Source organism: Acanthochromis polyacanthus, chromosome 2 (assembly GCF_021347895.1).
Source record: "Acanthochromis polyacanthus isolate Apoly-LR-REF ecotype Palm Island chromosome 2, KAUST_Apoly_ChrSc, whole genome shotgun sequence".
NCBI classification, from domain to species: Eukaryota; Metazoa; Chordata; class Actinopteri; family Pomacentridae; genus Acanthochromis; species Acanthochromis polyacanthus.
This window is the reverse complement of record NC_067114.1, coordinates 14474974-14608720: the sequence shown is the minus strand read 5'-3', so window position 1 is coordinate 14608720 and position 133747 is coordinate 14474974. Positions and strand designations below refer to the sequence as shown.

At 41.7% G+C, this 133747-nt stretch overlaps 1 protein-coding gene across 1 annotated transcript; it reads left to right on the top strand.

Moving 5' to 3' along the window:
• The first annotated feature begins 19200 nt into the window (after positions 1–19200).
• mafa (v-maf avian musculoaponeurotic fibrosarcoma oncogene homolog a (paralog a)) lies at positions 19201–99918 on the top strand. Its single transcript, XM_022190326.2, has 3 exons — positions 19201–20555; positions 30163–30228; positions 90768–99918. Exons 1-2 carry the CDS (start codon positions 19588–19590, stop codon positions 30188–30190), a joined length of 996 nt encoding a protein of 331 aa, XP_022046018.2. The 5' UTR covers positions 19201–19587; the 3' UTR covers positions 30191–30228; positions 90768–99918.
• The last annotated feature ends 33829 nt before the right edge of the window (positions 99919–133747 follow it).

Genomic DNA, 133747 nt, shown 5'->3' with positions numbered 1-133747 from the left:
TCAATGGGACTGTCAATCAAGTATAGCCACGCCCCCTGGCTCCACCAACTTTAACGATTTATTTAAAATTCAGCATTGATTTATTTTAAGATTGGCCACCTGATCTCTCATTTTGACCATGAAAACTAACGGGAAAAAAATCCTGAGCTGTAGAAAATCAGTCTATCAAATTTTATTTTTTCCAAAAATGAATTGGGGTCTATGGAGCAAAAGCTTTTTGGAGCCAACCCTAGCGGACGGCGTGATATTACAAGTGTTTGACACTTCCGGGTGGGCTTCAATTTTGGAGCCAGATGCTATGTCCATCTTTATATACAGTCTATGGTGGATACTGGACATACAAAGTGCAAAATTGCAGCACTGTGACAGGAGAGACATCCCATGTGGTTAGGTTTAAAATAAATGCACTTTGGTGCAAGTTAAGCAAACAGTGTGGTTATGTATAAGTAATAAATAAGAGTAACAGTTATTTTCTGAACTGCCAGTGCCTAGACAACCATAATAAGTTGAAGAATGTTACTACACCCGGATATTGTACTGCAAGAGCAGATATTTTGGCAGAGGTCAAATTCAACTTTGGTGACTGTTTCACTGACAAGCTCAGTATCTTGCCATACAGGTTAATCAACAAAATTTCCCGTCAATATGTATACAAAAATATAACATGGTGTACATTTTAATTCCTTCCAAACATACTCATTGTTTCTAATTAGATGGATATAAGCAGCATTTCTAGAAGACAGTGGTGTCCAATCATACAAAAGGCCTAAATAAGCTTAATAGTGTGTGAGACAAATGTTGAATTTTTTCCTTTAATTTTTAAGCTGGAAGGATTGTGGACAAATCAGTGTTGGCAGTTTGTGATGGAACTGGAATGCTGTAAAACAACAGAATAACTGTCAGACTTAGCAGAGAGATATCTGACAGACAGAAAGACTACCACTGTGTTTGAATATGAAAACAAACAGAGCATTTAAAGTCATGGAGGATGAGTTTTCTGATGGTCCCTGAGAAGGTCTGGATAAGCATTTGGTGACTTAACATGACTGAAGCAGAACTTTGCTCAGGTAGTTGTTAGCAGGGTAAGAAATACAAGTTTCTGTCAAAAGGTGGAAGGAGCTTTATAAGAAATGTCTTATTGAGACCTAAGACCGTCAAACACTCTTGAACGCAGGCAGAGTCAGAAGAAGTGAATTTCCATAGTTAAGAGTGTAAGAAAGCCCTCAGTGGAAAAGCATAAGGACTGAATAATAATCTGCCCTGGAAGGTCTCTTCAGTATTAAAGGTATTTATTTTGACTCTCATAAAAGTGTAATATTTACAAGCAGGATATCAAAGCACACACTGTTAAGTATGTGGCCTAAAATCATCTCAGTTGAGTTGGCGTTACTGGAAACCAAGCTGCTTTGCCTACCATGTTGGCACAGAAAACATGACCTAATTTTATCCACTTTTTTTCAAAGCAATTGCAGTGAGGGCACTGCATCAAAAAACTTTAATGTTAACACCTGTTACAGTCTTTAGTTGGAGTTTAGTCAACAGTGTGCTACTCCATGTGTATGAATATGAGCCAACACTGTCTATTTTAACAAATCACTGGCATAAAACATAGTCTGTGTTTTCTTCCATTTCACAAGTGTTGCAGTACATTTGTCACACTGCTTTGAACAAATGATTTCCAAAACTGCAATCACAGCCACGATATATATATATATATATATATATATATATATATATATATATTTTTTTTTTTTTTTTACATGTAACATGCATAAAGGCCTCAATACTGCTCTGAATCCAAGACTTGGCCAGGGTCATGCCACCAGCTGCTGAGGGCAAAGAAACAACAGCTCAGTCGATGCAGTAGATGTGATAAAATTAACCCTTTCCATCCCAAATGGAAATACGTTTCTCCTGATCCATCCTTGTTGAGGAATTATTGGATAAATTTCTCCCCTAGTCCCTCCCGAACACAATGGGTTAACAGAGACTTCCTGCGTTGGCAGCAGTCCCAGACCAGGACATGCCTCTGCATGTAGAGGTGCAGACTGTGAAACATCTGTGTAGCAGCACTGAGACACATGCACACAATAGCACACACATACACATTTCACTATACTGTACGTACAAAAACTCCCCACACTAAGCACTCTTTCTTGCTTGTGTTTTCTCGTATTTCAGGATGCCAAGATAACAGCGTTTGAGTGACTCATCAGTTTATACCGATTCTGATGCAAGAACTCTCAATCTTTCACACTTCAAACTGTCAAGCCATGTGAAACTAGAGACTGAAGAAGCTACTCTAATGTCATCTAATAAGAAAATAAGATGCTGTGGCACCGTTGTACTTGATGAGTAATTAAAGTGGCCAAGTTAAATACCCGTTTGAATTTCGGTTTTCTTTAAACAGTTATCTGACATTTGCAAGTACCAAAGCCACACATGTTTTACAAAGCAATTATTCCCACTTAGATTTGTCTTTCAGAAAGTCTTGTTTTGTTTTAAGCAACCATACTGCAGGATGTATGATTTTTGCTTTGCTTTGTTTTTCTATCAGGATCATGAGTTAGTACTGTTGGTCCACATATGGGGGAAATGTAAATGTAGTTACTTAGTGATGATAAAAAATTGCATTGCCTTCAAAACAACAAAAAAGGGAAAGAGTTACAAAATCTTGGGACACACAAAAAGAGACCATATTCCTATTCTTTTGGTACAGGCTAACCATCTCCCTTCACATCTAGCCCCTATGCTAAGTTAACACATCCTTGAGAAGTTTCACAAAATGCTCGGACAACTGGTAAGTCCAACTGCTCAGACTCTCAAACTTAGTGGAGCGTTACTGAAATTAGTGACTGTAATGTAATTACTGAATTATAAACAATCTGTTACACTCATTGTCACTGAAAAAGATTCACAATCACATTACTGTAACACTGTGCACTCTTGCATCCAGGGGTAGTGGGACACTATTAAAACAAACAGATTCCTGTGTAATTCTGCAGTGTCATGCCAGCGGGTTATCCAATGCAGATCAAAATACGAAGAGTTGACTGGTCTTAAGCTTTGCTAAATGCCTTGTTCTAACTTGTAGGAGACACTGGTAGCGTTAACAATAAAAAAATATGACTCCACTTGCAACTCAATGTTTAGTTCCAGTAATCCAGTAATTTAGGTGACAGATTAATTTTCTCCACCTCCTCCCTCTGTCTTCCCCTTTCCAACTGTGAACGATGTGTTGCACGGCGTAAAACAGGGACCTTTTGTTTATTTGAGGCTCGTTATGCCAGACATGCGGTATGCCACACTAGAGGTGCAGTGCCCTGAAGCAGTCAAGTAAATGAAAATCACAACACTTGAAAGAACCAAAGAGAAACAGCTGTAGTGCATACGCCTTGCTGGAGTGAAACTGAGAAAACTGAGAGGAGGTAGCTTTCTGGTCTCTACTGCAGTATCAATATGAGGGACTCAATGAGTTGCATTATTGCAATCTGACCTCATGAATGCTATATTTATACTGTACCTAGAGCAGGGTGTTTGGAGTTAGTTTGTGCCCACAGGGGGGTAGAGTACAGGTGGAATTACTACCCTGACCGTACCACTCAACTCGCTCATCTCCTGCTACAGGTGTGTTGTCTGATCTGGATGTCTGAGGGAGTCAGTTCTCTCTTTGTTCTCTTCCCCCATTATTTTGCCTCTTCCAGGAAAGGTACGCCTTGCAATGCCAGTAAAGTATCTTGTGCAGATGTCACACCCCCATTCATCGACCCAGCTCATGTCACTCACTAAACTGAGGTTATGGGTTCACTGAGTTGCAAAACTTCCCTTAAAGTCTTTATGCCAGATCAGCACAACCGAGGAAGATACAGTTTGCATGCCAAACCAAACAAAAACCATTAGTTTGTGAGAACCACAAGGGAAACACTATATCATGGTGATATGAGGGGGTTTAGGTTTATCTGGAAATGAGTCTTGTTATTTTCCCTGGGATTGCAGCGTAAGCTCCACAATGTCTGAGGCCCAATGTCTTGCTCAAGAGCACTTCAGAAGAATAAAAGTTGTACCTTTTCTTCCTGGAACCGTTGCCCACAAATTATTGTTTAACACAGCTACGACAGCACAGGAAATACTCTTGAGCCCTGACAAGCTTTAGATATATGTGAAAGACAAGAGTGGGGTTCCCCAACATCACAGGATGTTAAATGAACATGCGGCATCATATCCTGTCTTCCTCTCACTGCTTTACCACATCACATTAAAGAAAACATACACACAGATACATATTCAGCAGCATGTACACTTGAGAATATTCCCACACCAAGTCTGAATTGAGTAGTTTCCTGTGGTGTTTCAGTTTTGTTTTCTCTGCTACTGTACTTCACCTACTTTCTAGGCTTTTTCTTTGCCATCTGTTTGCAGCCTAACCACTTTAACCTCCTTCTGATTTTCTACTATTCTGCAATGTGAATAATGTGGGCCATGATCTCTTTTCAGTATGCATCAGGAAAGTTTGAAAGATTGCTTAGCATAGCTGTTCTTGATTGCCCTACATTGCAAAGATGACAGAGCTTGTGAACAGCACTAAAATGTCTTTTAAAAGAGGTATTGCAGAATTTAGTGATCAGAGGAAGAAAAAGAGATCACTTTTGCACTGTGTGTGTCTGACTCAATGCCCAGTGTGCAATAATGACAGAAGCAAAGCACACACCAGTGATCAGTGGGATAAGCTCTTAGACCTTCCATACACTCCTCTTCACTCTAATTGACGAGTATAATTTGATGGCACTCGTAACAGAGTTAGAAAGCAATTAGCGTCATGGCCCATCGGCACAAACAGAGCAGAGAGGCCACCTGTGGGTCACTTTTTAATTTGGTGAAGTGCTTAGTGCGTAGCACAGGACTCTGCCTTTGATATACTCAGTAGATGGTAAATCCTGTTAGCGCTAACTCCACAAACTATCCCACCGACCAATATCCATCTAATCCACTGGTTAGGAGCTCACCAAGCCACACAACAAATTATTAGGGTGTCATCTGGCCCAGGATTAAAATCCAGGCTCCTTGACATAAAACAAGAAAAGGAAAAAGTAGACATGAAAGGAAGGGGAGGGAGTGGGAGGGCAGAGGGACGAGGCAATGATGGGGGAGGGTGTTTAATTAAAGCGACTGATCCGTGCTGTTTGCTGAAGGACTAATTGTCTTTCCCCCTGAGGAGGCTGTTTCCTCAAGGAGCCTCTCCAAATTACACTCCAGACGGTAAATCCTTGTTGGTGGTGAAGACCACTGCACTAACTGGAAAGGAAAGAATAATTTAAGAAAATAAGTTTATTTCAAAACAATAACAGGACACAAGGAAATTCCCTTTGTTTCTATTGTTCTTCAGAAAAATGGATGGTCCCTGGCGTCTGTGTTTGTTCTAATTAGTCTAACATTGTTGATCTTGTCAGACACTTTTTCCCTGGGGAGTGTGTTTAACATGTAGTCTCCAAGCAGGGTACTTGACCCAGAATGACCTTTAACCTCTCATTAAACCAGCCTGGGTTTCCTTGCAAGCCATGCTCCTCTGGCCCCAATTTCTGACTTTGCTGCCTTGGACTGTAACCTGCCCTTGAGCAAAACTCCACATGGATCCACAAGAAACAGTATAAACAGTACATGTTAGTCAGTACTCAGTGTGTTTATATACTCATGGTTTTTTTGGAGTTCAAAGCACTTTAATGTGGACAACATTGTTTTATACCAATGTTCTAAACCAGAATCAGCTGGATACATCTTACAGCTGGATTGAAAAAAATGCAAAATCTGAATCCATCACCATATGAATAGGATATTTTTGTTTTGTTTTGGTTTGGGATTTTTTGGCCAGTAACTGTTGCCAGAGGTTGTGTGGGTGCAGAGGTAGTTTCCAAGATCTGACCCAGGCCTGAAGTGTATAAACCGGATCAGGTGCATCCTGCAACCCTACAGGGGATAAACCAGTGTATAGAAAATGGATGGATGGATGGATGGATGGATGGATGGATGGATGGATGGATGGATGGATGGATGGATGGATGGATGGATGGATGGATGGATGGATGGATGGATGGATGGATGGATGGATGGGTGGATGGATGGATGGATGGATGGATCCAAACAAGCTCACACTTTGCTCAGACCAAGTGCTACAGCATTATCATCACATGTAATTTTGTAGTGTGCACTGTGAAGCGACAGAGGAATGACCTTTACTCCTACACATTTTGACCACAGACACTTATTAATGACTGGAGCATCATGTTGCTGCCAGTGTCAGCGCTCTGTTATTTGGTGGGAATACACTTTCAGAGCTAATTATCCTCACACACAACAATCCTCAGGTACTACTTAGTCCGGGTTTGTTTTGTTGACAACAAAATCAAGCACATCTGGTCTGGGGAAATGTTTCAGCCTAGTCCACATGTAGATGGCTATTTTTTCTCCAAAAAAAAAAGCCCCATCCACACAACTCTCCACATGAAAACACAAAAAGACACTGTCAAGAGAATATAACTCAAACTCTACTGATATGTTGGCCAATCAGAAAGCTGAAAAAACCCCTTATTGTTTACAACAGCTGCCAATGATGAATATAGCAAGGGGAGATTCTATGTGTGACCTTAGTCTGACTAGAAAAGTAATTATACATTTATGAGTAAACGAGAAGTCATTTTTTTCATGGTAAACATCAGTGCTATTTTGGTCGCGTCCACTATTGCACAAAATCACCTCATATATACAAATAGAGATAATGCTACACACTGTAACGTCAAAAATCAAAAAGTTTCCCAGTCTTTAGTCTCTACACGTCAACACTGCAGATAAAATGTACGGATAACTTCACATGGAAAGGCATGTTCCAAAAGGTACATCTTCAGTGACCAAAAACAACAAAAGCAACAATGTAAGAAGTGCCTGTTAATGTGTGAAAATCAAGACGGGTATAAACTTTTGAACCTTTTAAGATTTCTAGTCTCGAGAATGAAACGGGCAGCACAGCTTTCCATCTGGTAGCATAACTCTTTTATGAAATTCTGACTGACACAAGATGATTTGGCTTCAGTCATTAATAGTTCAGCTCATCATTCTGGAGCTAGTCATTAAGAGGAATTCTGTAAAATTAAGAGAAACTGTGTCAAATGAGAAAGGAAAGATTCTTTTGACAGAGGACAGTGAAAATAATTGGTCACTGGGCTCTGCCTCGTTGGCAGACATGCTCACACATTCATACAAACTCATGTTTACAACTGCAAATAAAAAAGACTGCCGCTTGTTTTTATTTGTTTCCGACAGAATCAAGCTGTGGAACTAAACTCGCATAATCAAGAAATCAATACAGTGAAGCGTGGCTGAACTTTGTTAGTTTGCTTTGTTAATTCAATTATCAGCATGTGTGGCTGTTATTGTATTCAGGTCTTGTAATAAAAACATAAAAAACAAAAACTCCCATCTGTGTACAATCCAGTGGACGAAACTTCAAAAACCTGCATATTCCATCCTTCGTTTTGCAAGATCTTGGTGCTGACAAACGATTTCATGACTGAGGATTACACCAAGGTTTTCTACCATATGGATCCCACGGGTCCATCATAAGTTATTCGTCCCGTTTCAGCAATGCATCCAATTGGTGTACAGCAAACTGTCACTAGGCAGTTTAAACCAGTCAGATTTCTCAGAACTCCACCTACATAGACAAAGCCAAACCTCTGGCCCCCGCTTAACCAAACAAAAGAGAACGGAGAAAAAAAAGAGCTGAGAGATCCCACAGTGTTGGACAATGACAACAGTGTAGACTGGACATGTGTGAATGTGAGTGTGCTGAAATAGAAATGAGGCATGCCTCTATTAGCTCTTTGTGTTGATGTTGCTGCAAAGTCACACAAGTCTGAGTCACAGTCAGGTTCCCTGGCCTGCATTCTTATTATTCACATGGGTAAAATGCATAAATTCTTTTCTAACAACATGACTTGAGTGAAACATCTCTGCAGCATAATATCCAGTGAGTAATAACCTATTGTGTTCTTTTGTTCATCGTGTTGCAAACCCCTGCAGGTGAAATCAATAATGTACTCTGCTGGGCATTTAATCACAGTCACATACATATTAAATAAAATGTAGTGGTCTCTAATGGATCCATTCTCCTGCCGCTCTGTAGCTGAGGTTTTTCTATGAGTCTCTGTGTGGACATGTGAGTCTAACTGGCACCCTTGCAATATTTCCAGTCTGGACTAATGTCTTTAACAGCCAACCATAGCCTGAATGGGGCGCAACAGGAAACACATAGCTGTCATCAAAACACAGTCTTCTGGCCAGGGGTCTTGGTGATAAAAAAAAGGGGGCTTAATTTATGCAGTGAGTATGTATTCATGATCCCAGAGAAGGATGGCAATTTACTGTTATAAACTGAGCTGATTCATAGTTTTTATTTCATATTTTTTGTGGGACAGAAAGGTTAAAAAAAAATCCCGGGGCAACATATTGTGCATGATAAGAAAGTGCGCAATACTGCGTCTTCACTTCAACTCCGCATGGAGTGGGAGCAACAGTCACAGATGGTGAACAAATGTTCTTTTGAGGGAGCGTTGCACAAGACTAGGTTCATGCGCAACCCAGCAGTGAGCTTGCTTTGCTGCAGATGGTTTGAAAAGCAGCCACCAACAAACACGCTCATGGCGAACACGACTTCTTCCATTGATTTGGGATACAGTGCAACTTGAAGAGTAGAGTGCATGTTTGCTCTATTGCATTTCCCATTTTGTTTGTGACCGCAGTACGTGCCAGATCATTTTACACATTGATCAGTATTGATATCAGAGAAGCTCAGACATGGTCTAGTTAATAGTAAACTAATCAGTCCCTATACTTCAACATCATCAGCCAAAACTCAATTGTAGGAGCTGGTTTTGTAGGCAGGGTTTGCATGTTATGTATTTTAATTTTGGATTAAATCCTCACCCTGTGAATTTAGTGTCTATAAGAAATGTCTGCCAGCACCACTGTGTCTGCTCCGTTTTTGGAGAAATGGCTTAAAAACATATCTAGAGACTTCAGTAGGACTAATGCTATTTCCATTACATCTGGGATATTTCATCTCACAGTGAATTACAAACCAGATTGTGCTCACAAAATTGCGGAGCAGGCCATTAACACATAATTACGTGGTGTGAATAATGGCTGTGTGTATGAAATACAAGCATTTGGACAGCAATAACTTTTTTTAACTTTTATGTGCCTTAAAGAAACTGAGAAAATTAACAGAATATGTCAGGAAAGGCAGACAGAGTCCAAATACATATGAGCTGGCAAACAGAACAGCTACAATTCCATGCCTTCACATACATCCCCTTTCACACTGATGTTTACTACATTGTTACAGATGTAGTGCTTAGGATAAGTTAGGCTTCTGACAAATGCTGCTATGACTAGAAAGATGTGTCTCCTGTATTGTGTATTTGTAAGACACAAACAAAATAAAAACAATCATGCAAATGTGGAGCTAGAGGCAAATCACCACAGATGAATTTGAAAATCTCATCAGTTGCAATTGAATCTAGCTTGACAGCAAACTGACTGACCTGCTGTCTCGACCATTACATTAATGTGAGAACATGCAATGACTGAGGATTCTTCTAATGAACGAGTTAAGATTAATAACAAGATTGGACCAGGAGCAGAGTGGAAGAGGGGACAGAGGCATGAGGGTTGCCCTTGTGCGTGAACAGTGATGCTATTGTGTTTGTGAGTAGGTGTTTTGGTCTGGATTGGTGGGCTGGTGCTGTAATTGCTGTTTGGAATGTCAGCCTGGTTAGAGGATGCGCTTCCACTACTGGGTGTCATTGTCTGTGTGCACTCCAACGCCAGAGCTCCGGAGTCACAAACTGCAATTTAGTTTATGGGTTTTTATTAGCCAATTTAGCTCCTATGTCTTCATGGGAAGTGCATCCAGCACAGGGAGACATTTGACTGACTGGTCTGACTGGTCTGAATGTACGACAACCATGTGATGTCTGCCTCGAGAATTAAGCTAATTCTTGCAGCATACATGCGTAGTATATGCATGTGTGTGCAGTAAGGGTAGGGATGCATGCGTGGACTAACACGACGCTGAAAATTTGCCATGCTGAAGCAAAAACACCTGATGCACCACATGCCATAGAGCCTCTGAGATGTCTTTCTCACAGCTACCACAGAGCCACTGGCCTTCAATTCATATAGTGTAGAATCATTATCAACTGAACATTAATCCGTGCTTTGCCTCACAGTTAAACGTTCTTGATTTTCTCATTCATTTATAGAGTTGTTTCTTCCTGTTCAGAAACACAAAAGTGAAAATGTTAATATTGCCACGACGGTGTGCGACATATTCTAAATTTACCTGCTTTCATCCTACACTCTGCTTGGAGTAAGGCAGGGCACAGTAGATCAATATTTGGCCAGACTCCAAGCTGCTGGGCTAATAGTACTCACTTTCCCCATTTTTCAGACTAAGAAATACAAAATTTAAAAAATCCTTGGCAATTCTCCACTTTTACGCACAACACAATCACAATGGTTTAAAAAATGTATTTTTGTCTGAAAATTGGCCACAAAAGCAAAAATGTGACATATTTGCCTTCTTGAAATATACACATTTAGTGTGACATGCAATGTTCTGTCACCGACTGCAGAACAACACTATGGAGAGACTTATTTTATCACTTTACGGCTTCACTCTGAGCTAGTAAAAACTTACCTGCACTGTGGGAATGTACATACACCTGGAAGAGACAAGTATGGAGATGCTTTAAAATACTAATCACCACCACTTTGACTGAATCATCATCATGTCTTGTGATTGCGATAAAAAAACGGAACTTTATCAAGCAGTATAGATGAGTGTACACATTGTGTAATGATGATACGTCTTTCTCTCTCGGTTCTTCTCCCACTCCCTCTCTCCCTCTGTCTCCCTCTCTGTCTCTGTCTGACAAGCTGAGAGACGTATTGTTCCACAGGAAATGCTCTCACCATACAGACTGCCAGCTTGTATACTCTAGATTTAACCTTATAATAGCGTCATCGACATTTAACCAACCGGTTTCTGTTTGCTTTACATTAAAGCCGCATTCCAAACACAAAAAATACACTTTCACAAGCGACACCTACCTCGGGTTTGTCGGGAAAACTCGACAGAGACAGAAGATGAAACAGAAAGCAGGGGGGGGAAAACGGGAATGTTTTTCTTCTTTAAATATTCTATCTGTATTTTTGTTTGGCAGCTTGCTTCCAGCCTACACAAAACTAAAAGATAGATTTGTTTGGCATCTTCTGCCTTGGGGCCTTTGGGTTTCAAGAGTCTGAGAGGGCCACCGGGGAAGAGCAGCTGCTGCTTCTGCCACTCGTAAAGACTGACACATATTTACTTGCATACACGGCTGTTTTTTCCACAAATACATGCTTTTAGAGCAGAGGAAGGATGAGATTCCCTGTAATGGATGGTGCAAGTGCGAGGATGTTGCAATATGGGAATTTCCAAGGGCTATGAAATATGCAAGGAGGGCCAATAGTAGCCTGAGCTTAACAACTTGTGTCCAGAGGAAAGGACTTTTACTGGCTGAACAGCACACCTGCCCTGTAAATATTGTCTCATCCCTGACTCCCCTATCCCTGTTCTAGGCGACTCCACACTCAACATCTCAGTTTAAAATTTACCAACGATACTTTGAGTGGGCTAAAATACAATGTCAAACTGAAGTAGAATCATCCTTTGGAGAGCCAGCAGATCTGTGACTCAGCTTTGTTTAGTATAATTTTGAGGATCATTTAGCAGTGACAGATTTATTTATCCAGTCAATGCTTCTCTGATCTTTTTATCAGTCCTATAGGCTGAGAACGGGCCCGACTATCAGCCTCTGCGCTCAGCCCCGCCAGTATCTCCCTGGTCTTTCTCATTTCATTAGGAATCACTCAGCACTTCAGAGAAACATTCAATTACGCTCCAATGGTAATTAAATGTTCCTCAAATGAGTTCATTTAAATCATCTGCATTTGGGCTTTGGTTGGGTTTTTAATGCCGCGTGTTCAACGCAGAGCTCAAATGAACATTAAGCGCCTCACCCACTGGGAGTCTTTGAAGGGCCACGCTCACAATCACAGTCAGATGACATTTTAACCAGCTTAGCAGCATAACAATTGAGGAGATATCATTATTAGGAAGAGATCCACACTGAAGGATTCAAGCATACAAAGCCCTATTAATACTGGCAGCACAATGAAGCAGGCGATGCACATTTGCAGGTCCGAGATGGTCAGATGATAAAGATAATTCAAGAATCTTGCAATTTTAATGTGGCGATTAGTCTTTTTGCCATAAGAGCAACTGTGACATTACCTGTGATTACATAACTCACTGTGTTAGATTATATCTGATTTGACATGGATAATGGGATTGATCTGAGAGGGGATAAAACTCATCCACTCACGTTTCATTGTCACAAAGGTTTTCCTTATAAAGGTTTAGATTGTAGAACAATAAAAGGTTTAAATGTCATTGTAAATCCTATGATTAGAAATGGCTGAAATTCAAGACTAGAGTTTTAAGGTTACAAGATATTAAAGAAAAGTTAAATATGATTTAGCAGAGCCTATACTAAAACTTTGAGCTCTCTCCTTTTCTTCCAACAGGTTTTCTTTCACTTTTCAGACCTATCATAAAGGCTACAGGGCTACTTTCATAATGGCCAATGCACCACTCCAAAAGCTGTAAACAGTTTTCTTGTGATGTTAACTTTGGAGTGGAACACAAGTACAGAAAATAAACTTTTAATCGTCTCCATTGTGTGTTAAAAGGACCACCTCCCACCACAATGGCTCAACCCTGTACAGTCCAACATAATAAATGTAATAATTATGTGTTCGTGAAATAACTGTAAATCATTTAATGACCCTACAAGGCGAGAGTTATTTTTAAAAGGGGATTCATCAATATTCTCCAGGGGTACATAAAGAAAGGTCAGAAAATCTCTCATTAGGCTATGAGTATGCGCATGCGTGTCTCTCTACGTGTATTTGTGTAAGCATGCATGTATTTGGAAATGGGTTTGTGTTACCGTGTCTGCGTGTGTTTCTGTTTACCTGTTTATGCAGGAGGTGACAGAGGAAAGTGAGGCAGGAGGAGCATGGCATCCTGATCATGCACACACCATCACGGAGTGGTCATCTGAAGTGAAAAAAAAGAAGAAAATCATTGCTTTTCAGAAAGTAAGGATATCATCTAAGGCAACATTCTTAGACAGTGTTTGGAAATCCTTCTACAAATTCTGTGGCTTCTATCAAGCTTGTGTTTGGTGTACACAGACAGCCGTTGCTCCTGTGTATCTCCACAAAGTCAATGGTTCGTATTGGCATATTTGACAAACATTGTGTTCAACACAATGAAAAGATAGTCTCATTAAGTTTACTATAATGGCCATGTAAGAGATGATGAATGAATGTGAAAACGCCACTCAGCGTGAGGTGATGTATGTGTGCTAGACAACGACAAAAGCATTCACATGGGGTCATGTGGATAGATATACCATTACATGGTGTTAGGTGTCTGATGCAGAAAGTTGCGTAGGAGGTAAAAGGTCTTGCAAGCATTGCTGCAATTCCTCTTGGCTCTGTGTAGATAAAGATAGAAGGTGGACCCAATACCATAAATGATAATGCAAAGATTTACAATATGCTTGAAGATGTCTCTACCTTTAAAAATGTTTGTAGCCTGTGTCATAGATTAGTGCTGCTAACTTCAGATAACAGCTTCTGTGCCATATTTAGTTGAATCTGTCATATTTCACTATATACTTTGGTCCTCACTGTAGACAAAAACAGCCTCTAAGTTGGTTGCAAAATGCAAACAATAAAGTAAATATACATTTATATGGTCTCTCTTACAAATGGTATCTTTCAGAATTGCCTTTCTTTCTTTCTTTCTTTTAAGAATTGTCTAAATTTGTTATTCTGTAAAGTACACATGCCATGTCTGTTCATTTTGCCGTATTTGTTTTAACATTAAGCCATATCAAAACTTAAAGAGACACATATAGAAACACATGCTCTAACATGCAAACACTGGCAAATGCACACCGACACACAGGTAAGGTTCCACAGTCAAAAATCCCACACACATGTCCACTTAAAGATGAAAGCTTAAGTCATGTGAAACCATTGAGGATGTTTACAGGAAGATAACCCCGGAAAGCTATCCAGCAGTTAATATATCATTAAAGTGCGATACACATTAACCTTACACATGACAGCAAACCAATACATTATGTTCATGTGAATGTAATTATGGCTAATATGCAAACCACTCTGCCAACTCTTGTGCAATATTGACTAGTTTTCTTCGATTGTTCTGCATAGAGTGAACAGAGTAGTCTACATTTATGATCCACACAGTATTAATTAGCAGTCATGTTATTTAACTGGACAAATACTCAGCCTGAGGTGGAATAAATACGAAGGGTTAAACCTCAAAACTCTGTTGTGTGACAGTGAGATCGTCTAGAACAAAACGTGTGACTCTGCTGTTCACAGCACCGTAACACATTCATAGGTTTACTGCTGGTCAGTCGTCATCGGGACGCAGAGCTGATACTGGCTCGGGGTCATACGTTAGAGTTCTCCACTCAGATGAAGCCTACCAGATGAAGGCTACTAAATACTTTCAACCAGTGTCAGGAAAGGCCATCCAAAATCCACCTCAGACGACAGATCTGCCTTCTGCTCCTGACCTCCTTTTGTCTGTCCTGTCCTCTATCGCACCCATCTCAGCCTCACCCTCCTTCTGACTAATGGATTAAGGTAATTATGACATGGCTGTGCCCACATTCTGTTGGTGGGGTGAAAATTGATATTTCAGCTTTGTTGTTCTCACTAAACTGTTGATGAAATTGCATCGCCCCAGAGCAATACCAGCTCTTCGCATTACTAGAGATTTAAATCACGGCTAGTGTTTCTGTCTCCTTCATTTTAAAAGTTAAAAGAAGTGCTCAAACGAAGTCTATTTTGTCATATTAAAGGCTAAGTGACTGCATTCTTTCAGTTACGCTCTGCCTCCTTGTTTACAGGTGCTATCAGCTTCCAGATATTCACCAGGGCCGACAGGGATTCGGTCATAAGCTCAGGTTAGGGCGGCTTACAAAACTGTTGGAATGCAAAGAGGCTGATTAAATGGCCTTATCAAGGTCTGTCTGGAACTGAGCAACCCCCACAACCCCCACACACAAACACAGTCTGACAGACAGACAGAAAACAACTCTGTGACCTCTGATCTGTGTGCTCATTGCCTCTGTTGCTGTCCAGAACAAGAGGAGGTCAGAGTGACACCCCCTCGTGTTATTGTTGAGGTTTCTGAACTTAATGTCTTTACATTTGAGTGTATTTTCAGAAAATATTTTTACAGCTATTAGCGGTTAGCTTGCATAACTCCACAAAATTAAAGTAAATAAAGTGACACCACTGACAAGGAGTCAGTGCAACAAATGTATGTATAACAGTGTTCTAAGTTTGATATATAATCCCTGTGTTAGTTTATTTCTCTCTGGGCAGAAAGAGCATTTTGAGGCAGTTTTAAAATATTATTTGGATTTCTTAAAACTCTTTGACGGATATGTTGCACGTTGGGGATCCAAGCTCAGACGCAGGCTGTGAAGCCCCCACTTCAACAAAGGCATTTGTGAGGACTATTATGTTCACAATCGAAACATTTCTGTTAACCTAAAGCAACGACAAACAACATGTCTGTTTAGAATAAAAAGAATATATCATCTTGCCATCTCCTCCCATGTATTGTTTGTTTTCCTTTAATCATGCTGCATAATTGTACTGTCATTTAGCACTATGCATTGTGGGCGTTTCCCTCAGCAATGACAGACATATGTTAAGTTTACATAAGGGACTCAAAAAACAACAACAAAAGAGCCCTTAAACTATTTACAGTTCCACATTATGACCTCGCAGACTTGTCAGAAATATACATCAGTGTCTGTGTGTAAGCAGGGACATCGGAACTTAGCCCTGCTCACTTCTACAGAAAGACGTACCTACTTATCGCATTTCTGCTATTAACACTATTATAATATGATACTGTACTAACAATAGTATCAATGAAAGAGGTTTGAATCTGGGGTTCACATGTTAGATTGATAATACATCATTCCCAAACAAAACCAGCAGTTATCTTTTGTCAAAACCACATCACACAGCAAAGAAATGCACATCATTTAGGGCATTCAGGACTTAATGATATTTGAATTATACTTTAATAATCATAAAATGTCAAGAGGAAACTCCTGAGGAGAAATGTAGTCGATGCCAACTGAAGTGATAATTTATCAGGAGTCAGTAACAACACAGTCATTTTGAATAAAGCGTATCTGAGCCCCATGCACAGTGAAAGCGTGGATCTGTCACCGTGTCACGTGCTTGTGAATTATCAATCCTGAACTTGAGGCCACCAGACTGAGGGAGCATTTGTGATGATATTTTCTGCAGTGCTTTAACAAATATACTCCTCAGTTTCGTGTGGTTGCTGTGGTTTTTCAAAAAAATCTCCCAGTTTTACAAGTCACTAAAAAGCCTGAAAAATGGTATTGATACTTTTAATCATATCGCGACGTTTCACATCTTTGAAAGACAACCTGCATTTCCCCTTCACTTCCTTGCATGAACGTCTTCCTTCCTGGTTTGATAAGTTCTCTTCACAGTTGCCCAGTCTCTCTCGATGTAGATCTCTCTCGGCTCTGCATCATCAATAACTTCAAAAGGCACAAAAGCAGCTAAATTAGGTTCGCCACTTTCTTCTGTCATGACTAATGAGCTCTCCCTTCGTTTGTATATTAGTCTCGCTCTGCTGTGGCCGTACCCCGGGGAACGGGCCACTGCTGTGCCGTCCCCAAGAACAGGTAAGCCCAAACAGATGACAAGGCAACAGAATGGAAATAGAAACAATAGGGTTTTGTTTGAATTTCATTTAAGCCACATGCACGGTGTCATACTAAGATACAACCAGATACATCCAGTGAGTTGTAATGACGATCATGTGTTTTGATTAATTTCTTTTATAAACATTCTGCTGCTCTTTCTTCTTCACCCATAATGATATTATGACAAAAACAACATACTTATTCTGTTTTCATGATTGTGTCTTCAATTTTTCATTGTTGACATGATAAATAGTGTCTGAAAGTGTGTTTGTGCACTAACCATTGACGGAACATGGACAGAAAAGAGAGTGTTGAGAGTAAACTTAAAACACTTCAGGCCGAAAGACACAAGCAGAGCGGTATTTTACGGACAGCTAATAAAAACTATTGGACTCCTTATGGTTGTGAAAATATCTGGTTGATTGGCAGTATCGTCTTGCCCAGCTTCTGGCTGCATGTGAAACCCAAAAACCTAAAAATACACATCGTTGCAAGGATGAGATCATACAGTTGGACAGAGGGAGAGAGAGAGACTGACTATGATTATAGGCTTTTGTCACAGGAAAGAAATGGTTATTTGTCAGCACCATGTCAAAAATGGCCACAAAAGAAATCAGCACCCTGACCGGCCAGTGAGACCGGGCCTCAGCACAACTTACGTCACTCTTCTTCCCAGGGAATTGCATTATTATTGAACAAGTAAACATTTATGGGTCATGGTTTGATCGTGTTTCGCCTATAGTGCCGATAGAATGAGATACAACTTATGGATTTACATCCTGTTGAGGGATTCAAAGGAGAAGTCAGATCGAATAAACAAGCATTCAGTGCTTCTATATCAGGCCAGAAACTGTATGTGTCAGTATCACGTCACACTGAAACGATTGCTGGCAAGAGTCTCTGTATCTTGCAGCTAAAATAAGTTGAACACATATAGTTGTTGACCAAAAAAAAAAATAAATTGCGGGGTCCATATGGGTGAATGTCTTATGGCCACTTAAGCAGACAGCACACAGAGTGATATGGAAAGCAGGAGTAGCCATACTGCCTCATGTTACTGTTGTACACAAGTCCATTAAAAGTAGGAGACCTCTGAACTGAGATAAAGTGCAATGTACAAGAGTGCTTTATATGACTCCTAACGAAACGCCTGCGCCAGGGCTGAGATAAAGCGATTTTTATGGCTGTTGGGCATAATATCTGTTTGCACCGAACACCAGGTTCACTGGCATTCACTTCCTCTGACATGATTCCTTCCACACGGTGAAAATGTGACTTTCTTACACAAGTCAGTCGAGATTCACAAGGAATACTGGTGTCTGCTCTTTAAGAAAACAAGGACACACCTAATGTGTACGTGCATGTGCTGCAAACTGCATATTTTCATCCTTTCCTAGCAACTTTTTACTCTTTGAAATGTGTGTAGATTGACTGGGAGGGGAACCCCTTGCACTGGCATGACCAAAAGGTGGCAGTGTTGAGTTTTATAATGGTGAGCGGCACGACAATCCACTTCAATCCACCGTTCATATTTTTGGTCAAAGTTACCACATGCCATTTACAATTTTATAAGTAGAGTGTAGTTTATATAAAGTTACTTGGACTATAAGATGAAGGGAATACTTGATACTGCAAATAATAAACTGCAGTGATTTTTGTAGGAAAACCAAGCAAAAATAAGGTGTGAAATTATTTTTTTCTAAAATGTTACAAAGATATAATACTATGTAGGACACGTAGGAAAATTGTCAAATACTGTCTACTTATGACAGCAGAAAGAGCTAAAATATGGGTGGCAGATTGTAGATCAATAGATTTGCATCACTTTATAAGTCTGCCAATCCATTTGTCTTAATATTTAATGTTCACTTTCTTGCTTTTCTCTAAATGCCCTGCATTGTAACTCCCGTGTTCGCGAATCTACAGCACACACGTTTCCCCTCAGTCCACTTCCGTCAAATGAGCTAAACTGGAATGAATCGCTGTTTCACATAAAAGCAAAATCGGAGATTAAAATCGGTGGCAAAATGAGCGTGTGCCAGCTGACAGTCAGCTGGTGGCCTTTGACAGTTGAGAAAAAAAGTTTTGTTTCTGGAGGCTACTAATATGTTAATTAGCTCTCGGAGTGAGCGACCCCATTGGCTCTTCGTCCGAGTCAATTTCCCATTTCAGCCTGACGTCAGGGCAGCTACAATGCTCTTAAACTCATCTGCTGTGTGATCCCACTAAAAAATCGCCCCACCAGTCAGCGGCTTCTAACGTAGCGAGGCAGCACTCACTACTCTCTGCTCTCGGCTGGTCTCCCTCTCCGCCTGCGTAATGTGCGCATGAAGAAACCCGTAAAGTGTTAAATGTTTGAAATACAAAACCGCCGAATTTCACATGCTGAGAAAGGACTTCGCTACTCGTGCGCGCGGCACTGCTGTGTCTGTGCACTAGACTCTGCAAAGAAAAACTCCGCACACGCCTGCAAGTCCGCGGCTGCAAAAGGGACGCAGAAAAGCTCATTTTTCAGTTTCAAGACAAACGCTTAAAAATCAAACTGGCTCACGTTCTACCCAACCAGCCCAGTTTGACAGCTGCTCTTCACCCCGTTTGGAGGACTGTCAGCAGCAAGAGGATGGCATCAGAGCTGGCAATGAGCAACTCCGACCTGCCCACCAGTCCCCTGGCCATGGAATATGTTAATGACTTCGATCTGATGAAGTTTGAAGTGAAAAAGGAGCCGGTGGAGCCCGATCGCAACATCAGCCAGTGCAGTCGCCTTATCGCCGGGGGATCCTTGTCTTCCACCCCGATGAGCACGCCTTGCAGCTCGGTGCCCCCTTCCCCAAGCTTCTCGGCGCCCAGTCCGGGCTCGGGGAGCGAGCAGAAGACACACATAGAGGATTTCTACTGGATGTCCGGTTACCAACAGCAGTTGAATCCAGAGGCGCTGGGCTTCAGCCCCGAAGACGCAGTCGAGGCGCTGATCAACAGCAGTCACCAGCTCCAGTCCTTCGATGGCTATGCCAGGGGCCAGCAGTTCTCTGGCGCAGCCGGAGCAGGAGGCACCATGGCCGGGGAGGAGATGGGCTCCGCCGCGGCGGTGGTGTCGGCAGTCATCGCTGCGGCAGCCGCTCAGAACGGAGGGCAGCACCACCACCACCACCATCACCACCACAGCAGCGGCCACCACCAGGCGCCCGGCGTCCAGTCCAACGGCACTTCTGGGACGAATCACCCACACATGCGCTTGGATGATCGGTTTTCAGACGAGCAGCTGGTGACCATGTCGGTGCGGGAACTCAACCGGCAGCTACGGGGGGTCAGCAAGGAAGAAGTGATCAGATTGAAACAGAAGAGGAGGACCCTAAAGAACAGAGGCTACGCGCAGTCCTGCCGGTTCAAGCGGGTCCAGCAGCGGCACGTCCTGGAGGGAGAGAAGACGCAACTCCTGCAGCAGGTCGAGCACCTAAAGCAGGAGATCTCCAGGCTGGTCCGGGAGAGGGACGCGTACAAAGAAAAGTATGAGAAGCTCATCAGCAACGGCTTCAGAGAAAATGGATCCAGCAGTGACAACAACCCTTCATCCCCGGAGTTTTTCATGTGAGTCTCGACATTATCGCGAAAAAAAAACTGTATCAGATGAGTTACTCACCCCGCTTAGAAAAAGCTTTCATTATGAAACTTTTTTTTCATTTTTTTAAAAAAAGAAATGGCGCAAAGCCTGCTTAGACCAAGAACTAATTTGTTTTTTGATTTTATTTTTATTTTTTTGAAAACAAGAATTTCCTCAAGTCTGCGACTGTTGTAGATTTGGAGGGTTTTGTCATCCGTGTTTTTTATTTTGAAGAGGCATGTTCAGAAACTTTCATCTACGTTTTTTTTTCTATCATACTCAGTATATTAGCCTGTTTGTCAAGATTTTTTTTCCTCCACCGCTGTTTATTAGATTTGCAGTGTTTAATTTTTGAAAGTTGATCCAACTTTTACGCCGCAGTATATGAAGTGTGCATGCAGGCACTCATTATATACTCCTGTGAAGTTCATCAACTTTTTTTTTCCTTCATAATTTTACTTTTGATCCAGTGTACAGATTCCCGTCAAACCTGCATCCATCGACAATGTGTTTTTGGTCTTTTTTTTTTTGTCTGCCAAACTTGGAGGATTGCGAGCCTGCCGTTTTGACGCCACCTCATCTCATGCTTTGTTTTTGTGTTGAGCAACAAAAAAAAAAGACTATATCGCCTATTCATTACAAACGTTGATTTTAAAAAGAGATGTGTTATTGAACTGACCCTGCATGCTGGACATGTATGGTTCTCGTTGTTTTGTTTTCTTTTTCTTCTTTTCTGTGCTTGAAGATGTCCTTTTTGTCGGATGACTCCAGCATGGCATTCATACTTCATTTTAAGGCCTTCCTCACTTTTTTGGGACAGCGACAAAAAAGTGACAGGACTCCTCACCCACCCACCCACCCACTCCCCCCCCGCCTCTGTAACCTATACAAGTGCATTTCAGCTGTGTTGAAGTGCACCACCATCGGCTGTCATTAGGCTGCAGCGAATGCGCAAAATGCATTCCTGCTGGAAGTTTGATCGGCGGGGATCCTGGTGCAAGAGGGGGGGAAGAGAGGAAAGAAAAAAAAGACTCCACCAACCCCCTCCTTTTCTTTTTATTTCCTGGAAGTTTTAGTCTGTTGCTATGCCTATATTGTTATTTAAAGATATTCCATTGTGCATTTGTCAAACTTTTCTTTTGAATAATTTTTAAAGCGTAATTTAAAGTTTTATAATCTTAAGTTGCTAGAGATAACATGTGCTACAGGTTGGAGCATATATAGATGACTAGGGGAATTAATAAAGAAGAAAAATGCATCTTTTTTAAAGGCATTGATTTAGAGAAATTGGCTCGGCTCCAATTTATACTATTGTGCAGTGCATAAAGAGCGCTTTTTGCAGCATGTGCTTCAAAGCCAAAGTGTGACGGAGCTCAGGTCTCCGCCACACTTTCATTAACGTATTTCCAGAAATAAAAAAAATAAAAAAAAGATTATTGGAAGATGATTCTCACAGTAGAAGGTAAATTGCCATGCTTTTTGGAAATGTGTTCCTTCAACCAACTATTTTGAACTGAAATGCACTAAAGAATAAAAATAAAAGCTAAAAATTCTCGCCTGTTGTCATGTGGAAGTTTCAGGAAAAAGTTCGTAATCTCTCAAGAAGATAAGTTTGACATTCTCGTGATTATTTTATTATCGGGTCAGGTGAGACTGTTGTATTTGTCTTAAACAAACTCAATATTTGCAAAGCAATAACTAATTATTATAATAATCAATAATGTCTGGACATTGTTAGATCGTCAGGGACTGTCACCCTGCATGTACAAAAACGAGGGAGAACCATTCGCCAAGAAATCTTGAGAATATGTTAATTAATCTTTCATCTTATATATAGTATATATATAAAATATATATATATATATATATATATTTTGCTGTGCAAAATTATTTCACTCACTAACCATATGTGATGTTCATATGTGCTCGTTTTTCATTTCATACAATTAAATGATATGCAATAAATGTATGTAACTGTCCTCAATCAGTTTCTCACTTTTCTTTTGACTTGTCCTGAAATTATTTTTTTGCTTTTGTCACAGTAATGAAACTCTAGAACAGCTCTGTTTATATTGGCTGCTGCTGCTGCCCTCTTTCTAAAATGTATTTTCCTCCATTACTTCTTTAATAGCGGGCCACCCTGAAACAATCAGAGGCATCATCTCACCAGTAGTTACTTATTGCAACACTTAACGAACCGATGAAGCAAAAAACCGAAAGAGCAAGTCAGGCTGACACGGTTCATTCATTTTAGCGCAGTGATGCTGCGCGTCAAAACGTGGAGATCCAAGTCCGGTGTTGCAGAGAAGTTAATGAAAGCACAAAGATTAAGACAAGCAGTGGCCTGTATGTGGTTGCACTTCTATTTGGATGCGCTAGTGTCCAATACAGACTCCGTATTTTTACTTCAAAATCTCCAAAATAACTGAATGAAATTTTTTTGAGGTCAGACTGATATCTTTTTTGTGGTCATTTCTGTTTCATTATTTTAATTACTTTTCCATTATTACAATCACTTGATTACATATAATGAAATATTCTCTTTGCAATGCCTATTTAAAATCTTCCAGTGGAGGGACTGCATCCTCATCTGTGTTTATGGAAGCCCAGTGTGGTTTCACATCTGATAATTACACCCTGTTAATTTTTCCTGTAAACTGTGACCTGTTATTAGTGTGAGTCTCTCTCTTAGCGTGTGTGTGTGTGTGTGTGTGTGTGTGTGTGTGTGCTTGTGTGGGTGTGTGCAAGCATATCTGAATAGGTGTGAATGTGAGCGTGTGTGTTTCCTTGAATGACGGTGTGTAATTATGACATCTCTGTGTGAACTTCTTGCGGTTTTGCATGCCCCACATTTGCAGTCACTTTGTCCTCCTTCATGCTCTCTGCTTGCTGATCTGTGTACGTCTGCTGTGCCCCCTCTCTGTGTTTTCTCGGACACTGTGTGCTCGCTGTCATTAGCATGTCATCGTCTGGCTTTCCCCCACTTTGCCCGGCTTTATCCTGTTTGTCAGTGGCTCTGGATGGTGGCCTAGAGCAGACATGCTCTGGGAGAGAAGGGGGGGGGGGGGGGGGGGAGTGCAGCGAGGGCACAGTCATGTCAGGCATGTGAGGGGGCGCTGGAGAAGGTGCCAATTTAAGTCAGCCACGGCGGTGAGCAGAGGAGGCTCCGCGCCACTGTACCCAATCTTGCATTTCAGTTGGTGTTTAGACATCTTATGCTGCCTCCCTTCAACAGAACGTCTGGGCTGCACCGGTGCATTAACGGAACACTTTTTTGTCTCAAACACAAGAGTAAAAAGTTCCTTTGTAAGTTCTGGGTTAAGGAACAGCCTTGTGGGCATCTTGTTTCACTGTTCCAGAACAATTTGTTTGTTGAAACAGGAAGACCCATGTGCCAAAATACACTTTGAAGAAGGTTCCTGAGGACAGATTCAATCTGGATTTGTCAGCTTTTTGCAACTTAGACACACTTTGCATTCGCACGGCTCTCTAGCAAATGACACACACAAAAGGCACCTTTTCATGAAAACTAACCCAACTGTCAGGGTGTGATCAAGTGTTAATCTAGATCACAAACAGCTATCTTTGCATGTATAAATTTCATACTTGTTAAATTTACAAAAGAAGGCGTCTCTGCGCCATCTGCCATTGATGATGTGCTACACAGCTCAGCCAAAAAAAGAAAGAAAGGAAGAAAGTAAAAAAAAAATTAAAAAAAAAGGTTAGTGTTAACTCAACACTTGTATCCCATCTGAGGTGAGGTGTGTGCTGCTGCTGTGGAGGCTGATGTGCCCAGAGTGAGGGGAGAGACTGAGACAATAGTCAGAGCTTGGGCTGAATTAAATGATTTTGCTGATGATTAATAGTGGTGTGGGCCACTGGCTCCTGCGATGTAGAGATGATAAATCGTGAGTGCAGCTCCGTGCAGCTGTGCCAGTGTTGGGTCTTAGCATGCACATACCATGCAATTTACAGCCAAGCCGCTCTCCTTCTTCCTCAATTTATCTAATTACATCTATCTGATCTAAGCAGTAGTGCTGCTATATTCTGATATTTCATATTAACCACAACAATGTATGGAATGACTTCAGGGAGGATAACTGTTTGCTTTTTCCCCCCTTTCAAAATACATGTTTCTGTGCTTGCCATTTCTAAGAGAAAATAATTTCTTCTTTTCTTAGGAGTTAGGCTTTGCTTCTCTGAAGGCCATATATTTGTGTGGTGGGTTTTTTGATGTGTTTTAAATGGCATGCAAAAATGAAAAATTGGTTTGTGTTTAAGGCTGCTTTGGTAAACTCTTAAACCTATTTATTCTGATTGTTTCCTCATTGGAATAGACCTCCAGTGTGCATGAAATAGATCTGCAAACACCACACAGATACTGGAAATGAAAACACACTCACCAGTCTACATGCAACAGCACATACACAGCCGTTAAGTGGCCTGCGTGGATTCGCTGCAGCTTTTTTGTTTCACACCGTGACATTCATTGTGTTTCTCTCTATTCTGGCATTTATACGACTCAAATACTCGAGTCTCTGAGCTAAATGACATTTGTGCAAAGACAGATCTAATTTGCAAAAAGATGTTTTCTCTTATATCTGTGGCACCAGTGCACAATGGTTATGTAAGTGATAAAATGATCGATCTTCCAGTGATGCACTCATGTGGAACGTTGGCGCTATGCGGGCTGACAGCATAAGATGCAGCACAATGTTCACTCAAGTAGCAGCATTGCCAGTTGACAGAACCAAAAACAAGGGCTGGTTGGGGGGTCAGAATTCTTGCAGGCTTTAGATGGTGCCAGAGGAAGGGCTGGAAAGGATGTTTGTGCTGCTGCTTTGCATTTGATTCTGTACGTCCCTACTCATCCCGGCCCATGCGAGAGGCCGGTCGGTACCCGCGTGCATAAAATGCGTCCTTGCATATGTAAATGTGTGAGTGCCTGTCTGCGCATGCATGTGTGAGTCTCTCTTGTTGTCTTTTGGAGGAGAGGAAGAGCAGAGGTCAAAAGTTACAGTGCACAAGGCTGCTCTCAAAGTCATTACAGTAATCCCTGCCCTGGGGAACTCTGGCTCATTTCCTCTGCCCAGAACCCTCTGAATGAGATGTACATGCACATCCGACATGGTACAGTACACAATAAATTCAAAGCTGCTTGCTGTCATTTTTTTTTACGCATTCCTGTATCCCACTACTGTCTTAGAGTCACACTCTAGTAGCACTCTGTTTGCTGTTTCAGAGGGCTTAAACAAAATGCATGACTTTAAAGTGAAAGTCACAAGTATTTCTTTTGCTTTAGCTATGTCAAAACAACATCATTAGCTAACGTGTCATTATAACTTTGCTCGACTTAGATGGCAGGTATTAAATATCTAAAAAGTGTTTACATGCAGCACAATTTCCATAAAATGGGCCGACATGGCACTTGGCTGAAGCCTGGCAAGTTTTGTTTAATGCCGGCAATTTCCACGCAGCTGACGAGAAAAAAAGATATCGAGTCACTGTCAGGTGGAAATAGGGACGATAAAAAGAAAGGGCTAACTTAACTAATCGCAGTAGTGGTATAATGGGGACTGTCTGCTTGTGTTTGTGGCACTTGTGATGAACAGTTAATATTACTCTCACACACATTATTCAAGCATTTTATTGTGGGCGTTGCGAAAACACAACAAAGCAGCCAGTAGCACTTAAGCAAAATGCATTGTTCCTCCTTCATAAATACCCACTGACTCAGACTCTGAGTGTTAAGCTGTGATTTTCAGTGTCAGTCTTGATTTTGTACTTTAATTGAGGTCGGTAGAGACAGATAACATCTGAATAATACAAAGCAATTTCAGTTTTGCTGTTTAAAGGATAGAGGAGAATAAAAAGATCAAACTGTGCAGCGAGAATTGTAAAAAACTAACTTTTTTCTAAACATTTGACACAAAGTTACTATTTTTTAAAATTTATTTTCCCTGTTATTTTGATCCTTATATCCTCAAGTCAATACACTGGTCATTTTCCTAAACATGCATGGCCACTGTTATCTGAATGTAAAATAATAAAAAAAGCATATTAAAACAGTTACAAGATTGAATTTAGTTTATGCAATACATGAAGCCGAGATTATCTCTCACAAATCAGTGTAAAATGACAAAGCATTCAGTGATTTGGTTCTGAAGAACAGCACTGCAGACGGAAGACTAAAGGATGTGCAGGGAGTTAACAGCAACAGCAGTCAGGTGTCTCGATGCTACCAGGTGGCAGCCACATCTGTGAATGGTCTGTCCAGATTCATAGCAGATACAGAGACAAAAAAACAAACAAACTCTCCTCTCACTTTACAGTGTAAACGAGAGGTACAGTGCAGACACACTCACTCGTTGAGAATTAAACGGACGTCAGGGATCAATTAAGACACTTACTTCATCAGAGTGTGCTTTGCTCTTTCTATACATTTCTTATGTTTTCTCAGGCAGAAAGCGCGCTCAGATAGACATTAAGCGGATACACGTGGTGTCATTAGAGAGTTGTCCTTGAAAGGCTGGCTGCAGGTTATGTTGGTAATGAGGTGGCATAGGGACTTACTGGGGTAATTTTATATGTCTGTAAATGGACCCAAACCGAGGGACTGTGACTTAAAGAAATGTAGCACCATCTCTCAGCTGTGCAAACGGACAGAGTAAAAAAAAAAAACATGAAATGAAAAAAAAAAACACACACAGTGCTTTCAAACTGACATGGTTGTCAAATTTCTATGAATTAAAAACTCAGATACATGATCAGCATCGCTCTACACACGTGGACAAAATTGTTGGTACCCCTCAGTTAAAGAAGGAAAAACCCACAATTCTCACTGAAATCACTTGAAACTCACAAAAGTAACAATAAATAAAAATTTATTGAAAATTAAATAATCAAAATCAGCTATCACTTTTGAATTATTGATTAACATAATTATTTAAAAAAACAAACTAATGAAATAGGGCTGGACAAAAATGATGGTACCCATAACTTAATATTTTGTTGCACAACCTTTTGAGGCAATCACTGCAATTAAACGATTTCTGTATTTGTCAATGAGCGTTCTGCAGCTGTCAACAGGTATTTTGGCCCACTCCTCATGAGCAAACAGCTCCAGTTGTCTCAGGTTTGATGTGTGTCTTCTCCAAATGGCATGTTTCAGCTCCTTCCACATATGTTCAATGGGATTCAGATCTGGGCTCATAGAAGGCCACTTTAGAATAGTCCAACGCTTTTCTCTCAGCCATTCTTGGGTGTTTTTGGCTGTGTGTTTTGGATCGTTGTCCTGTTGGAAGACCCATGACCTGCGACTGAGACCAAGCTTTCTGACACTAGGCAGCACATTTCTCTCCAGAATGCCTTGATAGTCTTCAGATTTCATCGTACCTTGCACACTTTCAAGACACCCTGTGCCAGATGCAGCAAAGCAGCCCCAAAACATTACTGAGCCTCCTCCATGTTTCACCGTAGGGACAGTGTTCTTTTCTTCGTATGCTTGGTTTTTGAGTCTATGAACATAGAGATGATGTGCCTTACCAAAAAGCTCCAGTTTGGTCTCATCTGTCCAAAGGACATTCTTCCAGAAGCTTTGTGGCTTGTCAACATGCATTTTTGCAAATTCCAGTCTGGCTTTTTTATGAGTTTTTTTCAGCAGTGGTGTCCTCCTTGGTCGTCTCCCATGAAGTCCACTTTGGCTCAAACAACGACGAATGGTGCGATCTGACACTGATGTACCTTGGCCTTGGAGTTCACCTTTAATTTCTTTGGAGGTTGCTCTGGGCTCTTTGGATACAATTCCAACGATCCGTCTCTTCAATTTGTCATCAATTTTCCTCTTGCGGCCACGTCCAGGGAGGTTGGCTACTGTCCCGTGGGTCTTGAACTTCTGAATAATATGAGCCACTGTTGTCACAGGAACTTCAAGCTGTTTAGAGATGGTCTTATAGCCTTTACCTTTAAGATGTTTATCTATAGTTTTTTTTTCGGATGTCCTGGGACAATTCTCTCCTTCGCTTTCTGTTGTCCATGTTCAGTGTGGTACACACCTTTTCACCAAACAGCAGGGTGACTACTTGTCTCCCTTTAAATAGGCAGACTGACTGATTATGAGTTTGGAAACACCTGTGATGTCAATTAAATGACACACCTGAGTTAATCATGTCACTCTGGTCAAATAGTTTTCAATCTTTTATAGAGGTACCATCATTTTTGTCCAGATCTGTTTCATTAGTTTGTTTTTTTAAATAATTATGTTAATCAACAATTCAAAAGCAATGGCTGTTTTTGATTATTTAATTTTCAATAAATTTTTATTTATTGTTACTTTTGTGAGTTTCAAGTGATTTCAGTGAGAATTGTGGGTTTTTCCTTCTTTAACTGAGGGGTACCAACAATTTTGTCCACGTGTGTATAAATAGTTTCTAGGAGTGTAAGTAAATTTTCCTACTCACGTAAATTTTAAAGGATAGTATTATGAAATGTGTTACAGGAAGCAGAGCAGTGTACACAAGACACTGACACAAGGTGAATTTAGCCTTTTAGAGAAGACCAATAATTAACATTCAGTGTCTTTCCTTGGCACCAACAGTTTACTGAAATGCCATAGCAGTGAATGACAGAGCATTTAAAGCAGCATAAATAACACTGCATGTCTGTCCCCTATATTTCTTTTGTGGGCACAGTTAGCACCCTTTTAAAATTTTCTTCAGAACCTTGATATCTGTCAATAAAGTATACACTTTGTGATTTAGATGCAATGACGTGTTTTTCTGCTGCAGCACTAACATCATCATGCTGCATCACAGCTGTCGTCCTGCACGTTCGATACACTTTGCAGACGTGAGTTATGTGGCATTTATTTGAAAATCCAGTGATTTAAAATTTCCTTCACTACAGCGTACCGGCAAAGCATTTCCACAACTGTCATTTTCCGTGGCGTTTTAAAGGGACCCAGCTTGGCATCAGCACACAGGGAGCTAAGAGCTAAGCTAATGCTTTTACTTGTGTAGCAACATTTATAGGGGATATGAATAACTATTTGGACACACCACAAGCACCATGCTTACTTATGTGTGTTTTATTGGGGGTGCTTATGAAAGTTTTAGTTATGAGGTAGTAAGAAAAGCAGACCTCTTCCTTCCTTTTTGGAACAATTAATTTTGTAATCTAGTGAAATAAGCAGGAATAAGGGCCCTGACAAAAAGCTGCTTTGCTTTTTCCATGTGATGGCATATTGTACGCTTAGATATTTTAGTTTTGTCTCTCCTGGTTACAGTGTTTTGATGCATGGGTTCTGCCTGTAGAATCTATTTGCATGCAAATTTTTACATTTCCCTCCGCATCAAACGCTTACTATGATACATGTACTGTATTTCTCCAGACAGACAAGGTGAGAGTGAATCTCACTCAAAATGGGTCTGCTTGTTTCTTTGTGATTGTCTGTGTGGGTCTGCGTGTTTGTGTGTGTGTGTGTCAGGCTGGCAGAGAGTGACACATGCAGAGGAGAAGGAGAGAAGGTGCGTATTTGCTTTGTTGTTCATTTATCCAATTCTGATATGTTTTGTCCAATCTTATCTGCTCCTTTAGGTCATCAAGAAAATTCCTCCATCTGTGATTTCAAGCTCCATTCTTCCGTGCCCTTGGATCCTGGAGGTAAAACACTTGATCTCATTCAGCTTTTTAATTTTTTTTCCTATTATTTTAACTTTAGAACTATGGTTGAAATCAGATTTGTCAAGTCTACATTAAAAATATCCCAGCTATATGCCAAATACCAAACATATTTATGATATATACATGATTATTATTGGTCATGAAATTTATATTTCCCTAATATATCACTTCACCAATAAATCCATATAACTAATTATGAATATTAGACTCTTATATTAAATAGAGAGTAGATAGAGTCACCACATATAGCACTGAGTGTTTTAAAGCATAATGCCTATGTCTGTTAGGCCTCCATAATGGATACATTATGCACCATAGCTTGTCAATTTAAATTCATATGCTAAAGAGCAAACACCTTCTCGATGTTGGCAATATCTTTTTCCATCACGTCGCTCTCTATCTCCGCAGTGCAAAAACTTATCATGGTATCTGTTTTCATTCCTTATTTTAATCCACACAGGAAAAATAACCCCACACATACGCACGTGTACACACACACACACACACAACATGTATATGAAGTTTTCAGTTGTCCCGGATCAAAAGCACAACCTGGAGATTATAGCCACTCATTCAAATGTAAATTGCATGTTAAGATTTTGTCTTTTGTCTCAGACAACAGCAGAGAGGAAGAGTGAAAAATAAGCTTCTAGGCTTGAAATCAATTCACACAGACAGAGGGGAACCTGGGCAAATGTATATTGCAAACCCAATTGTTCCTGTAATGGTTTCACTGATTGTTCCAAAGCAAACCTCTGCGCTGTGCTTGGTCATGACACATAAGAGAGAGAAAAGGTCTGAAAAGGCTTGTGTTCTTGACTTCCCACCGTCGTAAAGTAGAATATATGTATGTGTGAGTGCATGCGTGTGTACACATGTATTTGTATCTGCTGTTATTTACTTGATTGTGTCTAAGTGGGGCTTGGGATCAGTAGTTGGCCTTTCTCCAGATCCACTTAACTTCAGGAGGGGAAGCAGGACAAAAGCCATCAGGGAAGACAAGGACAAATCATCTTTAGATGAAGTGTTTTAAGTGCTCTGATTCTCCTCCCACGTCATCACTGTGAATTAGGTGCCCTCTGCTCACGGCTAAGGAGTGTCGAATATAAACAATGCCAAGGGAACGGATGTTAAATGAATGAAAGTGGAAAACCATGAGGGTGTCTATCTTAGTCGGCCTCGTAAATCTCAGTTCTCTTGCAATTCCGCCACGCTACACTGATGTTGTACGCTGACAACCTGCCAGCTGAGCTTAGAGGGGCTGCGTGCGGTGTGGTCTGGTCGATCCTGTTCTTAGCGGTTTCAACCATGGCAGACATTGCAGGCAGAGCCATGTCTTTGTTTTATGCAAATCCATGCATATGAGGGGGGTGGGGGGGGTGGGGTGGTGGTGGTGATGAGCAGTCTGGCCACGTAGCTCCAGGAGGACAAGCTGAGTGATGGAGACGGAGAGCCAGGTCTTGGTGTCCTTGCCTGGGGAAAGAGTGTCCTGACTCTAGCCTGGACTGCCTAGACACCATCAGGACACTGTGTCACTGCCTCTATCCCGCTAAGCCAAGAGAAAAAGATTTTTCCAGGCACAAATGTATTTACTTTGCGAGATGGGGAGTTGGTGTGGAGATAAACAGAGGTAAACATTGGTATGGAAGTGCCAGTGTGTCTAACCTGCAACTCGTGAGTGTGTGTGTGTGTTATAAAGGCAGGCGCATCTCAGGGGTTTGCCATGCAAAGAGACACTGGAGTTCAGAGCCCAGCAGGGAGTTGAAGGACCCAGAATATGCTGACAAAGATAAAACGCCAGGTGTGTGTATATGCACTGTAAGTGTGTGAAAGAGGCTGTGAGAAAGGGAGCGGAGTGCAAATATAGACCAGGGGAAAGCATGCTTGTGTGTGTTTGTGTGAGAGCGAACGTGTGCGATTACATGAGCACACTGTAAGAGGTAGGCAAGTCTACTAACCATGTGACTGGTGTACGGCAGGGTAGTTTGGGTGAACCACGTTGAAGCTGTATCACCTGCACACACCACATCTCATCGGAGCGATCAGTTTCCCGTCTCAGCAAGTGACTTACTGCCTTATGTCACTGTAGTTCATCTGTGTACTAAATTATGTCTTCTGAATGTTTTCAAAATAGTTCTGGTTTTCCCCCATCCTCTCCCGCGTAGCCCCCTCTCAGAGCTGCATGCTAACGGTAACGGTTGGTCAGAGGCTCTTCTGTCACAGAGAGCTCTATTTCTGGGTGCCAGGATGTTGGTCTCAGTCGCTGAGGGCAGATGAAATCGATCCAGATTGACCTGTCATGTGGAGGAGAAAATGAATGAGACAGAGGAGGGGTGCAGAGGCCACGGAGAGAAAGGGGGCAGTGCAGAAGTATAAAAACAACCTCCTGCTCCATATGGGTCAAAAGTCGGGGGATGATTTATTCAAGACTGGGTGTTATCCCTCCTTCTCCTCCCCTCCTCCTCCTCGCTGCTCCACCTGCCTCTCGGAAAGGAGTGAGAAACTGGAGACTGCTCAGAAGAAGCTGACTATATTTATCCTTGGTGACCAAATACACTGTGGTCTAACTTTAAAGTTAAAAATACAGATATCCATGTACAGTGAGACGGGCGCAGTTCGCGTCATCGCAACACACCAAGCACAAGTTTGGATCGAGTCAGACGGAAGAAAGAGTGCAAAGCAGCTTGTAGCATTCCCTGTTTGTTTGCTTTTTGCTAATATGATAACTGCATTCACTGAGTTATCCTGCATGAGTACTACAGGTGATTAAATTCATATGTGTAGTCATGAAGATAAAACCAACAAGACTAGTTTTACTCTCAATTGTGAAAATAATACTTTCCCCACAAAGAAACAATGAGAGAAACAAGCAAACAAACAAACAAACAGAGAGAAAGGAAGAGAGAGATTTATGGCTCCATTTGACTGTGAAGTGCTACTAGATTTAGCCCAGAGTGTTTGGGCAGAGCTCCACTTTGCTAATTATTTTCCTGTGGCAGAGTTCTCAGTGTGGCGCTCCTTTCTCGCTCTGAGAAGAGAGGCTCAGTGGTAAGTGCTTAGTCAGCCCGACTCTGGGTGTGAGATACTGTTGGGTCTCTGGTGGACCGCAGGGGAGGTGTAGCAGCATGGGACCAAACCCATCACAAGGTGAAGTCTTTGAGGTGAAGGCAGGCCCATCATCAACAATCAGTGAAAGGAAGTGGAGTAAAATATCGCTGCTGGAGGAAGTGAACGAGAGCTAGTATCTGTCTCATTCTGCATCAGCGACGAACATGTCACTCTTGGATTGTTGTGGCAGTTTGCTGGTTGTTTGTGGAGATGGCTGGGATGCCCCTGTTCTAATTGTCTATCAAGCCACACGATCCACTCATTAGCAATTAGCAAAGACACATGCACACGTCATTGTTTGTGTCTGTGAACTGGTGGTTTCTGACTTGAAAATCCTTGAACGTTCAGTCCAGATGAAACTGTCTGCATTCTGTTTCTCTTCCCCCTCTATTTATACTCCAATGTCAAACTTGTCCTTCTTTCTATCTCTACTCCTCTTTTTAGAGTGACACGCAGCTCCTCCTCTTCTGTCTGCCCTGCTATCCTCCAAATGACTCTCCTCCCAAACAAACTTACCTTCCTTCCCCTCGCCTCTGTTCCCTCCCTCCCTCCCTCCCTCACACTGCACCTGCTTCCCTCCCGCTCTCTGCTCCCTCTCCAAACGTCACTTTTCCCCTCCTCTCCTCCTCCACTTCTATTCTCCCCCTCGTTAGCTTGATGAATGGCTTCACTGCAGGGAAAGTGCTGATTTTCATCCCTCTGTCTGATTTCTGCTGGCTGTTATTAATTTCAAACACTCAGAGAAAAGCAAGTGAGTCAATAAATAAGGAAATGAACACACTTCATCCTGCCATACAGCAGCTCTCACAGTCATTCACCCAGGCTCCTCTGTGGAGGCCAAGTCTGCATTTATACTGATAGAGTTCAGCTCCGCTCTTGAATCACAACATGCCTCCATATTTTTTAAGGCAAGAACACAAGTCGGGCACTACCACTGCGTCATATCAGATGTTTCTGGAGCATTTTCAGCATCCGTTCGCCTCCCTCAGAAAAACAGGACCAGTGGGAGACAGAACAGTGCAAAGCAAATGGCTCTGAAGAGACATGAAGTGTCCTCTCACATCTTTCATCTTTCACACTAGTGCACCATTTAAGAAATGTATACAGGGAGTGACAATGGGAAGAGGGATAGAGAGGATGTGAGGGAAAAAAAAGGCAACGAGAAGCAGCAGCCAAACAGAGTTATTGCTGCACATTAAACGATGCTGTCCACACAGTGTGGCTGAGGCTGTATGTCTAAGTGCACATTACTTACATTCCAGGCTTAATGCATTTGTGCTTGCCTGTTAACGTCAAACACAAATAGCCTCCGAGAACAATGCAATTCTCTCAATTTCTTGCTGTCAGACAGGAACACTCGGACCAAAAGTTGTTATTCTCTATTTTATGTATTCAATTAAAATGTTAGGATATTTAATCAATCTAGGATCCCCGTAATGCATGCACAGACACTGATATTAAAGCCTAAGATAATATCACACTGTTTACAAAGTGTTAAGACAAACAGTCTGGTGGAGTATCCTATTAATACATGAGACACATACACATGTCCTCCGCTGCGTAGTCGGTGCTCTGCAGTCACCAGGCTTATGTTTCTCCTGGCAATTAAAAGAATATTTGGTATCACACTAATAAACATGCAGACTTCCTTAATTGGCTGATATATTCCTGACAACTCACTAATCTATTGATTTCAGCTTTGTAGGGCTGTCCTCCTGAATCAGTGCACAGCACAAATATGTGTCTGTGTGGAGCAAATGAAACAACTCAGTTTTTATATAGCACCCAACATAGCATTTGATCCAGTCTACTTTACATTAAACACAAGACATACAGATTGAAGAAAATACTTCTACTATCATTAGAAACACTATTAATAATACCGACAATAAAAATCATTATGACCAACATCATCATTCTAAAAGAACAAAGTCACAAAATGCATACTGAGACAACACAGGGCTTACATGGGGTTCGGACAATAGACAGTGTATAAAAGATGGACGTAGTTGTGATGTTACCCGCTAGTTTGTTGACAATTGTTTTCGGGCCTTAAGTTTGGCATGAGACTACTGCCAACGTGTGAGAAGTGAACCTAACTGAGAATCGAAGGACATTACGCATGCTGATGTGTTGATGATCTGTCAATCACAAAATAACCCCGCCCTAAAAATATCCTGCTTTATAGCATATTTTACTCTAAATTGGGCCATACTTTACAAAATGATGTCATGCTGTTTTGAATTAGGTGTAAAACTAGCAAATGAGACTATAAAGTCATTAGGAAAATGTTTAACGAGGGAACAAATTAAGAGAGAAGTAGGGTCACTTTCTCATACACCTTTATACATTCTTTTTGCAACCAGAGGAGTTGCCACCTACTAGCTGTTAGATAGAATGAAAGTTTACAGGTGACTGGACAAACCATTTCTCTATCGCTGGATAACTTTAATTAATCAGAATAATTTACTATATGACAGTAGAAGAAGGAAAAAGAGTAAAAACAACAACAAGCTGCAGCCTGAGGAGCTCTAAAAGCTGGTAAGTCATCAGTGTAACGAGCTGTGTGGTTAGCATTTTGGTAAACGATTCTAGCATCTGTGTGACGAAAATTTGATATAACTAAAGCTATAGCAGCATTTGTTATCATCTCTTCTGGAGCCGCCACTGTTGTTTTTGTACAAATAGTTCCTTCTTGTTGTCTTCACCATGTTGTTACATCTAAAACAAAGCTGCCAGTAGTTCCTCATAGGATGTTGACTAATCTAGGCAACTGGGGCTTCCACAAGCATCAAGTTTAAAGCCTGGATTCTTACATGATCTTTTGATCTTGCAAGGCCAATTGTGAGGAAGGAAGAATGAAAATGATGGAAGACTAAGTGTGAAAATAACTGGGCATTGCGTTTAGAGAGAGACAAAAAGAATAACATCATTGAGAAAAGTGAGTGGGACCTAACGTCAACTTTACCAAGCAATATAGTCTCAGAGGGCCTGTTTCAGTCTCCATAGACTGAATGTACAGCATGCTAGAATAATTACTGATAGTTGAGAAAGATGTAAAAACAATGTCATAGTTACACTTTTTTAAGTTCTTCTTTTTTTCTCGCTTTGCAGACCTTGTGAAAGACGTTGTGTCCTGTTACAAAGAAGTACAAATCCCAAAACTGATACAAATGTCACTGATGGAAATATCCCATTGAGTTTCTGTCATTCCTCATTTAATCTATAAATACACAAAATATTCTGAAAGCTGAGGAAAGAGGAGGAGAGGAGAGGAGAGGAGAGGAGAGGAGAGGAGAGGAGAGGAGAGGAGAGGAGAGGAGAGGAGAGGAGAGGAGAGGAGAGGAGAGGAGAGGAGAGGCTGTATTAGTAGTAGCTGCAGGGGTAGTGGAGCCTGTATGTCTACTTCATGGCTCTGTGAGCGCAGACATAACTATTGTGTTTACAAGGCTGAGTTGCTCTTACTGTTAAATTATTGGGGTGGGGGCGTGTTAAAGGAGGAGGAACAGAGGGGGAGGGGTGGGGGAAGTAAATATTTGTCCCTCTCTCTCATAGTTCTGGTTAACCAGGCTGAGGAATGCTCCTTGCATTTTATAATTACAGAGTTCGGGCAGTGTCACCCTTGGAGAGTACATGGCCTCAGAGACCTGATAGAGGAGGGCTCTCTGTAGACTCTGGGTCTTAAAGCGTTGAGGCTGGAGGGCGGCACACTTCTGTATGTCAGTATACTGTCAGAGAGGCATGTTCCGTTAATGACCATGTGTCAGGAGGTCACTCTGGGAAGTGAAACACAGGCATGCCAGGCAGGACCACACTGTCAACTTGTTGGTCACTTTACTGTCGTGTGTGTGTTTTTTCCTCTTAGATTGGAAGGGTGTGAGACCCCACGGAAAGAATGTTGTGGCAAAGATGAAACAAAATTGAATAAAAACCCACACACTTTCACTGAACTGAGAAAACTTTGTCTTATCCCTCACACACCCAACCGCTTTTATTAAACATACACAACATCTTCGCCGCCCTACAGTGCTCTTAGTATTTTCTTCCTTCTTCCTCTCTGCGACCTGGTCATTAAAGGAGAGTGATGAGTTCACAGCTGATAGTGTCTGGTTGCAAGGAGCGGGGAACAGTGTAGGATGACATTATCGGAAGCGGCTGCATATAGATGCTAAGACAAAAAAAAGACACAAACAGAAAGAGAATACTATGGCGTACTTCTCTCAGTATAAACTTCTGTCTGCTTGGATTACACTAATGACCCCTGACAAACCATAATAAGACACATGCATCTCTATGGATACAAGCCATGACCAAAGGAATGGGGCTCTGTGTTTATTTTCCAAGCTGACATTCTGCAGTATTAGGCTTGTTAGAAAAAAAAAACTACATCATTACTTCCCTGTTGATCTTTGACCTAATAGGTCAACACCAACACACACACAAAAAACTAAGGATAGAAGCAAATGTGTTCTCAACGTACAACCTCAGTATGCCACAATTGCCATAAGTGAGAGGGATGCGAAGGCAGGGTGATGGAGAGGGACAAAGCTTTCCCGCCGTCCCTGCGGCTGAAGTGGAATAGTTGTGGTGACGGGTTGTGACAGCTGAGGGAGCGAGGGAGCAGGAGGGGAGTATCACTCCAAAATCCCCAGGAAACGGAGAGGAGGAAAGAGTAATTTAGGATGAACTGCCTGCCGTATGCTCTCTCAAGCAGTCTGGTTTCGTTGTCTTTCGCGCTTTTGGACAAATGCACAGGATTGCGAGTGAAGAAGTCCTTTTCATTCTGACACACACATACTATGGGTTATAGATATTTATTGTAGGAATTCTTTTATTAACTCTCCAGTCACTACAGTATCATAATGATTCAGCCAATAAGTATTAATACTGGCTTCTTGGCAGGATCCCTTGGGTCAAAATTAGACATACGTCAAATACATATGCCATACCAGAATTAGATGCACACAGGACCAGCACACTGACTCATTTCCTTCCCTCGTCTCTTGATAGTATCCCTAATAGACCTCTCTCCCAGTGGCACACTGCTGTTGCAACATTCACCTACTATTGCTTTAATGAGATGTCTGTGCCTTTGTGTGTGTGTGTGTGTGTGTGTGTGTCGGTATGACTGTGTGTGTGTGTGTGTGCATGTGTCTGTGTGTGCCTGAGAAAGAAAGATGTTAGCGATCCTTGTGGCCCTGTTTATCTCCACCCTTGTGTTGGAGTAGAGGGAGGTCAGAGGCAGGGCTGCCTGTATCCATCTCCATTCCCACGGCTGCTGTCTCACAGGCACAGTGGTCACAGGAGGATGAAAAGACTATGGATTTTTTCTCCTCCTCCCTACACTCACCAGAGCAGGAAGATTAGACAGAAGATGAGCACAGCCTGGCCCATTCAAAGCAACTATAAGCCCAACACTGGAAGCATCTGATCCGAGCTCTCCGGTTCATGGAGCACAAGTGCAAGCAAGACATGCTCCCGCACATGCACACGCAAATCGACTAAGACAAGATTTCTTGGTTCACTTTTCTGGTTCAAAGCTTGGTCATATGGTGCCTGGATGTTAAACACTGACATCATGACCTCTGTATATTAACACACTCCAAGCGCGCACACATAGAACAGACAGAAATAAGCGCTCACACTCCCTTCTCAGCAGCCCCAGATGGAGACTGACAGTTGCATGTGCATAGAAAGATATTTTGGGGGAAAACGTGATAGACAATGAGGTGAAGCGAGTCAGGAGGGAAGAGGAGGGGAGCCATATGGGGAAGGAATGTGAGAGACAAAGAAACTGATGTAGGCAAACAGAAACAGGGAGATAAAATTCAAAGCTCTGCTGCTCTCACTAGCAATCAAAATAATTCCTGTAAAATTTGAGAAAGGCTTGAGTGCCTTATCAATTTCCAGATAAGTCTCCTCCTCTCCTTCTCTGCTCGAGAGGCCCTGATGACTGAAAATGACAGTGTACGCTGATAGTTGCTGCCATATGGCTGCCTCCTCTCCACTCAGTTCGTTTCACTTGAAGCTCTTCCTCCTGAACTTACAGATGCACACACAAACAGACAGGCTGGCTAATAGGCAGGACAAAGACTCTGAGGGCAGCAGTCATACCTAAAATTGAGCCCCAGTTTGACTGTGAGTTTGTACTGCTTCATCTTTTGTTTCCCAAAATATTCTGGGAAACTTCTCTGCTTGTGTTTCCATGTCAAAGTGTGCATGTTTTGTTTTTTTTTTCTATCATGTAGCATTAGAGTGCTTTCTTGAAAATAATACATCTGTTGATTTTCATGTGTCTTCTCTCTCTGCTTTGCACCTCACATGGGAAATAATCCGTAAGCATTCGATGTTGAAATTGAAACTAGGGATGGAAATTTTGATCAAAATAAAATGCTACGTGAAACAGAGGACCACACATCAGAGAAAGTGTGGGTGAGCTCCAAAGCGAAACCAAAAATAGCCTCAAACTTAATGTCACCTCTGACGGGGGTTACTTGAGAAACTAAAAACAGCGGTGGATAAAACTCACAACACTTATGTAGTGGGCAAACATGGCCAAACAACTACTGCTAAGAATTTTATTCGCCTGAGCGATATGATAGGTGGGGCATCTTGCAAATATTCAAACATCTTTCATGGCTCTCGATCAAGCATTGTCGCGCTGCATGGGAACAGCGGGGGTGGACCTTAAAACACACACGACGACAAGGTACTGCCAAACGCGGATGATAACAGCTTTACTAGAGACTGCGTCAAACCTGACTTGACTCAGTTTTGTGGGTGCCTCCATGTACAAGGTCTGCATAAGAGGAAATCAGAAACTAAGGATTTCAGTGTTGCAATTATGGTTTGACACAGACAGATAAGCAGAACATGAGGTGCAAGAATCTCACTTGAGATAACTGCTAGTTTTCTCATGCATAGTCTGCAGTGTGATTTTTGAGGTCAGACTGTTGGTACAGTTTTTTGTAAGTGATAAAATGTGACGACTGACTGCAGACTTTCTGCTGCTTTACATGAACAAGCGTGGCAGTAAATGGACAGAGGCGGGGATGCGGTGTCAGGCAGCCTGGTTTCAGATGAGTGGGTTCATTGTGAAACGGTGATCAGCGACTGATATTTAGATATAGATCAAAACTGTCAATGCTCTGTGAATAGGAGGAAAGCAGACATCAAAATGTAGAGAACTGGTTATTTCCAAGAAGAATGGTTTAAAATGAGATGAAATTCAGTGTAAAATTCAATGTGGGATGTGACTAAATGATAAGAAACTGTGATCACGAGTGCGTGGACTAACCTGTTCTTGCACTGGAGTGTTGAGTATCTGTTTACCTGTGTGTGTGTGCACATGGAAAGATTTATGCTCAGAGCAAGGCAGCAAGGTGGTAGCATGTCTGAATCATTTGGGAGGTTTGCCGGTTGTCACGTACACACAGAGGGCAACGTTCCAGTGAACAGGAGGCGGGTGCAATGACATAAGCGGAGCACAGTGGCCCTACCGTACACGACAGTCTCACAACACCTACATATGGAGGGGTCAAGGGCGTGCACGCGCTGACTCACCCACATTTACTGTGAGGTGCAAAAGATTCCACACGAGAATCTTGGCTACACTGTATCTTGCGCGGTTAAAGATGTAGTTTCTTGCAGCATTCCTTTGCATTGTTGTAGTGCATGCTGTTGAAAGTGAATACACATTTCCTTCAGTCTGTGAGCAGATACAGTATTACAGAGTGCGTCTGGTTCCATACACTTGGCAGCATCCTGTGCACACACTGTGTGAGTGCTGTAAATAGCCAGAGTGTGTCGTGCATCTCTGCTGTGTTTGGACCTATTTTAGAGCTGACACAGGAAACAGGGCCATTCTGACAGCCACCCTGCCAGCCGGTACTGCACACAGCAGCCCCGGAACCTTCTGTCACACACACACACACACACACACACACTTGCACGTGCACACACAAGCATGCACGAATACACACAGACAGACCAGATTTTTCCATGTTAACAACTCACCAGTGCTTCATACACCTCATAGACTTCCACGAATCATTTAATTTCCTTTTTAAGTCAACACTCTTCCTTTCATAGCTCTGCTCTATTCCAGTTTTCCACAAATTCTGACTGGAAAGACCTTTAACAAAAGCACCCCCGCCGTGGCATTTGACAGCCCTCCTGTCCTCCAAGCACCTCACATCTTGTCTTTATTATTGTCCATTTCAAGCCTTTCGGTGCAGAGGTGATTTTGCTTCTGAGCCAACTAGCTGCTTTCCTCTGTTACATTTCCCTGTATAATGATAAGCAAAATGATAACTCTGGCAGAGGGGGGCTCAATTACCCCAGACACAGGTTTCTGCTTTCAGTTACATGAGACAGCTGGAGACCCACTGCTGAATACAGAGTTAATTTAAAGTTAATTCATGTTGTTTGCTTTTTCTGGTTTATTGTTCCAGTACTGTTCTGTTTTTTTTCCCTTGTCCACCAGGACGATGTAATTTAATTCAGCATCTTTGTAATTCATTCGCTCAGTAAATATTTTGAGGGTCTCAGTGATACAGAAGCACCGACTCAGTGAGTTTATACCTAAATGAAGCTGCATCTTAGTGATATGACAGTGCTAGCTCATTTAGAGACTGTTAGCATACAGACATAAATGCCTCTTCAAAGGCTGGAGCAGAGTCCCACTCACCAGCCTCTCATATTTGGGTGGAAGATAAATTCTGCAGGCTGCTCCTGCCTTCCTATGTAATTATGTGCACGGTGATGTGCCTTTACAGCCTTCCTAACAGTCGGAAATTATCTCCCGGAAATGAAGTCCAATTAATTGTGGCACATTGCAGGCGTGCGTGTTTGCAGAAACACTGTAATGACACTTAACGGGAAATTGGCTCCTGTTGAAATATTTAATAAATAACGTGCAAGGTGAAACAAGCTCGTATGATACTGACAAACACAGCTTGTTCGTTCTGTTCTTTTTTATTTATTTTTTTAAACATACACACACCTACACTTCAATACAATGAATTTCTCAGATGTAAGGAGTTAGAAAGGAGTGACTGGAGTCACACAAGGCAAGAATTTAAAGATGCATGTGAACACTGTTAATGTTGGTAAATGTCAAGTCACTGCATAAACATAAAGTGAAAAATGTCTTCAAAATAGGCAGACAAAATATAATTTTAAATCAGACATGGCAGCAGACTATCGATCGAACCTAAAATGGGAAAGTCTATAAAAGGAAACAGCGGTCTTTTAGGGTCAGTGACATACTGTGTCACGCCACAGTAGCTCTCCATTGTAGAACGCACTGTGATGAGTCAGCCGTTTCGCAGAATAGCACCTTTTGTTTTTGTCCCTGGGAGTCTGGGTAATCTGCCCGGTCCAGACACCAGCCATTCATGAATTTGATTTTCCTTTTAAACGAAAGTTTTATTACAGGTTTCATATTTTTTTCCTCATTTTCTTTGTGCTATTCTGAATGCATTTCTATTCAGTGTGCACCGGCGTTACTTCTTATTTCAGAAACGAATCTGTTATTTTTAAAACGCACGTTTCAACAGCTTTCAAAGTATAATTTTCAACCAAAGAAACCCTACAGTCTAATACTACATGAGCTGCAGTAGATTTGACTGATTCCTTGCAGACACCTCAGCAGCATCTGGCAAAGGGTGACTCAGTCACTCACTAAGCAAACACACATATACACCCATCTGATCGCAGGCCTGACTGTCCATAATAAGGCTCTCTGTTCGCCCTCAAAAGGAACAAATACCCGGAGTTGTAGAGACATAAAGTTACCGAAATACACCTCCTAGAAAAAAATCCGATCTACGAGAGAAGTTGCTGATGTCCTCCTAAGGTTTTGCATTTGCCTCCACCTTTATTTCTTCATGTTTATAACACCCACTTCTGCTTGCCCATTCTGATCTGCTTGGCTACACATAATGCTCCTCTGGTCAGTATGCGACTGTGTGTCTTTCTTGCTGTGTAAGGGCCTACTATAGACCCATTCGGCTCGGCAGTATGGCACGTAAATGGCAGCGGAGTGGTGTGAGTGTCAGCCGGAACGTGTGCTTGGCAGGCAGTGGCTATGCTATTAGCAAGCGCTAACAGTTTTATTATTAGAAAATAAACGGTGCGCTGCAAAACTCTGAATGTTATTAGCACCTCACCATCTGGGTCTGACAGCTGTGTTCAGCCACCATCATGGCTGAACTGCTAAAGGCTATATCTGAAATCTCCACTCTTTATCTACAACACTTTCACACTCGTTCTCTATGTGTCTGTCAGCGTCTCTTCCTCTCTTTCTTTCTTTTGCTATCTTTTCGTTCTTCCTCTCACCGTGCTTCTTGCAGACACAAAGATAAGTGAGCGGATAATAAGCAAGCACAAACTCATTTACTTCATGACTTCTTACACGCAGAGAATCAAACACAGACTGAGCTTTTGTTTTGTTTTTTGTGGCCTATGAAACACCCATTTTGTCATGTATGACTATGTGTAATTAGCGATGTTAAACTCCTGCTTATTTCCCTAATTTAGCTGTTAGTGTAACAAACAAAAAAATAAAACCAAAACCACAAGAAGAATTCAAATGGTTCCCACTGCTGCTCTAACAGAAACCCAGTCCTTTACTATTGTTCTGCTCTCTATAAAACATGTTTTACACACAAACACAGCACCCTAAAGGGTGGAAACAATAAGTCAGAAGGCTTTGGAAAAAAGCGACGTACTGTTTGTGCTCACTTTGGTGACCTCTTGCATGTTAACCTCGAGAATTTACTGCCTTTTATGCATGTGCTTCAGAGTGTGTCTGCAGTGATGCCTTTTTTTCTGCATGTGTGTTTTTCCTCCCCCGATCACACAGCTTTGCAAGGCTTTATTTAAACAGATAACCTGCTACTAGAAGCCCCCAGCATCCCCCAAACCTCCTAACTCCCCCCTTCTTCCCTTCTAGTCTTTAGCAACAACCCCCATCGAAAAGGAGACACCTCCAGAAATTAACACTCTTATTGCAGACACTGCAGAAAAGCCTACCCTCCAGTGTTTCTCTTTCTCCAGCAGAAAAATACTTTCCTCCGCTAAAACAGGCCAACTGCTTCTCGAGGTGCATCTCCTGTGCTCGACCTAATCTACATGCATACTTACCTTCCTTTATATTTAGGGACGTCGCTACCAAGCAGCGTGAAGGACTCTGGATGGCATGCGAATCTATTTCACATATAGATGCACAGGACTAGCGTACAGGAATAGGATACAGAGCAGGGAAATAGTATGTTTTCAATTTGACTGACCCTCTTTGGTGCTGTGCCACGGTTATCCGCTGCCTAATTCTATTTATCTGAGTGTGTCTTCACTGTCTGGTAGGTTTGAAGACCTGAAGTAAAGCAACTTTTTTTGTTGTTGAAAAAATGCATTCTTTCCTTTCAGTTTTGGTTATTTGATGATTTGCTTTTCACTTATGCGTGCAGCATAGACAATTTTTTCCTGTCTTTAAATCAATTCTGCAAACTAAAAACGTACTAAGCTGCTTGTGTTAGATTCAATTACTTAACAAGCTTCAAGCAGCTACTTTTAGGCTGTATAAATGCTGTTGCCACACGGTGACATCGTGGAAATTCATGACACGAGAGCTTCCATTCTGCCTGCATTGCATGAATGTAGCATATGAAAATCAACACACAAATTCTGAGGTTGCTTCTGATGCTACAGCTGAACGAGCTGTGACATAGTAATTATTTTACATTTGAAAGGCTATGGGTGCATTTCTTCAACTGGGAGCTCATTTGAACATAAAAGAATGAACGCTGTACAGTATGACACTAAAATATCTGCGTCCAGTGCTTTGTTAAAAGAGCAAAATCTTAATCATTGGTTTTGATGCACAGATTGTAGCTTTCATTCCTCGTTAGGATGAAAGTGATTCATTTTTAACTCTTCAAGAGTACTTAACAGAGCTGCGAGTTATTCAATTTTAGTACAGAACTTTGCTTTAATTTGGAATAATTATGGGATCGGACATCTGGATGCAACAAAGGCAGCAATTTACAGATTTGTCTGTGAGTGAATACTAAGCAAATGACTCATTCTGGCAGATGAAAAAATAAAAATTACTCTGTCCGTTACACAGCACCAACTACGTGCTCGTGTTTTCTTTAGCAGCACATGAGACTACAGTCTAAACAAACAGTCTCTAACATGCTATCAAACACCTGGCAGGCTGAGCGCATTCATTGCACTCCGTCTGAGGTGTGCAAAAAGGACAATTTCGTTTTGATGGTGTGTGTATTTGTGCGTATGTTTATGCAGCCAAATGTACACATCTGTGTGCGGTGTGGTTAATGCACTTGACTTGAGCCTGACCACAAATCAAAGTGATGGTTGGTGAGTACCACATAAGAGAACAGAAATGAAGCAGATAAGTGTTAAGATCAAACAGACCTTCCCCCGGCTGAAAGCTCCCCTGGAGGGGCAGGAGGGCTGCACAGCGCTAGTCAGTGTTATGTCTCATTTAGTGGAGCTACCACCGCAACCGCTAACGAGGTGATAACGCAGACAGATGATAAGTTATTAGGAAAATGAAATAAGATCTGTTATGTCACTTTTCTTTGGAGTCTCTCTCAGTTACTCTGTGTGCCAGTGTGTAGTATTTAGAAAGAAATGTGTGTCTGTGTGTGCAGACTGTGACGCCAGGATTTCAGTGCTTCAGTGACTATATTATATGTTGGTCTGAACAGAGATCAGAGCTGAAGTGGTTCAAACATGGCAGACAATGGCACTCTGAGGACGGATGAAGAATGGCATTGATGAGAGGTTTCTGTCACCGGGCTGGCTGGGAGCCAGAACTTAATGTGGACTGTGGAGTGTTGGAGTTTGACAAGACAGAACGTTGTTTGTCTGACAGCCAGCTCACTGCTCTAAATCTGCAGATCATATCCAGACCTCCTCTGTCCCCCTGCTTCTATGTTACTTGTTCCCTTTATTTAATGCAGGTTTTCCTCTTCTTTTCTGTTTATATATCCATTTAACTGGTGCAATATAAGCTTTAACACATTACTGTCTAGCTATCGCCTACTGAGGGATAACTTGAGTAAGATCCAAAATGTATGAGAACAGTGACATTTGCAGGATCAGTGTCCTCTGATGTGAAATTATTTCAAGCGGCTCCATGAGGCCAATCATTTGTGGAATAAGTCTGGTGTAGAGGTGATGTTGCGCCCACAATAGAGCCATGGGAATATGTCAAACAAAACAAGTTGGAAAGCACTACCATAGCCTACAGTATACAATATTCAACATCAAGGGTTCCACTCTCTCTGTCATTGTATAATTCCTCTCAGGTAGTCACTGTGCTTATAAGGGCTGTGTTTTAGCCGACTCTATTAATGACAGGGTGGCGGAATCAAAGACAGCTTTATAACAGTTATTCCTCCCTACTGACAGCCAAATTGTTCTGGGGGAGAAATACAGACTTATCTCGTCTATTGTCCCTGTGGTACAAATTCAACCAGCGAGCCCCGAATACAATAGCACACTTTTACACCTCTCCTTTTGTGTTTTGCCGTGTAATACTCTGAAGACACTTACGTTTGCGAAGAGGAAATATTCGATAAGTTATGTCTCCACCGGCGGAGCGATTGCGCGTGGGCATGAAGGGCGGCGTATGTCGCGAGTACCGCACTGAGAAAATGTTATTACATAAATGGACTATGCAAGACAAAGACTTTGATATTATCATAATTAAAAGTGAGCAGCACCATATGGCGAGGGAGAGGAGCTGCACATAAACAATCAAATTGAAAGCCTCTCAGTGAACAGAAATACATGAAACGCTCATTTTTCAGCCAGTAGAACTGACAAAATCTAAACATATACTTTTCTGTAACCTTCTCCTCTCCTCCCTTCTTCTCTCCTCATCCTGTATATGTGAGCGAGTGCCTGGTCAGTGCCCCGGGCCTGCTAGGGGTCTACAGTATGCTCCAGGAATAGCCCGGTCACGTGGCCGCTCTGTGGGATCTGTTCCCCTGGCAGGAAGCTGTTATATGGTTACAGTTATTTTTGTTGTCTGTCTGGGGATAGTTTTTACTGCGCTCCAGAGGATCAATAATTGTCATAAAAAGACTGCGTCACCCGGTGCCCTCTTTGAGCAGGACAGTGAGGTGGTGTGTGTAGGTTAGGGAGGTGTGTGTGGATACATGTGCAAGTGGAAATTCTGTCTGTATTGAGCAGAGGTGGACAGAGTAGCCAAAAAAATCGTACTCAAGTAAGAGTAATGTTACTTCAGAATAATATTGCTCAAGTAGAAGTAAAAAGTAGTCATTCAAAAATTACTCAAGTGAGAGTAAAAAAGTATTTGGCGGAAAGACTACGGTACTCAAGTACTGAAAGTACTGAGTAACTGTTTGACTGGCTGTATGCTATGAAAAACCAAGATTTGGAAATTTGTGTTTCTTGTGCCTGAACTCGTCATTTTTTAAAGATGTTATTTAATTTTGCTATTTTTTATTTTATTATTTGGAAATACCAAAATTTGCACATTATTTTAATTTTTTGTCTGTCTGATCACATCATTTCTAAAGATATAAATCAGACATTACAGTCAAACAGTTACTCAGTACTTTCAGTACTTGAGTAGTCTTTCCACCAAATACTTTTTACTCTTGAGTAATTTTTTGAATGACTACTTTTTACTTCTACTTGAGCAATATTATTCTGAAGTAACATTACTCTGACTTGAGTACGATTTTTTGGCTACTCTGTCCACCTCTGGTATTGAGACTTGTGAGCATGTAAGAACAGCAAAGTGGGTATTTGAATCTTCGAGTGCACATGCATGTGATGTATGTTTTGCATCTGTTTTCGTCTGAGGTGTGAGTTGATACGAAGTGCTGGTGGTTTTTTTAAATAGACGACGTCACAGTCTGTGGAAATTGTGAAATATGTTTGTTACTAGAGAGGAAATGAGTAGCAGGCGGTGCAGCACGTGAGGCTTTTGTTCTGAGTTACAAGAGTTGATATAAGGATAAGGTGGCACAGGTCAGTCACAGCGTGTTGTTGAGTTTAACTACAGCCTGCTCCCTGGTGCTGTTTTCACGTGTGTTACAACCCCAGCTCCACTACAACACACATCGCCGTTTACCTCTCTGACCTGTTCGTGTCTGTCTGCTCTCTCGTCTGCCCTTTTTCGTCTGGAAGGCCACATCGCGTCACTCTATGTAGCATGTCTGCTGAGTATCTGTGTCTCTCCTATAGCTTGTCTACTGTATACAGTATATGTGCCACCATAGCCCTCAAGCTGCAGTCAGCCCTGGGGACTGAGAGAGGAGGTCCTATAACAGCGCAGGCAACGGAAGCTGGCTCCTAGCTAATTGGTTCCTGTGTTAGCGGCGCACAGAGACGGTGTCAGAGTCAGCACTTTCCCTCCCTCTTCCCTTTCTCCATCTCCCTCCCTGCCTGCCAACCATAGATGCCGTAGGTTTGACATCCCTTCAGGACACATGCCTGAGCTAATATGTGCATTGCTGGATGTTTGTGTGTTGACAGAGAATTGAGGCGTGGTCCTGCCGCTGTCAGTTTGACAAATAAATCCAAACAGCTGCAAAAAAAAAATTCCTAAATGTAGCAAAAGAAATAAATGAAAATCATGTTTGAAAGTGAAGATCTCTGAACTGCAATCAACACCTTGCTCTGTGTTCAGTGCAGCATTCCTTGCTGCTAATTTCAGTTTATACCAGCAATCTTGTCCAATATCGCCTCTTTCTGTCCTCTGTATCTGCCACAACCCTCTCCATGGGCACAGCTTATGAAGGTCACTGTGTAACTCTCTTTGTCGCCCCTCCTCCCACAAACATGATCAGACCCTCCTTCAGCTGACGCCCCCAATGACAGGGAAGGCAGACTCTAGTCCAGGTAATCACAGCTTGTTGGCGTCTGCGTTCTAAGACGTGCACAGACGCTTCCTTCCGCGAGTGTGTGCGGCTTTTCAAACTGTGAGCGGAGAGGTCTGTGAAGTGTATCCCACTGAGTTAGAGTGGACTCGAGGAAAGCGAATCTCTCCCTGCTCTGATCACAGAGTAGGTGTCTGTGGCCTGGTGCTGTGTGTTTATCCTTGCAGGATGTCCCCTCACAAATTGGCTCAAACGTTGCGAGCCTTTCACCAACTCACGCTCATAAAAGGTATTATCCTCAACATTCTCACGTTCCTGCCAGAGGCTACACACTGTATGCTTGTGCTCTATTCCCTTGCAGTTAGCGGTGATATGAAACAATTTCAAATACAATGTGGTCGAACAGGATGGCTTTGGCTTTGTCTAAAGTTAAAAAAATATTTGAAAAATCCTGACTGGTATCTTAACACTCTAACCTTAATGTTTCAGTTGCAGAAACAGATTCTGTTGGCAAATGAAACAAGTAATCATTTTGAAAATTGTTTACTGACAGGTTAAAGTTAAAGGTTTTATTGTGATATTGCACTTCTTGCAAAACTAATTTGCTAAGTTAAAAATTTTAAAAAAAGTTCTACATAGGCAGACTTTTTCAGAGAAATGCCTACTCTGCTGAGACAAAGCTTTACAAAACACTGTGAGCTCCGAGATGGAGCGACTCCCACGAGACGCTTTGTGTGACAGACCCCTGTCTCCTGTCACACTCTTTAAAACGCTGTGGTCTCCCTCCAGCCTGTCGACTCCAGAGATGACCTCCTCTGTGAGGGTGCCAGCCCAGGCTCGGCCCCTTCTCTGCCCCACTGCATTAAACATTGATGGAGCTGTAAGGGAAGGCTGGAGCCTGTCTCCTACTGTGGTCTGGCCCTTGCCTATAGCAAGTCTCTTCTCTGGCTGCAACCTGTCTCCTTTCAACTTCTCTCCCTCATTTTGTGATTCATACATTTGCTATCGCTGCGGTTATTTGAATGTGGTTGAATGAAGCTGTCTGCAGCAAGTGCTGCTCAGTAGAAGGAGACACATCAAATCTCAAGAATAAGAGTGATAAGTGTCTGCCGCTGTATGGCCAGTTGCGCAGCAGTGAGACGTGACTTCCTGGAAATGACTCAGTGTGTGTATTTGATTCCTGTATTTGCATCACCGTCTATGTGTGGTGCATTTATGTTATGCATTATGACTCCACACCACGACAGAGCACAGCTATATGAAAGGAAGTGGTAGGAGACAAGACGGCAATACTTTCCTTCCTATATCAGCGTGTGAGCTTGTGTGTTCCAGTACTGCTGCAGAACATCAGAGTTTGATCACACCACCCTGCTATCATTTTATTTTCTACAAAAAGTAAAGACATGTTGGCCTAATTAACACAACACCTTTCTAGAATAAAATGATTGGTGTTGAAATGAGTGCATATGCAGTGACTACTAAACTGGAAACAAAAAGTGAAATGCACACATCCATAAGGCCAAAAGAACAACTTGTAATGGCAGGTCAGAGCACCAGCATATCCAAGAGGGATTCAGTTAGCTCCACCCTAAACCTCACCCATCCATACCCACCAGAGCCTTGCAGTGGGAGATCTGCCCTAACAACCAAAAGTTGTGAAGTTCAGCAGCATACCAGACCTGATATCAGTCCTATTAAGACTGTAAATGTATTTATAGAGTGCAATGTGAGCTGGGTTCGGGTATTAGACGGTGAGAGAATGAGACGTTGTGATCTACCATGTGTGAGAATCAATGTTCTGGTGATTGAGCGTGTGAATGTGCGAGGTCTGGGGGAAAGCACGCACCACATGTGTTTCGTGCGCGTGTGTTGCATGCGTGGGATGTTTATACATGGCTGGAGAAGGCTTGTGTTAATCAGGATCGTGTCCGATTATGTGGCCACAGGGCATAGAGAGTTTGCAGACACACATAGGTTTTGTGCATGGCAGACGGTGTGATGGGTCCTGAGAAACTTTGCTGGTAGATCCATACCGGCCTCTTTGCCACTTACCTGCTGCACAGCCCTCAGGCAAACGTCCATGCAACACAACTCAGTACAGTGGGGCCTACTCTCTGTTCTGAATTCACACGAGCAGAATAATGCTACATCTCAAGCACAGTACAACACAAGGCCGACACACTTTAGAAAATAAGATCGCCGCGATGCACTTCAAAAACGCAGAGGAGATTAAAAAAAAGGTTATGACTACTGAATTTCCTTCACCTCATGGAATACATTTTGTTTTTTTGTCTACCCAGAACAATCAGACGTGTTAAAAAATCATCTATTTTGGCACAACTGCACTCAAGGATTCTCATTAATTTGAGCATCTCAGAAGAGTTGTCTTCTTTAAGAAGAGAGAATCACATGAGAATTATCCTAAGTGAAATAATCACAGCTCTGAGCAACAGCAAATGGGGATGAATAAATAAGGCTGACTAAATAAATGATCAGTGATTGTTTGGCTCTAAGTGCTGTTGCTGTAGCTCAGCATCCTGATTTAGTCGAAGCCTTCAGCCATCCCTCAGCGGAGCTATGGTCTTAGCGGAAGAGAAACGGCTAAAAAGCCCATTCTTCTTCATACCTTCAATATTCAATGAGAGCGCTAATTGCACCGTGCTGAAAGAAAGAAAAAAGGGAGGGAGGGAGTTGCAGTGGGGAGGTGGGAGGGATCTACTGGCTAATGGTCCGTAGGGGGAAAATAAAGGAGAGGAAAAAAGGGGATTTAAAAAGTTAGACATATCCTCAGGAGGTTCCTTCCTCTGTGTTTTTACCTGTGCGTCTCTTAGCTATAATGCTAATGCTCATTAGCCAGTCTGTGTGATATCCGCCAAATCACGGCTACCGTTAGCGACCATCACCGGGAGCACTCTGGCGAAGCAAGTGCATTGAGTGGTTACAAGCACACTCCTCTGTTGTCAGCCGGAATCCGAGTTTTTTTTTTCCCTTCCTTTTTTGTTTTACCTCAAAAGTTAGTTGGAAAGATATCTTGGAATATATTCGCTCAAGGTGCACCCATTTGTGAAGAGAATTGGGGAGATGCATATGCATTAAAAAGTCTTTGTGTGTATAAAATGCCAGCACAGCACTTTAGCCTTCCCTCATCCTTCTACCCCTGTTTCTCCCTTTAATCTTTGGCTGAGTTATAATACAATAAGTCCCTATAATCATCGAATCTCCCTCTCTCGACTTGCCTGGGATAAATGAACGGGCTTAAACAGAAGGTAGAGGAAACAGGAGACAACAAAATGGCGCAAACTTCAAATTATTTACTTTAAAATAAACATCAGTAAGATATCATTACTTTTAATGAGTTTCACAACTGGATGTGCTGCCTGTGACCACAAGAGGCAGCGTGTACAGCATGTCTGTCTGATGGACTCAGCTGCTGTGTCTCCTCCTCTGCCTGCAGTCAGCCCTTTCACTGTCCCTGGTATACGGCAACTGAAATACTGCTGTTCAGAAGTTTTTCTCATAAATCATGCCATCCACCAAACAAAGCAATAAAGATGTTTGTTTGCATTATTGAAGGGAAGTATTGCCTAGGTCAGCTTTAAGCAGCGTGTGTGTGTGCATGCTTTCTTAAAAATACATGTTCACTTCGTTGCGTGCCTGCCAATTTAATAATTTGCTTAAGAAAATATTTTGTTGAGTTCACTTTCTCTTTTTCCTCACACAAGTCAGTAATAGTAATTCTGACTGCTCAGCCACTCAGCTGCATGATGGGTGTATCCATTCACATGTAATGATATTTTGGCTGCATGTCTGAACTTGTACATACAACTTGATGCTCTTTTCTGTTCACGTTTTTCCTTTAGGGATCATTTACAACTCTTGACAATTTTATAACAGCCCATTTCATGCTATTTATATTGATCACACAGGCTGCCAAGCACAGGCTCAGGATAAAGGCTTTTCCTGAAATCTACTCTTTCTGGGCTTTTTCTCACTACTGCTTCCTTTACTGCAGTTTGACTTTCATCTTTTTTTTCTCAATTGATACAGACTCCCTTTCAAACCTCTTTTTCTCCCTCACATGTATTTTGTAAGAGGCTAAATCATATATCAGTTAAAGCTTTCCACAGCGGTGTGTTATAATATACAGACAGGTGACAAATTAAAAGAAAAACCTGAACCTTTTACCGCTACAGTGAGTGCCCCCAATGGATGACATTTCGCTTTCATGGTTTGGATTCATTGGTCCCCTTAGAGGAAACAGTCGCTGCAAATCAAAGCTTAGTTTTTGAATGATCACTTTTATCCAATGATAGGAGTGGTCACTTTCAGGATGATAGTGCTCTTTTCCATAGGGCACCAAGAGCCAATGAATAGTTTTTTTTTGTCTCCACCCAACTGGACATTTCTGGAAAATTTTGGAACAATGTGTTAGTACTCTCCACAACAATTATAAGAAACATCAAATGAGGGAATATCTTTATGAAAAATGGTGCTTTATCGCACTGTAGGTTGATTTTTTTTTTCCTTTAATATGTCACTTATCTGCATATATACCATGCGGTCTTATTTAACATCTCACAGCGTAAACTGTACAGTGCATACAGTTCACAAATATTAATCATGCAGTTCAATTACACTCATACTGCTCTCGAAAAACCTATATGATTCAATAAGATAATATTTAAATACTCACCACTGACCCTTACATGGCACTCTTACTTTGTGTGTGTTTGTTGTGTGGTCTCTTTCTTTCTCTATGTGAGTCACACAGACACACCGATAAAAACACAGAGGTGCACTTTTTGTTTTATGTTTTTCTTAGTAAATGAAATGAGTCAGACATCCTTTTGAAAGTTCAAGCGATTCTGACATATCGTCCGTCACACGGCGCACATATAAAGAAAAAAACCCACCTGCTTGCTAATCAGAGAGCAACCCAACCCATGTCTCTATCAATAGGATTCTCTGCTGGTCACTCAACAGCATTCCAGATTAAGCTTGAACCTGGTATACTCATTAAAAACCAAACCCAAGTATTTGGTTTGCGGTCATGAGGCTTGAGTGCGATTCATCACTCTGTGTGTGTGTGTGTGTGTGTGTGTGTGTGTGTGTGTGTGTGTGTGTGTGTGTGTGTGTGTGTGTGTGTGTGTGTGTGGTGTGTGTGTGTGATGAGAGTGTATAGGCTGTCCCCAGTTGTGCTGTAACTTAACCTGGTCTAAGGGAAGTCTGTTCTGGGCTCTTGGCTCTAACTCTCATGGCCTTCAAAGCATTCAGGACTTTATCCAAGGAGGAGTCTCTAAACACTGTGTATGGTCAAAGCACTGATTTCTCACAGAGAAAGAAGAAAAGAAAGTTAAAACCAACCAGAGAAAGTTAAAGACAACTAAAGTAACGGGAGTCGTTGCAGGCAGAAGGTGTGCACTGGACCACTCACACATAAGAAACCGAAAGACATTTAAGAAAGACATTACACACTTGCTGTTCCGCCTACTTTGAAAACTTTTTTAACGATCCTGTTTATTCTGCCTCCTCATCCTTTCCACTCCTCCCTCTCTCTGTCACAGAAATGACTGATAGTAAATGACTTCCAAGAGGGTGCTGCAGAGTGAGGGGGTGAGAAACTACCTGCTTTGTTATCTTAACACCCAGCGGCATGCAAGAGACGACTATCAAACATCCCACACCACACTTGACATGAGCAGACTCCATTGATGTGGAGGGAGCTGGGAGTGACATGGTTAGTAGAGTGTGCTGCATCCTGGGCCTGGCAGCTTTATGAGCCCGGGGGGACCATAAAGACACAGGCTTCCAGGCCCTCAGCTGCTCCCTGGGTTAGGGTTAGAAAAGCATAGGAGACATAGGCAGGATGCCTGTTTGGTCAGAGTTCATTCTTATCTGTGTAAGGTCTTCCCATTCTCAGTAGCAAGGGCAAAAGCGGGTTATTTGTTGGATTTATGAATGGCATGATGTACATAAAATAGCAGCAATAAACACATACTACAATAAATTCCCCTCTCAGATTCACACACAGCTGTAGCTGTTCACAGGCACACCAAAGAGGCAACTACATTTCGTGCAAACATGCAGTCATAGGCAGGTTACAACTGCACACAAGAACACACTGGAAGAAGAGATGATTTCCTGCTTTGTACATACCTGTGGCATGTCAATGACAGATGCATGGGTCAGGGTTTGTTTTAGCAGTCAGAACTTTAGACGACAGGAAGAAGCTCTGGAAGAGCTCTATCAGTGTTTGGACAGCTACCACTCGGCCTGGAAGACACACACGGTAGCCTCAGGCCATAGGGACGATACTCAGAGCAAAGGAATGACCACAAAATAGTATAACCTTAGTCAATTACTACTACTACTTAACTAATACTGGCGATTTTTACTGTGATTTTTACTTGATGTATCCAACGAGTAGTTTCACTGTCACGCTGTGTAAGTTAGACAATTGCAGAAAAGCAACAGATATACAAAATGAGTCTTTATGTTCTGTAATTTGTTAACAATCATTGCACAGGCTGAGGGAAACCTTGTTCATTTGTCTCTTACAAACACCATTAGGAAGAGGAGTTCTAACATGGCCAGTGATTGTTTTTACAGTGTGTTTGCCCTTGTTTTCCAAGCTTTCATTGTGACTGGAGGTGGCCCACTTGGCAGGAAGCTTACAGTATTTTATAGAGTAATCCTCATTGTCCCAACCTCTTCATGGGAAGGAGTTAATAGGACCAGGTTGTGGAGGAGACAGAAGCAAGGCGAGGAGCACAGACAGGTTTAGACACAATGGGAACACACACACAGGCCTGCATAGGCATCTGTTTCTACTGCAACCACACTGATGGACTACAGAGACTTCACTGCCTACACCTTAAAGGTACTGAGATAGACATATAACACAAACTCACAAGTGCACTTAGATACAGCACTGATAAATCAAGACAAACAAGTATGTTGTTTAAGGGTCACCTTGCGGCAATGTTGATCTAAAACCAACAAGGCTGCGTGCATATATCTGTTGATATAGTGAACGAACTGGCCGAGAGACACAGGTGCAGGAGATGTGACGTGAGTCAATGCAGCCACAGCGGTGCAATCGCAACGCTGTTTTTCTAGGTGTGTGAGCGAGCGTTCCCTTGACAACTTCTGACAGTAAAGTGTGAATCATCAGTTGTTTCATCATCATCATCACACTCCTCCCTCAGGAACACAGTATGTGGGTTGTGACCGCTCCATCCTTGTTTCTAGTAATGCGTGAGCCAACCTTTATACAACCTTTTCCGCGCTTTCTTAAACCGCCCTTCAGTTTCTGTCTCTGTCATGCTCTCTGCTCAGCACGGCAGCAGAAACAAAGCAGATCAGCTTCATCTTTAAGTGTATTTAAAAGGAAATCAATCCATGTTCATTGTTCAAAAAATACTGCACTGTTCAAATGTGTTCAGACTTTGACATTCGCAGGAAGCTTTTCTGCAGATTAGGAATTCATACAGATAATGATCTAGTATTCGTCTTTTCAGTAGAGTTTCATTTCAGAAGCTGCCCTCAAACTTGATTTGGGTGGGAAATGCTAATTAAATTGCCATGCAGTGGTCTGAAATGTGACAATAGAAACCACGGCTCCTCTACCTGCTACTGGCAGTTCGTGAGTCTGGGGTGGGGGGTTCCAAAGGCAACCTGTGGTAAAGGTGGTCACACTGAGGTTCACAGATGTGTGTGAGTGTTGCACTGCGTTTGTTTATGTGCGTTTGCATGCAAGTGCAGGCGCAAACCAACATCCGTGGGGGGCCGAGTAAAAGGGAGAGAGGCAGGTAGTGAAGTTTCTGTTGCCACAGATAGCGTATCATTTCTCACCACCTCAAAAGTCACCGGAATGCGAGACTGCAGCTTCTGCCACTGCTGTGCAAACGAAACACTAAACAGACTCTGAACATCTAAAATGCCGCTGACATGTTCCGCTGAGCGAGCTTACATAATGAATGTTGGTTTTCAGCAAACTGTCTTGACAATGAATTAACTGGATTATTGCAATGGTACATAGTGACCCTGGCTTTCTGCTGGAAGAGACAAAAACACTAATGCATCCAGTTATGTAGCCGTGCTGCCTTTGTAGCTGTGTGCATTTGTGTGTGTTGTGGGAAGGTGTTTTATTTATAGTTATATTGTTTGACATTTCTAAAAATGCATTATTTGTGAAAGGGTTGTATTGAATTGCGTCGGAGATACTTTTACCTTTTCAAGCCCTATAAACAAACGTTGATACATGAGAATTAGGACGGAGGCTGGTATTTGTGGGCTAAACATCAGCCGGTTGTTTCGGCACCATGATGTACAAATCATACAAATGTCCAATTCATGTTAGCAAAACTGTAATTTAGTACCCTTTTGGAGTGTGTGAGGGAAAAAAAGGTGTGTAAAAGCAGATTGCATGGAGAAAATAAGAATCACTAATTCTAACACTCGAACAAAGAATGAAACAGGATTTGCACTGCACTTCTTTTTAAAATCAGAAGTTAATAACAATATCTATGTACTAGACTTGGTCAGTCACAGGTAGCACACACAGATCCGGCTGTGGCTCAGGTGGTAGAGCGGGTCGTCCAATGATTAGTCATGACAGTCATGTGCTGCATGCTGAAGTTTCCTTGGGCAAGATTCTGAACCCCGATTGCCTACCAGTGAATGTATACTGACTGATGTTGCAGGTTGATTAGCAACCTGCACATTAGTGTGTGTGTGTCTGGGTGAATGGGAGTAATTGTTGTAAAAGCGCTTTGAGTACTCTGATGAGTAGAAAAGCGCTATGTAAGAGCAAGTCCATTTACAAAAAAGAAATCTGATGAGTTTCAACAAAAGTGTATTTATATCTATTTTTTCTTTAAAAATATACTTGCTCATGTAAGTTTTAGAACGTTCCCCCTAAACGTCTAATTTCTTGTCTTACAGTTGTGTTTGTTTTCCTCTGTAATATGACTGTCCGATATGAGCTGCAACCTTCCCAGCACTGCGGAAGGAAATGGTATCTATTTCTGCTCCTTCCTGCCACGGCTTAGAGCAGGCATCCATATCTTACCATAACCCCATCGTAGTTCTCTCTAGACCGATATCTTTGTCAGCCTCGCAGAGTAAAACGCTGCTTCCTGTTTGGTTTGTCCAGCAGTGCCAGCTCACTCTCTTACTGGCTGCTCTAATGTTCCTACATCAACTTTGACCCTACTTAACTGAAACCACTGTCATCAGCCTGGTTCGCCTCAGTCACAGGAAGTCATGCTCTGAACTCGTAGCCTCAGAGATGGTTATGAAAGCAGATAAAACGAGTGAAAAGTGAAAATATTCTCAGCAGAAACATGTAACGCAGACAATTTGTAAATACTTTCAGTGGAGGAGGCTCGCAGCATGTCAAGTGTGTGCACTCAGTTGCACTCTGTGCTATTGTCGGCTGAGAAGAGCGCTGAGAAATAAAAGGAGACCATAAGGAGTAGTGATATTAGAAGGCAAAGTGATGTCGTTTCACTGGGATGTATATATAATTTATGTTGTGCAGTATGGGTTTGTGTGCGTTGCATTGGCAGTCCTCTTCTCATTTAGATTAAACAAACAGCTTAAGGTTTCAATCACTGGAGGGTAGCTTGCGGTATAACATCCTCTTTCATTCACCCTTTCAGAGATGTTTCCTATTTGACTGTCTCCTCCATTTCTGGTATATGCTAAAACCACGACACTCTCACACGGAGTGCTGCAACCCTGAAGGGTGAGACGACAAGTAAAAATTTAAAAAGACAGGACCCTTTGGCTTAGTTACAGGGGCAGTCACCACACAGCTACCAGGCGCGAAGTCTCACGCTGAGTATGAGGACAGAGAACGTAAGCTCCAGCAAAGCTCTCTCTCCTGAGTTCTGATGTTGCGTGACTGTTCTGCTGTTAAAGATCCAAAGCTGAACTAACTGACAAAATATCAGTTGGGAATCTTTGATGAGTGAGTAATGTTAAAGAGTGAAAGAGGAGGAGGAGCGGCGAGAACTTTCAATGAGCGCATCTAGTGGGAGTGCATAAGGGACAGCAGAAAAGATGAGAGAAAGACAACATAAAGGAGGGACAGACAGCACGGCAGACCACTGAGTGTCTAAGAAAGTGAGCATAGCGCCGTCTCCATCAGCCGTAATAGAAACACGCAGCAAAGCCCATTATGGATAGGTGTTTGAGAATAAATCATCTAAAAGGCCCCTTTTCAAAAGCATTACCCTGTCAACCTAATCTAACTACCTCTGTCTGCTCTCCCCTCCGTCCCACACCGCACTCCCTCTCCTTCCTCCTTTAGCGAGCAAAGCCGTTTGCCGCCTCAGGCAAGGGCTGGGAACATAAGAGCAAAGTCAGAGCAGAGTCGTAGATTCGAGTCACCACCACAAGTGTCTCCTCTCAGACTGCATGCTTTGCTTCACCAGAAACAGGCCACATAGTGAACTGAATACTCCGGGTTAACACCATCAATATGTGCGCTTGGTCACCCATCGCAGTGTTTAGGCCACAAAAATGACACTATTTTTCTTTTCCAAGGACATTGTGAATGTTTAATTTGTAAGTGAATTTGTTGCGATTTTTTACGGATAAGAATGTCGGAGCCTTTGGAGAACCAAAGGAAAACAAGTTAATAGTCTTTGATGTGACCACTGCTGCAGCGAACATGGATGAGAACCGCTTTCCTCATGTCTCCTCTGTGTCTGTCACACAGTGTGGTTTTCACCACAGACACATCCCCTATCCTTCTGGGAACCATAAGGGCCAACCTCTATGACAGCACGGCAAAGCAACAAATAGACTAGTGCAGAGAGTCTGACCGCGAGAAAGGAGTTTTTTGAGAAACACGCAGGCCGATGGTATCTCTTATGCCTGCTTAATGGGGGACTACATGTTTCTACTTGCACAGAAGCTCGTCTCCTCGTTGCCTCAGCTGACTTTTCTCAATTCAATTAACTTTGGGAGGTGTAATTTGTATTTGTTTTTTTTTGTTGTTTTTTTGGTCTGCATATTTAGAATTAACAGTGTAATGACTTGGCAAGGCTTCTGATACATGAGAACTGTTTCGCACAGCTTTGCACTTCCGTTCTCACTTAAGGACAAGCCCATTGATCGGTTGGATATGGGGCAATAAGCCTCGTGTGTTTTTCCATGGCTCCCTTCAGTGCTGAAGCAGGCTGATGCTCGAGGCTGCTATGACTGAGATGGTTCGGCCCGCTGACTGACAGGCCTGGATAAGGGATAGGGTGTCTGCCCTCAGTGCCAGCACAGCTAGAAGTGATAAACACCAGCAAACCTGATCCAGAGACAAGAGACGCCTCTGCCTCCGACAAGAGCTCAAACTTAATGCACTTCTATTCTTCTTAGCCAAGTGCAGATTTGCTTGGCTCACTCTCGCTGAGCCTAACATATCCTGGCCAAGGTGGAGTTCAGTGAGGCTATTCCAATAGTTTTTGTCCCCTCTGATTGGCTTCTTCCCTTTGCCAGTCATATCTCTCCACCAGATAGACAGACCATCATAATTTCAATCTGTCTGCTGCCTCTGCTTTATAGCTGCTCCTTTCAGTCTCCATTATTCCAAAAGCTTGTCCTATTCAATATTCCTATTGCACCAACAGGACCTGAGCATTCTCTCTGGTCTGGAATATTTATGGAAAGTTTATTTTATCTGTTTTTTATTGCTACTCTTGTGCAAATAGGCCCCCATAGAGTCCCTGGTCCCTGCCCTTGCAGTAATGGCAATGTAAACATGGGAAAGTAATTTGAATTCTAACAAAGTGGAGATTAGCTGGTGACAGTTTGTGGCATGGGCGATTATTTCTAAAATAATCCTGTTTTGATATGCATCTGCGTCCCGGCAGGGATTTTCAATTTGTTTTCCCATTGCCGCATGTAAACAAGCTCTAGTGTCTCCTTATCATGGCGTCGCACGGACAAGGAAAGAGCGTATGCCGCCGCCGCCCCTCCTCCCCTTCTTCCATCTCACCACACACCTGTCTCCTCCACAGCCTGCATCTGGTTAGAGTCGCTGAGCAGCCGCGCTTGTCTGGGTTTCAACAAGTCTCTTTATCAAGAGCAGGTAGGGGGTTTTATGTGTGTACCTGCAAGTCATTTGCAAACATGAAGTCCTCAAAACGCACCTCCTGAATATGTTCTGCTTGAGGGGTTCTGCCCATTCCCAGTCTGAATAGGCAAATATGCAGCATGGCAAAATGGCCTCCTGTCTGCCAAAGGAGCCATCCTACCCACAAGGCCTGGGGCATGCGATAAATGTTTACACTTCTGATTGTCAACTAGGAGTTACAGAAAGAATTGACTATTTATCTGAATTACTTGCATTTAAAAAAAATCCAGTTTAATTTAAAGTTAGAAACTTCATCCAAAATGTTACTAAAAAATGCAGTATTACAAAATGTTTTGTTGTACGTGTTATTTGGCTTTCTTGCAGATGATAACTAGTTCACATGGTGTCATTTCACATGATGCCTGCAGACTCGGTAAAGCCACAGAAAGTCCGCAGCAGTAAGACATTAGCTGTTTACTTACCCTTATTTCATGTGGATAGAAAGCCAGAGGAGTATTTATCTGTCTCTGTTGATTGCTCCTGCCTGAAGCTAATCAGCGTGTAGCTCGTTGTGTCTTAATGTTTATGGGGATTATAGGAGGATAAACATGGTAATCCCCAGTGTTGTGGCAGGACTTCCAATTATCACGCTGCTTCACCAAAAAATAAGGTCACCATAGATTTAACCTATTAATGCAATATAAGCCAGCCAACATCCTTCTGCTTGCTAATTTCACCGAAGTAAATCTGACTTTGGACCCAGAACCAGAACCTGGCTGGCAGTTATAGGTGGCTCATCTCCACTACAGTAGGTGTGACTGGAGCTGACCAGCTAGGTTAGGCTGTGGTCACCGCCGTGGCTGAGGCAGGCTTCCTTACAGATAGAGGATAACAGGCAGAGGTGAATGTCTAGTCCATGCTGACAGTCTGGATCGATTAGGGATGGATCACTTACAAGCAGCGAATCGTTACAACCCCACCCCAGCGCTCAGGTGGTAGCCATGGAGTGACTCACAGCAGCACAGAGAGGGTAAGATGGTCTTGACTTGAGTTATGCCCTTGCCAGCTGGCAGCCTAATATCACTTCTTATCATACGCTGTTCAATGGCAGAGCTGACATTTATGCAAAAATGTAAGAGTTGTATCCAAAACTTCCTGCAAAGATTTCTTGACTGACAACGACTGCATGATTGATAAGCCCACTCTTTTAATGCCATCAAGGCTGTGCGAAAAGAGAGGATGCAGAGTGGCCTGGCTTTCAGTGTGAGCCACCGCCATATCCTCCCCTCATTAATCTACTCTAATATATTCACTGCAAAGAGCTGCTTTCCCAGGAAGAGCAAGCAGGCCTTAAATTACAAATACAGAGAGTGGAATCATTACTACCTTTAATGTTCCCAATCTAATTGAGGCATTAATTTAAGTAGAGTATCCAGTGAGGATTATCATAACTGCTTTTTAATTTAGAAGGGTGATCAGCAGAAATATTCCAGATCAGAGGCAAAGTTCCTCCTCTGGTTTCCCCCTTTCACTGCTTTTCAAAGCCCCCTGACATTTGCGGGTGAGCAGGAGGATAACACCACAGAGGGAGCACTCTCTGTAATTTTAATACTTCACCAAACACTGCAGCGCCTCTCCTTTGGCGAGTTTCTTTTTCATGTAATGCTAAAGATCATGTGTTTCCTGCATGTTGTTGTTTGACACACCAAGCCAAATAAACCGAAGGGTCAATGACCCTGTGAAGTATATAAATATGACTGGAATGTGTCTAGACAGCTGATAGATAGACTGTCAATGAGCCTTTGATGGTAAAAGAGTTTATTGAAACAACTTCAGTGTTCTGCCTGGATAAACACAGGCTCCTATAAGAGAAACTGCAGTAAAGGAAAACATATGGATGTATAAATGATACCTCCAGCAGTGAAGTGTATCTTGGATATCTACAACAAGATTTCACAGGCCCTTTTCCCCTTTGGAATCACTTACTTAAACAGTGAGGCTCAGTGGGAGGATTCTTAGTGATGGAACTCCATATTGAACCACAGCAGCCAAACTGGCCAAGGGGAGAAAATCAGCAGCCCACAAGACGAAGCTATTTGAGTGTGGGACTCTCTAAAACACACAACCAAACAAGAGCACTTAAGGACAAGCGCACAAGCTTATGTATGCATATCGAAACCAAGCACGCACGCACACACATGCACATGGACGATGCCCCAAGGCACTCGAGTCACACCCGATACTGTCGCAGTCCCCCTGTGGCACAGAACCAGGCATGGCATGCCATCTGAGTTGGGAGGAGGGTTTGTTTAGAGGGTGTTGAAACCCGAGTGGTACATGCTTCGACCGTGCGGCTGACCATCTGGCTTGGCATATCTGTGTATCAGTAACTTTGAGCAGTCCTGCAGAGAGAGGAGGAGGAAGATGGATGGACAGAGACAGAGGGGTAGATCGCTGTAGGCCGTTAAAAGCAGTCAGAGCACAGTGGCACCAATTTGATGGATATATGTTTGTATAGCGCTGTCTCTGTCTCTGTTTCTTTTTTGTTTTGTTTTTTCCTGTGTTAGGAAAGTAGATTTCTATCTGTACATTTCTTTACCCTCTTTATACGGACATACAGTATATAATATTAGAGCTGCAACTTATCTCTTAATCTTAGTCATCAAACTATTGTTTTAAATTAACCGCAGACCTAAAAACATCAGAAAACTAAAGAACTCCCACCACACCCTCTCAGGTCAAGGTTGATATCAACTTGTTTTGTCCAACCAGCAGCCCAACACAAAGATTTAAATACAAATGTTCACATTTCAGAAGCTAAAACTGCTGAACCTTGAGACTTTTCTCTTTTGTTTTTACAAAAATGGCTTACATTATTTCATTAATGCATTAAATGCTTGTTTCATATCCAAACAGTGCTGCCATTAATTGTGGCAATGTAAGGAAAAGCTTTGAATGATAAGTGGTTTTCCTTGTATTCACTGAAGTAAAGAGAATGGTAGTAACTAAAATGGTAACATCGCTTGATCTGTAGCTGCTTAAAGGTGAAAAGAAATACTTTTTACATCTAATCCAGTTCTTTGTTTAATACATATAACTAAACCAACAAGGCTCCTAAGATGAAGACAAATAACTGGTAGGTGGAGCTGGTGATTTGTGGGGTGGAGTTGTTGAGGAACTTGAACCCCTGCCTGTGGAAAGACTGCCAGTAGCAGACAGATATGTTTGAAGTCTGTGTAGCTCAAAGCTCCATGACACTTTTCTTACCACACAGAGTGAGAGAGCGGAGAGTAAAGGTGGAGTGGAGCCAGAGAGAGATAAAGAGAGAAAAAGAGGATTTATCTTATGAGCCTATGTGTGGCCTGACTCATGTCCGCATTAAGCCAAGTGAGGTATCCACTTCCCCCTTAATATTTTATGGTTTCCTTCAAAGAGGTCCTGCCGCCTGTGCTAAAGTCTCTGTATGGGTTCAGTGCAAGAATTCAGACTTCCTACCTGGTATCCTGGATCTGTATAGAGTTACCCCTCACCCTTTGACTGATCTCCTTCCTCACACACTTTACTGTATTTCCTCAGAACGGTGACAGCAGATTTCAGCTGAATACATAAGGAGAAATCTACCAAACAAAGTGAGTGGATACACGGTGTGAGTGAACTCCTTTTTAACTGGGTTAGATGAAGAAAGATGGATGGACTCGGCTGTCACATTAAAAAGGTCTTGTCAAACTGGCACGAGGGTACAGTCATGTAACGTGATCAGGGGTACCGACACGCAGATTTCTCATGAGAACACTGGAATTAACACATGAAGGTCCACCGTTAGTCTGAACGTGTGAAGAAAAACAAGAGGTAATGAAAAAAAGATATATACTGTATATGTTTATATTGGTGCCAATTACTGATTGACCATGGAGACCGACGGTTTCTGAGATACAGATGAAATCTGGAATTGCTTTAACTTCAAAGCAAGGAAAGGGTATAGAGTTCCTAAACACATCATGAATATTGCAAGATTGTAAAGTCACTCTTTCTGATCTGAAAGAGAAACTTTTGAAGCGCTCCACCACACCTCCTCAAAACCCCCAACTTACAGTAGCCAAGCGCATGGGCAGTCCATTAACTATTTAAATGCACACCGAGATGTGAGAAGTAGTGGCCAGCATTTTAATGAAAACAGAGAGTGAATTGGCTCCTGACGGGACCACTCTTTTCTGATTACCATTACTACAGCTCAGAGTTATATTTATAGGTCTGGGTGTGATTAAAGTTACATTGCTATTTTCTTTTCGTCTTCTTGAGTCTGCGCATGCATGCGCTTTTCTTCGTAACCAGATGTGTGGCATAGAGCCTTCGTGGCAGCTCCATTTTTATGTCTGCAAGTCAAGACAGTGACAAAGTGCTATTAAATCCAAACAGGTCTGAGTCAAAGCCAAAGTGTCATCTACCCTTCCTGTTTCCCCCAAGGGGGTTCTCACCTATCTGGCCTTCGTGGTTCTATCTTTTGCTCGATGCTAATAAGGAACACCCTGCATTTAAGCCGGGTGAGGCCCTGCTAAGGATTCAGATTCAAGGCTATGGGTGCATTCAGGGGAACTCTCTGCCAGGTTGGGATGAGATATGGTGTTTAGAATATGTCACACTTCAGTCATAAACTGTTGCCGCCTATAATTAGGTAGGGAACTGTGTAGCTGTCGGTTTAGATTGCTCACAGTACATTAATACTCCACATGTTTATTCCCAACACTGTCCCCTTAAAAACATATTTCTGTACGACTAATTTGCTTTACCAAATATGTTTTAGGGAAAAAATAAGTTCTGCTTGGACAGGGTTTACTGGCATTTTTCCCCTATCCAGCACAAGTGGCATCTTTGTTCTGCAGCCATATGGAGGAGGTTGGGGTGGCTGATTGGGCGTTCACAGCACAGTCTGACTGAAACTGAAACTCAAGTCCTGTGTCTCAATTTTTCTTATGTTTAAGCCCCAAGACTGGGTGCAGACATAAGCTTCTCTGTATACTATAATCATGGGTATGTGAGGCAGAGATGTTCCACAGCACATATACTAGAATATATGATGGTGACTCCATGAATGCAAGAAGACGAGCTGCTTTGTTTGTGTTTGCCTGAAGAAAAAAAGTAAAGAAAAAGAACAGCACGTGCCACAGGGTAGCAGAAATATTGCCGAGGATGCCGCTTACAGTACATGACATACATTTAGTGTAGAAAATGACAGTCCACTTGAACTTTTGCAGACTTAGTAAATCCCGATATTGAAACATTCAGATTCAGGTGGCTCAAAAAAACCCCAAAAAAACATGACTTGACCTTGAAGCTACTAAAGCAAATAAGGGATTTATATCAAGTCTGCATGTATTTTTTAAACATCCGCATGTCTCTTTTTCTCCTTCAAGTTTGATCTGAAATTCTGTTTTCATTTACCAACTAACATGATCTTTTCCTGACCTTGAAAAAAAAAACTGTAAGCTGCTTGGAACAAATAATTCTTAAGAATTATTAGATTTCAGGAAAGTTTCCTCGTTGTTTCACACAGATGGAATATTTTGTTTGTTGCCATTTTTCATCTCTTCAGTGAAGCACAAGGGTGATACTAAATGCACATGGATGTCATGATTTATGCACAAAGTGTGTTTCCAGTACACTTTATGTTCCATTAATATATTTATTTTTACACCTCATCCAAGTATAAAAACTTTGAACTGCATTTAATTTCCTCCAAACACGTGCTATTGTAAATCAGTTGAATGTGAACATAATTTCTGGAAGACATGAAAGAACATCTGCATTTAAAGCTCGGATATCTGTATTATCAGAGGTCCAATGTGAAGCCTTGGATACTTTGGAGATTTTAAAACAAAGCTTGTCTGAAAAAAAAAAAAAAAGAAGAAAGAGCAGAGTGTTGCTTGGTCTTTCAAAACCGTGTTTGCGTAGCTTCTCAGCAATTCTTCACAACTGCTTCTCATCTTTTCATCTGAGAACAGAGACTCAACAAGTTTTAGTGTCTGTGAATGTCTAAGAACAGAGAGTGAAATAACTCTTTCATTAATGAAGCACTCATGAAAAAGCTGTGCATTGTTCTTTATGATTTAAGGATACAGATCCATCTAAAGCCCAGTTTTCAAAGCGTCTGACTCTTTAGTAGTATTTTTACCCCTGAGACATTACAACAGCCTCTTGTGCTCCCTCGGGCAGGGTGCTAAGTGGCTGAGAGGACTGGGAGAGGCTTGCGTAGTAGAAGACTAAAGACATGCCTCTGTAGACACGCATGCATCTTTGCACTGCTCTCACTTCACACACAAGCTCTCCCCGGCAGACTCAATAAACTGTTTGTTTTAAGTGTCTCTCTCACTTTCATTCACTCTGTGTATCCCTTTGCTTAGCTCTCTGTGCTCATGATATGAAATGCCTTTCTCCCTCTCGCTCTGCTCTTCTGAAGCAGTGCTCAATCTTGCGCTGTAGCGCAACAGGAAGCCGTTTAGAGTAAAGTCCCCACCATTGTTCCAGTCTGTTTCTCTCAAAAAGCTTTTATCGCTTCTACTAAGCGCTCTGCCAGGGGGAGAAACAAAGATTTGTTGATGGTTTGCTGCTGCTAAAATTGCACCCTGGAGGTCTGCACACTTAACATGTGGAACATGTAATAAATTAAGAACAACGAGATGCAAACTTGGGTGATGGAGGATGTTCCTGTGAGTGATGACAGCAGGGCCGTGTGCCGTGGCAGGGACACTGCAGCTTCCTGTTTGTTATCTCAAAGGCCTCACTTGAGCTTTCCTGTTGCTCTCGAACTTCTTCCTTCTTTTTCCTTCACTTCCTCGGAAACAACTGCACTTTTGTTTTTTATTAGGGGAATATAGTTGCATTGTTGCGGTGAGTGTCATCACGGTCACTCTTGAAATCCACTATATAGCACGGTGTTGTCAAAAGTAACAATCTCTGAACATGATATGAAATAAAATGCCATAGCCCTGTCATAACTACTACAAATAATTTCCCAAAACCCAAGAAACTGTACTGGCTTATAGACAGCGTCTTTGCATAATGTCCCACAGTCCAAAAATACTTTTTGCTGTAATCATAAAATAAAATAAAATAAAATAAAAAAACCTGCAAAGCAGTGAAGTAAAGGTCCAAACACATATAAATTCAAATCTAAACTATGAAATGATTATGTGTCAACAGCTGCAGTCAACTGGCCCATTCAAGGAAAACAATGCTGACAATAAACTATAAGCCTAAAAGAGCTACCTAAAATGCAAGAAAACAAAAATACAAACAACTGACTCACTGGATGAAGACTGCGGTTGTAAACTTTTCATTCGGTGTGCATTTCATGCAGTTTTTGTCCTCCCCTTCCATTGTCTATATTTACCTTTATTAAGATGCTCCTACTGCAGGAAACAATGAAAACATCCTGTAGCTTTTATTCAATGATCTAGTCTTTTAATAAGAAAGTGCTGGCCTCCATGCATGCAAATATTCCACCAAACGATTACACCATCACTATTTTGAGAAGACATCTAGCTGTTGCACATTGGCATTTAATAAAATGCTACAAAGCCAGAGAGTCTTTTTCCTATATAAGAATGATGCTATGCGAGACTAGAGACGACTTAAAATTCAATTCAATTCATATAGTATAAATTCACAACGTACTTCAGGTACAGACTTTACAAATTATAAACAGAAAACCCAATGATGTAAAGTTGCTTTTGGATTCCCTATGAGCGATGAGGGGGAAAAAATGGAAAAACAAAATAGAATAGGAAGACAGAACCAGGCTCAGGGAAGGTAGCCATCTGCCTCGACTGGGTGGGTGAGAGTGGGGATGAAGGGGGCAGGGAAGCAGGAGGTGTTGGGGTAGGGACTGAACACTGAGCTGGCTGAATCCTTTGCACAAAGCTGTATCTTCAAGTATGATTTTCATCACAATAATGCCATTATTTGTGGACAGTTATTCTATCACAACCACAAACACATTCGTGGTCAGATGGACGTAACTGCCCCCTGACCTTTCTTTACCTGTCTTGTGCAGTGCTAAGAGTCTCTTCCTTGACCCTTGCCAGGATAAGCTACTTTTGGATAATCAACGAACGTAAGTTAAAGTTAATTGCCATGTCACAATGTCACAGACACCACAGACTCGCCATTGAGGACTGTGTGTGGGGGGCAGTTGTAAGAGGATTACAGGGACCAGATGTCTGTCCGTTTGGTTTTGGCTTTAGCCCAAGCAGGTTCAGGTCAGACTGACCGGGTTGAGTTCCCAGAAAAAACATAGAATTTATGTTCCTGAAAATAGTGCATCACATTCTATCAGAGGCCGTAGTGTTTCCAGGTGCTGATGGTTACAGTAATGGAAGCCATATCATACCAACAGTGAGAGCATGTAGTACAGCATATGCCATCATGGAGGAACAGCAATATCACCCCATAACTTCAAAACCACGATACACTAACAGGCATGCTGTTTTTTTTTTTTTTTTTTGCATAATATTACACTATAACCTTTATGTAAATAATTTAAAGTCCTACTTGAATTATTCATCGAAAGTGGCTATAAAGCCAAGGAAGCTCTCAATATGCCTGTATTCCATTTTTTTAATGTTCTTTACTGTAGTGACTAAATGTATTTATTGAAAATACATCACTGCATTGGTTTGTTGATGCCAGGCTAAATGCATAATGTGACTGTATACAGTCTTGTGCACGCAGATAAAGGCTTGTTGGTGTTGCCACTATGTCTACATGTTGTGGTTGCACTGTAGTGTGCAGCTCCTTATGATGTACAAAGATGCTATTAAATCTATAGTCGTGGGCAGTGAAGCATGTTTATGTGAAGATGAAGAACCTCCTCGGGCTCCTGGCTTACGTATCTGTCTTTTGGGGAAAAGCAGCTAAGATTGATCTGCACCTGCTCACAGAGCAGCATGTAGGCCTGTGGCTGTCATCCTGGAGACATGGAGAGGGATTTTAAATGCAGCAGTTGAGAGACCACACAGGATATTACAGATGTGCTCCCTTTTTCAACCCCCAAAACCTCCAGCTGTCAACTTTTTAACATCCATCATAAAGTTCTCCTCTGCTCTCCATGAGATGAGGGATGTGGCTGAGGACAGACCAGAACTGGATACAGCAACCTCTGGGCTTGTACCTGAGACTGAAGGCACCCATCTGTAGCAAGCTTTTGTCACCCTGTCACCATATCTTTTCTGTGTGACTTATGTCCCCTCAGGCATCCCTGGGACTTCATTACCTCTGCATGTATTGTGGGAATGTTAGGACCTCCCTGTGTGGAGAACGTGTGTCTCAGATTGATGGGCAGAGGTCTGAGGGCTGATTTACACTTCTGCCCAGAATCTACTCAAAGCCTACACTTTAACCTACACCGTTGCCAGCATTTACAGTTGCGTTCTTGTGTGCTGTGTTGCTGAGCAATTACACAACCAAAATATAGTTGCCATTGAGGACTTTAGCTGCTGCGTAGCTCCTGTAGTTCAAACAGTGGTGACTGAAACTGAGCAGATCATGTCGGAGCTGGAGCTAATAAATGCTAAACAACAGTGACTTATACTGAAAATACTGCAGTGCACAGAAGAGAGAAGAAGTTGGAGGAGATTACCAAATGGGATATGGTGACTGATGAGCCAGATGTAATTACAACCTGTTAAATACAACTTAAATTTTGGCAAAATGGCAAAATGTTGGCTTTACATGGACCAAATGAACCAATCACATTTGTCTTGCTACAATGAGTAGCTACATTTTTCAGCATAGGGTACATGGCTACGTCATACCCATGGTGTAGATTCAGTGCAGAAGTATAAATCAAGCCCAACTGTGACCTGGCTGACTTGCACTCTTAGCACATGGACAGATTTACATGATGCAGGCATCGGAGAGAACTGCAAAGTCCCAGGATACATTAAATAAAAGAGGGAGGCTTAGATGACTGATTTACAAGTGTATACTTCCAGAAAAGGTAGGGCTCAAAAAGTGAGGATAAAAATGTCTTGAGATGATAATCTAAAGATTCAAAACTGTAGTCTGACATTAAATAGTTTAGGAGGGTAGTGGACAAACTTGCCTCAATATGAATAACTCTCTAACTTTAATTCAACAACAGTGCTGTTGAACCAATGGATTATAATCTAAAGGTTAAAGTTTGTTTCACTTCTGAACAGTTAGAAGTATTTAATGCCAACATACTAGGTAAAAGAGTATCATTATGTCGCTCTGAGGTGGAGTCAAACTATAGTGCTAATGAGAGAACATGTGCCATATGTGTAGTCTGTTAGAACTCTTTGTTCACAGCATATTCAAGACTGTGTGTTTTAGAGTACTGTCTGAGTAAACTAACCTACCTTCCCTAGTAGAAGAATTCTTTCCACTTCCATACTACAGTGCCTCAACACATCCAGTTGTCAGTTCATTGGGTTGAGGAAAGTGGTGTTTTTTTTTTTCCTCCAGAGAAGCAGTACAGGGCCCTGAGCAGAGAGCTGAGGCTCTGTAATCACTGTCCTGTCTCTGCCTCCGCATTTCTCTGTCTGTGTTTTTTGTTAGTATTGGAGCTGACAGCCTCTCAGTAGAGGAAGGGCTTTGAACCTGAGGGCTCCTCTCTCTACCAGAGGCTAATCGCTACTTCAGAATAGGGGACTGCCCCTAAACAAACATTTACTGCTGTAAAGAGAGGGTCGGCCCTAACGATGTAGGTCAGCAGGGCTTTTTTACAGCACGGCCTTTATAGAGATGGATGCCAGAGATGGACAAATAGCAGCACATTAGCTGTCGGCAGCACCAGCAGGAGCCAGATCTGGCCGTGCTTTAATAGCTGTTTGTTGGTGGGGAGGAAGAGGCTCATAAAAGAGGAGACTCTTATCTTCTGCGGACCCTGTGTGTTTGTGTCACAGCCAAGATTGACCACAATGAAACACAACCAGACCGGTCCAGGCCAGAGATGGACTGCACTCTATCTGATAATTGCAGTGCATCCTGGTATCTACATTGGCCGCAGGATGGAATTGTAGTACTGCATCGTTACGGGTGTCTTGCCACCTTTTTTAGCACACAGGCCACTGTCCGTGATTTGTAAACATAGTAAATAAATTGTTCAAGGAGAGTGTCATGTAATGCTATGATATTTTTTTGAAGCAGCATAATCAGTTCATTCAACAAGGTTTTATTTGGTGACAGCACTGAGGATCTTTCTTTGCCTGAGGAGGTACGCTCTCCCTCTCAACACGCTCATACCTTTAACGACTTCTTAAATGTCACAGAATGTCAGGCGGAGGGATAAAAGCAGAGGACCTCCTCCTGCTTGCCAGTGATCCTCGGTAGTTTTTACTATGCTACAGTGCTGCCGGGCAGGACATATGCACTCAGGTGTGGCCCAGATTTCACCGGACCGGCTGGTGACATGATTTAATGCACTTGCTACTAAGGAGCCAAGTGAGAAGAGCTCCTTGTCAGTGGAAGAACACTGATTGAGCACAGCATGCTCTTACAAATGTATCCTTTGTGCATGCTACTTAGGAGAAAATCATCCATCACATGTGGTTTCATACAGTGTAACACTTCAGATTATAAAGAGTTCTCTGTAGTGGGCCGACAAGATCCCTCGCAAAAAAACCGCAGTATTTATTTTCTTTGTTTCAGAAGGATTTAAAATCAGTGTAAGTTGACTGTGTATTCCCTGGGGAATGAACTGCTGCTGTGATGAAATAAGCATCAACTCTGCTCAATTTTCCATTGAGCTAACCAGGCAGCTCATCTCCATTAGCGTTAGTCTAACCAGCTCCGCTCTGGATCTCTTTAGCTGTGATCTCGCCAGAAGCCAGCTGGGTGTTATATGCGTGTGTGTGAGCTTGTGTGATTTTGTGAGAGCTCAGTACTCTGAGCCCTACAGCTGTGAGAGATCTGAGTGTAAGGCCATGATGGGGCTCAGTTAAGCTCAACAGCGTGAGCCTGTATCAATTACGCTGCAACAGCGATACGGACACAGCGTGCGGTCTTCAAAGACAAAGACTTATGACCGCCCAGCGTCTCAGTTCCTCTGGCCACAGAGTCAGCTGGATAACCTTCAGACAACACACACACTAACTAGGGAGTGAAAAGACACGGAGAGACAGTGATTTTTAAGTTTTTAACACTATGTGTTAAAAGGGCTACATCTCACAAAGTTCTTTCAGTAGAAATGTAAATCTACTTAAATTAAAGCTGATACTTTGCACTTTAATGAAGTATTCATTATTTTATTTCAAATTGAATGTGCTGAAGTACAGAAGCACGTTGTTTAACTGTCCATATTTGTTCTGACTGCATAGTCTGTTCTATAATATAATATTACTACATGTCTTTGTGTAGTTAATTTTGCACCTTCTACAATTAAATAATTTGAATTCAGAGAGAAAAAAATGTGAGGATTCCCTCAAAGGACAATGCCATGCCCTCTGACCTGCCTCACCTCTCTGCAGAAAATCTCTGTGGTCCAGTGCTCCTTTGAACATCATATGGATTCAGTTCCTGGGCTGGAGACCAGAGGTATAGATGTATAGAGAAGCTATAATCCATGTAGTAGGTCTGTCTCTGCCTAAAACCTCGTTTCCAATACCTTTGTACCTCTACATTCAATACCACTCAAAAGACAAGCTGATGCCTTTGAGGACACCCCCAAAGTTTGAGAGATTCCGAAGGCAAAACTGTCATGCATAATACGTGTGGTATTTTCCTCAACTCCCGGTTAAAGAAATGACTGCCAGACCAGCCAGTCAGCTGTGGACTGCAGGGAACGCGTAGGTGTGCGAGAGTGTGTGTGCGTCTGGCGTGGTAATGAATGAAGGTAAATGGCAGGGTATGAAGCACTTCCTATCGTAATTTCACACTTGTCAGCTCTTGTGAGGAAACTTCACCTTTACACAAGGATAGCAGAACAGGCCAGGCCAGAGAAAACAGAGAGAATATGTCTTCATGTTGTGAGATAAATTCTCTATGCAAAGAATTTCCCTTGCAAATATATCCTATCTATAATTCCACTGAAAGAATGGAGGAGTTGAAGCTTCGACAATATACAGTCTTAGTTGACAGTCAAAGGAGTATTCAAATGAAGAAAAAAACATCGCAAAAATAAAAAATGAATAAAATAAAATATGATTATAGCACTACTACTATCAACTACAGTTACTGTATGAGTGACCAATTTTGTTTGCACATATGCAAGTATGTGAATGTGTGTAAGGGAGCTGGACTGACTATAGATTACCCTGCGATGTAGAGACGTGTACATATATTACATGTACACACACAGCAGGTCTCAAACAATGAGTCAGGTGGCATCTAATTAAACTGTAAGGTCAGAAGCGAAGCACAAACACATAATAAACCCTCATTTCTGAACAGTTACCACATTGATTTAATTCCTCACGCCCTGACGTGAACTATTTTTCATTAACAATCTTCGTGCGCGAATGAATCAAATCCTCAAGTGGGCTGAGGGATGAAAGGCCGCTATCGTGCTCACCTGCCGAGAGCATAGATCTCATATTCTCCAGCTCCAGCTGCTACTGTTTCAAATTGCAAAAAACTCGCAGAGAAAGGGAAAGGAGGCAAAACTTTATCACCCATGTTTGTTAATTTATGCTAAAGAAACACCTGTTGTGTATAATTCACTGAGTTAAAGGAAAAAGGGTTTATGCATTGTTTAATATACCTGGCATAAACATTTATCTTCAGTGTAAATTTTACCTGCAGTCTGTTCCTCATACTTGGATTCGTTATTTTTAAAAAGACGCAGCAATTACTAGCAGCTCTGCGTTAAATGTACAGTCTCCATAGTTCGGGTTTAAGGATGCACACCAGAATATTTCTGTGCTGCTGCAGCGTCATCTGAATTCATCTTCCTATTCAAGCAAATCAAGCTTTTATAAGCCTACAATGGAATACAAACTGAAAAATCATACAGTCAGCTTTCTCCCCTCTATTGTGATACTTTAGAAAAAGCCGAATATAAAAAGGAAGTCCTTTTCAAAAATTAAGAATAATGGTAAAATATGCACGGACATGGAAAACATGATCAATTGAGCCATTTGCACACGTCAAGTTTTATCTATTTAATATGCAATGGATTTTCGGGAGCGCGAATGTGGCGGCGTGAGAGTGTTTGTGTGAATGCGAGAGAGACCGAGCAGGCAAAAGGAAGGGGTGAGTAGGGGGAGGATATGAGAGCTTCCTCGGGGGACCTTAAACAAACTGACTAAAGTGGTCCTGTTTTCTGATCAGGCACAGAGAGGAGAACACTTAGCACTGCTGGAGACACTCTAAACAGCCACTGAGGAATTAGCCTGTTACTGGGAAACTTCACAGCTCCTGTACTGGGCTGTGTCCCCGACTAAGTAATACAGAAAATAGAACAGGCAATAAACAGCAACAAACAAACGCACGCATTGCACACACCCATCTATCCTCCAACCTCCACACTCACTCACACACTCACACACACACAGGTGCATTGGGACGCGCTGTATGGATACGAATATAAGCACAGCACTCCGGATAAGCGTCTCCAAACCGGCACCGATAAACACGTAAACACACACAAGCCAAGATACCATATGCACTAGAGTCTCTCTGAGGAAAAGCAGCAGATAATGAATGGGCCCCTCATACATTCCAGAAAAGTGTCGCATGTGACTTGAAGGAAAATATGTTTTCACGGAGGAAAAGCAATGACCTTATTCCTTCTCCGCGTTCACACACACAGCTTGCCTGCATCGCCAGGTTTCGGCCAAACAACGATGAGCTTAAATTTAGGCCCCATGATGTCAACACAAACACAGGATAGAAAGTTCATCTTTAATTAGGTGTCCCCCCCCCCTTTTTCTAAAGTTCATTTCAATTAGTCCCACCTCGGCCCCACTTTCAGGTCTCAGTGATTTGTCAATGCCTCAACTTTCTATGTAGCGCAGCGTGGTCACAATGCAGCATGTAAATGTGTGCGTATGTTTTTGCATGCGTGTTGCTGTTTACGCTGTGTGTGTGACCTCGACCAAAAAAAAAAAAAAAAAAAAAAAAAGGGACTCCTGTGCCCTTGACATTTCCTTCTTGTTCTTATGATGAATTGCGGGGGTTATTTACTAGTTCAGAGGAGAGAATCACAGATCCCTGCTTTGTTCCCAAACACTTGCAAAGAGTGCTGAGGCATCCATAAAAAGAACGGCTCCGGAACTTTTGCCGTCATTCCTAATTGTAAAAGTAGATTATTTTTGTTCTAGTAATTGGGATGTTCATGAAAAAATTAAATGCAGTCCAAATAATCTCAAATTATGTAGCTATTGCTTATAATAAGGCTCTAGATAAAAAAAAATAAAATGTCATTACAACTTTATGAATAATTATTTCTACAGCTATTTTAACTATTTGAATGAGTTTTCTATTTTTCAAAGGACTGTATATTCGAATTTAAATCATTGTATATTTATTGTTTCTTTGCATTTTTTCCCTTTGTTTACTGCATGTTTTAAGTTGAGTCACATCAGAGGAACATTTCCTTTGCCTTGTGATGGACAATACAGTTTTTATGATTCTCAGGGCTTTGAAGTTGTTCCATCCGACAAAATCACTTCTCAAACTATTATCAGAAAGATTTTCAGGTAGCAAAGCACGCATTTACTAATCAAACTCTTTCACTATAAAATGCCAGATGCCTTTATTCATTATCAACTATTTTACAGCATCGAGCTTCACGAAACAAGCGGACGTTTCCTTCAGCTGATTTACTGTGTATCAGTGGCTCCTATAGGTGCCACGGTGAGATGGCCTATATGTCCTATGTAGGATCCTGAGGGTGTACTATGTCTGCCCTGTCCATTTCGTGACACCCTCACAAAGGCCGATCAATCAGCTGTAATGAAACCCATCAGGTCACCTTTGAAATTTATCATTTTTTTTGTGTGCGTAAAATGAAACGCCCCTTGATGGTATGGAAGCTAAATTTAGATTACCTATATGCTAACATGTCTCTACCCCTCCTCCCCTCACAAAAAAGGGGGAGAAAAAGGGCTTATGAATTATGCGGATATACTGAGACCATATGCTAGTGCATCAGTCTAATACCAAACGACCTAGCCTGGACATTTAACTATCAGTCATAGGCGTGCAGCAGTAAATTCAATTTTGACATGTAAAATGATGCACAATTCTACGAGAGTAAGTGTATGGAATGTGAAAGTTTAAAATGGAAACGCGAAGTGAAATGGTGCTTTGTTGCTCATCAGTGAGAAAAAAAAGAAAAAGAGCAATCACCTGAGTGTTTGACTTATCTCTCTCTCACCCTGTGGTGTGTTTTCCTCTCTGTGTTTCTGTCGCTCGCCGAGGTTTGAGGTGCTTAGCATCTCTTGTTTGCACACAATCCGTCTGTGATTATTGCCCGCTTCAGGCTTCATGCACAGTGATGCGTCTTTTCACAAAGCAGCTTCATTTGCATAGATTTTGCCAAGAACCTCTCAAATCTTTAGGAGTGTGCTTAAAGACGAGTCAAGACGAGCAATCACAACGGCAGATCGCGCACTTTGTGTTAAAGGCAGGAAATATCAGCTGAGATGCACGCAGTAAATTGGCTCTTCAGCTCCGAGGAGGCACACGAGAACTTCTGAATTTGTTTTGATGGGGTTGGGAGGATTTCCAACACTTTAGTCAATTTTCCACAACAGTTTTTTTCTTTATATAAAAAAAAAGCGAGGCCAAACCTGTCTAACTGCAGTCAAGGTCCGACTATGCGGTTCATTTTCTGCAGATGGCACACAAAAAGTCCTTATTCGAGCATTTGCAATGAAATAAGCTTTTCTTATGTGTTTGTTGATTTCTTTATTTATTTCTTTATTTTGTTGTCGTCATTTTTTTTCTGCTGAACACAGCTGCTTGGGCCCCGCCATGCAGAAAGGCCCAATATGGCTCTGTCTGTAAATCGGAGTCCGGGGGCCACAAGACAGAAAACAGGGGAGAACCACCCGGCGAAATTTAGCGCACGATGGCTCCCAGCGGGCATCATTTGGGGACCAGAGAGAATTTTTTTCCTCATTCTCTCTTTCCTTTTTCCTGCATGGTGAGCAGGTTGGAAAGCTCAACCCTAACATTGCTGCTGACACAACCACTCAGGGACGGCTGTAACAGCTCTCTTAGCATGGCACCTGTTATTGAGCCGTCAGAGAGAGGGAGGGAGAAAGAGAGAGAGGTAGAGAGAGGGAGAGAATGAGAGTACTGAGGAGGGAGCAAGAACAAGGAAAGGGAGAAGGAGGTAGGTGTGAAAGTGGGAAAGAGTGAAACTCAATTGTAATTTCAGGGCTGTCACAGTTGTGAGAGCCGGTAATTCTGCTGCCATATCAGCGAGTGGACGTACTAGACTGCCTCTGCGTGCTGAGACTGATCTCTTCCCTCATTGTGCAGCCTGCCTAAATTTTCATTCATCTCGAATCAAGTAAACAAACTGATTATAATTAGATTCGCATCAGGCTACTTTGTAAACAGAGAGCGGAGTACAGCGGTCACACTGCTGCTCCTATTTTGTTGTTGTGTTTTCTTTGCTTTAACACATTTTCTTTCCACTGTCTCTTTTCCATTTTAATGCATCTAAAATTACTTGGACAATCCAATGTGCCTTTTATGCAACTCTTTTTCATTTGTCTTCGTCCCCTTCGATGCAATTGGCTTTTGGATTGAAGCGATTCATAATGCTTTCATCAAACTAGTAATGATTCTAAAGACTCACTATGTCTCAAGTCTTACCAAGATAAATGACCTGGCATACTGTAAAGGAAAAAAAAAGAAAATGCCATAATAATAGCAGATGATGCGCTGTTTCAGGATTGTGTTTTCCATTCCTAGTTTATTTTCTCATGAGATGATACAAGGATGGATGCATTTCAAGGATTTTTCGAACGCAGCTGGTTGTAGAAACAAACGCCACAAATGTGAGGAAAGAAACGAAGGAGTGAAAAACACTTTGGTTCATTTTCTCTACAAGCTAATCATCGGAGGTGCACGGCAAGTTGTTGTCCATTCAAGCAGAGCAGTTGCATTCCTCTGCAGAGCAATCAAAATGGATTAAACCAACCACGCTCCAGCTGCCTCCACGCAAATCAGATATGCCTGTGATGATGATAATCAATCCATAATAAAATAACACAACATAAATCTGATAGTGTTGTTCCAACAATTTTAATAACATAGATTTAAATATTGCCATGTGCACTGGAGTGATTTATTGACGAAAAAGTGCTATCAAGCTTATATACACCCCGGTTCTGGTGGCCCGCCAATAATACCATTAACTGCATTGTTCAAACTCATTATGTGATGAGAAACACAATAATAATCGCAGGACTACAAACGCACAATTTCTCCCATTGAGCTAATCACTTTCGCTAGCATTATTAGTCTCTCTTCCTCTCCCTCTCTTTCTCTCTCTCCCCCCCTCAGCTCTCCTTCGCCATAAATCCTGGGAGAGGCTGGTGTATAAATCCCCAGTGCTGAATTAGTATTGTAATTTCTGGTATCCATGCACGCTTTGCCAGCGCAGACTTTGGAGTTATTAATCTGGGGGGACAGGTGCCACAGAAACAATATGCTGAGCGGTTGGCCTGGATACTGGGCCGACCCCGCCCGTGCCAAAGCTCTCAGTGCATTCAATTAGAATTACAAGGTATGGACTGAAGCCCAGTTTGAGGGAACATAAAAAAATCTGAAAACTGAAGCAATTTTGTATGTTTTACCATTACAAGTTTAAAAGTTTTTTTTTCCTATGGATTCATCTATATACACACACACACACACACACAGACACACACAAAAAAGACAAGACAGGACTTAGTAAAGAATGAACATGTTGCCTCTTCTGACATCTTTTAGTGTCTGAGCTGAGTCTCATAATGTGTGATATCGTGCGGTTCCCCACCTTTCCGATAGAAACACTGTTACGCCGCCCATATGGCCCCCTGACAAACATGACAGATGAAACACTTTGTTTGCTTTTGTTTAGGCGGCGGCTCCTCTCCTAATACAAGCCTTTTAAGTGATCAAAAAGGCCTGGCGATATTTGATGTCTGCGGAGAGAGTGCAGTGATGGTGGTGGGGGAGAGGAGGCAAAGGAAGTGTCATCCAGTGATATACAGCTCCAGTCCTCTGTCACACAGCGCAGTGTCTGCTGGGAAATAATCTGACATCTTGTACTCGACACATCCGAGCGATGAGTAGAGCGGGATGGAGGAAAGGAAAAAGGAGGCGGGAGGGGAAGAAGAGATGGAAGGCAGAGTGATGGGACAAAGAGGCGAGGCGAGGGAGGAGAGGAGAGGGAGCGTGAGCGGGAGAGCGAAAGGAGAGAGAGGACACAATCAATTCACCAGCCCCGTCTCCATCATGTCATCACCTGTCAGCATAGATTTAAGAATAAAGGTTTTGAGAGACCTTCCAGAGATACAGTCTGATCAATGCCCCGGCAGTGACGGCCCAGATGTCACTGACACGCATCACACGCTCTTTCCAAACACGTCCGACCCTTCCGCGATCGCGTCACTGGGAACTATTCGGCCCTGCTGCTGCACCTGCTTTAAGTTTGTAATGGGATGAGGGCAGCCGTTCTACACAGAAACGATGCAACCTTGCACCCAGAAGTCGAACACAGGAATGGGGACAGAAAACTAGAAGCACATATGTGCAAAATCATTAGAAAAAAACAGAAAGGCAAAGATGAAGAGATGGTGACGGGGTGAATAAATTGAGTCATTAGGCGTGTGTTTGTGGGAGCCTGGTTCCCATATGACAGCGCGGGGTGGCAGCATGCTTCTGCTGCCTTTCCCCATAAACAGACAAACAGATTGGCTCCGTTGCCTCTCTCCTCTGGGCAGCTTTGTCCCCCTGCTTTCTGGGGAACACTTAGGACTTCCCCTTCCCTGGATCTCCAGAGAAACTACTGTTTGTGCCGTTTTTCAATTTACAGCATGAATTTTCCTAATTAATCAACACCTCTGTCAAATGTCAGACTCATTAGAGAGCAGATCTCAGCCTATTTCGACTGTAAGTGGCCGTGATTAAAAATTCAACTGATTTAATTATGAATTTGACTGATGAAAATGTTCAAATGAAATAAAAGATGTTGCAGTGAAACAGCCCTCTGCATCTTGAATAGTTGCTGTCTTTTCTCACTTTTTGTCTCATCTGACCGGGACTGCTTGATCGTGTTCTGCATCCCTGTGCAAAGAAACACAGCTGCTGTTTGAGTTAACTGCAAAATAGCATAAAATGAGAAGCACTAAATGCACATTAAATTCTTCAATTCTATTAGGAAATAAATAAAACGGCCGTTTCTCGTTCATGTTTTGCCAACCATAACTGCATTTTCTTGAAACCATCAGGTCATTTATATCCCTCGATTTGGCTGCAATGTAAAAGTAAAACTCCAGGCTCAAGTGTGCATACTTGTGGCTTCCTGCTGACCCAGCCGTCTAGGACATGTGCCGTCAGCTTCGACCAGGAACTTATTCCTCGTGTTTCCCGTCACTGTCTGCTGTCGGGCGCGCATTGAAAAAAAAATCCTTCAAAAACAAGTACGGAAAAGTGAAAAAAGTTGACAAAGTGACTGAATGTGCCATCTCAGTGGAACATACAAGAGTGTAAATGAATGAGCTGCACGCAACACGAGTGTCAAGTGTCTCAGCATGTTTTAGTTAATGACATTGCAGATCAACGTTTTTGACAGGACAATGTACCAAAAAAAGGTCATTTTAACAGATATTTCTTTAAACATATACGTGCAGGGTTTTAAAAACAATCATGGTCGAAAAATATGTTAATGACTTGGCTGTATATTAACAGTCCAGGATGAAATGAAGTGTTAAAAATCGTATCTGACAGAAGAGTGGAACAAATTCTGGCCAGTGGAAAGACAAAACCGCTGCGATTCCATCTCTGCAGCACGAGAGGAAAATCTACCTCTCGGTTCAGACCTTATGAAAATTTTGAAGAAAAAAAAAGATCATACAGAGATGAAACTGAGATAAAATTTACTGTTTTTTCCTCCCACTGTGTTTGGGTTAGACACGCAAACCGTTATTCTTACTCAGCTGCCTCTAACTTCCGTTTGTTCAATCATCTACAACCCTCTCAGTCTGTCTCGCCTTTTTATTTCAGTGTGGAGGACAATCGTTACATGAGTGATGGTACCCATCAGTGTAGTGCACGTGTTGTAAAACTGTCAGCCACTGACAGATTGACTGACATGGTCAACCCTTCGATTACCACCGCAGCACAGGCAGGGTTACAGAGAAGAAAGATACCGAGTGAAAGACGTGTGCAGAGGGAAAAAAATAAAAGAGAGGAAACAGGTGCATCTAGAAAGTCATGTTTTATTTTGCTTTCTTCTGTGAGCACTGATCAAATCTGGCACTTAACTAAAACCCTAAAACAAACAGTGCTGGTATTAAAAGGAGTGCAAAGAAAGAAACAAAAAAGACTGATATATAGACAAGGAGTGTTCCTGTGTAATTTCCAACAGCTGTTGATTCAAAGGGAAAAACTTTATTTGGTCCAGATGGTCTCAGTCAGTGGCAGAATGAGAGAGCTGACTTCATTGGCTCCAGCCATGTGTTTTTCCTCCTGATAGAAATTAAAATGGTCGTTCGTTTGTCACCGCTCACTACACAGCTTAAAATGTAGCAATGAAACGTTCCTTGGCGATAATGCACCATAATTACTCAAACGCCTGTTCTTTATCTGCAGCAGAGGGAGGACAGAAGGAACATTTTCCTCAGATGAGATTTTAAAACCCAGAGAGCTGTTCAACCCAGAGCAAACGGAGGAGAACGCGCTCAAGTATTGTTCTTTTTGAGTCGGAGAAAGCTACAAGCCTGTCATCTTCTTGTTCAAAACCACACAAATGGAAAAAAAATCTGGGTTACGTGACTTCTTCTTTTTTTTTTTTTTTTTAAATAGAAACGGTAGAAGACAGTTTGATATTAGCTTCTATAGCTGCTGGATGAGCCTGAGTATCTTTGCCTCCAATCAGATGTAACAGGCTGTAGCAGCGCGGCGTAGCAAGTATCAGGGTGTGATAAATGTATTTATTTTAGCAGTCTGATGGGTATTGATCTCCTCAGCGGCTCCTCCACAGGTTAACATTATGGGACCTTGGAAGGGAAGGGAGTGGGTGACACTAACAGCACACATCTCACACCTCACAAATGAGGTGAAAAACACACTCGGTTGCGGAGGTGTGGAAAGGTTAACAGTGGCCTTTGACTGCCAGTTGAACATAAAATCTGTCATTTATCGGAAATAAAAGGAAAAGCATCTCAGCAGTCGCCGCTGCACAAATGAAAGACCGAAGCGTGACAGAAGTTGAGTCACGGCGGCACGAAACTGACACGGAGCAGAAAAAAAATATCCACAATGCCACAATGCAGAGTGAACTGCACATCCAGAGGTTCTCATGAGTAGGCTGGAGAGGTAGAGGTATGGCCAAGCACAACTGAAGCGTAAACCTGTGGTCGCTTGACTCAGACATCCACTGCAACGTCCCAGCAGTGCCACATTAACCCCGAGCGCTGCTGGGTGAATCATGCAGGCAGATATTCTGACTGTGACTGGCCTAAACTTGGCTGCGGGCTGAAGCCAGTCATAATACTTCGTGAGAAATTTTCACAGGCACTCGCTTTTCAGCCCAGTTTCACTTCTGTATGGTTCTTTTGATCCCACTGTCTTTGTCAGCGTATAACCTTCTTTTTGTGTTAAAACGGTGACAGATGATTCATTGAGCTTTTTTCGTTCTATGCTTGTTGGAAATGTCAGCTGCCTTTTAAGAGAGTTAAAGACGATTTCAGTGGCATCATTCTGTTTACTTTTTTGAGAGAATCACATTTATGTATGTTTTGACTTAACTCCAAAAAATATTTTTAAGTAAATGCATTTGCATGTATAATATTCACTATTATGCAATAACTCAATTAGAAAAACTGTAAAATGATTTAATGTAAGATCAAATACTGAAATTCTATATCAAATGTCTGCTAAAAATAATTTAAATAATAAAAAAACAAATTTATTTTGGCGGCATTCAATGTGTTGTATAATAAAACTGAGATTTAAATGCTTTCTAATTTGAGAGGGAACTGAATTTTCTCTTGACCTCAACTTGAGTGTGAAGCAGTAAATTCATCATCAGGCTGGCTTTACACATTCTCAAACTGAACTTTACGGAAGGAGATAAAAGATGCTTTTCTGACTAAAAAGTCTATATCTGTGAATTAAGAGCATCAAGATAAAATCAAATCGGGGGGAACTGCAGCTCGGTTTGCGCTTAAATGAGAAATTAGAACACAGCCACAAAGAAGGAAAAAGATAGACGAACATTAGTTTCATGCGTCTTTAACAAACACTGAAAGATATTCACTTCGCAGCGTGTTTGTCTGTGCAGACGCTGCTGAACGGCCGCAGATTGTGAAACACAAAATGAGTGCGGTGTCGCTCTCATTGTGGCTTATTCTGTAAACACGGGATCCGATTGGGCAATCTGTGTCTGTGCTACAGTCTCTTTGACACCAACGTTACCCCGGTGAACCGGAAAGAAAATAATGTTCAAAATGTCCACAGAGAGACGAGCTGAGAGCTGTTTGATTCATTCCGACTAACTGACAGGGAGTTTCCACACTAAAGTCCATCATGATAAATATTAACGATTTCCTCCGTGATAATTTTGGGGCCTTAATGAGTTCGCGGGATTAGAGTTTTTGTCACAATGTGTTTCGCTGGGGTGAAAGAAGGATGAGGACCTTAAAGAAAGATGACTAAGAGAGGCAGTGAAGCGAGCTGCAGTACACTACTCACTGCAGTGTTAGAAAGTCACACTCCACCGGTCTGGCAGGCTACAAAACTGAGCAATCTGACTCCGAAATAAGGACACTTTTCACTCTCCCTGACGCTGAAGACATTACGGGGACAACATATGTGCATTTATTTCTATATCTCAGAGTGTACTCTCTCTGAACAGCAATAATAGCGGTTATCTCCAAACACACTTTAAAATTTGTGGAAAAAACAACCAGAGTGTGAAATATAATATTTGTCTGTAAAAATGGAAAAACACAAATGTACATCCCTGTGGAGTAACGCTGTATTTGATGAAAGCAACAGGAAAGAGTCCTTTGGACTTCTCGATTTCTGACTTTTTTGACTTTGTTGTTCAGTTTTGTTTTTGTTTTTCATAGTTTCACTTTGTTTCTTTGCTTTGTTTCTCTTTTCCTCACTCATACCTGCTGGTTTTGATGAAAGCTACTTGAAGATGAACAGTTGAAATTCATGATTATTTCTAATTCATGCATTTAATTCTGTAGTCTATTGCAATGGGCATATGTTTTCCTTGCTCTGCTCATACTTGTGTGCACACTTCTATCTTGTAAGCGTAGGTAACTGAGTCAGTGAGGCCAATCGGATAGCGAGAGGCTATCAGCAGATGAACCACTAGCATTTGCATCTCAGGAAATGTGTCACCCGTACGGGACAGTCCCAAGACTAAGAGCATTAAGGCTTTTTTTCCCCTATTTTGAACACATATAGTACACACATATACGGAAATATCGGCGATAGCGTAACACTTCCATCGCACACGAAATGAGGCGGTATTGTCTCAGTTCTGTAAATGGAGAAACTATAGCGTATCAAGAAGCTCACACTGGCTGGATCTGCGTCTTGTTTTGTAGCCGCATTTCCTTTGAAATATTTTTTATTTTCCATTATGTTACTCGATGTTGTGTTATCTGTTTCCTTCTTCCAGTAATATTGCATTAGATTTCCAATATTCACGGTGTGTTTTTCCATCTTTCACAGATCAAGACTTCATGGGCTTTTTAGATGAAAAATTATCAATACAAGATGAAGCATCAGCAAAAAAGCAGTGACACATTGCCAACATGCTCTTGTTCCCGGTGCCAGCATCAATAATTCAGCCACTAGCTCATAACTTTATTTTCAATGCATAATTGAGGCCAACCAATGATGGCTGTTCGTTCTTTCTTCAGCCATTTATATGTCGAGCAATTTTTAAACAATAAGAGGAGCAGTCCATTAAGCTTTTAACATCTTCACTTTTTCATGCTGGAAACCATGGACTGTTTCACTCCTCGTGCTTTGTGCTCGGAAATGTGAGCGCTGGAGGGTTTTCAGGTGCTCTTTTCTCTGCAGCTGTAGCTTCTGTGAGAAAAGCTTAAAATGATAACTGTGGGAAAGCTGTGGTGAATAAATGGAGAAGTGTAGACCCCACATTAAAAAGGTGTGGTTTAGGAAGGAAGGGGGTCCCGGTGCGAGGTGCGATTTCCGTGCAGGGATCCGTAAATGCTCTTATGTATGTGGAGTGCATTGATGTGTGTATGTATGTCTCTTTCCAATGATTTACAGTATGCATAATTGATTTTTTTAAAAGCAATTTTGCAGATATCTAAGTTGCCTGTATTTGTAAATCTACGTATTGCAGAATGCTACCCTTAAAAGGCACTTCCTCTATCCAGTGGCTCATTATACGGCCCGACTACATGTCTCATTTGTTTTGTACTGCTGCTTAATAAATATTGATTTACTATTTTAATTACATGTTAATCTCAAAACACATAGGTGCCAGGGTTATGACTCTCTCAAGTCATACTGCAAATTTCCTGTTTGCAAATATTTATTGAAGACGGCATCCTGAGAGGGCTATAAAAGTGAACAGCAATCATTAAACAGAGACTAGCTGTCTACAATATCTGCACAAGTGTCAATATCAGCAGCACGGGTTGACCCAGCTGCTAATCAATTGTTTGGACTATTTTTTCAAGAGCAAGAATTATCAGAGCACATACATGAAAAGAAATATAATTGCTAAATCTTTTGTTTTCAATATATATGGAGGATTTTATTTACGAGAAGGGTTCATTGTATTCATTGCTGTATTTTTTCCCCCCACCTGAACAGAACAAAAGCACATGATCAAATTTACATTTTCTGGACAAGCTGTTGAACTTGGACTGAATTTTCTGAATTAACATAGCCAATTAGACAATGGAGAATGATTCCTATGTTGTTCTGAGAAAAGCTGTGGTTAAAACAGAGACATTTTTCAAGTGCAACTCATGATTAAGAGACTATTAAATCAAAGAATAAATAGTAAATGACTTTGATGTACTCTTACATAATTATTTCATTTTTATTGTGGTTACCCTGACCCTTTTAATACTTTTTGTTATTTCTGACAGATTCAATTTTCTCCCTTTTGACCTGTTCGCAGCTAGTTGAATCTATGACTCTCTGACTCCTGGAAGTCTAAATATTCTTCAAAAAGTTGGCGTCAACAAGCTTTGTGACAATGTTTGACTGCCTTTCACAGGCTACAGTCTGTTAAGGTGAACACTTGGACTCTTATTTCACATATTTTTGGGTTTAAAACAGATCTAAATTTATAATTATCAAATGGATGTAGATAACAGACATTAAGCATGCTCTATAGCTCCTCATGCTATCGCTGTACTAAATTATTCCCACACTGATTGCTTTGTGAAGCATGACTAACTAATACACCGTAGGGAATTTTTCAGACTTTGCAGGAAATCGAATCCAAGACTTTTAAAATGGCGGCAAATGATTAAGTGAACACAGGAGCTATTTTCCTCTTCCTGCAAACTGCCTTATCTCAAACGGATTTTAAAATATGTTGTGATATCTAAAAAGACATGGATGTATTGATGAAGGATCAAGCTTTGCTTGTATTTCTCTTATACTCCATGCATGGGGCTTGCTGTCAATATTATCAATGTTTCTTAAGTGAATCCTAGAAAGTCAAATACTTGTGCTAGATGTCTTCATAGCAGAATGTGGTGTCACAGAGGTCTAAGTTTCTATTTATTTTTTGTTTGTTTCAGCAAAAAAGTATTTCCTCACTTTACTCACTCAACTTTTCCTCTGCGATTTTACAGTCCCTGTTTAGAATGAAACCCTGTAAAAACTCTTGGACAACCCCTGCACACAACTGCCTCCTATGCGGTTATACTGCAGCCAACCCCTCAAGTTTATTATGCAACACAGCCCCTCCTCCCTTTCACTCTTGCTGTTGCTTTTTCACCTCTATTCCATATCCCTCGATCACAAAGATATATTGAAACTGAGAACACATTAGGATGATTGTCGAGCTAAAAATTTAAAGGGAAATAGTGGGGGATTTTTTGCAGGGAAAAGCTGCAAATGAGGGACAATAACATCATTAGAATCCCATTTGGCCTGGATAAAATGGACAGTGTGAAAAAAATATTTACTTATGATGAGAGTGTGCATTTTTGTGTGTGTGTGTTTGGGAAGAATCTATGCAGTATGTAGTATTTGCATGGCTTGTTCCTGAGATCAAGGTTGCTGGTTTAATTGAGCCTGTACTGGACCCAGGGCTGAGAGAGCAGGCAGAGGAGCATCGATAAACTATGAAATGGTTCCAATATGGCCGATCGATGAGGCTTTGTGAGCAGCTCCCTCGGGGCTTTGATTTTCCTCTCAAACAACAATCCAGGATCTCTGCTCTTCAAAGGCAAACTCCATCTTTGCTGTTATTGTTGTTGCTGCTGCTGCTTTCCCCGTGTTTGAGTGATGTCACCGAGGTCGATTTCATCCATGTCCATAAAGGCTCTCCCACACTTGAATCACCCGGGAGACAGCTTCTGTTGGTCTGTGCAATGGTAACAACAACCAATAAAGGTCAATCTCCCATGGTAATGGCCAATTGGGTTTGTTCCCATTATTGGCCCTCTGAGCTGTGGTCAACAGATGGAGAGCTGGCATCACTGCCCCAAGTTACACTCCAACCTTAAGGACACTGAGCTCTGTATCCAGGCGCTGTTGGGTGATTCTGCTCTTTCTCCCCCTCGGCTTGTGTTGGCCTGTACATCATGCGCTGTTCCTATATAAGGAGAACCGTCACAGTAGAGTCGCAGGAGTGCTGCCAGCGAGGGCTAACCGTCTAACCATTTCAGCTAATTGCCTCATTAATGATTCACTGGTGTTAGGCTGCTCTAGCACTTCGCTGTGGGGAGCAAATTGTTCTGATTGGTTTGCCTCTGTCAATTATTGATGAGGCAGTGAGCTGAAGTGCTAACACCTGGCTTTGGAGGTCCAAATGGCCCTGCATTCCCATCACATTCTCTGTTATCACACACCCTGGGACCACATTCTGTCTTGAAGGGCTGGAGACTTGACGGTTGCTGTTCTGTGAGAGTGGATGTAGCATGCCCCGGGGCAATGGCTGTGATCTCAGTTGCGAGGATATTAGCTCATAGAACATGGCTCACTGCTGTGTAAAAGGTGGACAAAACAGAGATGGGTAACTTGCACTGATTTGTGCTGCAAGTAGCAGAAGGCAAACAGAGGCCATGTCACCATAGGGGCGGCCACTGACGAAGCTGGATCTAGTGTGTGTATTTATTTGTACACGTTACCGGAAATACCAGTAATATCGAAGATGGCTGTTCATAAAAACATAACAATGGGGTAAATAAAATCTTAATTCTCAATCTAGAAGACAAGTAAACAATAAAGAGCTAATAAAGCTAATAAAAAACCCAATCTTTGGAGAAACTGAATAGAAAAGATAACTTTGTATTTTACATGCATGACTGGAGCTGTAATGGTATGCAACGCAACGTCAATACTTTCTTTGTTTATGATGATTTATAATGGGCGCAGGTGGCACCTTTACAGCAGGGTCGTGTAATTGGATCTCCAGTAGATAGTAGCTGAATTCCACTCCGGTCTCTGTGTCTAATGGCCCACCCACAAAGCTCTCCTTCTGGCAACATGAATCATCCTTTCCACGGTACACAAGATGTTTTAGCGCCTCACCAAACTTTGTGTAATTCAAGGCACAAAACAGAATAAAGAGTAGTATCTTTTATGTTTTATCGGAGTATGTCACAAACAGATCGGATAACGTAGAGCCGGCACGAAGCAATGAATTTGCTCGTCTCTCCTTGGCCTTAATTGAAGCTGATTATAGAGTCACCCCCCATGCTGACGCCACTGTCACTCTGAATCTCAGCCAAGTGGGCTTTCCATGTACACTCACAGGGTGGTCACTCTGCCTTTGTTTTTACACTGGCACCCGTGACAGCAGAGCCCACCCCAGCCTCCAAATACAGCGGCACTGACTCACTGCGTGTCACCATAAACCCCAGACAAGGAGACAGAGTTTAGACAAGGGTCCTATATAGCTCACAATGTGGACTTCACTCAGTCTCAGCCATTCCTCTGTGCACGTACTCACACAATTATTGTTTGACAGAATTGTGGTCTGAGTCACACTTTAATGACTTATTTTTTTCTTCTTCTCTTGTCCATCCCCTCCTCTTCTCCCCTCTCCTCCCTCCACCGTCTCTCTTTGTTAACAGACAACCCAACAAATGAGCAGTGATGACATCAGAGCGGCTGACCAATCGCACCAAGACACCTACAAAGCACAACATTCAAAATGACTTCGCTGAAGAACAACAGACAAGACCCACCAGAATCCCTCAAAATCCCTACAGTGAAATTCTTGAAAGCCTCTTACTACTCCAGTTTCCCTCCCTGATATTTTACCTCCAGCTTTTTTCTACAAAACATGAAAAAACAAACGAACAAAAAAAATGTGGACAAATTCATAATCATGAGACGGTCGATGACGCCACATAAATACATTGGAAGGACTATTTTCTCTTCGGTGGGAAGATCACCGATGCATGCTTCTGTAAATAGATCATAGTAAAATTTATTCTTATTCCTAGTATAGGAAACATACCAAGTCGCTCTCACCAAATTCATAAACCTTCATTACGGTGGATAGAGTACTCATGGTTCGATATTTTCCATATTAAATCAGTATTCTTCTTACCTATTCAGAGCCCATGTAATTATCATTTCAAGTACCATTTCTCTAGTCTTTAGAGTTATTTGGACTGTAAAAATTGTACTTCTTATTCTTCTTATTCTCTTTACGTAACAGCCTAGTCTTCCTCTCCAATATCCACACTAGTACATGTAAATAGAAATGAATGAAGACAGCAGCATGGACCAGACTATAGTGTATATTTACCGCCCTGTTAGATCACAAATTGCCGTATGTGGATATTTCAGACAACCTTTTTAAAAGTTTAAAATACTTGAACTTCTTTTCTGATAGACACAGTTGTAGATATCTGGACACTTTTCATATGTATTTGAATAGATCCATACAGGCATTAGGTATAGGTAATAATTATTATTTGACCACCTTACAAGGATGATAAAGCAGAGATTCCTTTGGTATTGTCAGTCAGTTTCACTGCGAACCAGATAAACAGAAAAGGAAAAGCGGGCAAATACACTGAAGCCACGAGCCTGACTTATTACTTTTAAGTTTTGTTTTTTTTACATTTGACATATTATTTGATGTCATTATTTACATTTGTCACCCAATATCTATTCATGTATTACTTCCCATTGCAATAATTGCCCCCACCTTCCCCAGATCCATGTTGGAACTGCTGGATCAAAGCTGCTGTCAGTCTGCGAGGGGCTCATTTTTTTTCTTTGCATGGTTTGAATTCCAATCCTGAGCCTACACATGGGGGGGAAGAAAGAACACCTCATTGACTGTAATGTAGACATTAGGACTCTGAACCTCCGTCTTCTATGGACTATGAAGAAAACCAAATGGACTGACAGATAACATGCCAAGCCAATGAACAGACGACCTCAAAGAAGAACACCTCAGTGGTGAAGACAGAAAACCTTTGCATGGACAACAGGAAGAATACTAGCTCGTTGAACACCTCATCTCCACTCTCATGCATCCTCTACCTCTCAGTGTCTGCTGTGCATCCAGGAGCCCATGTATTTTCAGTGACCCCCTCTAATGTCCCCACTTTTTTCCGCTGCATGTCCCTACAGAGCCTCGTGAGGAGAGTTCAGCGTTGAATGCCACCGATTTATGCACATGGCAATGGGGAAAACAAAACAAATGCTCACTTTGAAACACTCACATTACATACTGTATGAGCGCATGCATACAGATGCACAATCTTACACAGCGCCACTCAAATACTTCGCTGTATATATGTACAGTATGTGCACTATGTATAGTCTCAGATGCTGTACTTTGCATGTTGACTTGTAGATGGAACGTGACCACTATTCATAGAGGAGGATGCGCAGGTGGACAGTGGGTAAACTCTTTAAACCAATGCAAGCTGTTTGTCAGCTTTACACCTGTTTGCTTTGACTTGAGAAAATGCACAGTAACATGACAGCAACAGTTTCATGTCTCCCGCTCCCATTGTGAGAGGTTGTCCTCCACTAAACAGCGGTGCTGATGCGGTGTAAACTCTTAAAAGGGGCACAAACACTCCCGTTTGATGTCAGACAGAACCTGGCCACAGTAAGCGTAGGTAGAAGAAGAGACGAGGGAAGGCAAACTGGGGCGCTCCAATTAAGTGGCAGCACACAAAGTGGCATGGGGCATCCTGCCAGCAACTGTCTATTCATCCTGTGTCAAAGGGATTTTCACGTCTCAATGAGTCCACGCAGTGACAGAGGAGTTCAAGAGGAAAGCAGAGAAAGGAAGGTCTGGCAGTAAGGATGGATAGGAAAAATAGATGTTTTGACAAAAAAATAAGGCTATGCTGGGCTTTTCTTAGTGTATTTTACTGGTCTGATCACCAGTATGATATTTCTTTCTGACCTCCTTGGAGAGTCCAATAACTCCTTGACCTCAAACTGTTAAGGCGTCATGCAGCTCTCTGGGCTGTCATGACCTCGCGTCCTGTCTGAGGTTAACTTTGTGTTAATGAGCATGGCCCTCAGTTCAACCAGATGTTCAGCCTTGTGGTTAAATACCTGTTAGCTCCTGTGATTCTTTAATGCCTGCCCACTCCATCTGTACGCTTTCTGGACAACGCTAAGAAACATCTTCACTGAGTTAAAAATAAATGTCAAGCAGGGAGGAACTTACACTCTGGTGTGTTTCCTTTTGGAGTAAAAACAATAAAAATCTGATAACAATAATCAGCGTAAACCAAAAAGCAGAAAAGCAGAAGACATGTGGGTACCATTTGTTTGTTCTACTGTACAGTCAATTTGTACAAGGAAATCTCCTTAAATCAAATGTTGTCAGAGCACACTAAATCACATGAAGGTATTTACAGTCAACATGTAAACAAACTTGAAATTAGGTCTTATGACTTAGCAGTGATTAGTTAAAGAAGATTTAAAATACAGCTAGGATGAAGATGTCACTCAAAAGGGAGATGTTGGATGTGGAAAAGACAGAAGACACAGAGAAAGTGCTTCTTTGAGCCTCACGGCTTTCCACTTTGTTTGCTTTTCTATTTTTTGAATGCAATACTGGAACTACCAAATGAAGTGACGTTCCTCCGTTCTCATAGTCAGGCAGCAGGTGTGCTTTTATCTGAAACATTAACCCAGATCAAAACAAGACGCATAGTTGAACACCTTCAGATACAGAATGTGTGCACACAAACAAACACATAACTGGTCCTTTTATGACAGACACATGCACGCACACACACACAGAGGCATGCACACACCATGCTAATCTAAACAGCAAGGCTGTATGTAAACAGATCGTCGACATAATGGGATTGTTCAGTGTGCAAACAATAAGCTGTTAGCGTAATCACAGGTCAAAGATATATTACCCAGAGGGCCGCGCTGTATGTATATTAACATGATGGATATGTGGGAGAGAGGCGGGGGGCAGGGATATGAGGGATATAGAGCTCCACTGATTCAGATTTACCCCCTATTGGGCCCCGTCCTCTGCCTTTCTCTCCTCTTCCTCCCTCATATGGGCCCTACTTAATCAGCCTTCCCTCTTTTCTTCTCTTCTTGTTCCTTCCCCCATTCACCAGCCTCTTTCCTAGACTCGTTCGTCCCTTTCTTTTCCACGTCTTCCCTCCAATTCCTCATCCCTGTCCTTTCCCATCTTCGTTTCCTTCATCCTTCTCCCATCTCCCTCTTGTCCTGGGCAGATATAATCTGTTTCAGCAAAGCAGTCAATCCACCTCCATAGCCAGTGGGGTATCAGGATAAAGTAGCTCCACAATCTTGTTTTTGGATTAAGAAAAGAGATCATACCGATAATGAGCAATCGAGGTGCCTCATCCAGACAGAAAGACAGCATTTTGTAGCAATATTTTGGAGATATTCATATTCTATATTTCTATGAGCAATGTGATAAACAGACCAGCTTCGTTGTTAATAAAGTACTGTGCTTGTGTGTTTCAGCGAGTAGCAGCATACAAGTGTCATGTCAGTTGGGATAAACCCTGCGTAGCTTACTCTATAAGCTCAGCTTATTACCTTATCTCTACTTTATTTGATTATCATCTAGCCCATTCTCTCAACTGGTTAATAAGTCCATGCCTTCCTGACTAAACACTCCATTAGTGTCATCACTGGGTGGCTTGTGTGTGTGTGTCTGCAGCCTGTTGACCACTGAAGCAGATACACATTGAGGCCAAGTGACAGAGTAAACAAAGAGGCTGCACACTGGGCAGAAAAACAACCTGTAAGACAGACAAAGATGGCCACTCCGATTAATTTCAAGATATGGTTTAAGGCCTATATATGGACAACCACTACATCACGCAATAAAGTCAAAATGACCACAAAGATGAACTATGTCTAAATACGGTAAGCAAAAAACATTGAATTGTAAGAAGGTAAAAACGCTACTAAGATGCAACCCTTCCAGTTAGTCTAAAGATTCATTCAAACAGCACAAGAGAGTTGCAATGCAGGGGGAGCTGTTTAAGGAGAGGTTGTTTTACACTCAGATGATGTTTTACCAGATAGCTGGACTCCATGACTTGAATAACAGTACAAAATATTAACAGCTATATTAAATGAATGTTTGTTTGATAAAAAAAGACTTTGTAAAAAATTTTAAAAAAGCTTAAAGCAATATGTTACAATTCCCACTGTGCGTTTCAGCAAGAATTCTGTTAAGTGTACCACGGAAAAAGCATGATGCTAAAATCTGAAGCTTTAATTAATTAAGTTTTGATTTCTAGATCGACTTTGGATGATTTTGATTACTATGCCATATCATTTTTATTCCCAGCAGAAACCGTGAAGAGTTCTGAATTTGCTTTAACACACAACACTGACTGGTTTCTTCTCTTTAGTGTCATTGACAACTGAAATAATGTAAACTAGTCACTTTAACACTAACCTTTGGGGTCACAGCATTATCTGGGCGACTTCTGTAATAAGCATTTTAATTATTGTTGCAAGAAAAATAATTAGGCAAAAATAAGTCCCTTTTCAGCAGCTCCTCCCACCTGCACATGGACGCTCTTTTCTCCTCCCTCTCAGACACAAGCCTCCACACTGACAAACAGGCTCAATGCCTGAGAGAGTCTATGTCGGCTGGAGTGTCATGATTAGCAGTGACCTCAAGTTAGACATGGTGAGGGGCAATGGGAGTGGGTTCAAAGGTGAAAGGATTACAGCGACGCAACCCATGTCAACTGCCCTGCTTTAATCCTGACCTCCAGGCTGACCTAAGACTCTTGAAAAATGATTCACATGTATGAGCTCAACATATCACGCGTACATCCACACATTACTCACAGAATATTTAACTTGTATGTCTGTAATTTGAGTGTTTAAGCTAAAAGAGGCCTTGTAAATTATATCATAGAAAATGGCATGGATTCTAATCCAGAGATGCTATGGATGAGGGTTGTTCTAATAGCCAGACGACAGTAAAGACAGAACAGACCTCCTTATGTCACATAGCTAATGACAGGGATGAATAATAGAGCCTTTAAAGCCCTTACTCCCACCTCATTCTGGCCGGCACATAAGCTTGAGCTCTAGGTGGGCAGTTAGCCATCAAGCCCCTCGCTGAGATGAGATGGGCTCCCAAGAAGATTGGGGAAGGGGGCGGGGGGGGGGGAAGTTGAAAGAATCGGATTAACCAAAATGCCTCAATTGCTCAATTGGAAGAAATGCTCTGGGCTGACCTCAGTGTAATAGCATTGATAAATGTTGTAAACCAAACCTTTAGCGTTTGATTAGGCAACGGAGGAAATCACAACCTTTAGCTGTGGTGAAACCTCTCAGATCTGCACATAATGGACGTATGTGAACATTTCAGAATACATCGAAGTTAATATATGCTGCGGGGACTTTTACAAATGCCCAAGTTGCGACTATGGAGACAAATAATTGGGGAAACAATAAATTGCCAGGAGCTGTGGACAGGTGGCATTTCAGTCTGCACCGTTTAGCTGTGCAGTCTGGTTTCTGACAGCTTGATTTAGTCTCCTGCACCTGAGCCAGAAAACAGAGAGAAAATTAACGGCAGGAAAAACAGCTTAACTAGATTCCAATTTGCCTGCTTTGAAACACAATTGATGAAGTTAATGCACACGGAGAACCCAGAATGGACTTTTTGGGAGCTGCACCAAGCTGACTGTGATCATGTAAAGATTGCCCACACTAATTCAGGGTCAAATAGACTAGGCAGTCAGGAAGGTAATAGTACTGATTTTATTTACATTTCCTTTGCCATTTGAGCGGAGGCCAGTTTTGTGGGGACATTAGGGGTTTGTCTTTAGGGTGTAAAACGGAGATTACAGTGGCTCAAGCGGAGATTATTGGATACATGCTGTTCTCCCTGCTGCGAACAGGGTGTAATGCTTCAGTTTTATAGAAGTGAAAAGTTTGCAGAGTCCAGAAAGTTATGAATACATCCCTTCTGGGCCCCCTACGGAGCAGAGAGTGTGAGACAGCAGGGGATAACCATATGCTATCAAAGTGTTCTTCAAAGCTCCCATCTTTAGTCCATGAAATTATACAGTATCATCACATATACCTGACAAAAAAACAGAAGAAACATAATTACACAGCTCAATGTACAAACAGAGAAAAAAACATCTCTTGAAAAACATGTCTTAAGAAATCTGTTGGCTTTAAATGCTGAGGGAACAGTCCCCCCCCCTTTCTTGAATCGCGTTGTTTAAACTTTGTTTAAACTGCGCCCCAATAGCGTGGGTCTGCTCATAATTTTGTTTTTACATGCTTTTAAAATACTGCTGCTGGTGGACAATTAAAAATTTATGATTCCTATCACAATGAGCCCCTTCACTGTTACCAGAGGTTAATTTGTGCTCGCCCCTCATTTCAATTGTACTATAGTAAATGTCCACATTATTTCCCACATGGGCCTGGATGAGGGGTTTGATTATCCAAAGGTAGACCTTGGTTGGCTCTGTTATTGTCAGAGGGGTCGTAAGCTGCAGTAACAGCTTCTAGGGTCTTATTGCTATGGCGATCAGCCCCCTGCCACTTGGCCTCCGTGACCCCAGTCAGAGATAAGCTTTATGGGAAAGCACATTAACATGCTCGGGCAGTCACCTCCCTCCTTTATCAAAGGCAGTTCTGTGAAATCAAGTGTTTATGAACCCCCAGTGAGGGTATAGTGCTGCTGATTGCCTATATTAGAGGTTGACTGTAAATGAGCTGGAGGTGGACAAAGGACCTGTAGTAGTGGGGAGAACTGAGGATGCGATACTGATGTTATTCTCACTAAATGAGCAATATCTTTAATGACTACAACACCCCATGAGGAGGTTACAAGTCCCTGGATTACAAACACTGTCTGCAGTCTAAATATATCCACGTCTTCCATTCTTTTGAGAAAAAAAAACGGACACTACCATAAAATAAGAGACATGAAACGTACTTATGCATATGATGTAACATAATGTTTTGGAGTTATTGATTCTAACAGCACTATTGTACACTGTAGCGACAGAATCTTCCTTTACTGTCATCTTCTTTGTTTGAAGCTGATTCTGTAAACTAAAATGGGTGTTTTGTTTATTTCCATGCACATGTGTTACTTTGATGTGGGCATTTTTCTGTAGCTACGAAAGACACAATGCTATAAAAAACAAAAAAAAAAACACCGAAGTGTCAGCAGTGAGCGTCTGCTTACAGCCCGATCACTGGTGTAAGATCCTCTCAGTATGTCTGCAATGATGGATGGTGATAGCCCCATGTCTTTGTACACATCAGGGGGCCCTACTGTTGTCACTGGACAGATAGAGGGAGCAAGAAAGAGAAAGATGTAGCCAGCAGCTTAATGTCCTTCTCTGGTGCTGTGCATGCTCTTTCCTATTTGCTTTTCCCTTCACGGCACGGTTAACATCGTAAATTAACCTTTCCAAGCCCCCCCTGTGCTCAGAGACTGGTGCGCAATACAGACAAAGGAAAAAATAGATCTGTGTTATGCAATGCGGCGGCAGCACTGGTCAGAGACGTAGCCCGTTACAGAAACGAGCTATTCCTTCCTCGGCGATAGGGGATAAAACATAAAACAACACACTTTGTTCAGTCAGGCAAACATTCTATTTTATGTGCATGTCCTGTGTACTCTGCAAATCAGTATGAGGCTGCTTTTTGTTCTCCATCCTAGAAATGTAAATGAAACACATGAAAGAAAAGCGTATTGTAGATCCTTCTCTTCTTAGTTCAAGTCTGTAAATAGGATGTAAATACCAAACAGCTATGCATGCTAATATACAAGCAATTTGTTCAGGTACTTTTGTAATCCAGACTTCTCATATGGCATGTAACGACGACAAAAAGCAAACATGGAAAAACATAAATAAATTGTGAACAAGGATATGGTTTGTAAACAACTTCAAAACTGAAAAATATATGTCTTTGCTGTTAATGTTTTCTTACTGATAACTAATGCATCGGCCTGCCATTTACTACAGTGCTCTGCTCATGTTACTTGTTATCTTTTTTATGTTTCATAAGGTAGGGCTGAGGCAAAAAAAAAAAAGGCCATAAATCACTGGTTTGTGGAATCATTGGGTTGGGGAATAAGAGGATGGGGGGAAGGATGGCAGTCTGACCATATTGTTTGTAGTTCTTTCATTGCCGCTGCACGTTCACATGCATAGGCCTACACTTAATAATTAATTACATATCCTTAGTGTCTGCCACAGCCAATAAAATGTTGTGGCAAAAACCATTTAGCTTGAAAGCGGTGACAACTGGGCTGCCACTGGAGTTATCTCACCAAAAAACAAGTCCTATCACCAGCTTTAAAGTGTGTTATTTCAGAATGGCACACATTTGCTTCTGATAAATGAATGCAAACCCATTAAACTATGAAGCTGGTATACCAAGTAATTTTGACTCATTCCAAATTTTCCAAATGATGATTTGCAAGGGAAAGAGATTTCAAAATCTTTCAAAGTGTTTTTTTTCTTCTGCATTTTTAATACTATGTCCAGTGAAAAATGATTATCTATATGCCAAATTTGCCTCTGCCCTAGCAACTGTAATATGACATTTTAAGAAAATAACAGCGGAGGAAGTGTGAAGAAAAACGGTTTTGGTTTCTAAGAGTGTTTATTTTCAACCATGTTAGAACCATGTTAAATCCCAAGGCGCTCATGGTAGATGGAAGTGTCTAATTTTTAACCTGTGCTAAAGATATTTTAAATTTAATAAATAATTATTGTAACAAGAAAACGTGTCGCACTGTGTCGAGTGCTGAACTTTTTCCTGGATCTGTGCATGTTTCCCATGATGATACTGTCCAGACTTGAAGGCAGAAAATTAATGAAGACAGAGAGACAAAGCAAACTAAAGAGGATGCAGGAGTGTCGTTATAAAGTGCGTTTAGGGGCACTTGTGTCGTGGTAAATTGCTCTCTTCTGCACTGTTGGATTTTTTTTAGCCATTATATCCATGATGCCATACAAAGAAACCCCAGTCTCGGCACAATGACCTTTGACCTCTTGCTCCCAGTTGCGGAAGACGGAGCAGAGATGTTAAGTTTCACTGCACTTTGGCTTCAACGAACAGACTGTCAGTGGTTATATCTTATTTTTGCTGCACAACCACCAAACATAACACCATGAAGATCATTTACCACACAAAAATACTTGTGATTTTTGTGTTGCAGTATTATCTTCGAGTTTATCATCCAGATTACTCCTTGCCTGCAACTAAAGGCATGACTAATACTTTTGTGAAGGTTATCAGAGTCGGTCTTCAATTAATTAAAAGCCACTCACACAGAGCGAGGCAAGTTTGTGTTTTGTGCGTTTCAACAAATTGTTTACAAGAGGACACATTCAATTAGTTATTTCATTATCGCCCTAGGTGTAATCAATTGACAATGCCGATAACAAAGCCACATCAATTTGTGAGCCGACTCCAGCGCATTTCTCTAAATGACTGAAGAGCCCTTCTGTTTCAGGGCCCCATGAGTCGCTGCTCTGGCATTTTACTAGACACCCATATAATGGACTATATTATCATGTACACCATGAGAATCCGCTCTGAGCTCAGTGTTCAGAAAGGGATTTCAGTCAGTGTTTATGGCCAGGAATTCCACATGTACAGTAGACTTCTGCAGGGAGCAGGGCTCTGTCTTTTTCCTTCGCTCCCCTTTTCCCCCTTGAGTGATATATGGCGAAGAAAGAAAGAAGCCCTCACTTTCTCTCTGTCATTCTTTTCTCTCTCCTCCTGTAGCATAGATAAACAACGCGAGTGACAGTCTCTCATCACTCAAGAGGCTGAATCTCTGGCCCTGACCCGATAACATCAAGTGTGTGTGTCACCTGTCAAGTGGCTTCTGTCACACTTCAGTGGGAACTCAAAAACAAGACTCTCTGTATGTGTGTATGCGCGCGTGCTTGTGTGTGTGTGTGAAGTCGATTGGGGGATGGGGTTGTGGGTTTAAGAGTGCCTGTTGGCATGCAAGCACAGGCCTCTTTAGGCATGAGTGGAGTTGAGAGTGGCGAAGGGGGGTTGGTGCTTGTGAAGGTATGCCAGGAAACTGAGGAAGAAGGAGGGGGAGGCGTAACGACCCAAATGAGAAGGACTTGTGCAGACACTGTGAAACTATCTCATTTTGTAGGCTCCGCTAGTCTCATTCTCATGTTCAGAATGGGCAGGGTGATCTGAGAACGCAATTATTTTCACCTATAAAAGGCAACATATGCCAAGATCATAAAAGTTCTTATTGGACAGTAATTTATTAAAGCAAGTCATAGAAATGGAGAGAGGCAGGGCACAAGCTATAATATGAAGGTGTCGTTCTGCTTCTCATTAAGGGCCGGAGTGTCAGTGAAATTCAATATTCCAGGTGCCTGACAGCAGAGGGATAGATGAGCTAAACAGAAAGATGCCCTCTCTTTATAAGATCCTGGGGAAATGGGAACATTTACGGCGGCCACATCATATCGAAATTCCATTCTCGATTCATTTTCTCTTTCACTGTAAACTTACAGTGTATATACATATATATGTGTATTATTAAGTGTGCACTGCATCTCATTTCATGGGTACACTTATTTTACATCAGGCAGTCTCGGTATAATTTATTTGAGCATTCTCTTGATCAAACGTGCAGCTTTTTTTTTTCTTTTTTTCAAAGGTAAGTATCAACTGTAGAACTTGAAGATTAACAATGATCAACACCCTCGGAGCAACAAACAGCTGCTACTAAGCAGAAATGGCAGCCTCTTAAATGGATGAGTGATCTGAGACAGTGTGTTTGTTCCTATATTGCAAACGTTTACATCATTGTTGAGCCCTGAATGAGCAATAATAAACCATCATTGTGATCCTCACAATACTCACAATGATGTGGATTAGCCAGTGGGGAGCCGCCTGTATTGAGGAACTTATCAGCATCTTCTCATTATCTAATACGCGAAGTGGAAGGAGGAGATGATTATGCTATGGCGCATTTTAACCAGAACAATGGCAGCGTGTGTACTTCTGTTCATTTGTTGCACAAAATGAACGAGGCGGATGTGTGCTATTGTCTGCGTTTATTGTAATGGTAAAATACATTTTTTTGTTAATGTAAATGATTGTAAATGACTCTTCTTTCAGACAAGAGCGAGGTTTTTGTATCCTTTACTGAGATAAATACCATCACAAATGAGGTTGGACAAAACAAAAGCAGAACAGAGAGAAACAGGCAATTGTGATGGAGGGAGGGAGGGTTTTGTGCCGGCCTATTGTGCAACGTCTGGCAACGCGATTGCATGTTTGTTGTCGTCTTTAACACTGACAACCGCGTTCTGACAACAGTCACCCTCAACACAAACAGAAGCACGCACACTCACACAAAGTCACATCTCAAGCTGGAAAATATGACAGAAGATTCCACACATTATTTACATAAACATGCTGTATACGTGTCAAGTTGCATTGTGTAAATACGCATATAGAGAAAAGTTATATCTTCCCATAAAGCTTGTAGCAATTTTAAATGATGATTACTAATCTTCTGATTTAACTACATCCCTTCTTTTCCTCCTTCCTTCTTGGTTTCAGCATGTTTTAAGAAGAAGGTATCGAAGACATGTTTTTCTAAAACTGATTCACATAAACCAGCTTTGTTGTGTTTATATGTCAAGATGGTCCAGAACGGAGCAGCTTGAGTTCTGTCCAGAGCGAGTAGATATGGGCATATCACTCCAGTGCTGGCCTCTCTGCACTGGCTACCTGTTCAGGTTAGAGGAGACCTTAAGGTGCTGCTACTAACCGACAAAATTGTAAATGGAAATGCCCCATTGTACATATCCAATCTGGTGAACCTGTATGTCCCCACTTGTGTTCTCCGTTCACAGGGGACTGGGCTTCTGAGTGTCCCAAAGGTCCGTAAAAAGATGGTTGTGGAACGGGTCTTTCTTTCCATGCACCAGCATTATGAAACAGTCTGCCTGCTGAAATCAGGCAGGCATCTTCCATTAATGTATTTAAAACTAAGATGAAGGCCCACTTGTTTACTTTTACATATGAATCTTAAATCGTTTGTTTTACTGATGTCTTTTTTATTGATTTGTTTTCATTGTTTTTATAGTGTTTTATCTCTGTGTATAGCACTTTGACTGAAAGCACTTTATAAATACATTTGTTATTATTATTAATAATAATTTATTTTCATAGAACACAGCATATTTGTTAATCTGCAAAAATCTACTGCCACAAACGTATCTTAGAAACTCAGAACAATATGCATTACAACTTCCACTCTTAACCAATTCAGACAATTTTAGCAGGAACTGTGCAATCGAGAAGCAGCCAATCAGTAAAACTTTCATGATTATGTCCAACTCTGAATGCGTATCGACATGATGTTAAAATACATTTCCTTTTGGCAACTTCTAACACTACAGTTTCCCATAACCTCTGTGTTCTGTTCAATCACATATTGATGTAAACTTGGTCAAGGTTGCACAGGCCAGTTGGTCAGCCTGTCGAACATGTCCAGATCATGTCTGCTGAACCGTCTGTAGAACACTGAACGCTCCAATCCCTTGTTTGCATTAGAGTCAATGTCATATTGATCTCAGACTAATTATATAATTATACTTGTATTAATAACAGATGGAATTGATTTTTAGGTAGTCTTTCATTATATAAAAGCGGAGCAGCTCGTATTTGTTAGGTAAGCCTCTTGTCTCGGTCTTTCTGGCTAATATGCAAATTTTGAAAGGACCGCATAAAGGAGGCTATTTGAAGTCCTGCAATGAACTTCATTAGTCACAGGCATGCACACTTGAACATACAGATGCACACGCATCACACACACACACCTTCCCTCGCATTCATATGTGGACACACACATGCACATATTCACACATGCATACAGCCCGGTGGACATGTCTCATTAAATTCAGGTGAGCAGATTAATTAAAATGATATTTAAATCCCTCAGGACTGTAATCTGCACTACTGGGGTATATGTCACACACACACACACATACAGGTATGGCAGCAAACATTGCATAGGAATGGATGGCGGAGGGAAGGAGAGTAATTTGCAGGTAAGCAGAAACATTCATGTGACGAGTAAGCAAATCATGAAGAAAATCACCAAGGATCAGAATGCACAAATAGAGACAATTATGCTCATTCCTGGCATTTGATGCATTGAAACATTTTATGATTCATTCTATCGAGTCTGAAATTAAAATTCTTGATTGTAAAGATCTTTTCAGTATATTATTCTTCCGGTTTACCTTGTTTAACCTTGTCTGTTTCCCCTCATGCTATCAGCCTGCTCATCCACAGCACTGACCTTAACTACAACAGCAATTAGCGAACCACAGGTATGCTTAGTTAGCCTCCTGTAAATTCTCCACTGACACATTTTGCATGGCTACACTACGTGGCACAATCCAAAAGAGGTGCTAAAGTGAAAAAAAAAAAATGTCGTAGTATCACTGTGCAGATGCGAAATATAAAGATGTTATCAAAGCAAGAGAAAAAAATATGCATGTCATGACAAATGAATATTGGCGGAGGAGCTTTCCATTTCCTTATATTTATATCTAAACCACTTAACCTACATCTCTGCATGGGGACACTAAGACTTCCTGAAAGGTGAATCAGCCATCAGGAGGTAGCTGACATCAAGTCAGTGTTATTTCTATTCTAGTTCTCATGGGATGTTTATACAAAGCGTACTGACACGGAGACCATAAGTGTTATGTACATAGGAGGTGCGTTTCACATATGCTCACCTACTTTCCCACCAATCAAATCGAGATAAGAAGGAAACCGAAACTCAAGAGCTGGTCTGATACGTGTCTACTATCAAAAGGGAAATGATGGCAAAAGTGTCAGGCTTACGTTCATTTATGTTTTGTCTTCTCTTTACATTAGCCTGCATATGCACTATATTTTGTATAAAATTCTTACTTTCCCCCTCATAGCATAGAGAATTCTTTGCAGTGGACACAAAGGACGGAAGACATGAAATGAGAATTAAAACAGAAAAAAAAGAAAAGGCTATCAACTGCCGTGCTGTGGGCCCTCTCCTGACCTTCACCTGCTAGAGAGGTGGAGAGGCAAATTGCATTAGAGAATGACATGTCATTCATCTGGGCTGCACTTGGAGGATCATTTAGCTAATTTAATGATTAATAAGTTTAACACCTCTTAATAATTTCATTTGGCCCTGTGATTGAAATCCTGGTGAGCTGGGCTGAGCGCAGCGGGAGGCAGATGAGGATGTCTGGGACCGAGACTGTCTGTCTGGGACTGAGTGGAAAAGAGAGAGAGGGGTGGTGAGAGAAAAGAAAGGAGAGAGAGAGAGAGAGAGAGAAAGAGGGAGAGATAGAGAGACAGAGAGAGAGAGAGAGACAGAGAGAGAGAGAGAGAGAGAGAAAGAGAGAGATTCTCCCCGAGGACTAGAGATCAGTCTATTACCACCATGACCTTTTCCCTTCGCTGGATATGCCATTAGAGAGGAAATCTGAAAGTAAAGCCTTGATTAACACAGTTATCCAACATGTTGAAAGAAAAATGGAAAAGAAAAAATATGTTCCTTCATTAGGAAAATGTTCTGCATTATTAATGTTAGAGAAGCCCAGCTAAGTGGACCTTAGAGCATTACGGGTTCTTGGTTTAACCAGAGGTGATCACTGTAGAGACTCACAAAGTCTATACTCTACAACATGATTCTACAACAGTGTGACAGAAGGATTTACTGGAAATCGTCAGCCTAATGAATCTGCGATGACTCAACCTTAACTCTTGGTGACATTCAGTCCAATTTGATGATGTCTCTGACCTTTGTAACCATTTGCTGATCGAGTCAAACCACCAGTGAAATATAGCAGAAAATGGTGAGAATCTTCTCTTTCACCTGTTGTGAAATACATGAGGTGTTCACAAGTTTCCACATTATTGGTGAACATGCACGTTTGATTTTCTAGCACATTTGTTTCCACCTTCGACACAGGGAGGAAGCACTGGGTAACAGCATTAGCATGTCAGTTCACACGATCTAGCAGCTCAAACAAAACAGTACTAGTAATTGGGCAATAGTGCTCTCCTGCGAAACCCATGACAAGTTTTCCGGGGGTGAATGTAACCAGAGCGAGCCCAAGCTGTGGTGAGATACTCAGACCAGATTACACCACGTTGACGGATACTTCGTAGGTGGGATGATTTCATCTCTGAGCCACACACGCTTACATGTAGATTCTTTTTCAACACGCACAAGTATTGCAGTTTCACCTCACAAGTCACGTCTCCTCAGTTCTCACAGATTAGGCTGACAGAAGAACAGCGGCCATAAGCTGAGCGGTATCGCTGGAACCGGCGCGCCTGAGGGTAGCAGCCACTCAATATACTTGTTAGATCTTAGAAATCCTGCACCCTGATGGAGTAGCTATTAAAAGGCACCTTGCTCACTTGTTTTTCAGATCAAATCACAAGAAAACACTCACAGAAGCCTCTGATGTGCAACATGGGAAAGAATCATGTTCACCATAGCATTAAATTCAGATTGGATTTAAATGGGACTTTGCCCCTTCTCACCTTGGTGTCTACATCTCCTGATAAGCTCATTTGCTGTGGTCCATGTCAACTAACTAAACAAGCTCCTCCAGCCCATTGAAAAACACAGTGACCTTGTCTTTTTCTGCTGGCAAACGAACACTTTACCTCATCCCCATCTTACTCCTCATGACCCATGCCACACAAGGTCACGACAGATCCTCCCACGTTCCTTTCCGCCTCCTTAGAGGAGCGAGCCCTGTGTTATTTGTGTGAATGAGGAGCTGAACACAGAAAGACCTCCAGACAACCTTGGAAAGCCTGTTCCAATCTATACAGCCAGCAGGTGATGTTTATCTATAGTATGGCAGGAAGGAGACCTCTCTAATTGCGTGAAGCCACATATTGTCATGGTGGACAAAGCAAGACTATTAAGTTCACACTATAAGGTCCAGGTGAAGCAAATCAAACGCTGTGACATGTCAAAACCAAGCCAGCTGGCATCGGCTCCCCATGTATATGTGTGTAACTTCACCCCATGTGTCATATAAATTTCCGAACAATTTTAAATTTCTTCAAGAAGAGCGTGTACGTTTTCTTTTCAGCTAAAAAGGAAGCACCAAGGGAACTATCTCTCTACTACGTCCAACAAAACACTAGAAATGTGAATCATTTTGCAAAACCGCTAACCATCTTTTTTTTTTTTTTGTAAAACTCCTCTACATCCCAGAAAAATTCTTGGCCTGACAAGGTAGTCTTGTCTTCAAAACAAACTGGTGCGGCTGAAACATGTGGAGGGACATGCTGGGAGGAAATGGCAAGGATCTCTGTGATGATTTGGGTTGGACGCCGGCGCACATCGTGTGTGTGCTTAAAAGCATTGGTGAAACTCAAACCTGTTCAAAAACTACTTAGGAAAATAAACACAGCTCCCACTCCAAATAAATGTCCGTTTGAAATTAAACGTTGGAGCAATATTTTGGATTTGGTTATTACAGAGAGAAATAATGGAATAGATTTTGCAAATGGACTTTTCGCAGAAGTGGGAACTCACTTTGAGGGTGGTGCAGATCAAAGGTTGTGCACTGCCTGTTTGTTAGGGCCGACTACCAACAGCCACATTACTCTGGCAGCAGCACCCTTTCACAACAGGGTGCACCTGGAGAACACTGAGGCCAGTGTTTTGGATAGAGGACTCTGCAGCTTTGCTTTCAACACCTTCTCTCCCCTGTGTTCTGAGACCTAAGCAAAGGCTGAAAAATATTAGAGGGAAGTCACTACGGCGTGCTCTTACACACAGCATGGACCCATTTTCAGATGTGCGCACACATAGAATGCATGAACATGCTGAGATGGACAACACATGAATGTGCACATGCGCAGGAAGAGGCGGAAACACACACAGGCTCCTGCTGATTTGTGTTAATTGCCATTTACTTGGGGTAATTACACTCATTTTCAACTGAGTCCTTGTGAAGTGAGTCCAAGGAGGTTAATAAGTATTTCATTTAGCAATTATTATTCTATCAGCAGCCTTTCCTCCTGATTGGTGTTTATTCGCAAAGTACTTAAGTTAGTGGAGCTGCCCTGGGTGTTTTTCAGTGTTTCATTTCTGTTTTAATTGCCTGTTTCCACCTGTAGAGAGAGAAGTGGAGAGGTTTTCCCCTCTCACTGACGAACACAGCAGGCTTTGAGATGTCAGCCGCTCTCTTTAACAGGCCAATGACAGTTTCCTCCTGTCACAACTCTGACTTCCTGTATGAACATAACCTCATTAAAACTGCCACCCTGGTCTGTGGGCGGGCCTCTTGGCCCTCCCCTCCAATTAAGAGCAGTAAGGGCTGTCGCACTGACAACTCCCACTTTGAGTTAAAATCCGAGCGCTCTAGGGGCTAACGCCATGTGTCAAAACATAATTATGATCTTACCCTTACCTCCGTCCAAAAGAGAAGAGGGAGTAAGAGAGAAGAAGGAAAAGAGAGTGAATGAGAGAGAGGAGGAGAGGTGCAGGGAAAGAGATAGCAGGCTTGGGGTCAATGAATGAAGGCAGTGGAGGGAATAATGAACTGAGAGCGATAATGAGAATATATGACCACAGTGCATTATCGCCCCTCCCCCACACGCTTGTGTCTTCAAAATAAAGTGCAATATTTATTCTATATACATCTGTGTTGGACAAGGGCATGTTCATCCCATGTCCGCTGATGCCGTTTCCTCCCAGCAGTGAGGGTTAAGTTCAGCGGTTAAAAAGTCACAGCCTGCCTGTGTTAAGGATGTCTAGAAATGACAGAGGGTGATACCACTTGCTCACCCTGTGATCCTTTTAAATTCACACCTGAACACGCACACACAAGCACAACAATAGACATGCATCATGCGCGTGCTCTGGAACCAATCCACTCCCTCTAAACTCTTATCCCAGCATGAGAGACATGTTTTGCATGCCAGCTGATACAAGTTAGCCCTATTTTATCTCCGTGGATGGCACACAGAGATGAATAGGGCCAAGAGAGGGGAGGATGCAAGAGGGAGGTCACAGAAGACTGACACTAAAGTCCACCCCCTGTCTGCAGCACACATCGTCGCAGCGAGGCCTCGGTGACCCGGTAACAGGACACTGCAGGGGCCAACACACTCCAAGCTGTGCCCACTGTCACAGCTGCCAGTCAGCTAGGTTTGATCACCAACAAATTATGATGCCTGTGTACCCCACCATGTGAGCTGCACACTGATAAAGACTCTTTAATTAAACCTGCATTTCAGCAAATTAACAACGCAATTATTGCGAGTCGTAATTTGCTGTGTGCCGAGATCCCTCGTGCTCTGAGGATTTCTCCTCTAAATATAGCATTTTTCAACAACCCCTCCCCGGGTTTTGTCCTTTCCCTTGCTCGTCCGGCCTGACGGGGGTGACGTGCGGCTGGAAACAGACAGGTGTTCAGGTGTGTGATGTCTGACATGCTCACACAGCATGCGTTCATCACAGGGAGGAGACGTGTTTGACAGCAGCGACTCCCTGACCATGATTACATTATCTCTTGGTGTGTTGCTGAAGGTCAGGGGAGAACCTCAGCTATAGTGAGGAACACCTAACATTTGACAATTGTAACAAAAGACTGAATTAAAACCATCAAAAAAGGGCTCTGATTTAATTTACCATACCTTTGTTGGCACATTTTAGAGTTTAATGGTGTTTGGCACAAAGAGAAACCTTGTTGCATTTACAAATCATTGTTAATACACTGTAAGGGTGTTGTTGCCAAGAAACTGAAACAACAATGCATATTTAATCAAAGTAACTGACATAATATGCTTTTTGTGAACAAGCAGTCATTCAGTGGACACATCTTAAATCTTTTACAACAATCCCAACTGTCAAAGCTCAAAGCTTTATTCTTTTGCAGCCTAACATGCATTTCATAATCTGTGGTCACAACTAACGTAACAGCTTGGGTTAGTGCATACTGCATAGCCTATGCACCGTCTGAATGGCAACCCCCATTTTTTCATGTGGCATGGTGCTGTGGTTACGTGTCCTGATGCATTCTTGCACTGCTCTCCAGCATGCTCTTTATTGCGGTCGATTACAGGATGCATCCACTTAAGTGTATTTGGACGTGTGCAATGCAGCCTCAAATCTGAACCTCCAGTTAGAGGAAATGGCTGAATGAAAGAAAAACTCACACAAAACCTAAATTGCAAAAAAAAGAAAAGAAAAAAAAAGCTATAAGTCACCTTGGGAAGAGCGTCACAGAGAGCCTGCTCACAGCACGGGCTAAGCAAGCAAAGGCTGCTGAGATCAGGAAAACAATCCTTAAATATGATCAAATTGGCACATGAATGAAATCCACAGAGTAAACCGTATAAGAGGTCAGCTAAGATTTGGCAGAGGACAAAAAAATGTCCAGGAATGATAGTGAAATGTAAAGGAGAAGGAACAGATCACTTAAGGTCAGCTTCAGAGATAAAAGATAACCAGTGTGTTCAACAACATAGTCAAATGCCAGTCAGAGAAAATTTAAATTGCATAACACAGAAGCTCCATCTCTCGGGTATTAACACAGTCTAACTTGGCTGGAAACAGGAGACTATTCAGATTAAATATGAAGTATTTGTCTGCGATCCATGAATTATACAAAGCTTGGCACAATGATACACATTTACTCGTTTTGGTTTTTCTTCTGTTTAATTTTTTTTGTTGAATATCAACACACCAAGCAGAGCAAAACAATAAACATTAGCTGAATAGAGATGTCAGTTACAGTGGCTACAGAGCCATTATGTGGCATTCTCCCTGGGGTGGCAGAGTGACTAGAGAGGGGGGACACCGGGATAAATGGGTCCAGTGTTTGTAATGGAGAGGAGTGTGGCTGCTGGCCAGGGATTTGAGTTAGCAGGCCTTGTCCTGGAGAGGAACACTTCACACTCTGCCAACTGGGGCTGCCCATGCAGGGGATGGCATGGAAAGACCTCTCTTTCCTCCGTCTCCTTATCCTTGCATGTGTGTCTGTGTGTGTGTCTGTGTTCGCCATCGTGCAAGAGAGCGTGCATGTGCTCTTGGGTGTTTAAGGGAGAGTGATTAAGGAGAGTCCTCTGGAGCACGCTACACAGTCCTCCTCTCTTATGTAGGCTTACAAAGAAAGTGCTGCTCTTGCCTGTTCACAGCATTCCCCGCTTGAGCTGCAGGGTAGGCATGGAAAACTTGTGTTGAAATGCCACATAGCGGGAGCCGCTACATCTCTGTTGAGAAGGTCTTTCTTGGGTTTTAAACAATCAATTTTAACCATTTGTTTTCCCGAACGGGCAGACTAGTTGGATTCTACCTTGACGCACACACATTCACGCATTCAAGCAACACAAACACACACACACATTCTAATTGCTGTAAGTGAGTGAGCGTTTGGAGCGGGTGGACAGGTCTGGCTGAGTGGACGGTTTCACGCGTTCATGCACTGCTGCTCCAGCAGCATAATGAGGTGTGACGCATCAGACTAAGTGGCTAATGGGGTGTGAAGTCATTAGAACACTGCCTGTATCCCTCTAGCCCTCCCTGTCTCTAACTCCATCTCTCTATGCAACTCTATCTCATTTGTTTTCACTTTCAGCACCTTCCCCTTCCATCTACTCATTATTTTTTTCCAATTTCTTTCTTTGTTTCTTGCAATGTCATGGATCTCCTATGTTTTATCTGTAACCCACCATCAACTGTCTTGAATAAATTTGTAAATTCACAATATCAAACCTTTCTCTGTATTTTTCCCTAATACCTCTAACCTGCTGTCGACTTTATGTCATGCAGCCAAACTCTGATAATAAACTACAAAACCTGTTTACAGTTTACAGCCAAGTCGTTTGTGACAAAAAAATGTATCAGATTAACTTTAGATTGTTTTCAAACTCTACACAACTTTTGTTAAAAAAAAATCCTAAATAAAGTGAAAAAGAGGCAGATTAAAAATACAGCTCACACATATGAGCATAGAACATGTATGAACAAGTAGTAAAACACATTAAAAAAAAAAGAAAAGAGAGCAGGAGACAACCATCTGTTGCCTGGGATCAGACGTAGTTGTAAACAGCTGTAAGAATAGAGACCAGACTGAAGACAGTGAAACTTAATATCTTTGTCCTGCTGTCATTTTCGGATTTTGGCTTCTTCTAATCCTTGGCTCACTCTTGCTTACCGCGGAACAGAAGCATTAATCACTGCATGACCTTTGATCTGCTGCAGTAAGCCAAGACATTAAGAAATATATCACAAAACATTCAGTTTCTAATCAGTACTAGTCTTGGCTTGTATTTTTCCCCCCACAAGTTAAACTTATGATACAGTTTTAGGTAAATTTAGTAAATATCTCCTCAAAGCCAGCTAGATGTCTGCTGTGTTCACTGAAAAAAATAAATAAATAAATGTCTGGTGTTCAATACAGATCTGGCTTTATAAATAGGAGATAAAGTGGCTTGGACTGATCCACACAAATCAGTTCCAGAGAGTCCTGCACACACGTGTGCTCGTGCACGGTACAGGGGGGAGGAAAGAGGAGGGAAGACGAGGGGAGGCAGTGAAGCAAGAGAGATGGTAAACAGTAACTCTGGCAATTGTTAACTGTCCGAAACCCCAGAGCTGACCGTTAAGTTTGAAAGGCATCTTATCTTTTAGAAAAATGTCAAAATAAGACAATTTATCAGAGCCAGAAACTGTAAAAACAGAAAGAATTGTTGTTCTGATGGTCTTTGAAGTATTCACGTATTCGTCGGGAAAATCTACTTAAAATTGTGAAATTTCATCAAAATCACTTGATTCTACGTGCCAAATTCGGGAACTCTCCAAAAATAAAGCTTTATATAAAGTAGATTCAGTGAAAAACCTAAAAGTGTGCTCTCAACGTGCAACTGTGAAGCTACTAGTGACTCAGCTGTGACCAATAATCTTTTTTTGACGCAACAAAAATTCAGGGACTTTTCAGCTGAACTGCACAGTATGGATACAAATTAGAAATGTAAGTTGTAAAATACCTATAGTTTGTCGAGTCACCATGTTGTTGTTTTTTTGACTCATGGCATAATAACTTTCAACTATGCAAACCAGATAAGTATCAACAATCTTTGCACGGAATCACAGACTACACTTTAACGTGAGTAAAATTTGATGATGTGAAGCACAAATGCAGCAGAGACTTGACACAGTTGTTCTATGTAGAGACATTAACAGTACACAGGACTTTGACTGTGGCTGTAAAACACAACTATGGCTATTAACATGTCTCTGATAAGTCCAAAGACACAGATGCATAATCTGCTTGAAAGAGTCTGGAAGGCCAACAGGAGGCACAGAGAAACTAAAGTACACATAAACAACTGGCACCAATAATTCTGATCTTCAGGAGTCAGGAGAAGAATACTCAAAGTGATAATACCTACAATGCCATGACTAGCAGTTCTGTGTATTATCTCATTTCAGTCCGGTCTATACTATCTAAAAATGTGAGTGCATGGAGTCAGTTTGCAGCTTGTGCGGTTTTTCAACATTCTGCTAAGTCCGCCTGTGTACTCAAAGAGCACACCTGCAGCTGTAGCACCAACCCCCCGTGTAATTTCATTAACCTTTATACAAAACAGTGCATGTACAAATCCTCCCAGCAGATTAGAAGCAGTGAGTTCTCCCACACATATACTGAAAGTTACAGCTGTACTGTGTAAAAGTTTATGGTAGTGATCTCTCACTCTCTTGTTTTCCTTGATTTTAGGTGCTGCTTTGATGATAACCTTCATCAGTAAACTGAGGTCTCACCTGAGAATGTCAAGGAAAATGAGCTGCATCAGCCTTTAATACAAATTTCAGTGGAGAGGATTTGTTCATTTTAAAGATGTGACACTCTTAGGTGTGCAAAGCACCAACTATCATCCAGATAATAACCATATATAAATCAGAATCATCAGTGTCAGTATTGACAAGTGATTGTAGAGACAGTGCTCTTAAATTGCTACCTCTCTCTTTCTCTTCATATTATGCAACTGTTTTGCAAGCATTCCATGAAAGATTTTTGTCCTTTTGGTGAGCAAAGAAGGTAAAGTAACAAGAAATGTAATCTTTAAAAAAAATAAGCAAACATGCACATAAGCGTATTTGACCTGCAACGGCTCAAAAACCTGCTCCTCAGACTAGTTCAGCTTTGGAAAACAGTCATTTTATGTGTGTAGCTGCACAGCCACACACATGCAAGCCGGATAGTGTGAGGAGAGAAAAGTCTTGAAACACAGTGAAACATCATATTCCCTCGACAAAGGCAGACACCGTCCCCAGGCAGTGATCCAGGTTAACTTTCACATTCTATCATATAACAGTGAGGTCAGGAGCTGTGATAGGAGAATCTGATTCCACACCAGCCCATGGTGATAGCCCTTCCCGTGGAGCGTGTCTCCTCCCACCAGGGAGAAGGAGATAACACTGACAGGCTGGGAGAGCTCATAGACTGGAGGAATCAACAGTTTAATGCTGCAGACTTCTCAGAAGTCCCATCAGACTCCACCAGACTCCCGGGGTGTGTGAAGGTCCACACTAGCAGTTTGCGTGTCTCAGCCCATTTAATACAGTTCGAGTACACTTTACATCATAGCTAATGTATTATTAATGGATTTTTCTACCATTCTAAGCAGCATTCACTTTCCATTTATTTCAGCACGATATGAAAACTAATTAACAGACTTTGTTGAGCTGTGTTTTTCATCACAGAAAGCATTAAGTCTGGATCTGTTTTGGTTACAGTTAAATTTCTTTCCGAAGGTGATATACTGAAGATTTATTCAATGAATCTGCAAATGACTGCAACAATAATGATAAATTCCAAACAAGACAGCCTGATAATTGCTATTGTCATTATTAAACATGTAACCCTCAGATGTTTTCTAGATTAAATTATCACTTGTTTGGCCAGTAGAACATCAACATAAGGAAAACAGTACCATAAAAATACCATAAAGTGCAAAGTGATGTCATTAAATGTCTTGTCATTGGTCAAAACCCCCAAAAAATAGATTTAGAGAATAAAGTTTATTTGAACATGACGTATTTCTCAATAGCGTGGCTATTGTGGCTCTATGGGTAGGGATTAGTACCAAAACACGGAACTCTTCGGCTCCTGGGGCTAAATTAAGAGTCAGTAAGCTCCAATACTTTCGATTCTTTCTCTACTGGAGAAATTACGTAGATAGATTTCCAGATCAAAACCACCTTCGAATCTGACTTAGCTATGATGCGTTTTCACTTTTCCCAATCCAATCAGTGTCACACACTGCAGCTCCGAGCAACAAACACACCCACACACAGCATGCTATTAGTGACAATAGTGAGAACTAAAGATTCAAAAGTGTAATAACAGTTCACTAGAGTCCATACTGACAGTGCTCATTGCCACAAGTGCAACAAGTCTTTTGCATATAAGAGTAGAAACATGAGCATCAAGTGAAAATTCATCACAAAAAGGTGCAGACATACAGAAATGCAGTCTTTGACTTCCTAGATTACAGTAAATTTTCCCTGTCCCAGGTACGTTATGTATGCTAGCAGACAGCAGACACACAGAGTTAACTCAATTATATCTTTTTCATATTTTAAATGTTTTTAAATATTGTACAGCACTTTGAGCTGCTTTTTATTGTATGAAAAGTGCTTTATAAATAAAGTTTGATTTGATTTGATTTGATTTGATTTGATATCAGTTATTTCATTAATATTTAAAAGCAACCATTAGCCAGCTGATTGATGAGCTATGAGTTTCATTCATGAATCCAATCTGAAATGGCCAACATCCAATCATTCAGCATTCAAAGAACAGCAGACCAGTGACTTTGAGGTCAAACTCTATTTTTCCTTATTTTCATCTGTTCTCTAACTGAATGTTGGTATTGGCAGTGCAACTGTAAAAATACTGTTGCTTAATTTTGACAAACAAAACAAGGCATCGTTAATTCTGTTCTTAAGACGCTTTGCTTCCTCTCTTAAATAATAACAGACAGACTGATAAGCAGTATCATAAAAGTAGCACTATTTAAACCGTAAAAATACCCCTCTGTGTCTATGGATCGTACTAACTTAGAATTCCCCACCTTCTTGTTAAGTTTGAGTGAAACTTCACAGAAATTAGCTTCCTGGAAAGACTATTTTAACTGCAATAGGGATCTCTATTTAGGGATACTTGCTGGCTGACCTTATCACCTCTAACATGTGATGCAGGCTTTCTGAAAACTTGACTGGACAGATCCCCCTCTGGACCAACACAAGGATGACTAAACAGTTACTTGAACAGAAGCATCCAAATCAGGACCAAAAGTTAAGACAAGAGAAAAAGATGTAGACAGACAACAGGACCACCCTGACAGACAATATATTTCCCTAGCTGGAATTCTTTGCATACTAAGAATCATTGTCATGTTCAGAGGTCCAGTTTAGGTTCATCTATAACTTCAGGACAGATGGTGTCACACTATCTTTAAACACTCTTTGATATGACGCAGAATTCAAAGTTGAATCAATGACTACAAGCTGTCCAAACCCTGAAGTGGAAAAACAATTCCAAAACATGACTTTTTCACCACAGTGCTTCACAGCTGGTATGAAGTTTTTCTCCTGAACAGTCAAACATGTCTACAGTTACCGTGGCCACTCAAATCAACCTTCGATTCGACTGTCCAGAGCACATTATTCCAAAAGGAATCTATTTGCCTGCATGTTCACTGGCAAACTGTAGTTTTGCTCTAATGTGCTTTTTGGACAGAAAATGCTTTTTTTTCCTGGCACACCTCCCATGCAGGTCAAATTTGTAAAGTTTCTAAAGAATTACCTGGAGGTCCTGTGATGAAATTGAGAGGTTTTTGGAGATTTATTTTTGCATTACATAATCTGCTCTTGGGTTGAAATTGTTAGGGCTGAAAACCCTGGACAAATTGGGAGTCACAGAAACTCTACAGTAGCTGTGAATGATTTTCCTTACAGTGACAGTGTCAAATCCTTTGCCAGACTCATAGCCATAAACAACTTTTTTGTTCTGAATGCCTTTGAAATCTTAGTATGACACACTTCAGTTATAAAGAGAAGAGCAGACCCTCGGTGTCAGAGGTTTAAATAGGACAGGTTCCAACTGTCACTCCCGAAGGAAGTTTCTGATCATTAGGATCTAATCTAGACACTGATTCTAATGTGTGGATTTGAATGTGTGATCAACATGTGATCACATGTTGATCACACGCATGCAGTTACCTCATGCAGTTACCTCATTAAGCAACAAAATCTGCCGCAAAATCAGTTCTTTGACAGATATATATATATATTTTTTTTTTTTTTTTTTTTACTGTGTAGCTGTGTGCAAAGGTTTTGTTTGACTTTCCGTGGAGTAGTTTACAAATGCAATAATATCAGGCATGTAAAGCCAAATATTTCCTTTCACCTTTTGTGCAATCTTTGTGATCTTTTGTGTGCTTTTTCACCCGCTTCGGCCTTCTGCTCAGAAGAGATAAACACATTCACGCACAATCACATAAAAAGAAACCTTTGCCAGATCAGGTGAATCTGAATTATGAACGCCAAATGGCCTTCCAAAAATCCAGTATCATTTACCAGACCTACAGATGTGCTCAGCCCTGGAGCTCAGGACAAATATAGTTATTTGAAAAGATTTTAAGCTTCGTCTCTATGCATTATTCTTGCTCAGCGATTATATCAACCACCTATTTTTCAACACACAGCTGTGGTATTCCTGTGAGCCAGCCAAGTTGGGGTACATATTTGTCTAAAAATTATTCACTTGCATAAGCACAAAACTGCATTTCCCCACAAAATAAACAAAGCCAATTACATTTCCAGTCCAGTGCATCACCTACTACCAAGGGCACAAAACATGTGTCCTGTGGCGGTGCACTAAATATTTTGTAGGAAAAAAGTCTGTGTTATTTGACCTTGATCATATGAATTTGGGCTTGAACGAACACATAAACATTAAGTTCTTTACATTAATCTAAAGCAAACCTCATGTCAGAATAAAAGCCCAAGTCAACACAATAGTCTCTATGAGTTGCACTAAAATAAGTTTTTTCTTTCACATAGATTGCAGCAGCTCAAATTAAAGGAATGACTGAAGGTGCATATTGTTCTGCCTTCTAAAATCTATGTAATGGATGTTCACAAAGAAAACAAAACCAATTAAACACACTACAAAACAATGTGAAAGAGATGAGTTACTGTAGCGGATGCTTTTGTGGCGAGACTCAGGGTGAAGAGGTTAAAGACATTTTTCATACAACCACTGCAAATATTTTCCCACCACCTGTACAATAGTTTCATTTTGACAGCCATACATATGAATAAATGCAAATCTAAAAGAACACTAAAAATACAGCATCTGAAGAAACAGAAATTAAGCATCAAGCAGCATTAACATCCTGTCAGTTCCTGCAGAAACACGCTCGATTGACATAAATGATGAAACTGATACAAAATGTTTCCACGGATTGACTGCAACAACTGTGGGTAAGTGTTTCTTGTGCTCACTGTGGTAATAAAGCTGTAAAAAAAGCTGTGGTGAATGACAAAAAGCTCTAATAGCATGATGAAACCAACATTGTTTCCGAAGCCTTGTCTGCAAAGGGCTTTAGGCAGTAGCTCTGCTGTTGTTTCAATGATGATGAGCACAAATCTTCTAATCTCTATTACAGGGCCCAGATTGATTTACACCGACCCTGCACAACGGTTATCATAACTGATATGGAAACTAGCTAACCCTGGCAAGAGTGTCACCATGTGGTCAAATTGCTTTTGAAATGGTGCACACTTCATGAGAGTCTGCACACAGCATGCGAAATCACACTAATAAAATTTTGTCACGATCATTAAAATCAAAATGATACAGTCAGGTAAGTATATGCAGGCTCTATCCAGGTTCCAACTCATATACGGGATACATGTGAGCATTGATTTTTGATTTAGTGAATTTCCTTTCTTACACATACAGGTGAGTCCATGCTTTCTCACAATGTAGTGTCAATCAGGGTCAACTGTTCACATATTGACTATGTTTACATTATGCTTTTTACAACTGACAATGGATTGTAAATAGTTTTTAAATATTATTAAAATGGAGCAATTCCTACAATACAAACAGTGGATGTAAAAATAAAGGCCACCCGATATCTCCAAAGTCTAAATTAATACCAAACACAGGGTCTGGCTTAGTATTACTACATCTTTTCCGACAGTCTGACTTCTCAACATGGGTTGTGTGCTACATATGGAACACATTTAATTTTCAGAGCTCTCCAGAGAAATCCGTGTGTAATTAGATCGATACTCACATTTGATTATTTAGCTTTTAATATGAAAAGATTAGAGGTGCCCCCGAAAGGATTAAATGTTCATTTGAGGACCACTGGTGTGTGGCCATTACTCTTGTAGGGATTAAGCACACTAATTAAGCAGAATTTGCATGTGGAGCTAATTTGGTCTATACATTTAGAGAAGTGGAGGATCTGTGAGGTCAGAATTTTGTACTATCCTTCGTTCTTACCATTCAGATGGAGCAAAATTGCCATCAGGTAATAATAAACCAAGTGGAATTAAACAATTGCAGCAACAACACACAAATGAGAGAGGGTATCATTTGGGAGAAAGCCTGATAAGATGGGATGAGGCAAGGAAGTGGTGCTAATACTAGCTCTATTGGCCTTAGTCTCTGTTATCCGAAGCGTTGGGTCATCTGTGAACAGCCACTGCTGTGGAGCAGGTGTGTAGCCATATGCACATGGCTGCAGCAGGGTGGCCTGGGAAGGAAACAGGAAACTGGGGCCTCATTAAACTGGTGCTAAACCAGGTAAGCAGCAGTGCTCAATGGGTGGAATGATCAGGGGACGATTTCTTAATGGGCATGTGGCACTCAAGCCAAAATATTACAGAACATAATGCAAAGATTAATAACACGTCCACACTTTTGACAAACTACACACTCAGCCTTCGGTTGTCTTCTCATTCTGTTTCTTTAGCCACACATTTCTCTACCTGTAACTACCAAGACATAGCAATAATGGCAAATGACTTGCAGTTCCATTACATCAATGGTTGGCCTTTCTATTACATGTCTTTCCGTGATGCTCATGGTCATAACAGGTGGAGTGAAATTCACTTGCCATGACAGTCTTACTGTAGTCCATATGTCAGAGGGAGGCTCTATGGCCTCGCCATTGCGGAGGGGTCAATCTCTCAACCCAAATGGCTCTCTTTGGATCACGTGACTGTCAAGTACTCTGCAACACTCGTTACAGCAGATAGGAGCAGGAAATGATTATCAAGAGGTCAATTTATGCAAGGGAGAGGCAGAATGACAGAGTGAGAGGTCAGAGCTCGTCCATATCTCTAGGCATTAAAGATTGACATGCAGAATCTGAGATGGCCCCCATGCTGCCTCACTCCTCACTACACACACGCGCTTCTCCATTTAAATATCTGACAGACGATGAAAGTGCAGCCATTAAAATGTCCGCCGAGCGCTTCAGGAATGAAATGGGGGAGATAAAAGAATTCCCCTGGGTAATCAACGGGGCTATGAATTAGCCGTGAGTCTTAGATGGGGGGTTAAAGGATTGGGTGCATGTTTTACTCATTTGTCATTCATTCCTTCTGAAAACATCAGCCCAGAGGAAATAAAAAAAACTATATACTCTCTACATCTGGTTAAAGGAGAAGGAACTTGCACTTGATAGCATTTGAAACTAGGGAAATAGCGAAGGGAAAATGCACATAGACACAACTTATTTTCTTCTAAAACTGTTTGCTCATGCTCGCTCTTTTTTCAGTAAACCATGATGCCATTTAGCTTGTTGTAAAGTTGCAAGAAAACATGAGATTGTCATCAGTCAATAAACACTTAGATGAGACTAAATGTATTCAGCTAGAGCACTTGTTTAATTATCTAGAGTAAATGTAGATTGCTTGTATTATTTATAGTTTTAAAGATTTTTTTAAAGATCCTCTGCCAGTCTTCTCAAAACCTTTTGTTATTTCTATGAGTGTGAATTTGTTCACCTTCTTTGTGCCACCTTCTTGCTAAATAGCTGAGAGAGACTACACAGTTTGGGGCAGTTCCTGGCATCCTCTCCGAATCAATATTACAGACTTAATTTTCTAATAAATCTTTTTCCGTTTTGAATCAACACCCTGGAAGTTGTGTTGTAAAGTTACCACTGCTCCTGGGAGGATCTCATAAAGTATACCAAGCAGGGGTTTAGACTATAAGCAATTATGAAAAGGTTAAATATTAACAAACCACTTCCTAAAGCTAGCTCAAAGGAGCCAAACACCTTTGTGTCAACTCCATGAGATTTCTTCTTTGCTGACAGTCTACATTGGGCTATACCTTGATTCCTGGTTAGTATGAGGTACAATGTAGGTAGAAAGACTCTAAATTGGAGTTTATTGAAGCACAAGAATGATGTGACTGCATGTTGCAGGAAGAAAACTATTGTCAGAACAACTTATGGAACTAAGCAGAACCTCAGAGTATCTGGCTTTCTTGGAATCACAGGGCGAGTCCAAAAGACGAATCTTTATTATTAGTTCAAACACAGGGTGGGATATCCTGCCAGATAGATTTGGTAAAACTACTTGAGGATGAAGTTGAAGTATCTGCCTACAGTTCCTGTCTAAAAAAGCCACTACTATTTGTCTTAGATTTGAGCAAATGTAGTTTTAATGGAGGTGGATTGGTTTCTTTTTTGCTGCCGAGAACAGCTGTCCTGGCGTGGCAATGCACTTTGGGAGAGGAAGAAACACTTCTGTGAACTTTTCCATTCCTCCTGGAGAATGCAGAAGTAGTTCAACATCATCACAGGAGTAATACTCGTCCTATTATAATGAAGGTCCTGGAAGCAGAAGAGGTTGAGAGATTGTGTTGTAGTGAAACACTGCTCATTTCCTCTGGAAAGCTCAAGCAGAGGGTTCTGGGAATGTGGCTGAATGTGAAATCTCAGATTCAAGAGAACCAGATGCTGTTCTTGCTGGATGAGCTTGTCACATTCAGACTACCTGTATCTGGGGATTTGGTTTAAGATTGACCCTGTCCTTTAGAGGTATGTTCCTGGAACCTAGAGGTGCATCCAAATCACTGACAATAATTCAAACTTGTTCTCAGTAGGTCATGGGTATCGTAAAGGTTGTGGTTTCTCTCATGCTCCGTAATTTTTAAGGACGTCAAGTTGCAGCAAGGAAATGTCCATTTGGTGACCTGAGGCTTGCTAACGTCAACAGGCTTTTAATTATTCGTTGCACTATGGCAGATTGTGGCAATATGTGAAGGAATGTGGACCCATACCAGCACCTCCTAATCTGAGTCGAAGACACTGGATCTCCCTCTGTGGTTTGGAAGTCAGTTGGTGCTTCATAGGGAGAAATGAAAAGATCTCAGGGTCTTGCTCATGAATGTAAGCATTGCATAGTGACCAAACAAATCGGATTGCTGACATAACTGGCCAAAACGGTCACCTGGAGGAACTGACAGGAGCTCAAGGACGGTGATTAAAACAGATCAGGATGACTTCCAGATGTCTCCCTGCAGAGGTGTTCAGGGAATATCCTACTGGGAGTCAACCCAAGGACAGACCCAGAAGATAAGGGGATTTTTCCAGCTCATCCTGGGGTCTCTTAGGAGGTAAAGGATGGGATAGAGGGCTACTTTTCATAGTTTACTGCCATGTTTGCATGGACCAGCATAAGTAGCTGAAAATCAATGCAACTTTTGCTGCATCTGTCTCTGCATCCATCTCTCAGCATCTGATTTGGTCTCTGTCTTGCTTATTGTCATGCGCACCTCACAGTTTCACTATATCTCATTAACATGTTATAAAATGTTTCATGTTTTTTGAAAACTCAAAATTGGGGGAAAAAAGCAGGAAGAAATAAAAGCTCATCTGCTCGTCGATGTTCTGTAGATAACCTTAATCTGGCTTTTAGCAAGGAAATTTAGGGTGTATAAAACTGTATTTAGTGGAACCCCTGCTTAAGTTATAACAACACCTGACGTCTTTCTTTTTTTTGGATAGTGCAAGGTTAATGACAAGGGAAATTACATCATTAAGGGATGCTCCAGGTATTTCTGGCTATTAAAAGCACATACTGGTTTGAATTTGAATTTCCCTATTGTGTAGAGGGATACATAGTTGTGCATACAGCAATTGGTCACAATGAAGGCTTTATTTAGTTTTTTTTTTTTTTTTTTAGCAAAGGCTTATCGTGTTTTAACACCATCTTTTTGTTGTAATGCATAGAGAAAGCCACACTACCATCAGATAAAACTGTCTGCAAGGCAATTTAAACCAGACGTGATATCATTCAACTGGGTAAGAATGTACACATTGTGCGCACTGAGCAGTGGTCCCTTCATGAACAGTTTATGCATGGAACTTGTATAACTACAAGAGGTATAAGAGAAAACTACATTTCTTCCTGCTGTTTACCATAAAATGAGATTAAAAACTGACTGCTATAAACAAGAAAAGTGTGGCAGTGCTGTATTCTGGATAGAATAGGTTACTGTAGTTGGTTGTGTCATCTTCTTAAATGTTATTCAGCACAGTCCTATAAATCTCCTCTAAAGGCTACAAGCTCTCCACACCTACAAATACAGCTTCAATTTAATTTACGTAATAAGTGATATGCGTAAGTGATGGAAAATGATGCATGATAACCACCAAATGGAAAAGAAATGGATCAGCTGGCAGTCATTGGAGTGTAAGCTTTTAAAACACCAGCAAAACAAAAATACTGACGAGGCTTTGGTGGATGTGCATGCCACAGATGAGACCTACATCAGTAGTACTAGTTGCATTTGACATACAAATAAATGCAATCTGAAGTGCTGAAAAGTTTTATTTAAGAAAGTACACAACTTATTTTTTAGTGCAGCACTGATACATTTAAAAACAAATGGCTGCTCTTGCATTTTATTCTTGATCATGGCCATGACACTTCGCTGAACTTAGGATCTCACTGTGTTTTCTTAGATCTATGATCAAAAGCACTATCTCCCAAAAATGTGGTTCTTATACACATCTAACTTGGTTATGAAACTAACATATCTTCTCACCAAAATGTAAAACCATCAGCAGTAAGGCCTTCACCCAGCAGTTCAGGGTTCACGCCCTGTCGGGAGTCGTTTTTGTTAAACTTGAGTTTCATTTTCACTCGTCGTTTGGTAACGTTTAGGTATCAAAGCTGTGTGGTGAGGTTTAGAAAATACCACGTTTGGGTGACACTTTCGGAACCATAACTACATGTTAGAAGCTTGGTTAGGTTCAGACACCAAAACTATGTGGTTAGGTTTGGAAAAATAGCAAGGTTTGGGTTCAATCACATCCTTTCACATGTGTTTGAAGTTTGTCCTCCATTTCCTGGTTAACCAGGTGATGAGTCCCACTGTGTTTAAAATATGATTGGCTGTTTGAAAAGAAACAACAGTAAAGCAATAAAAGAAATGTGAAACATATGTTAATTTGAAGTGTTTGCAATACGTCACAAACACATGTATCCAGGCAGCACAAACAGGCCGTTTGTGTTTTCCTTTTTAAATTTGCTACTACTAAATTGAAAATGACATAAAAATCCATCGAGAAGAAATAAATACACACATTGAGAACCAGCAGCTAAGGTGTTAAAGCTGAAGCTCGTCTCTGGGGTGGGCCGGACTGATGCTGGCTGTGGAGGATGACTGAGGTGAAGGGGTTAGGAGAGAAGTGAGCACAGCTACAAGGGCCTCTGTCCCAGGCCAGGCTGTGAGCTGCAGCCCTGTGCTGATAAGACTGTAATAGTCCTCCTTAGAGGACCCAGGGCTCCGCTCCCCTTATTAGTCATTTATCACACCTGGCAGCCTCACTGAACCATAATTACTCTTCCCTTATCCCCTTGCACTGTCATGTCCATGAGAGCGAGTGGGGCAGAGGGGGAGGGAGAGAAATAGCTGTGAGAAACAGTGTTCAGAGAGAGTGGACTGAGAGAAGGACAGAGGAGTTAGAAGGAGAGGAAGGAGAAGGAGAAAGTGTTCGTGAAGAACAGTCATGAAAGGACAAAGTGTAAACCAGACACATGACTTCTATGTAGTACGCACGGCAGCACCAGTCTGACAGACAGAAAACAAGATTTTTTTTCTTTTACACATGACAGAGGGAGGAAAAAGCAGTGTGGCAGCTCAGACCTTTTAATACATGCATGCGTGCAATGATGGAAAGGAATGTAATCTCACAGATACACCCCTTGCAAACAGACCTGCCTTTGTGCTACAAATGAGAAACAGTTGTTCTGACCAAAGCTCTCTGACTAACTTTGGACTTTTTTTTGTTTGTTTGTTTGACAGGACAGATTTTAAAATAAGGAAAAAAAACTCCAAAGGCCATTACGGCAAAAACATCGAAATGACAAATTCATGCTTGGTTAAGAATGTATTAACATGGAAAATAGAGCTTCAAGTTCACAGAATGAGTAGTCGTGCACTTACATGCAGAAAAAAAACTGGGCAACTAATTATTTGTAGTTATTCAAACTTACAATTTAATAGCCAAATGTTTTAATGTAGTTGTGGAAAAACAAAAATGTAATTATCGCGCTGCAAAGAAGTGATGATGGAAATCAAAAATGACACATCATATCTCTGTGTTTGCAGTGGAAAGCTCCCTTCTTTCTGCCAAAAGTCGTTCAACTTTGCGCAACCCTCTCCTCCCCCGGCTGTTATACACACAGTGCAAAGCTTGTCAGAATTGTTTGCCACACTAACATTTCTTTCACGAGTGAGTTACAGGGACATTTTCTCTGCTAAGGTTTTACTTCGTCGCCACGTGCCTGGCTGTCACGAAAGCGCCCTCCTTGACACTGTAAGCAGATCCAGATGTGAGCGGCATGCTTCCAATCCCAAGTTGAGGTTTGGTTACTACGCCCCAAATCACCCAACCCTTAACAAGTGAAATCAGGTCTCACACTCCAGTTAGCTTCATTAGCAAAAGGGTTTCACCTTTCACAAGAAAGCAAGCGTGCCGATATGTAATCTTGGTGCTCTTGTTCTGTGTCGTCTCACTGTATAAATCTGTCTTGAAGTCATTCCACTCCTGAAATGGCTCAGATTTTTTAATTATTTAAGTAATTCTTGTACACTGCACATAAGAACCAAGATCCAGTTGTTGCATGACAACACTGCAGGCAAAATGCAAGAATCTGCTAACAGATTGCAGAAAAATGATACTGAATGTGTGTTTGTTGATTTCCATCTAAAAAACATAAACTTGAAAACAAGAGAGGGTGTCTTCACTGTTGCGATTACAACAACACTCCGTATAAAAAGACAGACGGTCAAATGAAGGAAGAAAAACAACTAAATCGTCAAGAAGGAGCAGTCTGAATGCACAGACTCCCTGGATGCTGTGTCCAATCCCGGGTCCAACGAGAGAGAAACGTGCCAACAGTTGTGTCGTCCTTCACAGATGGGGACCACATCAGGGCTCATACAGCTAAGTCCAGATGTGTGAAAAGAGGGAGAACAGAGGGAGTGCAGCAGGGAGGGAGGGTAGAGAAAGTGGGAAGAGAAATGGGATTGCATGAATTTTGCTGTCATTAAAAAACCCAACAGATGTGTGAGTCCCAAAGGAAAGACATCTGGCTTCTCTCTCTCTCCGTCTCACACACACACACACACACACACACAAACACTCTCCTACACACACACTTTTCATCAACCATGTAAGGTGAGAAAATGGAGAATGCTCTTGGCTTTTTAAGATCCGTATTGCTGCCTTCCTCCATTTTAACAGGCGTTTTATGGAGCAGCTTCCTTAATAGCCACTCACTTATAAAACAAAGCTGTAATGACATGCAAATGACTCACAGGGAAACACTGTAAAGAGGATGTGATGTATGGGCCGTCTGTGCACCGCAAACACACACACACACACACACACACACACACACACACACAAACAGAAACACACAAACAACAAAGGAAAAGTGCCGCACAGACCAACCTCCAGAAATAGTTTTCTTTCTTCTTCCCCTCATAATTACCAATGCAAACCAAACACATTACCTGTAATCTGACACTGGAAGGGTTATCAGACATCTATGACTATTCCTTCATGACCACAGGAACAATATTCTCGCTCTCAAACTCACAGTTCCATTTGGAAAAGTTTGTAGCATGAAATGGGGTTGATTGGGGTGTAAAGCAATAAATTAACAAGCTAGAGAGACATTCCCACAACGCACAGACAAATCCATACATGCATTCAGCGCACAACGCACTGTAAATTACGTGACATATGAAAGTTCTTGCAGCCAGTTTTAGAGTGAGTCTCTACAAGGGAGAACAGATCTTTTAGTCCAGATCAAATTACTGACTGTACAATTCCAAATGCAGCAGACAAGAGAAGGAAGAGGAGCTTGTCTCGTGTAGAATAGAGGTGTTTATTATGAAAAGGTCATCAAAAGGTCACTTTCTTAAGGAAGGTGGTGGTGTGGTGACGGCATCTCTCTTGATTTGCAGAGACGCTTTGGTGTGGAAAGTAAAAATAAATCAGCATTAGAAAGAAGTGAAAACCACACCTTTTTATGTACGACTGAAATGCTGATGGTCATGTTTATCATGTTTAACTCCTTAACAGTGCAGATGAAGGATTGTAGGACATTATAGCGAAACAAACTATGCAAATACCCCCAAAAATGTAACAGGGTAAATATGAATGAATTTGTTTTAGTGTTTGACTGAGTGAGTCTGTGATTAGCAGTTATTCTGTTAAACACCACCCTGGATGAAGGTCTGAATGGGACAGATGATAGGTTGGCTACTTATGGCTGTATTAGACAGCTAGGCGCAGTAGCTGCCTCCTCATTATGATAAAGAGGTTATCTGATGGTGAGACCATTTTTTCCCCCCAATGTGGTGCAAGGATAACTGTCTCTATCAAATCCAAAGAGAGGGGGCCACTACCTGACTTGAAACATTTTACAGCATTTCTTAAGGTCTAAGGTCTTCCTCTTGAGTTCATATTAAAAACCTGAACTCACATTTTTTAAAACGTATTGATAAAAGATTACATTGTGTTACTAGCTATACTATTTTTTGTGATCAGGAGTATTTAGCACCATTATTTGGAAAGTCAACTGCATTAAAAACTGTGGAGGAAAATCCCTGCTAATGTAAACAAACCAATACTTCCAAATCTTCAATCTTCACACTTTTAGTTTCCCTCATACACCGACTACCCTCAGTTCATCCTCCCTCCTCTGCGTCGGTTCAGTCTCAGAAAGAAGGTGTGTGTATGTATGCCGCTCTCAAGCTGCCAGAGCATCTGCATCCTGACTCCAATTAGGAGAACAAACCACAGGGAGGCTTACCCACCACCAGGAGTTCAAAGGTCAGCTGACAGGAAGGAAAGAAATAAGGCAGTCAGACAGACGGCAAATATAGTAGAAAGAGCTGCACAGAACGCTGTCTCCATACAGTAAAGACTGACTGAAATAATAAGCCCAAATCTGCCTCTCTGTCTCTCTCACGCTCTCGCTTTCACTCCGCATGTCCCTGTCACCTCTTCAGTCTGTTTCCTCTTTCCTCCTCTCTTCCTTGGTTTTGTTCTATTTATGACTTCCTCTGAAATCTCAGCATCTCTTGCACACTTATGTGGGCCATAAATCAGCCATTGAAAAGGACAGTGGACAGGAGGAGAGAGAGATGGAAAATCGGAGGGAGGCCTTCAGTGTTGTCTGAGCAACCGTTTAAAGGCCCACCTGAGAGCTTTAAAACTGAAACCTGCTGGAAATATTAGCCGGCACAGGCAGACAGGAGGATCAGCGGCATGTAGCGCTAGCAGACGGCGCTGCGACGAGCCATCAGTGTCAACTCTGCTCGGCGACACCGCAGAAGTGTGTTATTAATTCTCGTCAAATGGGAATTAATTGCAATCAATTTTGTATAACAAGAGCCATATCTGCGTTTGTTATAATTATTTAACAAAACCCTCTGCGGTGTTGCAGCTCTTTACTCACTGGTGGCTGCTTGCAGTGTGAGTGAGTTTGGCCAGAGCAGTTCAGCAGATGCATGCCAGAGACTTGTATAGGACTCTGGGGTGATTAATTTTTGAAGTGTGTTGTAAAGAGCTATGAGATCCATAAACAGGAGAGTACACAACAGGCAATCCCTGGATAGTGATGGTCACAACACAGCTCACAAAGCACTATGGTCACATATAACCACGGCCAAGCGTTATTTCTGAAGCTCGCTGTTAAAATCAAGAGCATCTTTAACATATTGGTACACTTCTGACAGTTATGGGATGGCATTCTATTTGATCTCATTTTAAAAGGATCTTTTTTTCTTTTCCAAGTGTCAGGCAGCGAGTCTTTAATAGTGACTTTTAACATCTTTAAGGGGCGAGATTATCTGATCTTGAGTTTTCTGACGGAACTTACAAGTCCAGCCTCGTCTCTCATGTGCATTTACTTAAAGCTCTGCACTGACACGTCTCAGCAGGGTCTCCTTTAAAACAACACAGCGCTCCTTCAAACAATACCCCGCTAATCTCAGGAAGAAAAAGAAAACCCTTGAAAGAAAGAAATGAGAGGGGGGCACTGTTGTTTCATTAATATGCCCCTGAGAGAACGGTGGCAGGAGCAGAAGAATGAGAGGGGGGGTTATCAGCCCTCATCTGTGAGGAAATCTCCCCCTTCCCTCGTCTCTCACTAGACTGTGCGTCCATCAGGCCTCATTACTCTAATGGTAGTGGCAGTGATTAAGGCTTCCTGGCTGCAGACCCCTTTGTTTGTTTCGCTTGTGTTTCCCTTCCATAAAGACAGTCTTCAGGATGCCTGTGGCCCGGCTCAACCCCTCCTCCTACAGGGATGCAGTGCTGGCAGAACACCCCTAGACCTTGGAGTTATCACAGGGGGGTTGGGACAGGTTATCACATTTGAAGAGGAGAAAGCCAGGAACCGCTCAGGTCCTGCACACATACTGATAATATGGTTAGCGAGGGTATTTAGCTGCAACAATGCATTTCTTGGACTCTTTCTCTCCTCCAGCCGCTTATTATGTGGCAATGTACTGTATGTGCGTATGCACTATGGAAAGCACGCTACAATGTATGCATACATACACAGCTGCTAATTAACAGTGCAGCACACAATAATCCCTGCACGATTGCAAAGGATGACTAATTTGCTAGTCAAATAATCTATATATCATTGAAATGAATAGTTGGCTATTCAAATTACGAATTGCACATTTACCAAATGGTTCTTAGTTAATTTTAGCTCCAGGTTGCTTTAGGTATGTGCTAATTATCAATAAAGACAAAGATATCTGTTGAGCACGTATGTTGATATGGATTGCTACTATAGCAGTGCAATTTCTGGTATCTTGCTTTATCACATTATTTAGAAAAGTTTTGAAACCGTTCAATGAGCCCAGGACACTGCACATTGTCAGTCTCACCCCAAATAACAGGCACACATACATGTCCAGTAAGGGGACAGATCAACTCAGTAAAGAATTCTGAGTCATTTGTTTTTGTGGAGTGCAACAAACGCATGCAATTATGTCAGCAATTAAAGTTCATGGCAACTAATTCAGTCGTCAATTTTAGTCAACTGTTCAACTACTTAATTATTCACTGTACTTCTAATTTTCATATAAACAAGTCAAATCTGAAAGAAAACTTAATCTCGGAAAGAAAAACAACAGTAATGCTGATCCACATAAATGCCTAAATAAACTACAAGTCCTGTCCTGTTCTCAAGGTGTCCTCTTCTGCAAAACTGTATAATTTTGACATCCTTTCAAGTCGCAGCTCACCCACTCATTTCCCTTTGCAAAGTATCCAATAAAACAAAAACAACCTAAACAGCATTTTGGTTTTAATGCCTGTAAAACACTATTATCATTTAAACACACACACACACACCAAAAAAGAAGAAAAAAAAACATCCCAGGAGGGAAAGCTGCAACAAGAACCAGGTACCGTCTGCCCCCGTCCTCATCCACTACATAAGGGGAAAGTGTAGACATTCATTGTTCTTTGTACGACATTACTAAAGCAATCCTGTCTCTGGATTCAGTCAAGTGCTCAGTGATGTGAAGCACTCTGTCTGGCCTTCTTCAGTTTCACTCTATTCAGTCCTCTTTCTCGCTGCTTCATTCATAATGGATAGCTCTTTGGGTTGCTGTCACCAAGAGTCTATCAGTGACTGAAAATCCAGCTATGGATCTCAGAGACAGCGGCAGACACTTACAGACATAAAACCCACTTGTTGTCGTGTTCACTGCGAGGAGAGATCGAGCTAATTAGGAACTTTTACCCACGTATGGCTGGAACACTTGGATGCAGCTAACAATGAAAAATCGAAAAATGAAAATATAAAAATTGAATACAGAGTCAATTACGATCAATCAAAGTCGATCTCAGGTAGAAGAATTACAGACCCAGACATCAGGTGCAGTATTGCTCAATAAGAGGCCTGAAATGTAACTGCCTCCTAAAAATGCTCATTGTGGCGTGTTCTTGTAACACCCCAGGAGGACCATCAGCTGCCAGACGCCAAAACATGAAAATGATGACCATGCAGAACAATGTCTGTCATGGGAGACCATCAAAAAACAGCACGTACACAAAAAGCAAGTAAACAAGTACAATACGTACACAATGACCATGTGTAAACAAAGAGCGGTATCTGTTTGTCCCACATCTGAGCTGTGAGCAGCAGAGCTGAGGACCTGTGCACAGCTGTTCTCCCTGTGCTGTCAGTAGGCTTCACCAGGCTGGGCCCGTCCCAGAGGCCTGCACTGGGAGGCCTGCACACAGTCTGACATCTGGACTACACAGGAGGGAGGGATCCTTCCCATTCTCACTTTTTTTTTAATCTTACTGCCTCTCTTTCATTCTCGCTCTATCCATCTTTGTCTCTGTTTGTAACTCCCACTGTCTCTCCTCTCTTTTCTCTATCTTTCTACCGAAGGGTCCACAGGTCACAGTCACTAGGGGGAAGGATGATGAACAGCTCTACAACTGAGCCAGCTGACTCTTTAGCGGCAGAAGTGTCCCCTCGTTCCCTTCATTCGTTCCTCCTCCTCACTTTCCCTCCCTTAAATTTTTCTCGTCGGATCTCCTCAGTTCACCTCTTCCTCATCCCAGTCTGAGGGGGGCAACTGAGGGAGGGAGAGTCGTAGTTAACGGTGACACACGACAACAACTTTCAGGTCATTAATCTGCATCGTGTATCACAGTGTGTTAATTTCAGGAAAGAAAATTAATATCCACTCAGAAGTGCAGCACTTTTTATTTGTCTTTTCTGGAACATAATGCAATAAATATAGGTAGCACTTCCCTCGTATTATATTAAAATGAGCGCACCTTCCACTAGAAGATCAGAGCATCAGAGCATCGATGCTCTTTGTGGAGGCAAACTAGTGATTAATGATATTCAGATCTTTGTCCTTTATTGACCTCTTTGCAAAGGTGCACAGTTCTCTGCCTACATCTTGGCTTCACCTAATGAGCTGAGCGTCACCGGCTACACTGACTTTGTTTTCACTCTTATAAGAGACAGAACTTATGCTTAAGCCTCCATAATGCTTTAAAGAGCTGCCATAACCTTCTGTTATTCTTCGGGTTCTTTGTTCTTGTCTCTTGCTTGATAAGGCATGCCAGCCGCCAAGGTCATGGAGACAGGAGAGAGAAGAGGAAGGGGGGCTGGAGGGGGGTAGTTCTCTGGTGTAAATGAATAGTTCTATCTCTCTCTAGATGAAGAGGAAGAACCTCATCAAAATGTTGTCTCTTCCCTTCACAAAACGAGACTACATTCAAGTCAGATGAATGAGAATTGTCACGCGCAAAATCATAATTACAAGCCCACATATTCCCTGCAGCACTGGGGAATGACTTTATCAGGCACCCATTGGTCTGTTCTTGTGCGTTAGCTAGGGGAGGATCCTCTAAGCCCTTCTCTTGTCTGCAATCTGCGATTGTTGTATTCCAAGGGGGGTATCAGGGCTGAAAGGACCGAATTTAACAAACCTAATTATCATGCTTTAATTAGTATCAGGGGTAAACCTCGGTGGGACACCTGCAGACTTAATTTATATCCTGACAAGCCGGGAACAAGTGTTAATGTGCCGTATTTATGATAATGCCCCAAAGTGTGCAGGAGGAGCAGGAGGAAGCTCACCTCAACTCTTCCAGAACAATGTGAGAGGCAGGTAATTACAGCGAAAGGGTCTGAAGTGCTCGGGGATCGGCCCAGTCCCAATGTTGATACACAGCAATAAAATAACAGCACGCGTCTATGACATGGAGACGACTTCATAACTGCGTTGTTTGTATCTCGGAAGATTAAGGAGCTGAAAAGATAAAAACCTCTTAATTTTAGTTTTCATTTTATGCCCATTGAAGATAAATCAGATAACAAGATAAAAAAAAATTAAAGATTAAAAAAGGATAAAGTGGCATCACTTAGCTGTATTGTGCAGTTATAAGGGCCCCACAC

Coding starts and splice junctions, on each gene's coding strand:
- mafa (XM_022190326.2), top strand. CDS start 19,588: ATGGCATCAGAGCTGGCAATGAGCAACTCCGACCTGCCCACCAGTCCC. Junction 20,556..30,162: donor TCATCCCCGGAGTTTTTCAT/GTGAGTCTCGAC, acceptor CTGCTCCTTTAG/GTCATCAAGAAAATTCCTCC.